The following is a 134954-nucleotide window of genomic DNA, read 5'->3' on the forward strand; positions in this document are numbered from 1 at the left end:
AGCTTCTTAGAATTGATCTAGTGACAACCAAATTTGACTAGGTTCTTTTTCCTGCATCTTTTTTGTTCAAAATTGAGCCAGTCCCTTGAAATCATCTTTCTTTCTAATGATTTTCTTGCTTCATTCTGCAATGGACTAACTTGGCCAAAGGTTAATACTTTCGGGATTAAATTTGTGTTGCCGGAACAATTGGGGGGCCAAATTTATAACCCACAATGATGGGAGAGTAGTACAATTTAACAAACCAAACGCAAAAGTGAGAAGAATTTAAAAAAAAAACACACACACACACACACACACGCATATAATGAGAATTAAATTCAAAACTTTTAGTTTTGGAGTTTCAATTTTAACCACTTGACCAAGGTCTCATGGGCGACCATTGCCCAAACATAGAATGATTTTTGTTCAATAAAGCTGATGATCGAAATTGATTTTTTTTTTTTTAAATCAAACTTTAATGACCTCAATTCCAACATAGAATTAAACCATTATCGCGTTGGATATCTTGTGCAAGGTGCAATTGTATGCCTTCTTTTCATCAATTGAAGAGCAACATCCAAAAAAGAAAAAGAAAAGAGGAAAACCAACATCCACACCAAAAAGAAATGATTTCGCAAAGAAACTGAAATAGGTTAATAAAACAGCCAGGCTGCGTTAAGTCCAAAACAAATTTTTTATAAGCCAGAATGAATCAATATGAACAATAATGGTACAAATTTCAAACACAAGCATCACCAATTCATCCAGCAAATGAAACTCTGATATGATTAGACTTATTCATGTACAGACACACAGTTAAAGATGTCATTAGATTCATTCCCTCAAGGATCAGCTTTGCCAGCTACTTCCTCATCATCACTGGAGGGATATTCATCTTCACTCAGCTCCTCATCACTAGATTTTTCTGCAGGTGCAGCACCAGCATCCTCTGGCTTGGCATATTTTTCACAGTACTCTAAAAGAATACGGTATGTCAACACCAGTTTTATAATATGAAAATTGGTGACAAAAAGTTATTGCAAAAGATATTGCTCATACACATATAAGCATTATTACCATGTAAATAACCTCTCGCTTGCCAACGACAAGTATTTTAGTTCCATGGATATCAATTCCATCAGCAACTTATCAGAAGGCTTAGCTACCAACACATAATCGTCCATTAAAAATTTGCAGATTCTCAAATTCTTCAGTCAAGCAAGACACAAGCGAAGGTCATGTAAGACCAGAGCCATTGATGACACAAGTCCACACAACAACAAAATGGCCCCCTCCCGTGACATACGGAAAAAAAGAAAGAAGCAGAGGAGGAGTAAGAAGGCCTTAAAAACTTTAAAGCAGGCCTTTAAAGTGGTAAGACTTTGTTTGTTCACTAATAAAGATGCTCAGGTAAAAGTCAGTCACTGTTAATGCTCATAATGACATACCAATAGAACATAAATGGCCTTTGTCCCCTTCACATAAATGGCCTTTAAAGCGCCTCATTAGCGCCAATAATCTTCTGAAGTCTATAGCTTCTGAAATATAAGAAAGGCAAAAATGCACAAGAACAACAGAGATTCACAAGGATTTAAGTGAAGGGGCAATGGGGCTATATCCAGTTCGTCCGATGGTTCATGTCCTTGACTAGTATAATGATGCTTCTCAATTATTCCACACACTAGATTTTCCAGAACATATCAGTTTCAGTCTATATTAATACCTGTCCCAACTCTTTTATTGTTTAGAAGATGCTTTCAACCACAGTAACTTTCATTGACAAATAGCTCAATGATCAAGAATTCCCCCGCACATTGTGGCAAAAGAAGTTTTGAGTATCATGTCTTTCATTAACTAAGCCTTTTCTTCCACCAACCAAGCATCTTCTTACTCTTAAGCCTGTCCTTATGAGGATATATTTTCTGCAACTAAGTACACATTAATCAATTTTTAATCGATAAGATTACACATGATCACAGCTGAAGGCGACACCTTAAGGAAGACTAAGATGGTGCATTTCATAATTTTCATAGGTTTTAGATGAATAATTAATACCTTTAACTCTTTGTTCGTAAGTATTTCGATCACGCATCATAAGAGCAGCAGCCTCTCCATTCAACGGGTCAGACGGGTTGGGATACAAAAGAAGTTGAGGAAGAAACACTTCAAAGACATTTACCAGATCTGCAAAGCAGGGGAAAATGTACTCGAAGTTGAAGAAATCCAAACTTATTGTTCCACTTAGATACAGAAATAGAAATGACTGACAGTTGCTGAAACAATGGAATGGTAAATGCAACAAAAAGACGCAACAAGTACACTTACCGAACATGGGGCTCCATGTCTGATTGATAACATCTAAACAAACAGAGCCTGACCTGCATACAGAAGAGTAATGCAATGCAAGAAAGCACTTAAACCCATGCCTTTAAAAGCAAAGCAAAATCAAATTTATTGTAATGATGCCATGTAAGCATGTAAATTATGAGACAGTAACATCCTCAAGCTCACATTTCATCGACATTGGGATGGTAAATCTTGTTGACAAAACCGATTGAGGGAGATTTATACGGATAAGCATCAGGCAACTCCACCCTTATCCTCCACACACCTCCATGATAAGGACCTGCCACAAGAACCCACCAAGCCGCAGGAAGTAAAAGTGACATTAACCCCAAAAAAGAAAAAGAAAATAGTGCCATTTATTTAAGTCCACCCATAAGCAATCAACTAAAGAACCTTGTCCTCATTAAGAAAAATCAGTGAACAACTGTGCTGCATAGTCCCTCAAATTACGAGAGAGTTTAGGACAACAACAGCAACAAATAGTAATCTAAAGCTACATTAAACATGAAAACAATCTTAATTAAGCTAAATGACTAACATTGAGCTAGACAACAAGAGGCCCATTAATTCAAATATATAGATTTTGCTGAAATCAGGATATCTCAGCTAACATAAATTCCAAGATTGAGCCAATATATGAATGAATAGAAAGAACCAAGATAAAACAACAAAAAACCCAGAAAAATAATTGCAAACCCAGCTCAAATTTACAGTCCGATGCACTAAATAAGTGGGAAAAAATCAGAAAACAAGAAAAAGAAAAGGAAGGATTATTACTGTCTTTAGGTCCATGGAATTCCACATAAAATTCTTGCATGCCATCATTGATCATCTCCACCTTGTAGTCACTCATCATCCTAGGAAACAAACAAAACCCATTAAAATCAATACAAGGCCGAAAAAGGAAAACCCCAAAAAAGTATGAAAAAGAAAATAAGTAAAAAGAAAAAAAAAAACTTTTGATTGAATTACAGCTTCATTAAATCCATCTCCCTGCGCTTGCTTGGGGAAGACATGGTCGATTCTTTTTTCTTTTTTTCCTTTCTCCGCCGAAGGTTTGTTGTATTCTTTTTTTCTTAGGTTGGAGGTTTTGGGAATTGAAGCAGTGAGGGATATGCGTGTGCTGTATATATAGGTAGGCCTGTGAAGTGTATATAAATGCGATAGCGAAGAAAAGAAAGAGAGAAGGAATTAATAAATATTTTATTCTCAGGGGGGCGGTTCAGACATCGAACAGGTAGCGAGTGAGCTACTCCAGCATCGTGCAGAGGCCATCACCCAAGCGTAGCTTTTTTACTGTTTTACAGTTTCTTTCTCTCTTTTTTTTGGTATATAACGAATAATAGGGGATAGAGAAAACTTAGCCACATAATTTTACACAGTCTAATAGATTAGTTTCTGATTTATTTTTTCATGCTAACACTATACGACTTTGTTTATACAAAAGGGGAGTAGAATTATGACTCGTAATCTCACTTATATTTAGAATACTTTTTATTAAAAAAATTTTAATAGTATGTCTTCAGACGTTCTTGGGCAAATGAATCTTTGAACCATGCCTGTCGATTTTTTTTTTTTTTTTTTTTTTTGTAAAAAAATCCTTAATTATTTAGTTTTCAGGGTATCTTTTTCTATCGAAAAACTGATTAAAAGAAAACAGAGGAAAGGACTGGCTTTGTAAGTATAAGATGGTGTTAAAAGGTTCCTTTTTTTTTTTTTTTTTTGACATTACATATTACGACATTTTTTTTTTCCATTTGAATTTATAAAGTTTTCTTTAATCATATGGTACTATTCAATTCTTGCAAACACTGAACCTCTGTCTTGACGCCTATTTATTTGGACCGAAATGTTCTGGCCCTTTTGGGAACACCCGAAGTCTAATTGTTATTTTGTTACATTTCTGGGATGGTTGAGAGAAAAATAGCTTTTGATGATTGATAGAAATGATAAATGCTGAACAATGAATGGATCGTCTGAAGTGAATCTCCAAAAATCCATCCTTGGCAAAAAATCGTTTTACTCTGAGGCTTAACATGCAACTTCCTTCACTCAATTGGCCGTAGTTAACTTTTAGTGTTGTGATCATCTTTTTTTTTTTTTCGGAGACGACAACTGTTGTATAATCTAATCTATTCTACACTAAGGAGGAGGGGGCGGACCTAAGGAGGCTCAGGGATAACCCGGTGTGATCATCATCATTGGCACATTTTTATTGTCTGAACAAAATCTTTCTTGTGTATTTTTATCAGATAATAATTCCTTTTTAACACAAAAAATACTTGGTGAATGTCAATTTAAAAACGTGCAAAAAGTGTAATGGTAATAAGAATAATAGTAAGTCTTTGCAACTAAAATTTTCTTGGTTGGCTTTTTCTTCTAGTGACAACATGTTTTGGCTACTTGTATACTTTTCCATGATGTGGTAGGCTACCTTCCAAGGTAATGTCTTCAAATATGTTTTGGTTACTTGAAGTAGCTAACAATATTGACGAAGTTGGATTCTCATCAGGGTTAACCTTCTCATGAATATGAAGGTCCAATGTTGCATCATGTCAACATAAAAACTTTTATTCTCCTTTTCCTTGTTGATTTTTCATCAGTGGAAGACTCCTATTACTACCACTAGCCATAATTACATTTTGAACTCTTATAAGTTAACAGTTGTTCTCAATTTTTACTACTTTTTAACTTAACTTTAGGCACATTGCACCGATTTCAAGAGTTATCTCAAATCACAACCAATTATTGTAGAGTAAAATGAAAATACAAATCCTAAGGATTGATGATGGCGTGCATAAAGGCTCGTGGATATGTTTTTGGATACTTAGTGTTCGAGATTTAAAATGAATTGATTGTTACCGATTGTTGGGAAAAAAAATGAATTGGTAACTTTATCCTAATTAAAATTTGCTTACAGAAAGTTGTTGTTCAATAATTTTCTTGTGACTTGCAATGCATTAAAGGTTCACTTACCTTTTTTAAATTATTATCTGCTATATATTTTGTTTTTGCCTTTGTACTTCATCTAGAAGAGTGGACGATGAAGTGTTGGAGCACTAGAGCAATGCATCATTGGTGCCAAATACATAGACATTGGTCTGCGTTTGCTAGCCACTATCATCGCCCCGTTTGCTAGGAAATGGTGTTCGAGCTATCTTTTTTTTTTTTTTTTCTTTCAACAAACGTCAATATTGATTAGGTAAATCCAATTTACGTTTGTTATTGTTTGAAAATTTGCAACTACTTGAATGGCTTTTTATACCTTTGAGAAATCCATCGTTTCGCGTAATTTTACTGCATGTAGTGCAACTTCGATATATGATATACAATAAATCGAGACGAGAAGTGTTTGTGTAGTGATCAAGATTGAAATTATAATTTCTAAATTCAAGTTTCACTTTATATGAATTATAGTGCTGTTGAGTTATAGTAATTTCTATCATTTGTGAGTTAATTGTTTAATCACCCCATATCTAAAGATGGAATATGAATTATAGTGCTGTTGAGTTATAGTAATTTCTATCATTTGTGAGTTAATTGTTTAATCACCCCATATCTAAAGATGGAATGCTCAATTAGCCAAATTTACCGTGTGTGTTATTCGAAGTACAACACGGGCCAATCATACACTGAAAGATAAACTAGGTGCTCGACTCTAGAGCTGTTAATCGAGTCGAGTCGAGCTCGAGCATCGAACCTCTAATCGAGCTAGCTCGAGCTCACTCAATTAGTAATTCGAGCTTCACAAGCTGTTCGAGATCGACTCGGTGTATTCGATCGAAAACTCGAGTTCAAAATCAAGCCGAGCTTATCGAGCTCGAAACTCGAGCTCGAGCTCGTTTGGGAGATGAACATTAAGGCAAGACCGAAAGAGAAAAGAAAAAATTAGGGCTAGAAACGGGAGAATGAATTAGGTAAAAGTATCAAATACACAATGAAATGACACTAATGATCATACTATTTGAGCCTATCGAGCTTAAACGAGTCGAGCATAGCTCGGCTCGTCTATTAAACGAGCCTAAATTTGAACTCGAGCTTGGCTCGTTTCTCTCAGTAAACGAGCCGAGTCGAGCCCTTATCGAGCCGGGTCGAGCTCGGCTCGCGAGCTACCCGGTTCGATTAACAGCTCTAGTCGCCTTGCTTAATCTATACGTACTATTCATTTCCATTTCTTTTGATTCAAGAGTTTGTGACTGAAATGTTGATCTTTCAGAAAATGGAAAAAAAAAAGTGAAGTAAGTGTCTAGAAATGTTGTAAGTAAAGGTACAGTAAATCGGGGTTAGAATACCACAAGACATCCAAGACATTTAACAGGTGAATTATTCTCTATTCTTTAGTTGTGGATAGTTACACGTCTAACCCAAAAAAAATTTTTTTTTTTGATGAGAGGAGTTTTTTTTTTTTTTTTTTTTGAAGGAATGAGAGAGTTCATAATACAAAATTTTGTACGAGAGGAGTTCTTTTTTTTTTTTTACGGCGATGATAATATTTCTATAATTTAATCTATCTTACTCTATAAGGAGGGAAGTCTAAAGAAACTGTGTATAAGAGATTAGTAAGTATAAAAATGATGGAGAGGGGTTCATGAATCATGATACAAAATTTTCAAACTTGTAGCCGCTAGACGGGAATCTCAATAAAAATTGACCCGCTAATAGAGCACAATTTAGTCTTCCAACAAAAATGGCAGGCAGGCAGGCAGCGGAGGAGAATCAAAATTCCTGTCATTTAAAAGTGTGGAAGGACGTGGAAGTGATTGGAAACCCCGAATTCCAAGCGCATTAAGCGAATAGAGTTATGTAGAAATTCTTCATCGCGTAATGGGATTGCTGAAAAAGATGCACCATTATCAGTCCACGTAATGTTATTGGTTTAACACTAGTGTCTGTTTGATAACATAAAAAAGTGCTGAAACTGAATTTATTCAGACATTCAGATGTTTTGGGTGTTTGATAAATAAAAATTTTTCTGCTGAACTTATTAAGTGGTGCTGAATTTGTATGTATTTTTTTCAGCACAAGAATCGTAACTGAATGCTTAATTTGATAAGAATCAAGAGATTTACTTCAACTACTTTATCTTATCTACCAAATCTATCCTTGTTTGTTAATTACACTCAAAATCCTTATCTAATTAAACAACCTAATATTTTCTATTCAAAATTCTTATCTAATTAAACAACCTGTCTAATGGCTTTCTACTTCTATTTTCTCCTTATTTAATGACTTTTTTACAATTTTTCTATGCTACTCACATCTGTCTACTCCTTATCTTTTTCCATCTTTCTACTCTTTCATACTTTTATCATTTTTTTCCTCCCAATTTTTTTTATTGCTACCGTACTCACCGATCTCAAATTCATTATTTCCAAGGTAGCGTCAACATTTTTCCATTGAAGTAATTAAATTTCTATGTAATTTGGTGTGAATTTAAAACTTGTTTATTGCAGCTTCCTTTTGCTTATATTTGGACTTTTCTTATCAAACTCTGATTTAAAAATATATTTGCACTGATATTTGGACTTTTCCATAATATATTTCTTCTTTTATATTACTTTGATTTAAAAATAAATATTGTCATTTTCATACCTAACAATTTTAAGCTAATTAAATCATAGGTTCTATTTCCTTTTTAGATTAAAAGATAGAAGGGCAAAATTGTACAATTTAGCTTATTAAGTATTAAGTTATAAATGTTTATCAAACAGTATAAATATGTTCAGCATTAAGATTCAGATATTCATATATCTCTTTTCAGTGCTTAATATTCAGCAAATTAATTGTTTCAGTATTTAGAATTCAGAATTCAGAATTCAGTTTTATCAAACGGAGCCCTACTCTACTTTTTAAATTCATTCTTGCTCTTTCCTGCCTACCAAAATGATAGCATCAGCAGCAAGATTAACTGGTTCAAATGTGGCCAAAAAAAAATGGAACAGCACTCTAGGAATGGCTAGAGCTCAGATGCTTGAATGGCATTTTGCTTCTTTGATAGCCAACATTCATCACCGAAATGCATTATACAAATCAAAGTATGCCACAAAAAGATCCTCTGCCATAACCCCCTATATTGAGTAAATACTCCATTAAAATGTACGTCAGTGCCCGTCGGTCATCTACCCTCTCTTAAAGCCTCCTCCTCGAGAAAAACCTTTCAATGTGAAAGAAAAAGGGAATACAAGAACCAGCATTTTACATTTTCTTACTGCTTTTTTTTTGGCCTATTTGTGTTCAAGAATAGACCCTTTATCGTTATCTTACTGGATTCAGGAATGAGTCTCCTATGTCACCTTAAGATGCACTAATTCTTTGCTGTGTTTTAGAATTAACCATTTTCTCCATCAAATGCAGAAAGGGTACGCTAGTTGATTATGAAACATATGCTTTAGACACTTGTTTATCATAATCGCGTGCAAATTTTTATACCAACATACAGGGCCAGAGGTATGGTTGAAAATGATAGGCAATGGGAAGAGTTCAAAATGCGGGTGACACCGAATTTCCGTCCTAAAATGAAGCAAATATGGCACAGCTATAATTGTGACAATGTATCCAAGCTGAGTAGTGTTATAACCCCCCACAACACACACACACACACAGAAAACTGCTGAGACAGAAAGTCCACTACAAATGCATGTCTGAAGTTCGAAATTTTGGGTCTGAAATAACTGACATTGTATTTACAAGCCAACCACTTGAATGGTGCAATTCTGAAAACAAGAAAACAGATATATCCTCTTCAAAACTTTGCTCGGAGCAAAGCCTCAGCATTCGGGGTCATCCTACTGATGATCTCCAGCTACTTCCTTCAAATTCCTTCTCATGTTTGCTTTCAGCAGTTGAAAATTGGGAAAAGCAATAAGTTGCCGACACCTATAACTACAGACAGGGAACTAAGTTGTATAAGCTGCACTAGAGAAAATTCCCAGTACATTAGTCTAATTCCGCACACTGCTTATTCTCAAAGCAGATTGGTAGTCTGGACTCTGGAACATAAATCGCTTTATAACCAAAACTATCTCCTATCAACCCACATTCTCTTTCGTCATCATCACTGTCGACATCCTTTGGAGTCACCCGATTTTGGTAACTCCTGCGCCTAACAAGGAAAACATTGAAGTAATAGCTAACCAACTTATCCCTTGTCGTTGAAGGAAAAATTCTGAAAGCATTGCTCCAAAACTTGTTTGTGGATGCACTATTCAACCTTATCATGTCCTTGAATTTCCTTTCATGTTCTGCTGTCCAAGAAAGTGAAACCTCCTCACCCATGTGATCAAATCTCCATTTATAGAACAACAACCCAAGTTCGCGCTTCAGTTTCAGCCTCTTTTCTGCTATGTGGAACCTAATGCACTCAACATTACCTGGAAATGGACAATCACATGCATTTGGTCTTCCCTTACCAATACGATCCAATCCAAAAACAGGTTCATCTTTAACATCTTCAGGAGGCCACATCTGTTTGCCTAGCCACTTGGGATCACTTTCAACAATCACACCAGTCCACTCAGGGACTTCAGCTTGAAACTCAGGACCCACACAGACTTCTCTTTCAGGTGGGTCATCCATGGAGATATGATCTATTTTATTTCTGTCTGAATCTTCAACATTCAGAAGAAGTGATTCCTTGGCACTATATCCCTGTTCTGTCTTTTGAGGCACAGCAATTTTACAGTGAGGGGGTAAATTGCAACAGGAACACGACTGACACTTGGCTACAGGAAGCCTTTGACTGCATCTTGATTTCTCGACAGATTGGTGATTAAGGACATCTTCTTCATACATTGAAGGATGCATCCTCAACTTTTTCTGTCAATTCATTCCGCAAATCATCCAATAAAAATACTGCCATATGTTTTTGAATTTGAATGATAAACTATGACCAAGCACAAATCACAGTACAAGTGTTACAGAGTTCAAACTGTACATGGACAAAACTTGCAAAACGTATCCAAACACTAATCATTGTTCATTTAACCAAGAAAAGCACTTTCAACTACTTGATGCTAGCCATTCACTCAGTTTAGTGCAGGCAACAACGGAAAGACAAAGTTTAATTGATCTCGCAGATTTCATGACCAGACATTCTGGAGAAGGACATGTATTCAAACGTCATACATGACTTTGTTTTCTCTAGATATATTACTATTGAAACCTTAGTTTCCAATTTGTTCTAATTCAGTTCCTTCTAACTTATATCCTATGCTATTTCATGCATTCACAAACAACTTCCTTGAAAAGCCACACAACCGATCCAAAATTCACTTATTAAGCCACAAAAAGTCTGGACTCAATAGGACAGCTAATTCAGAAATTTGTAAACAGAATTCATAAACATAGAATTAGAAAGAACTAAAAGGCACCAAAAACTTTTATGCTGATATTTGAAGCCAGATGATAAGAGTAACTATCAACTTTAGGTTCCAACTTCCTTCTTGCATGTTCAATATTCAGAGGTAGGATCCAATCATCCAACAGAAACAAGCTATCGGTTAAGCAGCAAATTCAATATTTTACCCCCAAAACAACCCCAACCAGCACAATTAACTTTGCTGAGCATTGTGATATAATCCACATGGTATCAAAACAAGCAGTATACATGCTAGGCCAATAAAAAAAAAAGTCTAGCTCCCTTCTAAGTGTCATGGTAAATTATATCAAAACTCGAAGGATTATACAAATGAATTAATTATGTACACATGAATTCCATGTATAGACTGACATTGAAAGATTTCTAGCACACATCCTTTTTTAGGAGGTCCAAACCATGTCGAGTAAAATGAGCATTCACTGTTTCTCCGTGCTTCTTGAAGTTAACCTTATATTATAAATAGTCCAGTTTCAAAATTTTCACAAACAGTAGGAATGAAGTGTAAAATTGACTCTTATAGTGCAAGTGGTTCTGCATTACATTCTATTACATTATATCAAAAATACATAAAAGGATTACACAGCATTAACATCATTTTACCGGGATCCATAGTGCATCAATAGCAAATAATGGTTCAGATTGCACAAGTAAATATCAAAAACATAAATCAGAGCATATGGCAACTTTACAATGCATGCAGTAGGGAGAAAATTTTGCATCAACCACATTACTGCCAATTTTCGATTACATAATTTACTAGGCATGTAAATTAGACTAAATCTGAAAGTTATCAAAAGCAATTACTCTGGTTCAAGCCTCTAATGACAGTGAAGAACAAAACCCAGCATCCGATTTGATTGTGTAAACCAAAGAACTGTTAAAACAGCTCACATATAATGTATCGGTTATGCTTTGTACATGAAATTAGCAATCAAATAGGCTGTAAATAAGACAAAAGCCTGGGGGCCAAGTGACATGTAACAAGTGTCTGAACCAAGTGATTAATTCAGATAAAATAAGTGACAAATACAATTACACGGGTTTCGTACCTGCTGGAAAGATGATTCTACTTTTAAATTGGCATCCCTTTTTATTAGTCGTGCTTCACGAGCCAACAGAGCCAGAAACCATGGCTCCTGGTTTCCATGGTGTTTCCACTTGGAGCACTCAGGCAATCTCCCAATACTAAGATCATCAGGATGTTTAGCTGTATTTTTCACCCAGCTAAGCATTGCTGACAATGATGAAGATTCTCGCTTCCTCTTCCGAGAATCTACAACTTTGTCAACAGCATTTCTGGTTGATAACATGACATTACCACTACTTTGCACATCAAAACCCTGCTCAGGAGTGTCCACTTTAATGTCATGTAAATTAATGATGGCTTTCTCAATGACCTTCTCAGCTGACAGACTGACATCATTCTCATTTTGGGAACAGGTTTTATTGTCGTCATCACAAGTTTTTTCTTTTGAAAATCCATTTACTTCTTTTATAACTTTTTGAATAACTTGCTTGGCTGATGATACCAAATCATTGTCACTGTCAAGGTAAAATTTTTCACCGCCGTCAACACATCCTTCACTGGAATCATGCACTTCATTAATGTTTGCACCGGATGAATAGTGTACTGATCTCTTACTACGATCAGTTGCATTTCGAGACTTATCAAACTTAGATTTAACACGCTTTACATCTTCCTTTTCAACTTTTCGCTGTACCTCCATCAAATCTGCACTACCTTTCCTCAACTCGTCTACCAACTCGTCCAAATTTTTAGCAAATCTATCCTCAATACTATCTGAATATCCCTGCCACAACCAGTGATCAAGCTCATTCAAATACTTAACATAAATCAATTTTACGGATGCAACCGCCCCAAAACCAAGCCCACATTCCTCGGCTACAAAACCCCACAAATTTTTCCTCGAAGTGGAATCATATCCACCTAATTTTCTGACAACCCAAAAAAGCTTAAACAAATCAACAAGCTCATCATTGGCGCACAACACAGGTAAAGGCCTAATACATTTATTAACACTTCTTTCCCTGAGAAAATTCACAAGAACGTCATTGAACAATCCCCTAAGCCTATTCTTGCATTCATCAAAACCACATTCCACTAAACTAAAATCATGATCAGAAGCAGCCTCTTTTTTCCTTTCACAATCTTGAATAATTTTCACTTCACGTAAACCTGACTCATCTCTCAAATTTGACCATCCTTCCATTAACTTCAATCCTTTTTTTTTTTTTTTTGGGCTTAGTTTTCCAATGTTTGTTTCTGGGTTTTCTTTTGTTTTATCTCCAGAATCTATACCATATCAAGAAAAAATATACATATATATAAACAGAAAAACCAAATTAAAGGTGATAACTTTGATGTACCCAAAAAAAAAAAAGCTCTGTTTTTTTCTGAGTTGAGTTTTTACCTTGTAAGCGTTATTGAGAGAAGCCCACCTCAAGTTTTCCTTGACTAGAAATGGAGAAGACAAGAAGTGAGAAAATGAATGGGAATGGCGACAGGAACGAGAAATTAAATTAATCTAATGAAAATTAGAACGCTGGTCGAGTTAAGAAATGAAGGTTTATAGAGGCCTTTCTTAATTCTTCTGATGAATAGGAAAGAAGGTTGTTTTTGACAGCTCAGAAATGTTTTTGACATGGCCCCCAAAAAATATTTTGCAGTGGGCAAAAGAAGATGAGATATTTTTTTGAAGTTTGGTTTTGGGACCTATTTTTTTGGACAGCAACGATTAAGTTAATGGTTTCCTTTTTCTTTTTCTTTTTTTTGAAACAGCAATGGCTTTAATTCAGTTTATATGAGGGGAAAGTCCATCAGTTTATACAAAGAATTATAGGGTTATAAGGAAACCCAGGTTTTTTTTTTTTTTTGTCAACACAGAGAATATTCCTTTCGGACTAATGTTTCTTTGCTTGTGCACCCGCACCCTAAGATACACAAGATGATAGAAGGAATCGAACCCTGACTGTGAGGATCCGAAAATTCCTTTTAATTTTCTCTCATTTTTGAAAAATTAATTTATATTTCCTTTTATATTTCTTTACTTTGACTATTTAACTATTTATTAACCCTAAATTTCATGGTGATTTCATTAGTTGAGTCAAGAGTTTTACTTTTACTTTTAAAGTTAAAGTAAGTTAGGGTTTTGGTACATTTTGGTATTGTGATCGATTGGTGAGATATGTATACTAAATTTGGTAGATAAGAGTAAGTATTGGGTAAGAGGAAGTGTGTGATTAAAAGTGCTAATAATAAGTTAGTGAATCATAAGTTAAAACAAAAGTACAAGGGAATTAAGGGAAATAGACTTGAATCAACGTGCGCCGTTTGTTACCGGTTGAGTAAATCGCTTGACCAATACTTTCTTACCCTAATCTCCTTGTTTTTATTTCATTTAATTTTTCCAAAATTAACCCTTAAATCAGCCACCATTATTGACTAAGGAAAAGGAAAAGGAAAAGAAAGACAAAATAATTGGATGACACTTGTCAACCATCAAGCCAACTATGACCAAGACTTTCCTTTAGTCTTTATCTTGCAATTTCACAGCACAAGCCTTTCATTTTCTCTTGTGAAGGCCGAAATTGAGACAGAGGGAAGAGAGAAAAACTTTTAAATTTTCATTTTAATTTCCTTGCTTGATTTATGAAGAATTCAAAGACCAACCTTAATCCATACCGATTAATTTTGAGTTAAGTTTGGAACGAAACTTTTGATGGAGTTACTTGAGGAATAAAGTTCTTGAGTTGCTTGTTATCTTGGGGTTTTGAGGTAAAATTTTTAGAAAATATCTCTTTTTACTTGTTTCTTGAGATTTATGCAAGATATGTTATGATTGAAGTTGAAAGAAGCATGTTTATGCTAATTTCATGATTTTGCTAGGGTTTGGTGAAGTTGTTGCTAGGGTTTGATTAATTTTCAACTTAGGCATATGTTGGTTATATCTAGTTTTGTGATTAAAATAAGTACTCTATGTATCCTATATTTTGTAAACTTGATTGAGGCTATCTTGTGGTGAAAGTGTAGCCTTGAAATAGTTGGAAAAAAAAATTGGTAAATACAAAGGAAGTGTTGCTGAAATTTTTTCCACAGGAGACTCTGAACAGTCTTGGAAAATCTGTCATATCTTGGTGTAAAAAAATTTAAATTGAGTTCTGCTTGTTGCATTTGAAACTAGATTTAGAGTACTTTCTACCGTGAAAATTTCAGAATTTTTCTCAATTCTTATGAATATCTGTGATTTTTCAAAATTGACTGAATTTTCATTCCTGTTCTGTCTTTCTACTGGATAAAGCAGCCACTTGAGATTGGATTTTGACTGACTTGTGAATAGAATCTTGCAAAGGTGTCTTCTGAGAAATATAATTCTTTGAATCTATTTTCCAACGGTATAAAGTTTATAAATTTTGGACTTAAAGAACTTGAAATATGATTTTTCAAATAGTATCGCGCAAAACTGAAAAAATTCTGCTTTTCTAAAACTGTCCTTACTTTTATTTTCAATTTTAAGTTGGAGTTGTTAAACCATTTTGACCTTGGTTTATGATTGGAATGAGGAAATTCTTGATTACTCATGTCCCTTGGATCTAAATGTTCTCTTTTCACTCCAAAATCATATTTGCACCTTTGTACTAGTAGTTACTCGAATTTTTTTGGTTCACCTAAATTTTGAATAAAAATGGTTCAACCATAATATTTTCTCTTGATTATTCTTAGGATTTGTCGGTGATCAAGGGCATAATCCGGAAAGAAACTTTTGACTTTATTTTACTTAAACTGGTGAGTGTTCTTTGCTTGTTGTGCTTCCAACGACAATATGAAATGTTGTGAATGTTTGCTTAAATGTTAAATATTTTTCAATGATTGTTAAATGAATTTTCGATAGGCGAGTGTGTACTTTATCGCACTCGATCTAAGTGAATGTAAAATTTTCAATGATTAAATGATTGAATGTTACTTGTGCAAGAATATAAGACTTTTGACTGAAATGGGCCCTTACCCTTCGTTGCCAGTCGACTTAAGCCAGAAGCGAACTCGATCGGGCGGCTGGTGGCCCTGGGACAATGTTTGGTATACTCGAGTATTACCACGAAATCTGATAGAGAATTGACCAGTGAATTCAATGCAATGATATTAATGAATGAATGACAAGATCACTAAAGTAGTTTTCACTTGCAAACGTTTTCTAATGTCGGAGGGATAAGAAAAATGGTTGGCGAATGAATGAATGAATGGCTCCAAGTGAGCATGTATCCTTCCAATGATTGAGTGTTTATTTCTTAAATGACTGGATATTACTGTGCAAAGTATGCAAATTGTTAAATGTAATGTTTTCATGATTTTCCTACCTGATTGCTTGTTTAGAAACTTCACTGGGTTTTTAGCTCATTCTTTTAGTTTTTGTTTTTCTTACAGGAATGGAGGTTCGAAACAATTGAATGTGAATTAGAGTGTATAACCCTCTTATACTTATACTTTTGGTTGATAGGATATATTTTGACATTTGACGTTGTATCATACATTTGATTTTTTGGTTGTAAATAAGTTTGTATTTTGGTTGAATGGTAGAACTTAAATGTTATTTTGGAGGCTTGAATGATTAATCTTGAGAGTTGATTGAGTGAGTGAGTGAATCTTAACGAAAGTTAGACAGACAGTCCGCCAAACCTTTGGGTACACCTTAGAAGGAGGTGGGGTCGTCACACTGATCACATGATGTCAGGACCTAAAGAGGCTACCCCGGCACCAGCCAAGCCGACCCCAAGGGGCATAAGGGAACCCTATTGTATCATAGGTTTATATGATGGAAATCCAACCGGTTCATATAGAGAACTAGATGGCAAAGATCTCTAGTTTATATAACACTAAACATCCTCTGAATTAGGTTGTTAGTTACTAGGCAAGAAAATTTTGACAGCTTCACATCGTTGTAGGTTGAAGAGTTAGCCCATGGCGAGCATAAATACATGTAATGATTGACATATTACGAAATTTGATGATATTCAACTTTGATCATGCTACTAGTGCTGGTGATTTCTTGATCAAAAGTAAACAACAAAACTTGACAAGAATTGTAATTTCTTACTGAAAATTGCCGTGGTCCTTTAGATGATGATTATTATTGCTTTATTCCTTGGTTGCTAATTATTCACACTTTACTTCTTTGCTTGCTAACCTTGTACTAATATTCATATTGGAACATAATTACAAGTGAGCCAACAAAGGTTCTGTCTCCAAAGGAGTGCAACCAAGAGAGGTTAGCAACTTTTTTATTTCAAACTTGAGTACTGTACTCTAGAAACCTCTAAAACGTCCCCAGAAAATACTTGGCCATCGTCATTCTGAACATATTTATCTCATGTTCTATTTTCTAGTTTAGTTTCCTTTCCGTTTTACCATTTACCTTGAACATGATTGCTGGCTTTTACGAGAGGAAAAGAGCTTATATAAAATATCCTAAAACTCACCGCATATTGCTAAATCTAAGCAACAAACAAAACTACAGGTGAAGAAAAAGCATACTAAGATTGTGCATGGCTCATGAATGCTTCTCTATATACACATGAATCAATCTAAAATATTCACCCGGTCCTTCAAAATTCTTTTGCTTTCCTTACAATGATGCGATCCCCACTACCAACCAGAAACCTCAACGTAAGTACCGCCTACGAAATTTACAGATCCAGCTTGATGCAAATCCCTAAAATCCAAGCTGGTTGAAGAGAAACTGCGCATAAGCAAACAAAAGAGAGGGCATGGGAGGAAGAAACCACGGCAGCAGACTGAGAAAACTAACAGGACAAAACAAGGATTTCATGCCCCCTTATCCCAGTGCCAGACTCCTGGTTAATAACTTGAGAGACCTCCTGGACAATGTTGGATACGCTGAGAATGTAAAGGAATCGACTGTAGCATAGAAAACCATCCACTTTCTGTTTCAGCTTTTCTTCCTGCTCATTACTTCTCTTTTTTTTTTTTTTTTCCTTCTTTGATTCTCCTCGATCAAAATAAAAGAATCGGGCGACATATTAACAAAACAAAGAGAAATTTTAGGCAAAGCTATGACTACCATTCAACACCAAAAAAGAAAAAAAAAAAGAAAAAAAGAAAAAGAGGTGTACTATAAATGCTCAACCCTCACGCATCCCTGACTTAATACCCTTCTGTCTTAGAGCTTAAGCATCATCACCAGTGCTGAAAACCATCACCTGCACCCAAAGACAAGAAGCAACAAATTCATAAGCAACAAATTCATAATGCCAGCATAAACAAAACAATCATTTGACTCGGAACAGGAAAATCTCCTTTCACCCCTCATGGATTAAATTGAAATGCAAGTCACCTGATCACAGACAGGACAAGTATCACTCCTTTCCATCCATTCAAGAATGCATCCCAAGTGAAAATGATGCTCGCATTTTGTAATAATTTTTGGATTCTCTGAATCATATTCTGCATAAAAAAGAACAAAGCAATGGTGTCAAAATCCAAGTCCAAGCACCAATATCAAAGCCACCAAGCAAAAGTATGTCATGTACCATACCTTCAAGACAGGTTGGACAAACATCCTCCTCCTCCTCCAGCAGGGATTTTACTATGAGTTCACCAGGCTTCTTAAGCTCGCCAGATTGTTCAAGATCATTTTCCACATCTTTTGTGGCAGTAAGCTCAACAGTTGCATTTCCATCCAACTTCACAATTTTGACTGTAGTTTCTTGAGTGATTCCAGAATTTGTTTCTTCAACAGCCTTCTGTGCGAGTTGCACTGTTTCATTCTTGTCACCATGACTAGGTGGATCAGCAAGAGATGATCGAGAGTGTCCAACATATGTTTCATAAGGCACTGGCGCTGGAGGTGCTCTATAAGTTTCCGGTATTGAAGTGTCTAGGTTGGTGTCAACTAATAGCCCAGTCGAAAGTGAAGATACTGTGCCATTTGAAGGTGGTAGGGTCTGATGTTCTTGTCCAGCCCTTGGATACTGCAAAAAAGAGTAAAAATTCCAGAGAAAAGGAACAGCATTAACCAGCAAAATTCAGGTAGAATGTATGGCAGCAAATTCATCATTGATCATCCTGCAAATCACTCAACCCAGTTGAAGAGAGAATGAAGATTGGTAAGAAAACAACTACCAAGTGACAGCTTAGGAGTGGAACACGAGCACTAAACAGTCCAATTGCCAAGAAAGATGAGTAGGCCATTTCTTTTTCCCTGCCTGACCTAAGTTATTAGGTTCTTCAAATTTTGCAGTAATCCTACATGCTGCAACATCTTTTGAAGGCTAAACTACAAGTTTACCCATTTTCAACAGCATTCTCCCTTTCCCACCAGATTGTGCTCAGATCAATATTCTGTGGGTCTTAATAAACTGAAACTTCCACCAGTCTATTATTAGAAAACCGGCACTGGAACGAAAAGAAGCAAATCACTTGGTGCTCCTAGCTTTTAAACAGAGAGCATGAAGTTCAGCAGTCAATAACAATAGCGCTTCCAGAAAATTATGCAGGTAGTGCAGTACAAAATCACAATGGTCAATTATGGACTTGCAAGCTAGTCAACTCAGGCTTTGATTGGATATCAAGGCATCAAAATGCGTCGAGCAGAGGTTCTAGCCAGAATACACAATGTATGACTGGTCCAGAACTTCTCTTGACAAATACATAATGAACCTAGAGCTCTAAGTACATAAATTAATGAATACAGCCCAAATAGGAAAAGAACCTGAACAATAGCCTAATAATCAACTTTTTTGTATGCTATCAGTAGACACCAGATTCATGCTGCTTATGAAGTTTGAGATATTACTCACATGGTAGAAAGTGGGAGCATTATTTAGTTCCTCTGCTTTTGAAGCACAGCAACAACAGCAGCCCCCCATTTCTACTGAGTTATCTTTGCTATGAACCAGATGCTACAAGGTACTTTGCTCATCGTTTCTCTTGCCTACACAAGAAAATTTCATAATGTAAGCCAAAAAAATTAAAATAGAACTGAAAAGAAAGTTTTATGACTTTTTAATGTAAGACAAGATAATTATCTCTTAAGAACAAATTCCTGAAACCAAAATTTACTTCATTCATTAGAAGAAGCAAGAGACGTGTATACAGTCAAGTCAACAAGGTCGACAGAAAGGTTCACAAAGAGATTTATGGATTTAACATATTTCACAAAAAATGGAAGTACGCCCTCCATTAGATGCAACAAAGAATCTACAGAAAGATGGTTTGCACATGCCAATGTTATTCCTCAACAGGTAATTATATTATAGTGCAAGAGCACAAAATCCCAATTATGCAGCACAAAAATCTCTATTTAACAGTAAAATTTAATACACCTTAACTGAAGGAAATTTCCTTCTCTCAAGGCTCAATTAGCATATCCAAACTGCAAGCCCCAGGTGTATAAAAGAAGACATTCCCCGTGGTGATCGGAGCCTTGACGATTTTTAGAATTCATAAGGCTAGTGAAATTCAAATGCAGGGCTATTTTCTCGAGACCAATAACTAATTACACCATTTACATGATTTCAGAAATAACATAAGATAAAAGCTTGTAAGAAAAGTTTTCCAAGAGGTAACTAAAATCTTGAGCCTGATTTAGCAGCTTTCATGTAGGCAATGGATATACAGTTAGTCCGTCTCAAATATGCATCCAATACAACCAGTTGGATGTCCTGCAGCTTAACCATATACTTTAAAAATAAAAAATTGTCAATTCAAGGCTCTCAAAATTCACATTCTGCAAATCCCAGTCTGCCAATAGGTTTTGCCAGTTGATTAATTAAATGCTGATGCATATGGCAGAGATCCTGGGTAATGCATGAAGTGAGACAAAAGAGAAAAAAGCACGAGGAAGAAAAACTTATCAAAATTTCATCATCATTAAAGCATTCTTCCAGAAAAATCGGAAGCATCAGAAAAACACAACCTTCCATCTTCCAATCTAATTAAGCTGTCTGCTGTCAATCTTCCAATGCATAGACATTAAACCCCAGTTCTGGCAAACAGGAAATCATGCTAATTTATGCCTTTGAAACCAAACACTGATTAAAACTCATAGTAATTCAGTAATTCTCTGATACAACTCACTGCTATTGCATAGATTTCACATTAATTTAAAATTTAGCAATCCCACCATCAAGAAAACATTCTGGTGAAAAAATCAAGAGCAAAACAAAAGTAATAGCCAAAAAACAGTTCAAAGTTCAATTCCCCAAAAACTAAATTTAAATAAATCATCATCCCATCTTTAACAAATTTCACCTTAGATAGCTCTATTCTATAGGCCAAAAATACATCATCACTAAAATTTCAAGAATAAATAAATGAAAAGTACCGATATGAACTAAAAGAACTCCCAACATCCATACCAAAATCAACAAGTAACAAAACTCATCATCTTCAGAACTGTAATCAGCTATCAAGCTTCAATTTAACCAACCCTAAGCTATTAATCAAATACTACAGGGACAAAAAAAAAAAAGTTAAAACACGTAATCACGCACTTCAGATGCACATAAAAACATCATCCAAAATCAAGCTCCATGAACAAACTCCTACTTACTTATCTTAGGTACAACAAATTAGCACAAACTTGAAAAATACCACACACGTATACATACAAGTATGTATCTGCGTTTTGTCTACATACAAATACCTTCACATAATTTAATAATCGGACGAGTCTCAGCTGAGTTGTTCACTCATTTCAGTAAGGAATAGAGAGGAAAGAGAAAGGAGGAGAAGGACAAGTAAAGGCTCTTCTGTAGTACTACCTATTATTTATGTGTGTGCGTGTGTGTGTTTTTCTTTTTTTTCTTTCCTTTTTTTTTTTCCTCCTTGTCGTGACGGTTCAGAAAGAAAGAAAGAGAAGAGAATTTTGTTAACGGAGAAGGAAGGAGGAAAGGTATGGTTTTTCGTGTGACAACGACTTTCAGTGGAAAAACGAGGACAAACCAAAAATTTATTCCTACGAATTAAATTACTATAATTATCAAATTAGTAGTACTATTAAATAATACTCCTCCGTCCCACTTTGATAGTCCTGTTTTCATTTTTCGTCTGTCCAAATTATAGTTCACTTTCCAATTAAAGAATGTAGTTGTATTTTAATTTTCCTAAAATACACTTATTCAATGTAAGTTGTTGTTACTATAAACCTACCACATTTAATGCATTTAGATTTTCCAAGCTTATTTATACGAGGAGGGAAACAAACTATGTCATCATTGGCTACAAACCATGAGTGAAAATTTTCAAAACCATCCATATTCCCACAATTTTTTTAATGAAACTCCAACAAAAGAATATGATTTCAAGTTCCCATAAAGTTGTACTCTAATTAATGTGAGGGTATTTTAGGAAAATAACTAACTAAATTGATTGTTCCAACAAAGTTAACCATTTTTTCTTAAACTGTGTGAAAAAAAAATTAAGACTATCAAAGTGGGACGGAGGTAGTATTAAACACTATGATTTACTCATATTATATTTTAGTTGTATCATTAAATTGCAGTTTTGGAAAAGTATATATTTATATTCATATCCCCAAAGTTTGGTAAAAAAGTGTTTAACACACGAAATTCTTAATAATGAAAAACGTCAATCAGAGCCGTTTGAATTTTTTTTTTTTTTGAATTTTTGTAGAAAAATATAGTGTAACTATTTGATGTATGTGAAGTAAAAAACGATCAAAAAACGAGTTCACGAAAAAATTGCAGAAAGTAGTACCCACGTTTCAAAATCAAATATTGAACATTTTACGTTGGAAAAAAAAAAAGAAAAGAGTACGTTTCTAACTTTCATAAGTAACAACACGTACCAATTATTTAATCTTCATTTTTTGAAGAATAAGGCTTTGTTTGGATTGTATTTTTTCTGGACTTTTTATAGAAAAATTATTGTAACGATTTGATATATGTGAAGTAAAAAATTATTAGAAAATGTGCCGACGAAAAACGTAACAATTCTTCTTTATAAAATTCCAATCCAAAGTGTTTAAGTAATGTGTATTTGTTGCATAATTTTGACGAAGCCAAAGTATGGAAAATTGAATAATGTTTTGAGGTTCAAAAGTGGGTTCGAGATGGTTGAGGTGTCAAGATAGGAATATGACAAGTCGTGAGCTATTTGCTTTAAGATTGAGACACGTTTCTGAGGAAAAGCCTTTGCCGCTTCCGCTCTTTCACTTTACTGTTTTTGGGGGATGGCCAAAAGCATGAGACTGCGAAGTGGCGAGATGGTGAGATATGGATATGATGGAAAATGGCGAGTTTAGGGTAACGGTGGCCGGCTAGTTCTCTAACAAGTAAGCGCTTCTATTTTGGAACTTATTCCGGGACCCGCCAGTGGCAGTGGGGAGCGAAAGTGACGAGCTCTTTTCTAGTAGTATATCTTATGACCTTTAATTTAATCACTGGATTCTAAAATTGTAATACTGGGAAGGGAAGTAAAGTACAAACTACAACAAAGGCGTGAGTGAGGAACTGCTGAGCCAGAGAAGAGAGGTTGTTATTTGTTGGTTGGGGGGAATTTTGGATTTTTATGCGGCTCAGATCATGGTGGGTGGGAATAACACATTCTTCCAAATTATTGAGACAGGTGGGCTAATGGATTGGTCTAAGTCAAGTCACGGCTCCATTACCAGTCCACCACCACTTCCCAAAAAAAAAAAAAAAAAGGTAATGATTCTGCTACTACATTAAAGATGTTTACCATGCTAGTATTTTTCTTCTGCAGCAAATCAGTCCTAGTTTTTTTTCTTTTTTCTTTTTTAAGCCCCCCAAAAAAAGAAGGGGGCGAATAGGTAGGGTCAAACCTTTCCATTTTGGTTGCCGGAGGGATCATCAAATGGTGGTCCAATAAGTGATGTATGGCACGAACCACTAGCCTGTTGTCTGCCTTGGGGGACCAGACGTTTGGATTGTTTTCTGACGAATCACGCAACATTTGCAGCTGCCCGTTCACAGGCTTACAAAGCCCAGAATTCATAGTCGTTGGGCCTAAACCAATGATATGGTCCTCATTTGAATAATAAATGACGTCAAAATAGGTAGCTGCTGGACCATTGACATTGGTTCCGCGTTTCTAGTAGTTCAAATTTCAGACACGATTGGGCTGAGCATTCCAAAGCAGGGCTGGTGCGATTATTACATTGTGTGATAGATGTGCAAGTCTCGTACAGTGCTAAAAGATGAATCAACTCATTCGATGATGTTCGAATCGAGTTCGACTTGGCAGGAGATCCATCATTCGAGTTTGGTTGGCCAACGACTCTCAAGTTAAGTTTGAACAAGTATATGTTATGTATTTGCACATACAAAAGATTTGTTCTGGACTTGAAATTATTTTAGATTTTTGGACTTGATCACGTTGCATGGAATGCATCTATAAGGACATCATGAGAGTAGTACAGTACAACAATAATGCTCTTTTTCATCCGGTTCAGGATATATTCTGTCCTCAACTAACTGCATAAAAGCAAGACCACTAGATCAGATATTCCTTAATTTAAGAACCGTTTGTACTGTTCTAGATTACATGCTGGTTTTTTTTCCCGCAAGAACAGCCAAATTACACATTACATGTCCAATTGCATGGGGGCAAGGTCCATTTAAAACCAAACAATGAGCCAAAATCTAAGCAGTCAACTTAGCCTTCTGCACAAAATCTTATGTTGGGGGCCAGTATGTTGGTGCAAATTCAACGCCAAGGACAGGAAAGGCTAAATGGACGCCTAAGATTAATTGATATAACTGGAAAGGATCCGATTGGTTGGTGGAAAATTTATTAGGATTCTCTTTTCTCTCTGTCCTCTCCTCTCCAATTAGAATTAATCCGTTCCATTTCCCCCGACCCCCCTTCCCCACCACATCAACATCCTCCACCCTTTGGTTTTGGTAGCAACAATAAAGTCCCGTGACACCTCACGACAGCCTGGCTTATGCATCAACAAAATATCTCCTTTATTCATGTTGCTGGTGACAAACAATCCTGAACGCGCACACACACACATAGATTTCTCCCTTTTTTTTGTTACTTTTGATTCGAGACTTCTTTTTTAAACAAAAAACAAAAAAAAAAAAAAAGAAATTCAAGAGAGCCTCTCAACGTAGAAGGAAGAGCGTGGGGAAACAAAATTAAAAGATAACAATTACATATAAATTCATACGGCATATTATATAGCAAGTCGAAACATTCTAGAAACTGTTCCCACTCCCTCGTGTCACACATTTGCTTACGTGGAAGTACTAGGATTATCCTTAACAATTCGAACATTCACAATAAAGAGCACATTCTTTGGGGGTGAAGGGCTCGGGGGACTAACTGCTGATTAGATTCAATAAAACTGAAAAATATGCAGGCTTGCTTGCAGGGTCCTTCCAAATCTGTAGTTTTTAAAAACTATGATGGATTGAACCCCCCGCGGCCTGCCCCCTCATTTGAAACATAGAATCTCGAATTCAGTAAGTAAATACTAGTACTAACCGTTAGTGCAAGAAAACAAATTAGGAAAATATCAGATCAGATCATCAGAGGGTTACTGCCCCAACAGCACATTCAGACAGATGTTAACAGAGGTACTTGGATTTTTTACCTACAGCCTACCACACAATCCCAGATGTCTACATCAGGCATTAGCAATCTATCATTAGAGCTGAACTACGTTAGGGTTCATACTACTATATACTTATACTACAAGCAACCAGTTTTACGGTTTTTCTACAATCGCTCTCGATGTGCATCGATCGCTCTCAACCTCTTTGCTGCACGGACGAATTCTACGACCACTTGTACCTCGTCCACTTGCTGTCGTGAAAATCAGAATGAAACATAAGAAAATTTTCAATTGTGATGTCAGGGCATGTTGGTCATAATGCAGAGACAGAGAGAACCAACCTGAGAAGAAAAGTGCTGCTGGACAATGTTAGAAAGTTGTTCCTTTGTAAGGCTAGAATTAATACTGGCCTGAAGTCCAAATTGTAAATCAGCAACTTAAGCAGAAATATAAAGTTACTTTTGAACAATTCATAGGAAAAAGAAATCCAGAACTTGGAAAAGCTCCTAGCAAGACGTACTAGCTTGAATCTCTGGCAGTATCTCCACAATGAGCCAGTTCCCAATTTTGCCATGTTCGATCCGCGGTGCTGAAGAAACAAAGGTGGCAAAGAGACAGGTTACTCCATAAGGCAAATATCTTAGAGGCAGCAAAAGAGATATGCATAAGTATTGACCCCAATGACAATGATGGTTGTAACTTCCAAAATTGTTTTAATTGGTAAAACATGATAATGACAAAAGTTGAGCACTTTTTGACAAATAGTGAATTGAGTTTACCAAAAAAAAAAACTATTCATTTAGCAGCTGAAATCCTTTCACTTGTCCTAAGAAAATTAACGACAAAATAAATACACTCTGACGTTGGAAAGAAATGTCCGGAGGAAACTACCGCTAAATTAGATCTTGATGTATTTGGAATGAAGGGCTCTGAATTTAAGCGAGGGGCAATAACTAGCTCTTGCAATACAAAAGACAAATTTCTAGAATGCTGAACACACTTGCCATAACCGTGACAAGGACAAAACCTCCATTTATTGTGCTCACCTGTTGAGGGGCATGGCTATTAGATTTAAGTTCGCTAACACTGTTGCGACTGATTGACTTTGCGGATGCCGATGGAACCAATGGCCTTGCATATCGGACTCTCGCCTTGCTGAGTTTGCTGAACTCAATACCAGCAGCTACTGGAAAGAAACAAAAAAATTAAGAGCAATGAATCACCAATATGAGGCATGGTCAAGGTTTTAGCTTAGCATTTCCTCTTAAAGGTTTAGCAAGCCATTTCTTGCAAAATTATGGTTTCACAAAAATGTTGGAGGATTAGAAAAATCATTTGCCCCAAATAGATTTGTACGTCCACCCTTATTATCTATTAGTAAAGGATACTTACAAAAACGATGACTCTCCTTTTCACCAACTTCACAGCCACTGCTAGAGTCATCAAAATCATAATCATCATCTTCTTCATTCCCAGTCGGAGGTTCCAACACACTCAAAGCATTCCTTTGCAATTTAACTTCATCCCCATTTTTCAAAACCTTCATGATTGGATCATACAAGTACCTTCAGCCAAGTACTCCATAACAACAGGAAAAAGAAGGCGGTAAAAAAGAAAAATACGCAGAAAACACTGAGACTCCACGAGTTCAACATATCCCTTTGTCTTTACATATGAATGAATGTGTTCTTTGTTTCTTGTATATTCTTGCATAAAATTAATGAGATCTATACACTTCACAATTTTTTTTTATTCAGAAAGAATAAAATTTTCTGCAAGGACAATAAAAAAGCAAAAAAAGAATGGCAAAGTTCCCTGAAACTAAAAAGAGAAAATTAGATTAAAAAGCAATAGTTGTCAGACCTCTTTATCGTAGTAGTCCTAGATTGATTGATTGCGGATACTTATGGAAAAACAAACTTCTACGAAAACTTTCCAGGAAAATAAATAAAGGAAAGTGAGTGTTTTTCTGTGTGTGTTGGATTTGTCCATCTTTCAATCAATCTAGGATTGTAAAAGCGTAATCTTGTAGGAGTAAATTTTGTTTGAAGTAGATATGTTCTGTCGTGGTGGTATTACTGAGCTGATATACTCTCTGGTTCCTCAACTTCACTAATTGATTGCCTAAAAAAAGTCTTCTGCGAAAATTTACAAATTCGTGAATACTTCCCAATTTTGTATTGTTTTGGGTCATGCTTATGAGCTCAATATAGGAAAACAGTCACTTTGAAATCAGGAGAACTTCAAAAAAAAAAGAAAAAGAAAAGACAAACATAAATTATACTAAAATAGCATAATCTGGAAAAAAAAAAAGACACTTATCACAATTGAAACGCAAGAAATCAATAATACTAAAACAGAAATAAGATGCAATATAATTCGAGAATATACCAGCCAATGCCAACCACCAAGCCCAACAGCCTTCTTGACAACACCTTGAAGACCCACCAAAACACTCTTGGTCCTGTTGTTTCCAGTCACAATGACTTTAGTATGCCTAGGAAGAACAGACAATTCTTCATCGCCACTCTCCTCGCGAAAGGGTGATAGAACCCGCGAAGAACATAGCTCAGTCTCAAGCATTTCCTCGGTCTAAATTGCTAACTTGTAAAATTAAGAGCTCCAATTGAAGAAAAAAACCTAACTCAATTCATCAACTTTTACCCTCTGCATCTACTCTGTTTCCATTCTCTTCTCTGATACCTTATCTCATGCAGGAGGTTGAATTGAACCAATACGAGAAACAGAATTTAGAGTTGTCCCTTTTACTTAGAAGTCAAAGACCTTTCTTCCGCAGATAACTCCAATTCAATTGCTTGCAGGGTAAGAACTGATCATGGAATTTCCTGAAAAGACCAATCTTCAACTGGGATTCCTGGAAAAAGAAAATTTTCAGATACGTTGTAGAAAAATTTGACAGGCGTAATATTAATTCATGTTAGAAAAGATCTGACACAAACTCTTGAAAGGAATGCATAATAAATCAAATGAACCATCAAAGCATTGAATCTCCTTGGAGTTCACGGACTTGGATTGGTCGTGTTTATTAGTACTACTGTATCATTGATTACCAATCTTACACACACTAGTGTGCGTGCACAGTGCACACAAAGAGACTCGCACACAAAAACAAATAAACAAAATTAATTCATACACCAATTTCAATTCGTCGTAATTTCTCATTTCCATCAAGGAAAAATCCCATATATTTTAAATTAACCGCTCTTATACGGATTCATTCAACGGGAGAACAAAGATCGTCACTTTAATATAATCTAAATTGAGAAGAAGTCTTGGAAAAGAGGAAGCAATAAAGACGGAGGATCAGTAGAAGAATCACTCATTATTAACCATTCAAAATTGTATAATCCAAAAACTTTCCTGATTTCATACTTGCACATTGAGTAAAACACGATTGATTTCATGAACTAGTCCATTTAAACAAACAAAAAGCAGCAGCCCAAAAAAATTGAAATGCATGAAACAGTAAGAAGAAGAGCCTGAAATTGACAATCTTGATTACAGGAAGGCACAAAAAGGAAGGAGAAGAAAGAAAGGAACAAAAGAAGAAGAAAAGACAACAGAAATGGTAAGAAAATTACTCCAAGGGACTGAAATTCGAAACCTCGTATTCAGAAACAAATGCATCAATCTCAAAATGGTGCGTTTTAGTCGACACTACAACAATATGGTCCTACTTCCAGTGCTGGGAGAAGCATTTTCATGGGCTAGAAAGAAAACAAAGAAATGCGAAATTTGAAGCGGAAATTGGGAGAAATGCCAAGAATCTGATGGGAGAAGTATCAGAGACGAACAACAAGAAGAGCAACCAAAAGAGCAAAAAAAAATGCACGAATTTTCAGACAGAGAGAGAGAGGGGCAGAAGAAAAATACATACACACAAAATAAATGCTTACCAACTACTTCTTCTACTAGTAAATAATACTAATCCCATGAGAGAATACAAATTAAAAAGCCACCTTCTTCTTCTACTTCTATTTCTGCTACCACCAGACTCCCTCACTGCTTCCTCAATTCTCTCTGCCGCTGCTGAAAAATGCTCTGCTTTAATTTACTACTACAACCAAAATCATAAGAGTGAGAAATAGGCCCACTTCTTGTACGGTCTGCCCATACATCATCTCTCCCTCATTATTATTACTTAGTAGCATTACTCGGTGTTTTTTCAAAAAAAAAAAAAAAATTGAATTGACCGGTTGTAAAGGTAGCGGCTCCATATTAGTCGAGGATGAAGAAAGAGGAGGGTAGTTGGCGGCTTTGGCTCCATTGTGGTGGGTGCTGGCTGAGTGGCTTAGCCTTTTGTCGTTTGTAACGGACTAGTTGTCCACTTGTCCTTAAATCCTTATCCTTGTTTTCACATGGGTTGATTAATTGCTTTAAAGCCCCTCTTCTTTTTTGCATAAAGTCCATGTTGCTGCCTAGTGATTTCTTTCTAATCCTTGTTAGAATGGATGTAAATTTTTAAACTTGTTTTTTTCTCTGTTCTTTGAGGTTTGGTTTATGTGTGTTTAGTAAGGTCAAGTAGAAAAAGAGTTTTTTATGAGAGTGCACACATTTGAACAATGTTGAGGACTTTATATTATGTGTATAACATTTGAGATAGATGTTCGAGGAATCAAGATATTAAATCTTTATGAATTAAGTGATGTATTGTCTTTTTTTTTTTTAGCAAGTTGGCAATTTTAACTTGAAAAATGATATGACTTTTAGGGATGCTGCTATATCATTTTAAATAAATCTTATATACACTGATGGTATATATATTATCACGGTTGGATATATGACACATATACAAAATTTGAGTTTCAAATTCAAATTCGTATTATGTGTCATGCATCTAATAATGGCGAAAGTGTATGCACTGTCAGTTAGTGTATCTAAAATCAATCTTATCATTTTTGTTAAAATACTAGTCCTTTGTCCATTTAGACAATCTAAAAGACCGCATATATTCATAATGTCATGGCTAGTATTTCTTCTTAATAAAGTATGAGGAGTACATATAACAAATTAGTACTTGCTATAAATTTTAAAGAGTCAATAGGATGATAAAATTATCTTACAGCTTTGTAGTGCAAAATATTTACGATAATTTCAAATAAAAAAGACTGTCTCTACAATAAGGAAGACAAAAGAAACACTTTTTAAAATTTTGATTTAAAAAGTGTGGTTAATACTTACAGATTATGCTATTTTTCAATTTGATAATAATGCTAGATTCAGCATTTAGATACTAAATTATCACATATACTAGAAACAATTGTACTCACTTTTTCGAAAGAAAAAAAAGGTTAAAAGAGTGTTGGATTGAATAATGAAAGACACATTTCTGTGTGGCACCTCACAAGAATATCATAGCGCGTAGTGCTACACTTCCCAAAAGTTTAGAAGCAACAGTATACTTACAAAGCGTGAGAAGCTGGTTTGTTTGGATAGAGTATTATTTGAAATAATTACTGTAACACTTTTTGTGATGTGATGTATGTGAGATAAAAAGTTGATTGGGAATATAAAAAGTTGGGTTGGAAAATGTGTTTATGATGCAAGCGAAATATTATTTGAAATAATATGTGTATCCAAACAATAAAATTTCTTAACCATCGTGATTGTCCGGTAGTATCTCGTAGATCACTAGTTTGAATCCTACCACACTTGCACTCTTGAGCAAGGCTTTACAAGTCAGGAGGCAGATTAATCTGGTTGAGTTGAAATGCCACATTTTGTTGAAAAAAAAAAAAATAGAAGTATATCACGGCTTAAGTTTTATTTTTTGGAATATTATCATGGCTTAAATTCATCACTTTCCCAAGAAATTTCAATGCATCATGTCATGAATGTTGAGCGCTTGGCAATCAGCCCGCTTATAACAGAACACAAACTATTTTGTTATCGTAAAAATCTACCTTTCAAGTTAACTAATCGTGTTTTGTCGGCTTTCTTAACCCAGTCACGGATAATGGGTTGCTTAGATGCTAATCAACCAAAACATGCATATTATTATGCATTAGATTTAAAGTCCAATTCTTATCCATAGCATACCTCTAAAGCCCTGCCCGGCTTCCGGTGCCCTTGCGGAGCTAATAACGAGTTGTCATATAGTTTTTCTATGATCAAAATTTAGCAAATAATCAAATACTAAAATATCAATACATCACCAACTTATTATCCGTTGTAATATCACAATTAAAACCCATAAAAACAATCAAACAAGTGTTATTTGAATACAATCCAACGTCATTAAATAAATATAACTAAAGTAGTCAAGTTTGTAGTTTTGACACAAATACAATTATTAAGTCATTATTATATTTTTTATGGAAAAATATTTTATTGTGTTAAGTGTAATCAAGAATTTAGTATAATTGTATTAGTTAATTTAGTATAGCTAATTAATAATTTCTATTAGTAAACGTGTATAATTAGTAGTATAACTGATAATATTAATTATATTACATATACTAATGTCCATTATATAATACATATAACTAATAATATTATTATTATAAGTTTGTAACTAATTAAATTAAATATTAAATATATAATTATATACATACATATATATGTTTGTTATTTGTTTAACGGGTGATTGGGCGGGGTATACTCCTCCGCCCCATTAGCCTCCTGCAGGACGGGTGCTCGCGACCACCCGTCCCAATTATCATCCCTATCCAAAATAGTTATTATTATTTTTTATCGATACAATAATTCTTATTTTATACCTATTTCTACTTTGTAGTAAAGGAAAAGGGTTGAACCAAAGAGATAAATGGTGAACCAAATAAGGACTGAAAAGAGATCAATAGAAAATTCAAAGATAATTAAAGCGCCACTAGATTAGGCGGGTGCACAAACGTCTGTTGGTAAGATTTTTAGAGAAGTTTGGAGAATAATGCAAACCGAGAGATGCGATCATGTGACCTACATCCATCCGGAAAAAAGTTTTCCAGTCTCTCCTTGATGGCCAATGCAGCCTAATTGGTTATTTGCAAAATAGTTAGTTCCACTAATTATTTCTTGTTGCGAATATGAGAGATGTGTAATCTCTTGAGATTATCTAAATAATTTATAGTACCAGATCATACTTTTATCTGTGCTAGTGATTATAATCCGAACAATCCAAACTTTTATTTATTAAAAAAAAACTTATTATCCTTTCAAGTGAGTGCGTGTGTGTGTTTTATTTTTTAAAATTATGGGGAGAAGTTAGAAGGCAGGTAAATGCCACCCCGAGACAGTTGTGAAATCGTAAGAGGCAACACGGCAAATTACTACATTTGAGATCCCAACAAAATACTAAAAAGTAAAAACCCACCAAAACACCCTGAGAATTCTGCGCAGTGCAGACATGCACGGCAATCTGCCGCCACCAACAACATGATCCAGCCCTCGCGTGATTCTCATCCGGTGGACCCCGGATTATCAAACCAACCTGTCAGGCCCAATTCCGGCAACTCGATCGACGGGCCTGATCCCATCCCACTCTCCATCGCTTATCCACATCCCATTTCCACCTTTTACCCCCGACAATCGCCCTGTGTTTCGAGGACGTAACCGTCATTTCACTATGACGATCAACTCCAGCCTTAACTCAGCCGAGCCGATTCAAAAAGAAATATTTTAACGGATTACAGCCGGTCACCATGAAGACGTGTCGCGATGTCGGATCTTATCCTGACAGGGCCCAAAAGTAACTGTTTGGGTCGACGGGGTTGTACTCCGTAGCTATATTAGGTGTACGTACGTATGGAATGGGAAATATTTTCTGCGTGAAATTTGAAATTCGATTTGGAGTCCGCTCGTTCTTCGAGGCAGCTGGAGCGCACGAAAAAAAATTAAGAGAGAGAAGGGAGAAAGGGTGGGAAGACGAGAGAAAAAGAGAAGGAAAAGGCCCGCCATCGGTTTGCCTTTGAAAGATTTTAGGATTCAAAGGAGAGCAGAGGGTGGGGCTTTGGTAGGCCCACTCCCCACATGCTTTGCATTTATTACTTTCACTCAATCTATATATATATATTTCCTACTTTTACTTTGATTAATTTCGAGTTAGCCCTCTAATGTTTGGGGGCATCGGGTCCGGACAGCAGGAATTAGTCGAGCCTCGTAAAGATTGAACCGGATCTCCCTGTATCGAAAAAAAAAAAAAAGAAAAAAAGTTAGCCCTCTAATGTAATGTATGTAGAGATGCGTACAATTGATTGTTTGCAAAAACATCTACTTTTGTTTTGTTTTGTGAGGTCGAGACTCATTTTCACACCAAAGGACTGCTAGCGTATTTAATGCCAAGTGAATGATACTTGCTACTAGTAATTATTACTACTACTTTCCAAAGATGATATTAGAGCTTTGATATGTTTCTATATATATATATATAGAAAGAGTGATGTGACATGAATTCGTTCCCGTTTATCATAATAGCACATATGAGGGTGCATGTTTTCTGCTTATTTCCTTTATAACTTTAGAGCATGAAAAAAGGTGCTGTCAATTTTTACATTTGTTTGGTAGCCTTTGGAATGTTTATATAGGGCTGTCGAGACTCAATATAATGAGCAGCTCTCTAATACTCATTAGCCCAACGAGCTAAGCTCGAGTACGTGATACAATACTTGTCTTGTCGAGCAACTCAAATGTATGTGTGTGTGTGTAAAATTGCTAAAATGTATATGTCTCTTGGATAATGTACACATTTTATTTATAAGTAAATGAGTTCGAGCTCACTTTTTTTTTTTTTTTTTTAGCGAGTTTCAATTCCCTAAATATTTATCGAGTGGATCTCCCATATTAGATAAGTATCCGATGGAGTTGAAATACAAATAGATTGTTCAAGTTTTAGCTCGAGAAAAATAATATTTGTGCTTTACTCAACCTGTATATGCCCTTATGTTTATTTCTATATTAGCCACTTAGATTCGAAATCCTAATAACATCCTCTTATCAACAGTTATAAAGACAGATATAATGAGAAGAAGGGCAAGAAATGTAGATTAGTTTTTAAAAAAACGTAGATCAGGTTTATTTGCAAACAAGTTAAGACCTAATAATGACCTAATAGCACGTGGTTTCAAATGACAAGCACTGGTAAAAAATCTGTATGTATGTCTGCGTTGTTTGATATACTTTCTTTCTGTCCTTAATGCAGATATTCGGACGAAATTGTGATTTTTATTAAAAAAAAAAATCTTGTAAGTTGATTCGTAAATTTGTATTTTAAACCCATTCCTTGTTCTCGATTGGGAAAGTCAAGTGATTTAACAACTAGCATTACAATTTTTGACAATGGAGCCAAAAATTTTTAAAGAACATTATGAAAATAAAGAAATATAATTAATGTCAAAAAATTAGGCAAATGTTAATCTCACTCTACTTTTTTATAAAGACACTCCCACTATCATTCTATATTATATGATTTTCATTTATTAAACTATATACTAAAAGAGCTAGTAGGAATGTTGTTATAAAAAAAAAAAAGTAGAGTGAGATTAACATTTTTCCAAAATTATACTATTAGATATCCATGTTTGGACCATTTGGGACCAATTTTATGCGGTACACTGCTTTTAATCTTAGGTACAGATAGTCGGATTTGGGGCAGGGACGGTCATCAGTATGACCGTCCCTGCACGGTTAAGGGCCAAGATTTGCCCTCAAAATTTTGTGTGGCTGAGATTACATCATGTAACTCGATTTCCGCGCCAAGTGTGGGGCCCATCACTATCTGTTGTAAAAATACATCCTGTGGAAAAAAAGTTACACGATGTACAAAGAAAGTTACGCGCAGTTGATAATGGTCAAAATTGCCCTGGACGGTTGCAGACGGTTGCACCTGCAACCGTCCGTGCCCCGAGTCCACAGATAGTCATCACCATCAAGTATCAACCCATCGCTGTCGTATCGCCAACAATTGTCAAGAAATAAATGTCAATAGATAATTGTCTCTAATCACAACAGAGAACTCGGATGATGATTTTGATCACCTAAAAGCCATTTTAAAACCTGGAGAATAATTCTGTTGTCTTTAAAGGGTACTTTCTTTTCCCCTACTGACTACGATACAAGTTCAAACTACAATAAATATAAACCATTTTAGGGTTATGGAACTTGTGGGCACCGTTGCGATTGCGAGACACCCTGAAAACATATTACGGTGTAGACTTGCAGTAAATTCACTCCAGTTTCTTCTTACCACCCGGTAGAAAGCTTTCAAACTACTCCAAATTCGACAGGCATTTTGAACAGAACAATTACTTGAAAAACCCAAAACAAGAAAACAACTCCCGACTAAATATTGCATTTCACCAGTTGTAAAATGAATAATCCGTAGGGACTACAGCGTCCCGGAAAATTTTTAGCTAAATTCTGTAAAATGTGTTTCAATCATCTTTTTTTTTTTTTATCCCACAAGCATTGACAGCTGCAAACTTTTCGTGGTTAATCACGCAAAAACATGCATTGAAAGCTAAAACATGGAACACCCGGTGCAAAAATCCTACAGAACATCCCTGGTGATGGCAGGGCAATTGAAATGTATTGATTTCCTTCGCATTAACGGAGCTAGTATTAAAATAGGCCATTACTCAGACAATATGGAAAATACCCACTTGAGATATTAATCGCACTCTACTTTTTGTTAATAGCATTCCCCCTATTTATTTTATCGTATGATTTACTAATAAATGAAAATCATACGATAAAAATGATAGCAAAAGTGCCATTAACAAAAAAATATAGTGCCATTAATAATTCTCCGTTCAATATTAGAAGATGAAGCTCGAAATCATTAAAAAAAAAGAAAAAGAAAGAGTCTATACGTAGTAGGAGAAGCAACCGTTTCATCATTCACAGAAGAATCAACGTCCAGTTTAATAAAAGGACACTCCCAAAGACAAAAGCAGGAAAAGAAAATGAACACAATAAAATCAATAAGCTCGGGAATTGCCCCTACCCCCGGGAGACACAGAACGATCCCTGTATCTTCCATAGGAGTCATTATCGTCACCCCTCCTACCATAGGGGGAGCGCGATCTTCCCCGATGATCCCTATGATATGGATCTCGATCATGGCGTCGACGAGGTGAGTAACTACGAGACCGTCTTGGTCCATATCCTACATAAACCAACAGAAAGTAACTAGTCAAAGCCAACCAAAAATTTCAACCAAGTAAAGCTTGCATGGTTCGTTCCTGTGAATGCAATCAAGCACACAGGAAGACAAAATGTAAATTACCTCGTCTTCCTCTCAGACCTTGATACCTTCCAGGGGTTGGAGTCCGACCACGTTTACGCTTAGCCTGCATAAATGGACAGAATGCACAGTATCCGTTCAAGTTCTGCTAGAAAAAGGATCTCTATTCTCTAACATGCTTTAGGCATGAATAGTATTTAAAGGAGAAAAAAAATCAAACGTGTTGTGTGGATGAGTCCCACAATCTTCTAGCAATTTTAATAGACTATTTTCTTTAACGCTTCCTAAGATACAACTTTATCCTAGTTGAACCCATCTTAGACAACAAATGCAACTTAAAACAGTACCAAAAAAAGAAAAAGGATTTAGTCTAGCAGTTTGCAGACCCCTCAAACTGATTCCTTTATTATTTAGCTCAGGAGCAAGACACAAACCTTCAATATTAAATGCAGACGTGAAAGAAAACCAGAAAAACTGAAGCAGCCAGAATTGTTTACTATACAGATTCTGTTACTGATGAGGTAAAGGAATTAAGGGCCTACAACCCTCTGGAAAATATTCGAGTTGATTCGATGAGTTTCAAACGTCGATGAAGAGCGCATGTCGTGAGGGATATGTTCAACGATTTAGACTTTAGAGCTTAGAATTTGACTTCGATGAAGCCACACAGACCAGACCTGCTGCCACAATCTACCAGGCAACATTTCTGAAGATAAGAATAGCTGGTAATGAAGTACTTCAGTCACATTTTACTACAATGAACACGCTCTTTTGACAGATAGACAGTACCTTCTCCACAGTAATTAATCGACCTTCCATCACCGAACGATTCAGATACTTAATACAACGGTCTGCATCCTCATTTGTTTCCATAGTAACAAAAGCAAATCCACGAGATTCTTTAGTGCGGGGGTCTGTCACTAGATGGCATTCAGTAACCTGAAACCAGAAAGAACAATGAAACAAATCAACCCAAATAGATAAAAGATACTGTTCTTCGTATATATCTACACCACCATTTAGCCAAGCACTAGATTTTCCAGTTTTAGGTATGCGCAAAAAATCAACAGATGCTCAGTTCTGATACTAAGACGACATTTACTTGTGTTAAACCCGCATTACCAGAACCTGTTATAGCAATATAGGAACATTAAAGGTTCAAAAATCAAAGACGTAAGGAGAACAACATATATGGATTTTATACAAGTAGAATGGCTGACAATCTCAACAACCCATCCTTCTTAATACATATCCCTAAAATGTTATGCATTTTTCCCCCAACTCGATTATGGAAATTGGAATTTAAAGATTGCAGACTAACAGAATCTACAATATTAGTTTTGCATTAAAGTTTTCAATAAATTTTAGATAAAACGCGTTCGAGGCATCTAAATTCGCTCATATTCATGTCTCAAAAATTAACCATCATTTGCCCAGCAAAAAAAGTAAGAAAGAAAATGAAAAACAATTTCTACAAGTTGAGAAACACAAATAACAACGTATATTTTGATGAATACACTAATAAAAAAACCATACCTTCCCTTCTCTGTTAAAAAACTTCTCAAGATCACTACTGGCAACCCTTGTGGACAGGCCTGTTACATAGAGATTATTCCCAGGATTAACAGCACCAGCAGAATCACGGCTCCTGGGGAAATATGACTTACATGTCATGTAAAATAATATAAAAAATTTCAAGATAACATGATTGATGTATTTACCTCACAGAAATGTATTAAAAAAATTTAGGCATAGAATTGTGAAATTCTTGAGAACCTTGTTAAGGCCAGTATAAAGTAATTCTAGTGGATGAAACTTGATGCAGGAGACATTTATTTTCAAATGGCCAAGAAAAATATAGTGGGAACAAACTCCTAGAAGATAAATAACCATTTTAACAGAAGCCCTTCTAAAGAATATACTTGATGTAGGCAGTCCAGAACGACAAACCAAGAAATCATTATATATTGATGCAATGCATATAACGAGAAACATGCAATTCTGCATACAAGTACTCAAATTAGGTTGCAACATAAGTATCAATAACTTTTGGGTCTTACAGTTCACATCTATGATTTACAAATACTCTGTGGTTGATTGTTATTCACGGCATTTTGGAATCCTTATAGAATAACTTACCATTCACTCAGAATATATACCTGGAGCGTCTCCTTGGAGACTTTGATAACGATCTTGACCGACGAACCCTAGGTGGTGGAGACAAAGAGCTGCGGGGTGAAGCAGACCTAGCAATACTTATAGTAAAGACAACTTCATAACAGGAGGACCAAATTTCAATGAACAGAAGCTCACGATTTCAATACTATCTTGCAAGAATGGACTCACCTTCCGTCTCTAGCATATGACATCTGCTTTAAACAAAGGAAACAGAGGCCCCAATCAAAACCTTAAAAATTAAACATGATAAAACTGCCCTACTTGCATCCAAAAGTAAACAAAAAGGACATAATAAAAACTAAAATGATATATACAACAATTGATTTACGTTCATGAGCTAATTTTAAAGTAAAATTCTCAAGGTATTTACAACAGAAGAAGGGGTGTAGAAACGAGCCTACTTAAACAGAAGACTATTATTTTCCAATCTTGGTTTGATATCCTTAATGAGCTCCAAATTGGGTTTGAGCTCAATTTGATTATTATTCAAGCTAAGCTCAAATGCGCATCCACCCAAGTAGTACTTCCTAAATGATAGAGAAAGAACGACTTCAAAGTGGAAACCGATTAAACGTCTTCAAAGTTGAGACTGATTATAGTTTATGAGAGAAGAGATAAAGAAAAAAAGGATCATCAAACAAATATGAAGAATGTAAAAGAGAAATTAACTCAATAGTGCAACCATTTTAGACCCCCGAAAGGGAAAAAGGCGTGATTTTGACAAGGAAAAAAAGATGAAATCAGCCTCAAACGATCTTAAAGAGGAACAAAAATATTTTCTTTTTCCCTAAAAGAGCTGATAATATTCATAGGCTTCACAAATTAGCATTCTTTACTTATCAGAAGCTGAAATGAACATTTAATCGGGGGGGGAAAAATAGAAAAGAAAAACAGAGACAAATTTCCTCTAACAGATATCAAATTTCTGTTTCGAAGCAAAAACAAAAAATTCATATGCAGATTTTGTTTAACAAAAAAGTCCAAAAATGGGACGAGATGAAGTGAAGCTGACCTTGATTTCGATTTTAATTTTGATTGAGAAGAACCGGAGAGAGTGAAGATGAAGCCCTAGCGCATGAGTAGGGTCGTTTTGTGGGTGAAATACCGAGTCAAAGGAATCATCCCATAGAGTGAATTCCGTTTTTGGCCCTCGTGTTGCCAAGGTTGAGCGAGTTTAATTATCTGTAGATTAGTTTCTGCCCAAAAGTTAAAGGAAGGGCAACTTTAGGTACCCCAACCTTAAAAAACCGCCAACGCATGTCGATTGGGGCTACCTTTTCCTAAAGAATTTGCATGTTTATGTTTTGAAACTCAGACCGACGACAATTATGGTCAAGGTTAGGGGTCAAGGTTAGGGGTCAGTGGTCAATAAATTCGATTCGATCGAACTTATTCAAGAATTGGATGACGTCCTCATGATGTCATAAATATATTTAATTTTAAAAATTAATATATTATGTAAAAATTCTAAAAATATATTAATACTAAGAAATATATATTCAATGTATGCTTGATGTTTCTAAAATACTTTACAAGAAAATACAAATAAAGTAGTATAATTAAGTAGCAATTTATGCAATTTATAATTTAATGCATATTTAACAAGCTTAGAACCTTCGGTTACCGTTTGGCAAAAAAAACAAGTTTAGAACCAAATTGGAGGGCTTATTTGAAAAGTAATACAAAAATTTAGGGCTATAGTTATAAGTTCTAAAATGTTTCTAGGTGTAATAATAGTTTTCTAATACTCTAGGGGTCAACTCATAAAATCTATAAAATATTTCTAGGTGAATTTTTTACTTTTTTTTTAATGTTTTATCCCTTTTTTAACTTAGATCTTCCATTGGAGTTGTTTGAGAGAAATTTATGATAAGATATGTGAAAAGATTTAAGAACAGTTAAAATAAAGAATCAAAAAAGGAAAATAGAAAAGGTCAAAAAGGAAAGATGGAAAAAAAACTTGGTTCGAAGGTTCTTTCGGTTTCCGGTCAAACTCGATTTTTGACCTATTTGACTGAGTTTTTGTTTCACGGTTTTTTTAAGACAACTTAGATCGGATGCCTACCCGATTTTTGGTTCAATCGATTGAATTGGTTGGTCCCGTCCGAGTTTCAAAACACAGGTTTGAATCTCCGTATGGATTTGAGCGGGTAATAATTAGATAATAAGTATAACTGGGTCAACCCATTACTCATCAATTAAATGAGTGTAATTGGGTACCATTTAGACCTATTCAAAATTAATAGGTAGGTTATTGGTGAGTAGATTTGGACGAGTCAACATAATTAAGTTGTGACCTCAATGTTGAGTTGTGTTAGTAAGTAATCTCTACTTAGCATGCATGTGACTATGCCCTGTTTGGAAAACTAGTTTTTTACCTAGTTTTTCTCTTACAAGTTTTTAAATAATTTTAACTATAGTAACCTAAAAAAAATTTTCAAAAATTTTAAAATACACATTTCAAAATATCAAAAAACACAGAAAAATTTCAACTCTTTTCCTTTTTTCTTCTTCCTCGCCTACCTCAACCAGCCACCACTTTCACCGTTGGTTGACATTCTTTCCGGAGCCGGCAAAAGTAGTTTCTCTATTTTTTTTCCTTTCTCTCCTCCCTCTCCCTTTCCTCCTTCCTCTTCCTCTCCCCTCTCCCCAGCCACCTCTCTCTTCCGTTTCCCTCCCCCTTGGGCAACTAGGAGAGGGGGAGAGGGAAGAGAGGAGAGAGAGAGGGAGAGGGAGAGGGAGGGGTGAGAGGAAAAAGAAAAAAACGGTTGCTACTATTGCCGTCGTCAGCGGCAAGTGAGTTGTGAGGTGAGGGAGAAGAAGAGGAGAGGAAAGAAAATGAAAAATAAAGAAAGAAAAGGAAAAGGAAAAGAAAATAAAAGGAATTTTACATTTTAAAATTTTTTCTACAATAAGTTACAATAAAGTTTTACACAAATATCCAAAAAACTCATTTGTCAAAGGGGGGCATATGACTCTAAAAGCATGCTTTGACTGTAACAGTGACTAAAGTCAAAACCATCCCAACTTTTTGTTATTAAGAAAAAAGAAAAATTCAGACAAATAGTTCATCATATGGTGACCTTGTATATTTTATGTCACTTACATATAAAATGATGATTTTTCATCATTTTACATATTGGTTTCGTATCTTTTACGTCTCTCACTATGAAATAATGAATTTTCGTCTCTCATAAATTGAAAAAAAAAACATATTTTTAGTCCCTTGGTTTATTTTTACTAATATTCTTGTCGGGAAAAAAAATCATATGTTGCTCATGTTTCACAAATTTTGAGATAAAACCAGAAGATTGAAGGGAAAAAGAGAAAAAACTATACATTCCTCATAGTTTTTTCTTCCTTATCCTATTTTTCTAGTCAATAATGGCAATGGCCACGGTTACTTTCCATCACCGTGCTAATGCTGTTGTTGTCGGTCGGCAACTTTTTTATTAAGTGAGTTTTTTGAGTGTTTGTCTAAAATTTTATTGTAGATCACTGTAAAAGTTGTAGAAAAACTTTTGTAAAATGAATTTTTTTTCCTTTTCATTTTCTTTCTTTCTTTTTCTTTTTTCTTTTTTTTCTTTCTTTCTTTTTTCTTTTCTTTCCTCCCTTCTCACTTCTTCTCCCATCCCCTTCCCCTTCCCTCCCCTGTTCCCTCTCCCGAAACTGCCGATGAAGCAACAAAAGAAAACTCTTTTTTTTTTTTGGCTTTTTTACTCTCCCCCTCTCCTGCCCGCCACCCCTCCCTCTCCCTCCCCCGCCACCTCTCTTCTCCCTCTTCCTCTCCCCTTCCCCCTCCCCCTTCTCTTGCCCGCTAACTCTCCGTCCTCCCTGGCAGATGAAGCAACAACAGAAACCTTTTTTTTTTTTTGCAATTTTCCCTTTCCCCCTCTCCACTTTTCCCCCGCCACCCTCACCCTTCCCCGGTGCAATTTGGTCTCGTGACCAGATCGGCTAGACGGGGAAGGAAAGGGTAGTGGGGGAGGAGTGGGGGAGAAGGAGAGGGAGAAAAAAAGGGGAGGATCAAATCGGGCAAAGGGGAAGGATGGTGGGGAAGGATGGTGGGGAGAGGGAGAAAAAAAAAAAGGAAGACCGGTACCGGAAGAGGTGATCGGCGCCGAAACTGGTGGCGGAGGTGGTGGTTGGCGACGGAGGTGGTGGTGGGTTGGGGTGGGAGAGGAAGAAGAAGAAAAGGGGAAGGTAAATTTTTTTATGTGTTTTGGGTATTTTGAAGTGTGTAGGTAAAAAATTTTGAGAAGTTTTTTTAAATTACTATAGCTAAAGTTGGTAAAAAAATTAGTATAAGACAAACTTGAGTAAAAACTCAAGTGCCAAACAGGCCCAAAATTTCACAAAAATTTAACTTCCCACTCAAGTTTTAGTATAGAATTTGATTTTTGATATTTGTTTTAACAAAAAATAAACAAATGTTGGTAGAAAAATAGAAGAAACATTGTACATTGAATTTGATTTTGGTGTTAGTACCGTATTTTTTATAAAATTTTACTGCTAATAGTAAAAATAATGGCATATTTTTTCGATATTAACTATGCCAAATTTTACCTATCACTATTTTTTTTAATTTTTTACCTATTTTTGTTCTTTTTTTTTTTTGCAAAAACTAATGTTAAAATTAGATTCTACGTGAAAAACTGAGTGAAAAAGTTAAATTTTGTGATGGATAGTGGTGGCAATCAAGGGCAACATTGTCAGTAGTCGGAGCAGTCATGACTACTGCCACATTCTTCGCTAGAAAAATACGATAAAGAAGAACGAAATGTGGCAGACATTTTTCCCTTTTTCCCTGAAATCTTCTAATTTTGTTCATAAAGTTTGCAAAGTATGAGGTGTATTTTCCCACCAAGAACACGAGTAGATATCATTGGAGGGACTAAAAGTATGCGTTTTTCATTTGTGAGGGACAAAAAATCATTATTTCATATGTAAGGGATGAAAAAAAGGTACAAAAACCAATGTATGAATGATCATTTGTATGGTTTCTCCTAAAAAAGTACACATATCATACAAAGGGAATAGTAATTTGAAAAAAAAAAGTGCCATTTAAAAAGGGTGACATGAAATTTTGGTGTTAGCTGGTTCAAGAATTCTCACAGTACTAGAGACTCTTTTGCTAAATTTCTAGCGAATTTGAGTTTTCAAATATTTACTAAAATTTCACAATTGTAGAATTTAAAAATACATGCAATTGAAGTTATGATTCTGACATGCTAATCTTAATGTTTTGATCTTTTGTGTAATCTATTCCAAAGAGAATAAGATAAATTTGAATTGTAAACATTGCATATTTTGCAGAGATACTTTTCTTTCGGACTTGAAGTATATACTTATCATCCCTATCCTCCGAAAGTTTGAAAAAAAATATAAAAAGATGAAAAAAAGAAGAAAATACTTCCATTCCTACATTTTTTTTAACATTCAAGATAGTACAAAGATTGATCAAATTCAAGAATTTGGAGCACTAATAATTGTGGTAGTATAATTTTATATCCACTCTACCCAGCTAGTAAGTGAAAATTCGGTCACACTTTAGATTCATTACTTTTCCTTCTCAAGTACTAGTAGCGTGCACAAAAAGATCTTCGACGGCTAGTCTACTGAACTGTTAGAGATCTTGCATCATCTTCCACTGCTTCACTGCCACCACCGTCCAGAACAGTTGATCTTGAGCAAAGGAAGAAGAAGGCAGATGTATATATGCTCACATGCCAAGCACTGCAAAACCAATGCTCAACTAGTCAGTAATACAATAGTGTTTGGTTTTGTGTAATTAGATGGAGTACAGCAGTAATGAGAGACTGATTAACATACCTGTGCCAAATCCAGGATGTCTCGAGGCTTTCCATATCCCAGCTCAATGCAGCTATCGACATTGCAATGAGGCCGGCCAACACAAATCGCCATTTGAAACGCTTATTGAGCGCCTTTTTAAGATCAGGCAACCATGACCTGACCCTGAGCAATCTAGACAAGTTTAAAAGTTTTTCAATAAAAAGGATGCAGGAAACTGAAACAGAAACAAGTTGTGGAATCACAAGGATTTTTGGTGTGCAATGAATGGAATCCGACATACCTATGCTGAAAATTCCAATTGGATCTCGGTGAATTAGACTTGAATGCACTGAAAAGTTTCATTATAATGCAAACAGTAGACCCAAAGCTCCAATTGCCAGTACAAGAGGAATATTTCTTGACCTGCACAGTTCAGAGGGAATAATTTTGCTTGGAGAAGGAAGGTATATATTGGAAATCTGATCTTGATAGGGTAGATGGTATTTAATAGGACATATTTGGTTGGACCATTTATGGCTATCAATGCTGTAACAACTGAGGAGATGGTGTGTGTTGTTCTTCTTAAACCTTCATTGATGAAGGTTAGATAAATGAAGGTGCTTACCACAGCCATAAAAGACAGCCAGGAGTCCATGAACTACATACAGAAGCAGCAGCCAGTTCTTCATCAGTATCTTACAAATAAAAGTATCAGTGCAAACAACAAAGGCACAACTGCTGCTATCTATATGTTACACTTGCGCAGATATCAATTGTTTTTTGTTTCTCAGAACAGTGTCTTCGATTGTGAAACTCCAAAAGCTAAGATGGTACTGTGGAATATTAGTATAACGTCTACTCTAATTCGCCAAAAATCGATAATTATCAACTGTGATGTACTATAGTTCAATCCAGATTACCTGTAGGACCTGAAATGGAAGAGCACACCAGCTACCCACATCGCAGGCATGATATACAGCACTAGCAACCCCACAGCAGGTAAAGACTGCCCAGTCTGCAAGTGCCTGCACAAAAGTAGGATAGCAAATCATATAGGGTATGTTACCTTCCCGTGAAATGCACGAGTAACCAATTAAATTTCTTAAATCTGCTATTTTGTGTTAATCCCTGTAACTCAATATTCATCTGTTGATCCTTTTCTACCATATACCTTCTGGCGGAGGGCCCAAACTTCAGGGAATAGTGCTGCTGCGTTGGATGCCGCGAGAAAAATTACATGCCATCTTTGTGCTGAATAAATATAATGAAGCAGATATGTTAGAGAAAATTTTCAAAGGGATCAGGATCAGCTCAACGAAACTAGCTTTGGAATCCCATCTTGATACGAAAACCAACTGATGCATTTCCCGGTGATAGTTTCAGCTAAAAAAACAATTTCTTTTATGATATTAAGGTGCGAGCTACATGTAACCTGACTGTGATACGAGTTCAGTACTGCAGTCAAATCCTCCGTATCTTCCATTACACTTGCAAAAGTAGTAGAAGTATCTGAAAGCCATATAACCAGGCATAAATTAAAAACAAAACTCACGATAAAAATATCGGTTCATCTACATTCCAGAATTCTCTAAGCGATAATTTTAGAATTTACAATTATGAAGCAAAAAGGCTTTTTAAACTTAGCATCTGGATGTGACTAAAGTGAAGTGAGAAATGGTCAGCTGAGATTGATAACAAAATAATTCTATAGGTGTGGTTGAAGTAGTAAAGATCCCGTTGGGAAAAAAACAAGGTGGGTGATTGATTCACATCCTCATCATTGAAGTCTAGGAACGGAGAGATTCCTATTTCTCGGACCACTGAAGACTGAAAATCGACAAAGTTTGGTGCTCAGTTTGCACAAGGAAGTGCAAGTGATGGAATTTCTTTGCTAAAAATGTAGTGTGCGTTACCCGTAGGGGCTTGGTCCCTCTGTCTTCTTGTTGGATTTACATGTCCCATGATCAGAGCAATGATTCGGGCAACTTTCAACTGAAACAGACAATACAGTTCTGGAAAGAGGATTACTTAGCATTGGATGCCTCAGCCCAAAACTCCAGATTCCTTCTCTGGGGTATAGTAGGTAAGCGTTTACTGTCCTTGCACTTGCACCGTACAATTCGAACATGGATGAGCCAACACCACTATTGTTCGTCTGGTTTATGTAAAAGAAGTCCCAATCTCTCATTGATGGTAGGGTAGCCCACCAAATCGCACATACAGTTCATAGTTTATATTTGTATTGGCACCGATATTAAGATGCAATGTTTTGTCCAGAAATACCTTGTTGAACATCGAAAACAAAATAAGTCCAAGCAAAATCTGATTCATTGTGAGCTGAAGTATTACTTAAAAGAGGCTCCAAAGGAAGATTATGCAACTCCACGGGAATCTTCACATGATTGGGCTATAAACAAAAAATGCATCCGTATTGTCTCCTGGAACCACCTGCACGAGAAGAAAACTAATCATTCATAAGGCCCAAGCTTTTCGGAGATAGTGAAGCTATCAATTGTATAGAAGTCAAGTCCTGCTTTGTCTGCGCATCATCACTCGAACAGCATATAACAAGCAAACAAGAAAGCAAAAGGTATGGTTTGAGATTCATGGATAAACCCTGATAGATAGATACAAAATAGAGATGGAGAGGCAGGAAAACATGCATGGGACCCGACGTTCACAACTCTTCATTTGTGTGCGAAGAAGATTCAGAAAAAGAAGCAAAATGAAGCAGGGTCATAAGCATGGTTCAAAGTCACGGTCATGCCCGGACCATTCCACATTGGTCTCGGCATATCAATCACGGTACTGGCGAGACGCAAATTTTAGAAATATTTAATATTTTAAAAATTGTAAACAATATGATAAACAAAAATAATTAAAAAATTAGCAAAAATAATAAAAATTCAAATTGACTCGGGATGACTTTGACCGTTTCTATTCGTCTCGGAGACGTCTCGACTGAGTTCTCGGCGATTCATTGTTTTGGAATTATCTCGTTTCGGTATCAGATTGGGAAGTCCCGTTCTGGTGACGACTCGGCCGAGTCGTTTTGGTTTCGGCTGGGTCTTTAAACCATGGTCATAAGGAAAGCAAAAAGAATATTCAAAAATAGAAGCAAAGTAATTAGGGTGCATTTATGATACTAGATTAGGGCTGCAAACGAGCCGAATCGAGTCGAGTTTTGACCTAATCGAGTCGAGTCTCGACATAATTTCATTGAACTCGAACTCGAACTCGACGAGTTGACAATTTCAAGCACGAGCTGGAGCTCGAAAAAAATAAAAAATAATTATTTTATTTTTTAAAAAATAAATAAAATAATTATTTTTTCTTAATAAATAATAAAATATTAAGGATATATATGTAATTTTACTATTAAAATTAAAAATATATAAAAAATATATATATACTTAAAATAAAAAAATAAAAAAATATATACTTAAAATAAAAAAAATAAAAAAAAAATATGTATACTCGAGCTCGCGAGCCGGCTTAATATTTTGAGCTCGAACTCGGCTCGAGCCGCTCGATTCGTTTGCAGCCCTATGTTAGATAATCAGACTTTGTTAATATGGAACTTTTCAGATGCAGCAGAAGTTTAATTTAAAAAAAAAAGATTTTTTTTTAAAACTTTGAAAAATTCGTTAATTAAACTTTACCAAGTTTGATTACAACGGATAACGCGAACCTCTCTGAGGGTGGGATTGGTGTGAAAGAATACATCGCATTGTAAGTAGCGGTTAGACAATAATAGGATATGATGCAAATAGATATCAACCCTTGATTGGCAATGTACTAAATGCCGCCGTATGCAGTTAAAGCTGTGTCTCCATTCGTTGCTCCTGTCCTGCACTTAATGTTGATTCTCCATACATGTTTTAATACTTTGCAGAGAAGAAGTAGAACCCAAACTGAATGAATAGTGAATCTACCAAGTGAAGTATTCATTCTATTTACTCCTCATGGCTAAAGCCTTGGGTAAAATGCTTGGAAACCACATTTTGTTTTAGCCCCTCGTAAGTAAGGCGAGGGAATAGAAGTGAATCCTGAAGCATTTTCACCTGCTCGTGAAATTCTTAAAATTTACGCTCCGAACTGCATCTTTGGTACCCAAAAGGGTAAAAAAAAAAAAAAAATCCCGCTCGTCGTCTGATCTTTTGCAGTAACGTAACTGTCATTATAATAATTTCCTAGCAGATCATCCTTTTTCTTCCAGAGAGAGAGTAGCTTATTTCGTTCCTAAAGCTAAATGATTGTTACATTTCTATTCAAGTGGTAAAATTCACAAGCTCCAATCAGGTTGTGATAACAATAATAATATAAAATAAAATCATCACGACAAATAGAAACACCCGTCGAATTACCTCGTCAACCGCTACATGCCCTGGCTGCACCTTTGGAAATTTAAAATTTGGATAGACATCTAGAAAGAATAAAAATCAGCAAATTTCCTTTTGTGGATACATGGGAATAATTTTACATTTCATCAAAATTCTGTGCAATAAGAAGACTATAGAATTCAGCCAGATGTGGTCGAACTAATGGACTCTAGAAAGCTAAGAAGTAGAGGTTGAAGTAAAACAACCAAGCGGGAATCTCAGTAGCCTACAGATTTTACACAGGAGAAAAGAGAAAGGAAGACACGCTCATCGAATAGTAAAACCAAAACTGAATCAGTAGACGAGAGGAAAATCATCAGGAAGAATACATATTAGCTCTTGAGAAGGTTCTCGAGGGCTTCAAAGAAAAGTGGAGCCAATTCAGGACTAGGCGTTTTGATTGCACACTTCAGACCAGGTATTCCAATAACAGCTGTGATTTCAATTAAGAAAGGAACTCCTCTCGGAATTTTTGCAGAAAGATATAGCACTTCCTGGTTTGCGTGCTTGCGCTTGGCAATGAAAAACATATTAGAAGCAGCCAACCGATCCAGGGTTACTTCCACACTATTCATCACAATCCCTGGAAAGTCCTTTGATACCTCATTTGAATCAGGTAATGACTTCCATGTCTGCAACATGGATCAACACAACAATCAGTTTCAAGATATTTCTCTTTCTAACCAAACAATCATGAGTACACCTATAGCATTGTACCTCACACTGGATAAACAAATGACCATGTGGAAAATATAGACGAAATACATGCTTCACAGTACAAGGAAATGTATACGAGGATAATGTTAACAAACATGCTATGAAATGCAAATTTCAATCTGCAGCTCTTAGTTTACATTGAATATCTGTTTGCAACCTAAAGTTGATTTTCAGAAACTCAAAGGACATCTTTTGAGCTTTCACCAAACTGCAAGTAATCCCAACAAAGAACACATGCAATAGCATACAAATAATTGCAGGTAATACTAATGGCTGGAATTGTTCACAGAAGCATGGTAGGGGCTAATGCTTCAGTTACCAAACAGTCAAACCCCAATGACAGACATGATCTAAGAAACCTTCTCCGTTTACCTCAAGAAAAGTGCTGCGTTCCATTTTCCCATCCTCGGCAAAAAATACCAGGAATGATATTGCATCACTGAAGTACCATACAGGCTGTTGATTATTTTTCACAGCAACTTGCAGAAGTGTACTCGGAGGACCAGGGGATATATTCTGGTGCAGAACCATAGGCAAAAGGGTACTTGCAGAAGTCCCAGGCTGCAATTGGGGAACCTAATAGACAAGAAGATGTTAATAATACAGAGAAAAGTGGTACATAAAGGTAAAGTGAGAACTAGTTCACTATTCCAATTTGAAAGATATGTAAGATGGATCTATCTAAGAACGTCCAGAAATGAAATAAGACTTTGAGTAACAACCTGCAGTGGTCCACCAGCAGCAAGGCCAAATGTATTCTTGTTAAATTGGATCATGAAACCATCAAGTGGAATCTGGGAGTCGTTCTCAAACAACATGCTGTAAAATACTTGTCCATCTCTTCGTACAAGCTGCGCGCTGATTTGTAAACCCTGACCAGTAGCAGCTGGTAATAGAACAGGCAAAGGAGGGCTGCATTTAAAGATTGCTTGTTAGAGTTCTTGCCATAACCAGTCTACAAGAGTTTAAAATAAAATAACACAAAAGTAACTCTTCTGAAATATCCAGTTTAACATTTATATAGGCCCTATGTCTGCTTCATCTAACACAATCTTACACTTAATCGCAATATCACATGAGGGCAGGGTACGTACCCAGCAGGAGTTGCAGGCTGATCAACAGACACAATAGCACTGCTATTATCCAAGCCCAAGTCAAGCAAATCAGGCACAAGTGCAGGAGCTGCAGATGCAGCTGGAGCAGCCACTGCCTCCCTTCCTACATACTGCGCAGAACTTGAAGAAGCTGGTGGTGAAGTACTGCTGTCAGGTGCATAGGCAGGTGATTCAGAATTTCCTGTTTCACTTCCATCAGCAAAGTCATCTTCCTCAGTTCTCTGAGAGGTCTTAACACGAGTTACAAATGCTTCAGCCGGCTTGTGATAGACAGAGGATAAAGTAGCTATGTTTGCTAGAAGCTCATCAAGTAGAGATGGGTCAAGTTGATTTGAGTCATCACTAATCACAGGCTTTTCAGCTAGCACGACGTCCTTCGCTGCCTGAGAGACATAAAGAGTAGGTCCTTACATTGTTAAGTGAGTTTTGCACTATATGCTACACGTGTTCTGAAATAACTTTCTACTACCGCAACATAGTAAAATGCAATTTCCAGCAGCATAGATCAGTTGATTTAACATATTTTTCTCTCATTAAAGATTTGATGGATACAAGGGTGGACAAATAAAGTGAGGCAAAGTTGCACACCTCTGGATCAGTTGAGAGAAGACGCCAATATATGTAGGCACGATCTCGCAAATCAGGATTGTCAGTCTCCACTGTTGCATTATTCAACACAACCTACGTGTAAAAGACATAGAGAAGATGCATATGAAAAACAGTATATAGAGGGCAGGACTTGAGAAGTGAAATGAAACCATGCTTCTAATTAAGAACTGCACCCTTGCAAATGAAGCAAAAAAGAAATCTTCCAATGATTAAAAGCAAAAAAGAAGAAGAAGAAGAAGAAGAAGAAGAGGAGAGTCTTTTTCACATTCTCCTTGTAAAATTACAGACTGTTTTCCAAACACTACTGATAATTATCAAATGCAGACAGAAACCACATTAAGTTGCATCAAACATTATATCATAACCTGAGAGTGTATTCATTAAATTCTCCTTATTTCCAGATCATGGAAGAGGATACAAAAGCAAATGAAACAGGACAACTTTCACAGAAAAAACCCTGCCTTTTTTTTGTTTTTTGTTTTTTTTGGCGTTGGGGGGCAAATCCATGGAGGTCAAATTCACCATGGAATAGTCATGCCTAAGTATATCTACCTTTTAGGGCATTGGCATAAAGTTGATAAACTCATAATCCAAAAGATTAGAGCAGCTATTCCAATATCCACATATGAATATCCCTGCCAAGCAACGAGAAGGGACAAAATACCTGAATCATCTGTTGTGGGCCTTCAGTTGGTTTTTTAAGGAAAAGTTTGACCGTTGCTGTGAGCAACTGCAATTGGACTTGTGCAGGTTCCTCAGGGAAACTCTCTAAAAAGCTTTCAAGAAGCTCATCAGCGTTGTCAATTCGTTCAGCATATTCACCAATTATCCATATCATTGATGCCTTCCAACAAAGAAATAAAAGAATTAGATACTACTACAAGCAAGACTTCTTCAATGATATTCATGCATGATAATTCATAACAGCAAACAGATTTTCCAATTACAATGTAGTACCTTTGCCTCTGGCTCGTCCAAAGTGTCCAAGCTCTCACAAAGTGTAGCAATGATGGATTCATAGCTAAAATGAAAAAAAAAAAACTAGGTAAATACCAGTTATAAGGACACAGAAAAAAAAACCCAAAATAGAAACTTAAATGTGCTCACGTGTTAGGATATCTCCTAAAGATATCTTTGATGACTATTATAGCTTCTTGAACAACATAGTTCACTTTAATCTTGATCAACTCAAGCAAGACACTAATGCATCGCTCAGCAGCTCTCTCAAGCTTGATGGCACAGCGTCCAATAGCACGGACAGCTTTTCTGACAAAATCCACATCCACTTCTGTAGCATATTCTTTGAACTCCAACAGGACCTATATAAGTGTACATAAAAACATTAATCACCTAAAAAAGCAAGAGAAAAGCTTTGACAACTCCAACTCTTCTACCTACCTGGTCTATATTCCGGTCTGAAGCAAGCTTTATCATGATTTCCAGTTTTTCCATCTTCACATAAATTGGATCATTATACTTGCAGAAAAACACCTACAAAAAAAAAAGCATTCTATTAGCAGTTCACCTTGATTCTGATCATCAATTTCTAGGTGCAAACCAGTAGCAGAGGAAGGTCCGATAACAGAGAAAATTCCATGTCCAAACCTTTATTTCATGGGCAAGGATTGTTGGCCGTTTCTGTACAATCAAGTTTATGTTCCTTAATGCAACATACTGAATCTCAGGTTCTGCGGAAAGCAAAGTAACAAGGGGAGGAGCCATTTTCTTGCAGAGATTTCGAACTACGTCAGTGCTGGTTATCAGTTCCATTTGCTGAAGGATCATCTGTAACATCATTATCAAAAAGTCAAATAACTAATCCAGATGAGAAAGATAAGAGCACTCAATAACAGTTCATCCGAGGCCACAAAATTAATGCAAAAATGTAGAGCAATCTGCATATTAACGGAAAAAGGGAAAAACTGTAGTGTTGTAGTACTCCTGAAATACTCTATTCAAGGTGATGGAAAGGGAAAGCACGTCTACCTTGACTGCTGAAAGAACAACCGCACAATTCGCATGCTGCAATCTTGGAGTAACTCGCTCAACTATATTTTCAGCTTCACGAGCATCAGCCGCTCTATACTTGGAAAGAGCATCCAATATAAAAACTTGACCCCACCTGCACTCATATGTCATTACCACATTTATTGAGGAAGAACTGTCTTCCAACATTGTAGCAAAAGAAAATGCAATAGACATCAGTAGTTACAGAATAAATGACAGGACAACTGTTGGAGCTAGATGCAACTTTGCACAAGGTGCACCCATTAGACCAACTAGTGCTCCAGTGTACCAAAAATCTTTAAAACTTTCAGTATGCCCAAATACATGGTTCAGTCCAATCGGAAATAGTGATTGGCACTGTACAGGAATGGAATTATCAAACTAATCTCCAAAGTGAAAGATCATGAACCGAATTATCCTGACTGGCTTTAGTAGATCCATAAACTACATCCACAGAAGCATGTTAAAATTCTTATCTCCAGTTTTTTTTTTTGAAACATAAAGGACACCTCTTGGACATGCAAGAAGTTTGGGAATTCAATAACCTGAGAAAAATTCAGCTAAAACAAGTTTAGGAGGTGAAAAGCAGAATTCTGGTATGGCTTTTGGGGAGTTTGATGATCAGATAACCATAGGGAAGTGATTCCAACTCCTTTTCCGATATCAGGATATAAGTTAAAGTAATTTTGACTATATTTTAAGCCAAGTGAAAGCCATCGGGAAGTGATTCCAACTCCTTTTCTGATATCAGGATAGAAGTTTAAGTAATTTTGAATATATTTTAAGCTAAGTGAAAGTTTAGGAGGCTGGAAGGAGTGATCTATTTAGACTGCTCTCACGCTTGCATGGAAGACAAGATTCCACCAATGCCATCCATGTAGCATGGGATTTGCACATCTATAATAAACATCTTTTGTGTGACAGTGTGTTTAAGTGCATGTGCCAAAAGTGCAAATAATGTCACATTCAGTTTCCTTTTGGGTTGATTAGATGTTCCAAAGAAGCACCATATAAGCCGAACAACATGTGACTACAGTCTTACAAAATGGCAGGTAAATTAAAAGTACAAAGGACTTTTACTACATGAAAATCAGTAGCTTTACAAACTCACTCAGTGCATTCATTAAGAGCAGTCAGAAGCTTTGACAATGTGTGACTGGTGATCTCAAAAATTGGTTTACTGCTATGTTCTTGAATCTCTGCAAGAGCTGCAACAGCATTTGCTACAACCATTGGATTGTTGTCAGATATCAAATCCTTAAGAGCTTCCAGAAAACCCCTATCCTCGACCAGCTCAGCATTGATGTCATAAAGTTTAGCAACACAAATAGCAGCTGTCTTGCGAACATATGGATCATCATCCTGAGAAAAGAATATAGCAAAAAGTAGTGGTTTTAGTTAGGATAATGCTATGGTCCCACTGTTGTGTTACACTAAAAGTAAATCCAATATAACAAGAACAAATAAAACACACAGGAAGATGCAGAAAAAGTTGGTGAAATAACCTTGAGACAGCGTTGGAGTGGGTCACAAAGATATTCTGTGATTTTATCAACACGAATGCAACCCATAGTACGCACAGCCAGTGCACGAATCAAAGGATTTGGGTCTTGTGAGTCCTTTACAAATGTATTTACAGCAAGAATAGCAAGATCTGGCTGGCTTTTAGCATAATTTATGAGATATAAGTAAACAAGCTTCTTGAGCTCCAAATTCTCAGTTTGCATGCAGTTCACAACATCAGTGAAGAGCGATGATACATCTTTCCCAACAGTCATAGCAGCGATGACTTTTTTAACTGCATCTTTTCTCTTATCCTGAGTGTGAGAGTTGACACAATAAATGATCAGATTTCTAAAAAATAAAGGGCAAAAATGCTCAGACAAATAAACACAGTACAATGTGGATTATCTATTACTAATAACCCATTAGTTACACTAGAATCCAAAATCCCCAGTCTGAAAGAATATAACAAGCCAAAATGTCGATTAATGTCTACAGAAAATTATTGTAGTGACGCAATGTAGTCCTATATTTCCATCAAACAGGCAACTGCTTCTTCAGTATAATGCACTAGAGGCTTGAGTATTACCAATAGCACATTTAAATGTTTAAATGTAATTGAACTAGCTTGTCAAACTACTTCATATAAAGCTTACTTGATCCAGTAAACAAACAATCATTTCACAATTGACATGCCAATTCTGGGGTAAACATTAACACTGAGGATCCAGCCACTCAAATTATGCAAATCCACATACCCAAAGTTGAAGTGCAAACGTTCATCAATTAGGATCGAGCTGCTTAAATTATCAAATCAACTACTATAATGAATTCTTAAATCTCAAAATCTGACAATTCTTCACCAGTAAAAAATTGCTACATAACTGGAATATTCTGTCGAATCTAATTTCTTTCATTTGCATTAGCAGAAGAAACACGATTCACTGAACTGAAATTGAAGCTTGGTTGCTGCAAATCAAGACGGAATTAGAGTTGCAACGCAGATCGACTGATAAAATGACACCGTAGAACAGCTTTACAAATAAACTAAACGAAAAATGCATTAGATCTGATGACGAGTCTAATCAATAGGTGGAGAAACCGCTACACAAACTGCCTAATTCAAGCAGATCAAAATCACAGCTTGTAAATGCTCACAATTAGCTCAATATAAATAAATAAAACGAAGGAAACGAAGTTAAAATATATACACGATAAATATAGGGAAAAAAACACCTTGTACTGGGAATTGAGTTCTTCTTTGAGTTCAGGGATTTCACCCTTCTTTGTGGTGGAAAAATACTTCGAGTCGTGTCCGCTCATTTTCGATTAATTTGCTTAAACCTGGATTCCGGCGATCGGAATGGCAACGGATTACGGCGACGGCTTCCTCAGAGTGATCTGGGGAGGAGGAAAATTGCGAGAAGCCACCGTTGAGAGGAGGGGACGAGGAGGAGAAACCTTGAAATGCTTTTTCAGTTTTGACGACTACAGGGAAAAACGATGTAGTCTTGGGGCAGAACCGGTTACGAGCTAATGCACCAAGCCGGGTGTCAACTGTCAAGCAACGGTTCACCCGGATTGGATCGGGCAGAGGGTGAATAAAGCCACGTTTCGAGCACGGCTTGGTGCTTTTCCACCTATGTTTTGAGGCTGAGCACCGGCTTGTTCTGTAAAAGCTGATTTTGTATAAATTAGATTCTTGAAAATCAGATTTTTAAAATTAACTTACATGTTTTCATTTGTTGTTACAAAAAGCTATTCTACTGAAATGTATAGGTGTTCTCCCAACAAGTTGAAAAAGCTGATTTGACAAATTAATGACTAAATGGTCTAATTGATTCTTGAAATGCTATGCTGGAAATCAAAATTTTGTGCTAATTAAATAATTTTTCAAATAATTAATTTCTTCACTTATAGAAATAAAACATGACTATTGACTAAATTACAAGTAATCCAATTAAACGAAATAGGCAGGTGAGAGACGTAGAGCAGAATAGGTTATCTGACTTATAGGTACTTTTTTTTTTTTTTACTGGAATTATAAGACTGTTTTTGTTTGTACCAAAAAAAAAAAAGTCTAAAATCAGAATCCAAAAGCAACTTCAAACCTGTTTCTGATTTTCAGCATTTTTTTATCTAAGAAAAATATAATATCAGATGTTTAAAATTAATTGAGGCTACAACAAAATAACTTTTTGGAAATAAAAAACTAAGCCCTGCACTTATTTCACAATTCGTAGGTTAATATAGAAAATAGTAAAGAAATGTTAATAAAACTTCAATGCACTAAATGGTGAAACATGAGAAGGCATTTTCAACACAGCATTTCTATTTGTGCAATCAAGTTGGTTGATGGAGAATTTTCATATCTAGTCAAATGTTATTTACCTTTTGGTTTTGTCACATGCTTTCTCCTGCTAATTCTCGATAAGATAATTTATTTTTAATAATATTGAACTTGACTGAAGAATAATGAAACCAAGGACAAACAAAAAAACGAATATATACTATAAAAAAAAGAAAAAACATATTTGACATATCGAGCATGACAAGATCAATAAAAACATATTAGCAATTCTAGTGAAAAACATTGACTAATTAGTAAGCAACAAAAATCTTGTCAAAAAATGAAAAACAAACATATACCAAATTTAGTAGCCTAATTTTAGGAAAAGAATTTTTTGCTTTTAACACAATATGTAGTCTTTTTATTTTTATTTTTTTAGATATAAAATAATTAAAACGTGATAATTGAACAGTCCAATTAAATCTTGACAAAGGTCATGCATGACAAAAGGTTAATAGCACATCATAAATAAAGAATTAGTTCATTGTTAGCCTAAAATATGTATCTGCAAACTAAGAACTTGATCTTTTGCATCCAAAATGCATCATATTTTAGCAATTCTAGTGAAAAATATTGATTAATTAAAGTACTAGAAATACTATAAAATAAATTAAAGGAAAAAACCATGTCGTCACTGAGTCGGTCACGTCACGAGGCCTTCATATAATCACCTTATATATATCCTGCCTTCCCCCACCGAATAGCTGCGAGCTAGAAACAACTCTACTTGAAGTTTTACAGGATCCATAAATCTAAAACAATGGGAAACGGTACTCTTTACTGCCCAAAAAATGCTGAATTTTGTTGCAGATAAAAAAAATTAAAGCTGCTTATTGAATTGAATTGAAATTATTGTTCTATATCAACGGTACGAGTAATTCGATCAACAAATTAATGAAAAAAATCTTTGCAATTTCAGGTGATAAAGTTCGACCCAGCAAAAAGATCAAGTTCTCCAACAAGGTCCTTTATTTCCACCACTTGTTTGTTCTTCATTTTTTATGACTCGTAAATTCCTTGCTTTTTTTTTTCGATTAAGTTAGCTGTTATTCTGTATGTAGGAGCATAGAAGCACAGCTGTTGAAGATTATGATCCTTCTTATGCAGAAGATATCGATGATGATTATCGAGATGGTACTAGCTTACACTTTGAATCCTGCCGCGTTTTGAGATTGGCTCATTCGTTTTATGCAAGAATGATTTTTTATTTTGAACAATTTGTTAATTGTCTTGTGGTTTTGATGTTATTAAGGTGAAGGAAAAAAGTGGGATTTTACAGAATTGGAACTTAAACCTGATCATGCCAATCGGCCATTATGGGCTTGTGCTGATGGTCGGATTTTCCTTGAAACTTTCTCCCCACTTTACAAACAAGCCTATGATTTCCTCATTGCCATCGCCGAACCGGTCTGCAGGTACCCTGCTCCATTTTGTACAGGATAATCGCTATTATAATAGATATACCTATATACTTGACTGGTTTAATTTGTTGCTGTATATGAAAGGGAAAGCATTCGCGTAATCATCGTAGTCATTTCGTAAATATGTGGATTTATGGGTGTTTCAATTTTAGATGATTTTACTTGTGTTGTGATAGAGTTTTGATATGTTTGTGTACACGTGTATATTGGGTTACAGGCCAGAATCGATGCATGAGTATAACTTGACGCCGCATTCATTGTATGCGGCTGTGTCAGTGGGACTTGAAACTGAAACTATCGTATCCGTCTTGAGTAAATTGTCGAAGACCAAGCTGCCAAAGGAGATGATAAAATTCATTCATGATTCAACTGCTAACTATGGCAAAGTAAAACTTGTCCTCAAGAAGAACCGGTATTTTGTTGAGTCCCCATTTCCAGAGGCAAGTTGGTTTAATCTCCAAAAAGTCCATTTGGTGTTTTTGTTGAATGCAGAAATTCGGATTGCGAGGTCTTATGATGTTGTGATGTGCAGGTGTTGAAAAGATTGCTTAAGGATGAAGTTATAGTTCAAGCTAGAATCTCAACCGAGGTCTGTGGTTAGCGTGAATATTCTTTTCAGTAGTAATTCAATTGGACACCATCAAGTACAATAGGTTGCCTATGTAAAACTATGTTTATTTGTTCATTTTCAATGTCTGGATTTAATTCTTATTACATAATTACTTGCTACTATAGGGATTGCATGGAAGTGATGGATTTACTGTGAGCAAATCCATGGGTGAAATTGAAGGGAGACATGATGAGTTGCTAAATGAAGCAGAGTTGGCAGCTGCAGCTGAGGAAAAAGAGACGCACTCATTTGAAATTGACCCTGCTCAGGTAACTTGATTTCAGAGCTTCATCCTGAGATTACAAACATGTTCACTTTCTTTTCTAGTTATCTTTGTTCTATTTTTTGGGATGGGGAGGGGACTTGGAGCTTCAGTACTTCAGATGAACTCTATGCCAATTTTCTTCACTACATGTGGTTTCCATTTGTAACATGTAAAGCTTTGCCTTTGTTTGAATCCAGTACCTGTTACTTAACCTGTAGTTGGTAAGTAGAATATTCTTTGTTTCTAACTTTAGATGGTGTTCCACTTGCATTGGCTTTTCGTCTCTTTTGGAATCCCCAGTGATAATTTTTGGTTCCATCACTGGGCCTGGCTCCTTTAAATGGTTTAGTTGAGTGTACGATGTTGGTGGAATATTGAAACATTATTAAGCGTCACTCTACATGTTTTTGACAGGAGTAGTTGGCTTGGTTCTGTATTTATTTTGCGCACGTGTTGTAGGGGTATTCTTTTTCTATTTTTTGTATGGTAGGTTTTCCCAGGCAGTACACTTAAATGTGCTTATGAGTGAGTACTGAAGTTGAAATTCGTATGCCTATTAACTACAAAATCATGTGCACAAGTTTTAATGATCACAGGTTGAAAATGTAAAGCAGCGGTGCCTGCCAAATGCTTTAAATTATCCCATGTTGGAGGAGTACGATTTCAGGAATGATACTGTGAGTTTCATCACTTCTTAATACAGTTAAGTTACTCACATATTTGTTTTGTATGCTATTCTTCTTAATGGCCATTCTACACTACAGGTCAATCCTGATCTTGACATGGAGTTGAAGCCTCAAGCTCAGCCAAGACCTTACCAAGAAAAAAGTCTTAGTAAAATGTTTGGGAATGGTAAGGGTGCTGGTGCTTTATTACTTTGATTATATCTAGATTTTGAGTCCTTTTAGATGTGTTCGTTCATTAATTTACTGCTTAACAACATTGTGTGTGAAACTTTAGCAATGATGGATGATGTTTTTTAAAACATCAATTACACTGGAAATGAAAAATCTGACTTCCAGTATAACTTGAGAAGAGCTTAAACTCCAAATGAGTATATAAAGTATTATTTCAAAGTTTAAGCATTTGAAATATTAAGTTTTAACTCTCTTTGAGATGCTGTGCTTATATTGCTATTTTAGGGGCTACTATTGGTAATTGGGCTTTGGTTCTGTTGTGGTCTTGTGTACATTGGGAATTTAAATCTCCTATTGCTAGGTCTAAGCTGGTTAGTACCTTTAGTGAGATTGTAGCATTCTTCTCACTTCTGCCTTGTGGTTGAATCACTTAGCAGTTTTCTCACTTCTGAGTTTGTTTGCAGTCTGTTTTTCCTATGTGGCGAAAAAACACAACTCTAGGGATGATTATGGAGTTGGGACTACTCTATTCTGCAGTTTTCTGTGAGCCATGATTACCCTTGTGAACTGAGTGTTTATTATCTGTAATGAAGCATGAGAAGGAATATAGTGAACCTAGTTTGAGTTGTCTGTAATTCAATTCATTCTTATGAGAAAAATGGGCAGGGACTGATGTTCAGATTTGTTTCCTGGAAAGAAATAGCCTATGATGCAACTTGAGTTGTATTCTTTTCATCTCAGGTAGGGCAAGATTTAATGAGACATAGAGAGGATATTTTGCATCTAGTTTGAGTTGTCTATATTGACTCATGCTTTTGAGGAAAATGGGCAGGGACTAGTGTTCAAATTTGTAGTTTCTGGAAAGCATTAGCCGATGACGTAACTTGAGTTGTAATCTTTTTATCTCAGGCAGGGCAAGATCTGGTATTATTGTGCTACCCTGTGGTGCTGGGAAATCATTGGTGGGTGTTTCTGCTGCCTCTAGAATTAAAAAAAGCTGTCTTTGCTTGGCAACAAATGCTGTTTCTGTGGATCAATGGGCTTTTCAATTCAAGTTGTGGTCTACAATTCGAGATGAGCAAATCTGTCGTTTCACATCTGATAGCAAAGAAAGATTCCGTGGTAATGCTGGGGTGGTTGTGACTACATATAACATGGTTGCTTTTGGTGGGAAGCGTTCTGAAGAATCTGAAAAGATCATTGAAGAAATAAGAAATAGAGAATGGGGATTGCTTCTAATGGATGAGGTAAATATATAACTAAAGATGCTTGACATTTTCACACTTTCATTTGCAGATGGCTTGATTATGAATTTGTTATGCCTTTGTTATATGTTGTTTCCTTTCTCTAATTTGATGCTCTTTCAGGTGCACGTGGTACCTGCTCACATGTTTCGGAAGGTCATCAGCCTCACTAAGTCTCACTGCAAATTGGGACTGACTGGTAAGAATGTAGCTAATGAGTTATTCTGCCTTTGTAATGTCTGAATCAACACATGAAGTGGGAAGTGATGCTAGTCATCTATTGTTGAATTGTAGCTACACTTGTGAGAGAGGACGAAAGGATCACAGATTTGAACTTCCTTATTGGCCCCAAGTTATACGAGGCAAATTGGTTGGATTTAGTGAAAGGCGGATTCATTGCAAATGTACAATGTGCTGAGGTCTGGTGTCCGATGACAAAGGAGTTTTTTGCGGAATATTTGAAGAAAGAAAACTCCAAGAAGAAGCAGGTTTTTTGTGTGCAAGATATGCTTTTCTTTTTCTACTCAAGAAGTTGGTTAACATAACTTGAGATAAATGGTGTGAAACTATATTTATTTCAAGTGTGTCATTAAGGAGAAAAGGAGATATGGAACTTACTCAACCAACATTCTTGAGAAAAGATGAATCATATTGTCAACAATTTGCTGGTTGTCATGAGTGATAATCAGCCAGGGAATAATAAAATCTTTTTTGTGTGAAAAGGAAAGCATTTTACTGGCCAGATATATAAATTTTTTATGTATGGTGGTTCTTTTCTTCACTCTTCCATATAAATTTACTTTAAGAGGTTTGATCTCTGCTACATGTGGATAATCAATAAGGTTTTCTATTTAAGTTATTGAGCTTGAGTGACTATGGTACCTTAACATGATGCAAACTTTTGGAAGGTGTTGAATTCTGTCAGTTCAGTTTCTATTATTTCTTTCTTTTGAAACTTTAGATCCATATTGTTTTTGTACCTTATTAAAGAGGAACAAACTCACAAACTCATACTACATACTTCAGTATTTAGTAGTTTCTGATTTATTCTGGAAGTAGATTTTGTTCTGTATTAGTGAACTTGTATGTGTTGTTTTCTAGATGTGGATGTTTTGTTTTTGGCTATTGACTTGGTAATATTATATGTTGCTTTATTTGTTTGCCTGAAATATTCATTTCCAATTTTTTCTAGGCACTTTATGTCATGAACCCAAATAAGTTTCGGGCTTGTGAGTTTCTGATCCGGTTCCACGAGCAGCAGCGTGGCGATAAGATAATTGTTTTTGCCGACAATCTTTTTGCTCTTACGGAGTATGCAATGAAGCTTAGGAAACCTATGATCTATGGTGCTACCAGGTTTGCGTTGTTTTGCTGATTACATGCTTTTATTTTGCTTCAACTTTTAGTGACAGTGAATATATGTTGAATGCAGCCACGTTGAAAGGACGAAGATTCTTGAGGCATTCAAAACTAGTCGCGATGTGAACACTATCTTCCTTTCTAAGGTATGCTACCAAATAATGAAATTCATCATTGCAGTTTGTGTAGTCATGGAGATTATTTTCTGTATTTGTCTGTGATTATCCTTGAGCAGATGTAAACTTTACTATAGGGAAAATTTGCATGTTGGATACCACATTTTGAAGTGAACATAGGTTCAAAAGTTAGTTGAATTGCCAAAAATAAAAAATATTAAAGAGTTAATTGAATCAATTGTATGTGACTCTGAATTTTGATACTAATCAATGGAGATCATACCTCTATTGACAGGTAGGTGATAACTCAATTGATATACCAGAGGCGAATGTGATAATTCAAATCTCATCACATGCTGGTTCGAGACGTCAAGAAGCTCAACGACTCGGACGTATTCTCAGGGCCAAGGTGCTGTCTGTAGTTGAAAGATATGGATTCTATTCTAGTTCTATTATGCTTGTGGCTTTTGTCACTTTACCATTTGCATCCCTTCCGTATGTTTAATTTTATTAACAGTTATATGTAAACTTGTGGCATCCCTTAAGATACGCCAATTTTCTTCCTGCTCCTTAGATGTTAGTCAGGATTTCAGATTTTATTTACAGTTAAATATAAGCTGATGGCATCCCTTAAGACACCTTAACCTTCTTCCCGCTTTATGTATTGTGAAGGAATTTCTTCTATGACAAAATAAAAAAGAATTATTTTTGAAGCACCGTACATAATTAAAGTCATTTTATCACTATTGTGAGTTTGTTGAGCATGAGCTTTGGAAATTGGAATCTGCTATGTGAGTGCACAGACCTGATTAACTACTTGGTGACATATGTCCATTTACACATCTTCTGCTCCATTGTTAGCAAGTTTGAACCTATTAACTAATGGGTAATGATTTTGCTAAGTTTGCTTTTGGTTTGACAGGGGCGGCTTCAAGATAGGATGGCAGGGGGTAAAGAGGAGTATAATGCATTTTTCTACTCTCTTGTTTCTACAGATACACAAGTGAGTTAAATCTTCTGCTAATCAACACGTTCTAACACTCTGCTGAACCTTACTGGTTGTAAGCATATATGGGGGTTACTGGTTGTTCACTTGCCGTTGCATTCCTCAGTCTATGGGATTTTTTTGTGATTTTTGTTTGCCTTATCTTAATTCAGGAGATGTATTACTCAACAAAGAGGCAACAGTTCTTGATTGATCAAGGTTACAGTTTTAAGGTAAAGCTTTCTGGCTTACCGATGTAACTTTTATGTTTCTGGCATCTCTATATTTGTGGATTTGAATATCCTCATTACATGACTCTGTGATTTTGTAAGTTTTTTTTTTATTCTAATCTGCTTGAAGTACAATTGCTTTTGAATTGTGACTTCTGCTTTGTTCATGAGTAATTAGTTTCTTTGCAGGTCATCACCAGCTTGCCCCCTCCTGATTCAGGGCCTGAGTTGAGCTATCATCGTCTTGATGAGCAACTTGCACTTCTTGGAAAGGTTTTTCTCCTTACTCTCTCTATGAGACATTGTTTCCTCGCAAACAACATTGTAGGCATTGATGTTCTTTCTGTCTCAAAAAGGTTTTGAGTGCCGGTGATGATGCTGTTGGTTTGGAACAACTAGAAGAAGATGCAGATGGCATGGCCCTCCAAAAAGCCCGTCGATCTGCTGGATCTATGAGTGCCATGTCAGGAGCAAGTGGGATGGTTTATATGGAGTACAAGTATGGTCACTTTCAATGCATAACTTTTGCTTGTTGTACGGCATAAGTTTCATGAATATTATCTAATACATGATGCACTTACTTGGCAAAGTCCTGGGGAGAAGAATAAAGAGATTCTAGTTTGACAAGATAATATTCTTCTAAAATGCAATTTAGGTTTTGAGACGGAGTGAACAAGTATTCATTGCAACACAAATAAATGTGAAATCTGGGACTTGATGATATTATAGAACCGTATTAGCTTAGTTTCATGACATTAAGTGGCTCTATGAGCTAACAACAATGCAATTGACCCGAGATATAATGTGGTCAAACATATTTCCAGTTGCTAGTAAGTATAGGTACTCATATTTGTCCGCTTTTGATACATTTGGAACGAGTCATATGATCAAGCAACGGGTGTCAGTTTCTCAATTTGTTGAATTCCTCAGTTTCTCAGTTTGTTGAATTCCTCTCTCGCGTCTTGAACTTTCTGATCTTATTCGTCTCCATGGTAGCCTGCTATGTGTTGCAAATGAAAACCCTTGACGATCTCTTCACTCTTTCTGCTGCAGTACTGGACAGAAAAGACCTGGGCATGGTATGAAGAGCAAGCCAAAGGATCCATCCAAGAGACATCATTTGTTCAAGAAGCGCTTTGGCTAAGCAGACGACTACCATCATGTACCCTTGGTGGTGGTTATTTGCTTTGATATCCCTATTTGAGAAGGTGACAGAAGCAGACATGCAGAGAGAGGCATTTATGCCGCTCTTGTGTATTCATGACGACAATTTTGTGACTACCTAGTGAAAAGAACTAATAACAAGAACGTCTTATACGTAGATATATCAAGCTTTGTAACAGGGAAGAGATCACATATGATTTTAAGATTTCGTAAAATGTGGCATGAAGTTGTGTCCATTGTGCTGGGTAAATTGATTTGTCAACAAGAAGCATTCAGTCACTAATGTACCATGCAAGAAAGTTTTACTGTTTAAAAGGCATTTCTTTCGCTCTCGTTGACTGATTTTGCAGCACATCAGTTTGATCATTGATGTAGACACACGGTGGGTGATGGGTGATTTTTCTGAACTTTGGTCAATCTGTCCCCTGTAGGGCCACTGGAACAGCAGTTTGGTGTTGGTGTGATTGTGTTTCCTAGGTGCAGAGTACTAAAAAATTCCCCTTCCCCTTCAATGGACAAGGAGAAAAAAAAAGCATCCCGCAACCTTGGAGTGCCACAACATCAGAGGTAGTGGGTTGGTTTTGTACTTTTGTGTCTTGAGTGGGACTGAAAAATCTGCATCTGGTTGAAAAAAGTCGTACCATTTGAACTGCGAGCAAAGCACGTAAGTTGGGAAGTCAATAATAATGGCACATGGGATATCTGGAGACTGTTAGTATTACTCTTGGTCACTGCGCATGGATGAAGTTTTTGGGTAATCAAATTCTACTTGCATTTTTCTTCATGGGCAATAATTCATTGCACGAAATCTGATTATTGTTTCCTTCCGATTTACTCCAAGGCTAACTATAGTTTGAAAACGTCCAAGAATGCAAAGTCAAACCCCGCTGCTAGGTTTTCATGTGAAAATGTTGTTGTTTCTGATATTTCAACTTTACATTCATTGTAAAATTAATGGCGCCATAGTTTTACCCTTATCAGCGGACAAAGAGAAGCGAATATGGTTATTGCAGCTTTGCGCTATGTTTGGATTGCTGAGTTTTCATGGAGAAAATGTTGAAATATTTACCTAACATATTTCTCAATAATCTTGTATGAGAAATAATGAGTTGACCTTGACCTTGTATGATTTTCAATCATGTCACAGATCCCATTTCTTCTTCTGCGTCATTCAATTTTCACAGTTAACCTGCTCTTAATCTTCCCGAAGTGTGAAGCTTTACCAAGGCGGTAAGTTAACGATAATGAGTTGACTTCACAACACAAGACAATTTGTCGAAGGCCTTGTTTCTGCCTGCCATAAATAAAATCAAGAGCGAAACATAGGTTTGTTTGGATTGGGCTTTATTTTCCCAAATTTATTTGCTTACATCATCATTGCAATTTTCAATACACCTTTTTACCTTCCCAATTATCTTTTTATCTCACATACATCACATCACAAAAAGTGCTACAGTAAAAATATCTCTAATAATTCACAATCCAAACAGACCGTATACCTTCTAACTGATGTCCGTCATCACTAGAAATCTAGAATGGTTAATGTCTTGCTGACCTAAATATCCATTACACCTCTAAGATAACGGCTGCAAATTTTCCTTCCACCAGCACGCCTTTAAAGCAATTCAGCAAGTAATGCAAAATATTCAAGTAAACATGAATATACTGCGCAACATTACGACTAACTATTGGTTTGCTGCTTCCAAACAAGTCGCTGTAAGTTGAGTTCAATCTCCATTTTTTCCAAAAAAAAAAAAAAAACAAAGCCGCCAGCAACAGATTAGGTAGCTGTGTCACTGTCTCTGAAGTTGGTGGAAACCCCATAAAAAGACGACAAAACTGACACAGAAATTTCCTAGCAAGCAAAATAGGCATTGGGGTCTTCCCCGTGTCGTGTTAGAAAGAGTTGTCTCTCTCTCTCTCTTTATCCTTTCCTTCCGAAAGATGATGACCTTTCTTGTACTATCTATCAGATTAATGATGGTTCGAAGTTTTACAAGATCGTTGCGTTCACTCTTGTGCTTTTCATCCTTCCCTTTTTCCCTTGAGAAACATGAACTTACTTTTTTTTTTTTTTTTTTTTTTTTTATCAAATATCAACCAGAACCTAAACTTAACCACGGTAAACCACCAAAAGCCGGTAATTTGAGATGGTCTACCACAGAGCTTAAGTACTGACTCACACTCACTAAACTAACCGATGTGGGAGACGGGGAGGGGAACAGGGACACTCAAAGAGGCAATCAAGTTTTTACCACTCCACTGCTACAATTTTCTGTTTTTTTATCAAATATCAACCAGAACCTAAACTTAACCCACGATAAATCACCAAAAGCCGGTAACTTGAGATGGTCTACCACAGAGCTTAAGTACTGACTCACACTCACTAAACTAACCGATGTGGGAGACGGGGAGGGGAACCGGGACACTCAAAGAGGCAATCAAGAGAAACATGAACTTACTTGCTCGCATTGGTTTCGCATTTTACTGCACCCTTCATTCTTACCCTCTTTGATGTTTTCCCTTTTAAGAAACAACTTTCCTTATTACCAAAAAAGAAACAACTTTCCTTTGAAAAACCGAAAGCGAACTGAAATGATGTTTGTCTTTTACGGATTCTCGAGACGATGGGAGTTGCATTGCAGAGACCTAGGGACTTTTTAGCGTTTGACTGCTTTTGGGACATTCCTTGTGCTTCAGGCTCAAGCATATTGCATGCCCTACAGATGAATACTAGTGTAGTGTACTACCCTCTCCAGTCCCCCTCACAGAGAGGTACTAATTATTCTGCCTATCTGTTATTGGAAAAGAAAAAGGTGGATGTTTTACCAAGCGAGGCAAAGATTCACTTGCATAATAGTATAATGAAATAGACCAAATTCAGGACTCCTTGTGTAATCTTCTGGTTTTTTAAACGTAAAACACCAGAAAGAAGAGAGAGTTTGAGACACCATAAAGCATAATAATTACTTGTTTTATTTTTTTTCAACATAGATTCAATTCCAGTCCCCTTCATAGTGGAGACAAGAAGAATAGAGAATTATTTGCAGTAAAGTAGGACTAAGTGTGTGTGGGGCAAATTATAGAAAGTTTTCGACAGAATAACTGTACGTTTTGCTCTGATGTACCCATCTTTAGGTTTAGTCAACCGGAAGCCATCTCTATTCACCATTCTGCAAATTTTACAGGCTTATGCTGAGTAGGACACAGAAATGGCAAATAACACAAAGAGAAAGCCAAATTAGGAGCTGTTGGATGAATCCGGATTAGTTTTCTCACCAGTATCCGACAGCAGTTCCTTCTTATCTTGAATTCCGTCATAATTCATTTCAGAATCTTGGGGAACTTGTTGAAATGCCATTGTCAATCTGATGTAACCAACTGCGGTGAGCTCCTACAAGTCAAGGGAAGCAGGACTACCGTGTCATTGACTGAGAAATCCGCAGCCTCATCCTTACTTGGAATTGGATGCTTCTTTTTTGATTATGTATGAAAGGAGCAATCTTGATGATCACATTATTATGTCTCTACTGTTTAAAATATTTTGAAGTGAAGGACTGAAATGGTTGTGCTAAAATTTTTTGAACGTATTACCTCGAAACAAAACCCTTTCCTGCAAACTTAAGTTTACGCTACATTATTGCTTCTTTCCCAAAGATTCTCTGTTTTGCTTAATTTTTCATCATCATGATTCATGAGTTGAGGATTACTTTAGACACTCGAAAATAAAGGTCCAAGCAAAAATAATGTACTACCACTCGTGCGCGTGTACAAACAAGGTATGATTGTCCCTCTAATAATTGTTAGGAAAAACACTAAAAAAAAAAGTGTTGAAGAAACTGAATTCTTCCATGGAATCCGAATAACACTACTTTTATTGGACTGAATAAAAGGACAAGCCAGATGAGAACTTTATCAATCCCTCATTTCGTTGCAGCATCTCCCCCTGTCCCAGAGAGCAAAAACTGGCACATATAGTTCTCGCCTATCTTTTTCTATTAATTTTATCAGCCAATCATCAACTAATATGTAGGAGAGCAACGATAGGATATTGAAGTACTTGTATAATATACAATATGAATATGAATTTCTGTCTATACTGTCCTGGTCAAATGAGTAGCTGTGGAATCATTGTAATTTGTTAGTTGGGAGGCTGATGATCAAATAAAAAAGAATTCTTTTCCATTTTGCTCTCCCCATTAACTGAGACGGATCTGTCCCTCACTCTTTCTGATCAGATACGCTTGGAATTTTATGATGATATCAAGAGAAGGAAGTCATAACACAAAAACTGTTCTACATGATTAATTCGAGACCAAATTAAAGCATATCAATAGCTGTGAATGGATGGGATTCGTCTATTTCTATTCCCTTTTCAGACTTTTGGGGATTCCTCTTTCGGTTTCACCGCCAGTGTTCTATCATAGGTGTCAGTTGGAGCAAGAAATATTTGCTTAAATGGTCATAGCTTTTGGCACTCATTTTACTGATTGACGCTAAAATACTTTTTATAAAGGGAAGGGTCATCTTATTAGTAATGGGTAAAACTGTGTCTCAAAGTTGATATCCATTATTCTTAGCTTGTTAAGGGTGATTCCAATATATTTTTGTGGCAAGGTTTCAGCTTTCAAGACAAAGAATCTCTTTCTTGCTAAAGGCATCGCATTTTAAACTATGCAAAAAAAGCCTTCCAAAAAAGCAAATAAAAGTAGTGTTGAATTCGACAGAACCCTGTATAATGCAGGGTTAAATGCCAAACGTTCAGGATTCCAGCAGCAGTGATTTGATCATTTTAGGGAATGAGCAAAACTCGACCATCAAAGTAAAGTTGGAACCCCGACTTAGATTGCAAACTCACGGAGTTGGCATTCAATTGCCCGACTATGATGCCAGCCGGTGACATCGTTTTTTATAGGTTCGTTAGAAACGAATGAATGAAAAATTCTCCTGCTTTTTTTTCTTCTTCCAAAATTGCTAGAACATCACAGAAAGCTACGCAGCACACGCTCTACCAGGACCTCAGGCTAATTGCAAACAATCATGATTATGACCATAATGATTTGACAGCAACAAAAAGGGCTGAAACAAGTATAGTCGTTATATTATATAGGATGTACTCAAGAAACTGTCTCCTAGCTAGATCATAGGCTTTGAAATTCCTTGACTAAGTTCTGATTGGGCTGATGAAGGTCCCATGTCCTGCGTATGCCTTCCATAAAGTGTTTGAAAGCATATTATTGTTTATCTTGCATTAAGAGTCCTAGTTTTTATTTGTTTGGCCAGATTTGGTTATGAGGCTGTATAATCATGTGGAAAAACTATAAACATCAAAGACTGCATTACTGTTCGTTAAATGAAAAGAAAACCAATGATGAAGTTAAAGAAACTGATTAGTGCAGCACAACATCACAAATTGGTTGCAGTAGTCAACATGAGGAACCAAATTGGTGGCTGCACTGACTATGAGATGAACAAGTGGACATTTTTCTTTTTTGCTCCTTTCATAATCAGTGTACGTATACACTTAACCGCAGTCACTCACTTACTTCTAATATCCAGTAGAACTGTAGAAGAAGGAGAAAACGATAGATGGAATATTGTCGGAGTTCATTATTTTCTTTGTGGTTTACCAATCTTAGTTTTGTTTTTATGGGCTCCATTAGTCTCAGCCAAGTAGTACAACCCATTGGGCATCAAGAACTCTGCACTTCACCAGAAAATTTTGTTGACTAATTTATGTGTAGAATAAATTCAATTTTATTCTTAATTTACGCAATGCATGCCGTGATGAAGTTGGGAAAGCGAAAGATGATTGGGTGTCAATTGTCAAAGAAAGAGAAGTGTTGTAGGAGTGATGTGGAATTCGGTAGTTGATCAAGAAATATCTTGGGTAACATCTGCATCAAATTAATATCACACATAAACGGTGAAAAAACAGCCACAGTGTTGTGATATCTTCATGCAAGTGGCAGTATAGTTGGTATTGTTTCAGGAATCGCCTCTGCAACTTCTGTGCTATTGGACGCAGCAAACTTCTTAATCATTCAAGATTGCAAATGTTTAGGATTCCTCTAGTACTTGCCAGTCCTGCAACTTGATATGGTGATACAGGTCGCTACTCTTCATCCAAGGCAGCATTAATTTATACAATCTGCTGGACAGCTTTATCACTCGAGTCGATAGCCTAATAATTAACAACTTTCGTAGCAAGAAACAAGCTTTCCAAGGCAGAATAATGGCATGGAGTACAAATTATTTTGTCTTCTTTGAATCCAACTGAGTTTAAAATAGGGAGGAGGACAAAGAAAAAAAAAAGACCAAAGGCAATAGAGCTACTTTGTACTGAAGAACTGTTCGAAGTAGTTTCACATGTTTTTCTTTCCTGTAATTTTGATTTGCCTAAGATTTGAACTTTGGCCTAAATTACGTAATCCCAGAAAATATCAAGACGAAGTGAAAAAGAAAAGCGGGGGAAAAAAAAAACAGAGCAGCTACCTACAGTGGCTATATTAAATTAAAAAGCAAGATCTTTTGTTAGTGAAATGAATTCAAAGATTGTTATGCCTTGGCTGATGGTTGATAGGTATATTTTAAACGATTTAGTAAGCAAAGTAAATGGTATGCGTAGAGGAGGATCTAGGCATTCTATACAGCAAGATTCCGCTACAATCTGTGTTCCCAAGAAAACAAAGATCTTAAGCACCTTATGATTAGTTTAATGACTCGCTGAAGTAGAGGGCGAACCCCTTTCGACTGTTCATCATCATCAACCATCAAGGTAACTTTTCAAACCACTAATTGGCTGTGAAATACTTCTAGGCTTGGGTGGTTCTGATTGAAACTAAGGGCTGGGGCGTCTGCCTTACTACTTGCGCCCGCCCAAGCTCAAATGTGATTTCTTGCATGCATGGCCTCGATCTCGATATAAAGTAATTTTGCGTGGAATATTCACATAATATTGAAGTGAAACTATGAAAGCATATTACAGAACCAACGGAAAAGAGACAGTTGACGAACTGTTCTACAACATTATTCGGGGAAATGGAGCAATCATTCATCGCCCTATTTACAGATTGAGATACGATGATTGAAGAGCCAAAAAAAAGACAACAACAACGAGATGCACTATTTATAACTACATTAAAATTCCTGCAGAAAATTACAAAACTAATATATAACTTAAATGTCATAGCCTTGCTGAATGGTGAAGACTCCTCAGTGCTGCCTAATTAATCTTTGAAACCCCATATTAACTTCAGCAGTCAGCATTACACTCACACCTAACCTTTTCTTGTTTATTGAATAAACGCCTTCTGACTTTCTTTTTTTGCTCCTACAAGCTTTTCCTGGTCGTGTGAGTGAAATCAACTTAACCCTCCTACTAATTGATAAAAGCTTTAGCAGCAACATATGACCAAAGCCGTCATCATCATCATTCCATCAGTAGCTGTAATATTGGTACTGTTCGGCTGCTGCTGATCCCAAGTTGTTGTAAAATATTTTTGTTGACCTCCCTACTGCTGACCCTTCATCATCTTCTTCCTGAAATCCCTCAATCTGTATTAAATCAATCAATCGTCGATGAAACTATTGTTAAATTAGAAAATATATATATATATACACAATGGAATTTTGAGATAAAATTGTCACTCATTCGCACAAAGTTACTATCAGTAAATAAAATATGGATTGAAAGTGGGCAAGTCCAACTTGGGATAATACTTTAGTTGTATTATTAACTATGCATTAAAGATCATGCGGAAGAGAATAATATTACCCAAAGATCATCTTCGTCTTCATATCTAGTACTTGTAAACATGGATGCTTTGGGAATCTCTACAGCTTCATCATTACGTGCAAACCTGCCACGTATCCTCGGTCGATTGTCGGCCAGTGTCTTCCGGCATGCATACTGCAATATTCGAGAGCATCACAAGAAGAGCAAGACACCAAATTAAGTTTACCATCCACATTTTCACCGTACCTAATTATTATTAATTAGCATGATGATCAGTGTAACTTTTTAAATGATGCTAACTGTTACGATCTCACTGTTCGAAGCTTTGCGAACTGATAAACCAAGAAAAAGGCACTCTTACCTTAATTGTCTTGTTGAAATTTCTCTGGTTTCTTTTCGCTCTGTACCTGTGAATCCTTTCTTTCCTCTCTTCTGCACTATAGCGTCCCACTTTGAAGTTTGCTTCCTCCAGGAATGACCCGTCTGTAGAAAGTGGGCTCGAAGACAGAGTATTCTTAGATGGGGTATTGTGCACCTTCACAACAAAAGAGGAATTAGTCGTTTATTCTCAAATATAGTATACTAAGTATGATTTTTTTTACACCAGGAAAAAAGAAATTGAAAAAACAGAGCAAATTTTGTTTGCTGCATTCAGTACAAAAAGGTGCAAATAGCACGTTCGAATAATTGTAAGATTACCTGTAAATCTCCGGTGCTGCAAACCCTTCTCATTTGACCAGTAGATAAGTTGTTTTCAGGAGGATTCATGACTTGGGACTGCATATTTGGAGACTCCATTAGGCTATCAAACCTCTGGTGGAAAAAAAAGTTGGGCTTGCCATCAAAGGAGTTACTACTGTAACTCCTCTGCATCAGCTTAACCACATTATCAGCAGTATTGTTCTGAGGCACGAACGGATTGTTAAAGGCAGCAATGGTTTCTAAGGGGACTTGATATTCCTCTGTTTTAATCACCTCCAGGAGAAAGTAATCTGAATCATTTGCATTTGGGAAATTTTGGGCCGTTTGACAAATTGAGAGATTTTCAAGCTGATGACTAGGTGGTGAGGATGAGGAAAGAGCAGATGCAATTTGGTCAAGAGAATAGGTTGTTTCATCGGCAGAGTTGTTTTCTTGAATTCTATTACTATTAGTATCGTTATTATTACGGTTATTAAGGCTGTCTTCAAAGGTTTGGAAGAAATCATGCTGAGGATCGACAGATGAGTCGGAGAAAGGAGAAAAGGGGTCAGAGAAAAAGCTGTTATCAAAGACGAAGAGATCAGAAGCCATTGTTGAGTCGTTGACGCTATGAAAAATCACTCTGGGGAAAGCTCTCTATTTAAAGAGAAGAGGTTTGCAGCCTAAAGGAGGATGGCCCCTTGTGGAAAAGGGAGTCAATACAAGTTGTTCGAAGCGAAGACAAAAGATGGCCAATTAAGGACACTGCGGAGGCTCTGCCTTTCTTTTTCTTTAATCAGAGCTGTTGTCCACAACTGAGGAAGATGACAAGAATCCCATTTCTCTCTCTCTCCTTTCTCTTATAGCTTTCTCTATCACACGCTAACGAAAGAGAGTTGTGAGTGAGTTTCTGAAGTACCACTAGAAAAGCAACTCAATCCCTTCTCTCTTTCTGTGAGGAAGAGGCCAAATGAAAATAGGACTCCCCACCCAGGCCTGGCCTCAAAATGTTCAGAAACAGAACAGCTGAAGAAGACCAGAGCACCGGAGTTTATACAAGGCATTATTAAGAGGAAATCTCCAATTAAATCCCTCAACTTCGTCTTATTTTTGGAATTGAAAAACCAGTTACTTTAATGTCATGCACCCTTTAGGTTCTGTTTGGTTTCTTCATATGCAAAAACTAGTGTTGGTATGACCGTATGGCAGGTTTTCTCTATTACTGTACAATTGTAACGTCAAACAAACTTGTTTTAGCTGTGATATGCGAAATCAGCTTCAACAACTCATTCCATTGTCCATCTTTCTCGAGTAATAGCAGTATCCTCAGCACTTTCCGTGCTAAAAATATGTACTGTTGGAGCTTGAGGAGTTAAATTTGCTGTGTCTTGAGAGAAATTTGAAGCTTTATTCTTGTTCTGTCCAAATTTGAATTGGAAATATGTAGTAATACAGATAAATGTTTAGGTATTGTAGTGATCAGATACACTATGCAGGAGGGGAAAATTTTATGCAAATTTCATTGAACGGAGGAAGAAGTTTATATTCCTCACTCAGAATGCCAATGCTTCCACAGTCAATTCAGTTTGTAATGCAATCGAAGTGTTGCTTTAAGCCTTTTAACTACACAATCCTTGTTCTACTTGTGGATTGATCATTTGATCACGAATTTTGAAAATCATAATAACTACAAAAATGCTCAATTTTATAGCAAAATTGGAAAGGAAAAAGAAAAATATTACTCAAAGAGAAAATAATAAGTATTCTACAATGTAATGAACAATAATGGCCGTAGATGCAACGCGACAAATTTTGCTCATAGTAATTAACCAATCGTTTTGGAAGTATTTTAAAAAAAGGACACTTGATAAAAATACTACAACAGCAACTAAAGTGGCGGAGAGCTGATAATAGTAGGTGATGACGAGTTTATTCAAAGTAATTTAACACGTTGAAAAAATAACAAAGATGACAATGGTTAAAGTTATGAAATACTTACATGTGACGGAAGTTTTACAACACATTAAAACACGTGATTTTGAAATACGAAAACCAGGAGTATTAAAGTTGTGACAGAAGTGCTATAATATAACGTATTGATAATCATGAAAATTCAAAAATGCCTAGGCAAAGTATAGATAGAATTATTTCATCTGTTAAATTAATACAAGTGTCAAAACATGACAAAGATTTAGCCTTGTTATCTCACTATCATTTCAAATTCATCATGTTTCCTTTAAATGGAAAACTAAAAGAAATTAGTTTTGATACTTCACAAGACACTGAATTTATTAAAAGAATAGAAAAAAAATATTAGAGAGGCTAAACATGTTTTTCAACTATCTTTTGATGTTTATGATTAAATACTACTGCAATTTTTTTTTAAATGCTCTAAAACAACCATCAAAAAGGAGTTATGTCTTGATACTAGGTGTTATTGGATTCTCTCATCTCAAAGCTCAATTTAAGTGGTGAGACTTTCTCTGGTACTTCCTAACACCTTTCCGCTTCGCATTGAATTGTACTGAATTCGTTTGGATTGATTTTTTTTGGAAATTTTTGTTAAAAAATATATATATACTATAACGATTTGATATACATGAAGTAAAAAAACGATTAGAAAATATATTCATGAAATGCGAAAAAATTTGTTTGGAAAAAAATTACTTTTCAAACAAGGCCGTATGAGTGTTAAAGGGTTTTCCTAAACTGGATCACATCATCGACCTTTCATTGGATAGAGTTGTTGTAATTGAAATTAAATATTAGTATTGAGCGTTATTGGACTCTCCCATCCTATGGCCCAGCTGATGGAATGAGGTTTTCCTAAGTTGTAGAAAAACTTTTGTAAGATAAAATTTTTTTTTTCCTTTTCATTTTCTTTTTTTTCTCTCTTTCTTTTTTCTTTTCCTTCCTCCCTTCCCGCTTCTTCTCCCTCCCCCTTCCCTCCCATGTTCCCTCTCCCGAGACTTCCATGGCAGCAACTTTCTGATCTGTCTTTTTTTTTTTTTTGCTTTTTTTTCTTTTCCATGGCAGCCACCCCTCCCTCTCCCTTCCCCGCCATCCCTCTTCTCCCTCTCCCCTTCCCCTCTCCTCCCCTTCCCCGCCACCCTCCCTCTCCCTCTTCGCAACGCGATCTGGTCGGGCTCCTCCCCTTCCCCTCCCTTCCCCCACCGCCCCTCCCCTTCCCCTCTCCACCTTTGCGATCTGGTCACGCAACTAGATCGGTCAAAGAGAGAGGGGGAGGGGGAGGATGGCGGGGAAGGCAAAGGCGAAGAGGGGAGGGGGGAGGGAGAAAAAAAAGGAAAAAATTTTCAGAAGGGCGCCAACAGATTGGTCAAAGGGGGAGGGGAGAGGAGGAGAGGGGGTGAGGGAGAGAGAAAAAAAAAGAGGAAGGCCGGAATTGGCGGCCAAAATAGTGACTGGCGCCGGAAGCGGTGGTGGAGGTGGTGGCCGGCGGCGGAGGATATGGTGGGTTGGGTGGGGGAGGAAAAAGAAGAAAGTTGAAGGGAAAGTTTTTTGTGTATTTTTGAAGTGTGTTGGTTAAAAATTTTGATAAATTTTTTGGGGTTCCCGTAACAAAAGTTATTAAAAAACTAGTATTATACAAACTTGGTAAAAAACCAAGCTTCCAAATAACACTTTGCTGCTTCCATGATCTGATTGTATTTAGCCTTCATTAGTGAAATTACCTCTAAAGTATTTAGGCTTAATGTATGGAAAACCAAACGTGGCCTTAGTTAAATTACCTCTAAAGTGTTTAGCCTTAGGGTCCGTTTGTTTCGGGTGAAAATGTTTTCCAGGAAAATATTTTCCTAATTTCCCGTGTTTGGTTGCACAAAAGTTACTGAAAACATTTTCCTATGTAAAATATTTTCACTCATCTTATGGAAAATAACTTCCCTTCCAAACTTACTGAAGTTGTTTTCCGAAATGCATGCATCCCACCTGTAGTATGTTCCAAACTTATTGAAAACATCTTGTAGTATGTTCTTTTTTTTTTTTTAGTGTAAACAGGAGGACTCGAACCCAAGATCTCTTCCTTACACTCCTAATTCCCCCGTACCACCCAACCCAACCCAACCCTCTCCCTAGTATATTCAAAATAAAAAAAAACCTCATCCTGCTCATCCTATGCTAGTAATTAATTATGTATAATAGAGACATTCTTTTCTAGAGAAACTTTCAGCAGTGAGAGTGCAAGATATATGTCACAATAAGCATTGCATGTGATTGATATTTGATACTAAATGGCCAGCAATTTATTTATTGTTTAAGGAGATATTTTTTATTCATATATACATTTCTCTAAGATTTTTTAAAGTTAAACAATGAGATAAATTTTCTTATTTTGCATGGGAAGAAGTATGTAGTTATAATGTGTAGAAAGTAAAGATAGAGATAAAAGTGAAAATATTTCAAAAGTTAAACAAACACCAGAAAAATGAAGTAAGAAAATATTTTCAATAAGCTAACCAAACACCTGAAAATGATGAAAGGGAAATGATTTTCATGAAAAATTACTTCCACGAAAAATATTTTCCCAAGGAAAACATTTTACTTCCAACCAAACAGACCCTTAATGTATGCCATGGAAAACCAAAGGTGGCCTTAGTTGGTAGTTTTCCCAGAAATTGCTAAATTCCAAGACGGTGAAATTATTTCTTTATACATCTCAATGTAAAGTATTTAGCCTTAATGTATGCAAAACCAAACGTGGCCTTAGTTGGTAGTTTCCCGAGAAATTGCCGAGTTATGCGTTACGACTTCAAAAAAATCTCGGTACCGTTGCCACTAAGAAACTCCACGGAAGCTTGACTTGCTTCGATTTGGCAACTATTAGGAGTAACTCCATTTTGTATCCCTAAATTTGTATCACTCTCTCATTTTATACTTTAAATTTTAATTTTAAATACTTTACATTTTAAACTCTTAATTTTGAATATTTTACATCCTAAACTCTCAAGTTTGTCCCATTTGAATCCAATTAATGATTATATTGGCAAAAATTAATTAAATAAAAGGCAATAAAAATTAATGATAATGTACTATTTTGTTTCAACTATGATCTTTTAGCTTTTTTGACCATTTTGAGCACATTATTATTTATTTACTTAGTCTCAATTACTAATATTGTTAGTAAAATTAATTTGATAAATGATTTTGTAAATTAATGATAATGTATTGTTTTATTTTTGTTATAACAGTTTGATACCTTATGATTACTTTCGGTATATTTTCATTAATTTGTTGGGTCTTTCATGTAATTTTACAAAAGCTGTCATTGACAGGACCTAAATAGAATAAATTTAAGAGTTTAAGGTATAAAGTATTCAAAATTAAAAGTTTAGGAGGCTAAGTGTTTAAATTTAAAGTTTAGGATAATGCGAGAGAATACTGCAAGTTTGGGAGTGTAAAGGGATAGTTGTCCAACTATAAACGAGGTGAGGAAGCGTCCTCCTTTTTGACTTCCACTTAGCAGAAACGCGTCTCGGTCAATGAAAAATCCTCTTCATCTACATCTAAGCCAGTAGAAGGGAAGCAAAATCCTAGGGTTTCATTGATCGCTGAGCGTGAGAAGAGAACAGTTCGAAAATGGCATCGCAGCTGTATATGGATAAGATGCAGCTCCGCCAGAACTATCGCAACCTCTGGCACACTGATCTGATGAGGGCAATTCAAGCCGATCCTCCTTGTTCGTAATTTTTTTTCGGTTTCCTCTGTTTTATCTCAATTGATTTATTTATGCATGCGAAATGTATAAATTTAAGCATTAATATTTGATTTTTTTCACGTTTACCTTGCAGATTGCTGCTTCGCTCTTTGGTGGTACGTATACTGATTGGTCTAATTTAACTGTGCTGTTCAATGTTGAGAAGGATCGCGTCAAAATTGTGCCTCGCATTAAATTTTATGTTCTTTTATTATTAATATTTTTTCCTGTGGATGAGCTTATGGTTTTGTTGTTTTGTTGTGATTTTGGGGACTCGATGCTGTTGCGTTGACTTTGCTTTGACTAAGTTAGTCCATGAAAAATCTAACTGTGCTTTAGTTTGTGGTGAGAAGCTGGTGTGATTTGTTATAATGACATCTGAAAACTGCATTTGCTTAATTATTTAAATGAGAGCATGCGAGATTTATTCTGTTATTGTCTGAGATCTTTTCAATAGATTTGCTAAGTTGTAAGTGATCTTGCGGACTTGTACACAATATCAATTGTTGAAAACAAAAGGTTTTCAATTAAGACATTGTAGTTCAGAGAGGGGTTAGGGGCAGCCAGGGAAGGAAGGATGGGGAAGGATGAGATGATTGGAAGCTAATGATTCAAACTCTGTTTAATCATATGCCACACAAAAGTTAAGGCTCTGGTCTAAACTAGTATCCACGGAGTTAATGCCCTCTGTTTGGTTCAAACTCAGATAAGTCAGAGTTTGTTCCAAGTTTATCTGGAACTAGTAATGTGTGTGTTTCATTGCGGGTGCACTTCAGGTCTATTTGATTCATAACATTGGCAAAGGCGATAATTCATATTATAACCTGGAACTTACTTATTGTATTGTATCGTGAACTTAACTTCTCAGGCTTGTTTTAGGTTCATCTTGAGTTTTTCCTTTTTGTCTAGATTGAAATACTTTTTCCCATTGTCCATTATGTTCCCATTTTCTTATATATACTATGTTTAATTAATTTTTTAATTATATGCCTCAAGTTTGACTTTTGCCGTGAACATGACATGTGAATTTAAGATAACTAATTGTGCTACCATTCTGAGGCCTCATACTTAATTGGCTTGCATTTATACTGCCTATTTTTTGAATTCTCATGTGAGTGCTTCCCCTTGTTGTAGTTTTAAATCAAAGACTTGTTTAGTATCTTCTGGTCAAAGCTTCATTTGGAATGACCTGGCTAAGTAGATCTAAGTATTGTGGAATATGGTATTGCAAATGCTCAAAGGTCTGGTAAAGAGTTTAATTTTGGTGGAAGCTGTTGGAATCTATAATTTAGGATGACTTAGTCAATGTTGCAATAGGTTATGCATCTTTGTGAGAGGTCAATAGTTTGCCTCATGATGCCTGTCCCCAGCTGCATCAAAGCTTAATAAAACATTTAATGTATCACCTGATTGATGTACAACTGTCATGTCAAGGCCTGAAATCTATTGCTATAGCCTGAGTCCTACTTGCTAAGGCTGGCTAGGTGAGGTAAAATTTCCTACAAGGGAATTCTGTAACAATCTCTCTCTGTAGGACTTTTTAAGAATAACCCAATGTTTCAAGGGTGTATGATGTACTGTTCTTCAGTCAAGTATCTTTGCATGCTTGGAAGAAATCTTGAATATGATAAATTTGCTACTGAAATAAAAATGATTTTGATTGTGCATTTCATGTGTAGTATAGATGGAAGCTAGACTTGGTTAAAAGTATAGATGCATTTCATTTTTTATTACCATTTGGTTTTGGTTCTTCGCATCAAATAGAATTTGTTTTGGTTATCTACTCATTTTATTGTCTACAATCCAGCGAATTAGTATTTCTTTTTGTTGCTGTAAAATTAATCATTTTTTAAAAATTTTGAAATTGCAGTGGGCCGTGTGTATCATATTTGCTGCGTAAACGAGCTCTCTACAATGATATGTCAAGGTAATTGAAGATCTGTTTGCTGTAGAATTCCCAAAATGACTTTAGTTTTAATTTTAGTGTTGGCTCTCTCTCTCCCTCTCTCACACACATAATTTTTTATTTAATATACAGGTATGTGTGCTGTGCGGGTTATATGCCTTGCAGTGGTCGGTGTGGAGAAAGCAAATGCCCTGAATTGTGCCTTGCCACCGAGGTACTTGAACGACTCGTTTTAGTTTAGTATTAGTCTTTTAATGTGACATTTGATGGGAATCTTATATTCCTTTCATTTTCAAAAGAATTATTTGTCAAATGTAGGTGGATAAAAGTCTCTTCTTTCTTATATACTGGCTATCTTTTGAATTAAAGAACTTATTTGTGAACCTTAGAACTTGGTAAATATGGATTTTAGATGTGCCCCAGGGGGATTTCAACAGGAATTTCTGATGGCTTCTTATGGAATTAGCCAGAGATGGGAGGTTATTGTCATCTTTTATGAAGCAATTTTAGGGGACAAACCCTTACGATGTAGACAATGCTAGTAGCCATTTTGCAATATATTTGATAATGTTTCCAAACTTCTATACATTCCTTTGCTTTTCAAACTGAAAAGGCATAGTGGGTTTTTTGCCTGCAGGTCTTTGACTATTGGTTTTGCCCTCTTTTACACTAAAAAGGCTCCGCCTGTAAAATTATTTGTTTCATGGATCTGATCAAACGTCGGCTGCATTTGGATTGGTCACTTTTTGAAAAACAAGATTTTCATATACAATGGTACAGTAATACACAAACAAAAACAACCACAAAAATACCAAAAACAACTTCAAAAACACCCAAAAAAAAAAACCAAAAACAGCCTCATCTACAGTTAAAGTTTTTCACTTACATTGCTACAGTAAAATATTTCAAAAACACCCTTAAAAACAGCTAATCCAAATGGAGCCGTCATTTTTTGTCTGAACTTTTTTTTGTTGGGGGGGGGGGGGGGGGGGGGGAGGGGAGGTGGTTATTGGAGGTAAATGAGAATGCTTGATTCCATCAGATATCTTTCTCTTTTGTTCATAACAAATAATGCCTAATTCGTCAATTTGCTCCTTAAGTTATTATCCTAAGTGCAACATACTCTGGATTCTGAGTTTGCTGCAGAAATTTTATTTAATTGGTGATTGGTCAAAGCATGTTTTTAGAGTCATTTAAACAATAACCTATTGAAGGCATCGTTCATTCAAGAAAGGAGAATCAGCTCTTGTTTAGTCTATCAATATCTATACTAAGTGTACATTCTTGAGCTGCATCTAGATGGCACTTTCACCAGTATTTACCTACTGTCATTTTATTTTTCTGCTTGGATTTGTTGGTTTTAATGTGCTTTTAAATACGTTATAATTCTTCTCTGTCAACTTTCCAGGTTTTCCTGTGCTTTGCAAATTCAGTTGCTTCTACTCGGTTTTTGTTGCAAGATGAGTTCAATATACAAACTACACGATGTGATAATTGCATTATCGTAATCTCTCTCTCTCTCTCTCTCTCTCTCTCTCTTACACACACCCTCTCTGTATGTGTGCGCACGCATGCTCACGCGTTTATCTCTGTGTCTGCATGTGAGTGAGTGATGCCTTTCATTTCTGTGTTTCTTATTGTGATTTTGAGTTGATGGCATAGCTATCTGGTTTTTATCATTTATGTTTCTGTGGCCTAGGGGTTCATGTTCTGCCTTTCACAACTTGCTTGCATATTTTCGATTGTGGCAATGATTGTTGGAAGTGATGAAATCTCGGAGGCCTCGCAGTTGCTTTCCTGCTTATCAGATTTGGTCTACTGCACGTAAGATTTTTCAAGTCCTCTTCTAATCAAAGCTTTCGAAGTCAATTCTCAGGAATTGGTGTTGATCATCTTTGTTACTTTGGTTTTGCAGGGTCTGTGCGTGTATGCAGGTATGCAGAAGATGGACAAATTGAATGTTTGATTAATTTAAAATGCTTTTCAATTTCCATGATTTGATTCCTTTGTTGATGGAGTTGAAAAGAACTTCTATTCTTTTGCTTCAAAAGATTTTGGAACTTCCAACGGTCGAACAGAATTATTTATTTGCTTGCTATTTCTTCCCTTTCTTATTTCTATCGCACACGATCCATGGCAGACACAACACAAGGTTGAAATGGACAAACGGGATGGTAAGTTTGGTCCTCAAGTTATGGCTGTGCCACCCGTTCAGCAAATGTCACGCCTTGATCAGGCATATCCACCCACCGTTGGATATCCACCTCCTGCATACGGGCAACCTGCTGGTTATCCACCTCCTCAAGCTCAAGGCTATCCTCCTGCTGGTTATCCACCTCCTCAAGCTCAAGGCTATCCTCCTGCAGGTTATCCGCCTGCTGGCTATCCGAAGTGACCTCCTTCCCAGTCTTGTCTGGCATATCCAAGATTTAAACTCCTGCACTTCAAATTTGGTCATTGGGGGCGTGCATTTTTTCAGTCATAGGCTTAACTCTTATTCTGCCGTGTGCTGGTCTTTGCCATGTACATTGTGTTTAATTTTCTACTTTGCCATTGTTCTCCTTCCCGGAGAACTAACTAGCATATTTTTAGCTGCATGATGCCTGCCAACTTGATCTGCTTTAAGATAAAAAGCAGTTATATTTGTCTTTTGTCACTTACAAAAGTTTGTTTCAATGTATTCATGAATGTGTCTATATTAATTAAAGCCTTTTGCTGCACTTGTCACTTAAAATGTCATTGGTGTATTGTCTCATTGTTAACCACCAGCCTTTGGGCGGGTAGTATTGTCACCACCCAAGCATTAAAGCTTGGTGGCATTAAAAAAATCCAGGCGTATTGTCTCATTTTTGCCAGCTAGGATTTCAAAGGAGAGTATTTTCTTGGAATTTGGTCTTCGAGGTTAGACAAGATTTGAGAAACTGCAATCCATTTTTGCTCGTTCCAAGACCCGAAGCAAAGTATAGCCCAGTGGCAAGTGCGAGGCTGGCCCGTATGAATGGAGAGCGCGGCCTAGGTCTCATTTTCTACTAGATCATATTCAATGACTCATCTGACCAGGTGGTTTTGCTTTAGGTGTCTTCCAGATTAAAACAAATTTCTGAATAATGAGAAACCCATGGTCACTGGAGTCTGCATCATGCTTTTCAAATACAACGCATGGGGGGGATTCCGTTTACAAGTTACGGGAGGAGACCTTCAAAAACTGCTAGGCAGGCTAAAACTAATTTAAGTCCCGACGAGTAGAGTAAACACCATAAATTCTACCAACCCTAGATGGTATGATACAACATGGACGCCCTTTGGTACATCATATCGAGCCAACAGCAAAATATACACAAAAGAAAAACAATTTTCCGCCTGAGCCTTGATCATGGGTTGACTCAAAAAAAGAAAGAAAGAAATGCTTTGACTAGTTTGCGTCATCCTTCCATGTTTTCTCAACGGGATCTCGCTCTCATGCTCTGGCATTTGTGGTATGCGATTGGATCGTTCATTAGACATATTATTTGTAATCAAGAGGCTATAAACACATAATTGATATCAAGCCAAAAGTTTGAGATCCCAAAATTACTCGTAAGAACGTGGACCGCTACCTGTTCCACGTAGGAGAAGACAGGAGAACAACTCTAGATTACCTTCCTAGCAAAGAACCCACCATCCATCAGACAATAACCGACTTTTTTTGAAGTATATCAATTGCAAAAGCTTAGTGCACAACTAGATCATGCCATGGTTCAGCAACCTTAGAATTTAGTTATGCTGTTACAAAAATGTTAATTTACAATCATCAATTGATTGCCGACCAAATACTATAAAAATGTTCAGCGGGAAATATGGAAAAATTGATTGCCCAGCTTCTCCCTTGATGATTGTAGCTAGCGTGTTTATTTATTAATACTATGCAAACGTGTGCACGGGAGTGTAGTTTTTAAACTGCAACGTACTAATCATTCATCATCATGCAAATTCAGCTTACCGTATTTTTATATGTATGCACAGACAATAAATTTTAACATGAAAAAGTCGCTGATAACAAGTTTTCTTAGGGATCTCTAATACCAAAATAGTAGTATGCTTTTGAAGCCCAAAATGAGTGTACACGGCTTCAATGATAGCAGAGTTTGGAAGGTACATTAACGCATCATTAGTCGCTTAATCAATAATCGCTAATCACTAGCATTTTCTTTTGCAAAGTATGAGCAGCTGGATTCTTTTAAGGAAGAATCCAAACTATAAATTAAAACAAAGGAAGGACTTGTAGGTACCTAGAATTCTGTCTAAGTAGCTCTGCTTTAGGCTCCTATATTCAATAGCTACCAAGCATAAAATATTCTAGTGGGACACTTTGACATTCCATCAATTTTACAATAGCACTGCGACGTAGTAGTTTCTCGTTGCTTTCTCTAGACCGTATTAGTTCCTAATTTGACTTGATCACCAGCTGGTTTGGCTGACGAAAAATATGCTGAGACTGGGTGCTTCTGCCATTTGGCACTGTCCGGAATAAATCTCAGTAGCATGAACGGCAGCTTCGTCAAGCAGTATTAGGTGAATGCTTAACAACCATTGAACCCAAGCTCAGTGGCTATTGAAAAGGGGCCAAGTCCCTCGTTTGGGGGTTTGAATCCTACCTGTAGGGAAAAAATTCAATTTGTATACCTATTAGTTCTTTACACAACCTTTTTAAGCTCCTCTTTCTTATAATAGGATACATTAAATTATAAAAATGTTATTATTGTTGTCGGGAAAAAAAAAAGATGCTTAACTTAACATGTTTGGGGTTGAAAATATGTGTGCATTAACAAAAGAACTTTGTGTGTTTTTTTTTTTTAGTAATTTGCAACCTAAAAAATTGTTTCAATCGATTCACACTGGCTGGCAGGCATTGAGTTTTCCACTACAGAACTAGTACAAATTAATTGGGGCGTGGGATGATTAGTTAGTAAATGTCGTTTTAAAAAATTGTAGCAATTCGGTTCCTGCAAGTATTTTAACGCTCAAACTTCTAAGCTTATATGCAGATTTCGTAGGTATGTCAATGAAAGGGGAGTAAAATAGTTGCAGTAGGTTCAAGAAATGAAGAATTGTATTATTGTGATTTTAACAACTCATTAGAATATGTGCAGCTGGACCGGGTTTTCATTTATATTTTGAGACAAGATGCCTGAATTCTGAATTGCAAGGGAACCGCGTGGAGACAGCAAAGGGGGTTGTAAGGAAAGCAAAACGAGTGATCAATACTCGTTATTTATGGGAATCCTCCAAAAACAAGGAAATGTAAGAAAAACATAAAATTAGGCTGGAAAAGAATGGATCCTGAGGTCAAATACCATCTCTTTCACTTTGCTTTCATTTGCCAAAAAAGTCATCCGCCATAAAATTAGACTGGTAAGGAATGCGTCAAAGAAAAGGAAACGTAAGAAAAACATCCCTCCAATCTTTCAAGCACGGAAAAGAATGCGTCAAAGAAAAGGAAATGTAAGAAAAACATTTCGCACTTTTACAATATTTGTATATTCCTCTCCACATTGATTAGTACTAATAATTGGGCCTAGGGAATTGATCGAGACTAAACCATCACTGGAGCAATCGAATGCATGACGTACTCATCTAAATTTTTTAAAGAAGCTACATATTATAACACTTGACGGTGGCCACCAGACTTTGAGCTGATCGTTTACTTCTTCTCCTCAACGAGTAGTAAGAAGATTACGGTCCTACGGGGAAGAAATTTAGTAAGAGTTAGCAAAGAAAAGGAACGGAAATTAGAACAGGTGAAAGGAGAAAAAGGAGAGAATCCAATCCATTTTATTTTATAATAATGTCCTTATCAATCAATTTTGTTATGTAATGTCCTTATCAATCAATTTTATTTTGTTCACTTCTAAATTCAAGTTTCTTTGTAATAATTTTATTAAAGGATGATGCCGGGGGGTTTCATCGGTTTGTAAAAGACAGTTTAGCTATCCTATCTATCTATCTATGGTCCTACCAAAAAATGAAAGAAAGATAAATGAATAACCGGGCCGTGAGGTGAGACCACACTGCAGATTGGAAACTGGGTTTGTGACAGATGTATTTCCGTATCATTTGCCATTGTGAAGTTGGGAGGTCCTGCCCTATATTATGTAGTATAGCTTCTTTAATAGTAATCAATAGACAGGAGGATTGGGGGGAAGGAAAGACTCTGCCCTGCAAGTCTGCAACTTCCCAAACTCCCACGGAAATCTTTGCTCTAAATCATCATGGTGTATCAACTCTGGCCCAAACTCTCATGTTTTGTTTTGATTGATTCCTCATAATTGCAAAAGTTTATTGAATTCGCTGAATGAATTGCTCAGATAATTGTTGAAGAATTAATTACTACTGTCTTTTTAATTCTTCCCCATATAACATAACATGAAATTTCTGTCATCCAATATTTGATTTGATGCGATGAGATTGCCTACCCAACAAAATAAAGAGACGTTGAAAGGCAAAAAAAAGAAAAAAGACCAGATCCGAGTTAGCCGCTAATGTGCCAACATACAAACAAAACATCACCAGCAATTGTAAGTAATTTGCAGGCCCAAATTCCAATACCTGTTCTCATTTATGAAATTACAACCTTAATACTAATTATTAAACCTAACCCTCCCATTCGCTATAACTTAATTGTTTATTCCCGCAAAGTAGAGATCATAACCATTTATTTACCTACCTACAAATTAGTTACTTAGTATTAATTAAAGAGAACAACGAGAATGCCTCTCGGAAAACATATTATATTTATTGTCTCATTATCAAACTCTTTCGAGAGAAGACTAAAAAGACTATACAAAACATATTTATCAACGTATATCTTTTTTTCCCCCCCTCGTAAATATATAATAAGTTTTTTTTTTTTTTTCACTCCTGTACATTTGAGAACCTCTCCTACCAAACCCACCGCCACCAGAAAGGCAGAAAAAGGAAATTTTTTTTTTTTTAAAAAAAAGGTTCGCTAAAGCACTATAAAGTAGTAAAACAACAATTACTACTGCTAAAAACCTGAGTCCTATAAAGTAATCGGCGAGTACTCGCCGTAGAAATCGGAAATCCCGGAAGCCAACCAAAGCCTTTCGTTAAAAGTGTCCTGCATATCTTCCGGGATAAAAGCCGTCCGACAAAGCGGACACGTCTTCTGATCATGGTCCATCCAACGGTCCAGACAGCTCCTATGAAATATGTGCCGACAGTTCGTCAGCCGTCGGATCTCATCGTCATCTTCGAACTCGTACAAACAAACAGCGCAGCTCTCCGGAGCAGCCAAGTCGCTTATCTCTGAGAACTTCACCACGGGTAATAACTCCCGGATTAAGGATGCGGATATGGACCTCAGCTCGCCTCCGGATTCCGGCCAGGTCTGCAGCGGCATTTCGGGTTCCAGAAAATCTCCGAGACCCAGAATTGAAAGAAGGACGTAGATGAATTTTCGCATTAAACCCAGAATCGTGAGAATGTGGATCAGAAGTTTGGGGAAGAATACGTCTGTGCAACCTACTGGGAAACCCATGGGTGTCGTGTGGTATGGTGTGTTCAAGAGTTGCTGGTGTGCGTGAGTGTTTAGTGTGTGTTTTTTCTGAAGAGGAAGAGAGGATGGGTATTTCTTTTCGTATTCCTACTTCTTCATGGATAAAAGGAAAGATGAAGGCGGGGGGCAGGAGAAGGAAGTTGTTGGGTCGTCGTTTTATAGGGGGGTGAAGAAAGGGGGGAGCGGTTTTTTGTGGGGTGGGTGGTATGTGTGTGTGACAGTGCGGGGGAGATGGGTTTTGGTAGTGAAATGGCGGAATAGGACATGGGTTTTGGTGGGAATAGCGGAAGAGGTATACAGGGTGAGAGACAGAGCGTGTCTGTATTCGGTGCATTAGCAGCAGTGGAATGTGTCGTACGGTCTGGGATGTATTAGGACATTTATTTTATTGGAAAATAATTTTTATTCCTCTCAATTACTAATACAGTTCCAATTTTGTTCTTTTAATTATGGACTTTCTCTTCTTTTTCTTTTTTTTTTTAAGGATTACTCTTGACTACACTATCAAAATGTATACACTGTACACTGACACTGGCGGGTTGAATGAATGTCATATAATCTAATTTGAATTTAAACATCAAATTTAGTATATATATGACATGCATTTAAATCCGATAGTGTATACACTGTTAGTATATAAAAAGATTTACTCTTTTTTTTAATAGTGTTTAGGTTTCTGATTAGATTTGTTAAACTGAAAATTGAGTGTACTAACGCGTGTCCATGAAGCACCTAGTGTATTATTTAAGAAACGTATACAGGAATAAGAAAACAATTCAGAAGGAGATTTCTGAGGATGTAAACCTTTTTTCTCCGCGTAAAGCTAAGTTGTCTAATACAAATCCACAAAGTTAGAGAATGAGAAAGAATTATTGATTTTTGTTCCATAAACAAGAGGTAGTAATTTGTTATTCTATAATATTCTTTTCCACGATTAAGCTATTAATCCATATGTTGGAGCACAACATGATTATAGATTATTACATAAATGCATGTGCAATACGTTAAATTTTCGCTTTCACTAGTTTCCATGCATTTAATCATGCGGTATACAAACTGTTCATCATCTAGCTTCTGTTATATATATATATATTTCCTAGCTTCTGTTTTCAGGTAAATTAGTTTTAAAAAAAAATAGTTTTAACTAATTAAAAGGTTCAGCGAAAAATCAAGCATAATTGTGTAGTTTAATCTCATGTACAAGAACTCGCTGGCTATCAATTGTTTGGATAGCAAATTTTTTCTAAAAATTTTTTCGCTATGTTTCATAAACAAATTTCTTAATTCACTTTTTTATATTCCCAACCATCTTTTTATCTCACATCACATCACAAAAAGTGCTACAGTAATTATTCCATTTGGAATAATTCTCTATCCAAACAAAAATGATCTTCTCTGGCTGGCTGTACTGTACATGGGAAAAAAAGTGAGAAATACACAAGCTACAATCATACTTTGCAAATTTCTTGAAGTTTTACTTCACACGTTGAATACACGCGATCAAGTTACTTCATTCAATATCCCTCTCCCGCACGTCCTCTCATTAATTCTCAAGAAAAAAAAAAAAGAAAAGAAGAGAACTTGCACGGATGCGAATGAAGGCACTTGGTGCTCGTTGGAATATTAATTATATTCCAGCATATGCATTTGCACTCTATCTAGCAAATATGGGCCACCTTACATCTTGTGTAATACTTTTGGCTGCCCTTCCATCTTAGATTGGCCAATAAAATTGCGCATTGTGCATCCTGAGGTGAGACTGGTAAATTTATATACGTATCATTTGAATTTCAAAATATTCCCTCATTAAATGTGTGTATTGAAATTTTCAAAAATTATTTCTTCAAATAACAAAATTAAAAAGCACGTATTAAATTTGAAATGAAAATTTTTATTTGAGAACGTTGATAAAGTGAAAACATGATATTAACAACGGTACGGAAGGGATATGTAAAATCACACGACTGATATTTTGTCAACAATGTCTCAATTTTGTAGGCAAAGGCAAGGGTTTTGGTAAACCATACATCTCTTTCAATTCTCATTTATGTGCCACTTGTTTTGTTTCTGCATGGTTAGCCTCGCCCCGATTGAACGCAGCTAAATTCTCAAATGGCTTGGGTAATTAAATCAAGACGTTGACATCAAAAGCCATTAATTAGCGAAACAGAATACAGAGTTGCAACTTGCAAGTTGCTTAACCGCCGTTTAGCTTTTACAGGCAGTAATTAGGGAGCGGAGGAGCTCGCACGTCAACGGTGAACCCGTTTGGCTTCTATCATCAGTCACCATCAAAGTTGCCGATAAGGCCCTGCAAGTGTGATTCGTCCTTATTGGAATTGATACTTAACCAACCATTTTGTCTCGGCAAGAGGGAAAAAGAAAATATGACATGTCTATTGTCCATCGTCTATCGTCTAGTCACATGCTATCATTTATAGTTTCATGAGTTTTACATGACTCTGCATAATTTGGGTCAATTCTAATCATATGCTTTGTGGGTTGTGGATGGTTACCGCCAAAATTTAATCATTAGCCCTTTTTTCTCATATATATAAGTAAATTATTGTCAAATTTTGGGGAAAGGAATTGTGAAAAGTAAAATTTTTCCCTTCTGATGAAATTACTAACTTTTTTCTAAGGTTGAATTTTCATGAATTAGAAGTTCGATATTCAAATCATTTTTTTTTTCCTCCCCGCTTCTTAAATATCATATTTTCTCTATTTAAAAAGAAAATTAGTAAAAAAAAAATTACTAACTTTTAATCAAATGCAAAGTTGGCCATAATCGCGGAAGATTTTGACACCATAAGAGGAAAACAAACTGAAAGGCCCCAATTTCTAAGAAAAGGCGGCCCAGTGAAAAATGGAGAAAGAAAGAGAAGGAAAGTGTATAAAAGGGATCACTAGTCTGGGCGTCAATCATGAAGTATTGAGGGCCAAAAGTAAAAAGTCACCGAAAATTGCAATGTCTCACACACAGTGGTGGAGCTAGGAAAAATTTTTAGTGGGAGCAAAAGTAATACTAAAATTCTTTATCTACTTTTTTTTTTAGATTTTAAGGAAAAAAAATATTCACAAATAAGTTAAAATGAAAAGGCTTTTTTTGAACTTACATTAAATGGAACTTTGTGACTCATATATCCTTTTAAAATATTAGTTCATGTACCAACTTAAAAGACTACGTAATTCTTTCGCTCCCTTCATAAGAAAACTCCGAAAGCACACTTAAAATTATATCAAAATTTTATGGATACTGTAAGAATTTAAGGGGGAGCCGTGAGGGCCCGTGCCCCCACCTTAAATCCGCCACTGGTCCCACTGCATCAAAATTCAAATGGGAACAAAGCCCCCATCAGTTGAAGCTTTTGAGAGGAAAAGAAAAGAAAATAAGCATACAAGGAAGAAATGAAATGTATGGAAGTTAAATTTGGGAAAAAGAGAAAGAAAAGAGCACCAATCAGGCAATGATCATCCTCCAGAAATTCAAGAAAAACAAACCCAAGAGGCGCTAAGACACTAACAATTCACAAGAAAAAAACAGGCTAGGTACCAACACTGTACAATATGCAGGACATGTCTGATATTTGATGCAGTGGCCCATCGGGGACTGATTGTTTCACCTTCATCTTAATGGGGGTGTCACTTCCGTATCCATCCTTTGCCCATACGGTCTTTATTAAGATTGAAAATTCAGGGAACCAAGTGTTTTTTTCCTTTTTTTTTCCTGGTGGGTGGGGGCGTGGTCGTGGGGGAGGGGGGGGGGGGGGGTTAATATAATGAGCACCGTTCTAGTCATTGACTCTATGAAAGTTTGGGGTATTAGTAGTATTTTCAAAATGATGACTTGAGATGACATGAGAATCAATAAAGATGCTAAAGATTTCGTTGTGGCATTAAATAACTAGTAAGTGACTGTAGCTCATGCACCCTCCCAAACAAAAGGGCAGAAGAATTTTAGTCCAAAGGTGCCTCAAATATGCACCAGCAAATCCACAAACGAATTCTACATTCGTCATGGTTTTCGTTTCATGCTAAATGGAGTGCGTAAGCCATGATAGAGGTAGCCGCCATATACCTAAGTGCGTAATGCGACTGAATTGGGAGGAAAAGTAGACTACTCGCTGTCTTCTCACGAACGTTTAAGATTAGTCTACAGGGGAGGGGAGGGTGATGGTCCGGTATTACTTGGTCGAAGCAAATTTCTTTATTGTGTATGAATTTTAGATGTGTTCGTAAAACTTAAGTAACGAAGAAAATGGCTTTAGGTAGACCTTCAATTTTTGGGTTCTAGCTAGTTGTATTATTAATGTATTTTACTAATGACCATATGGCAAGGTTTCTTAGATACGAGTTAAGGCTGGAAACGAAACAAGGAGAAAGAAGAAGAGGGAAAGGGTGCATATGTCGGCCCGGCCAACCAGCCAAAGAGGACGGCAAGGATGCGGCGTGGAAGTTTATGAGCCTAATTAAGTCGCATGGTAGGGTTGGGGGAGCGGGGTAGGGGGCCTGGGTTCTGCCCTGCTCCACCCTCTTCCCTAGCTTGACTCCAAGGTGATATATGTCTTGAAACGCCAAGACACCAATGTCCCACCTTCTCCGCTGGAATAATAAGCCATATCACACTCCTCATGAATTGGCCCCCCTCCGCTCCACCCCTCCCACGGATCAGTATGGAGCTAAGGAGGTTCCAGTCTCTTTTTTTTTTCTTTTTTAATTCATAAGAAAAATATTTTGCTGAATTCGACTACATCACCGTCACAAGACAAAGTATGCTTCCGAAATTACAAGCGGTTTACAGAGACTCTTACAAATTGCTTGTCAACTCAATTTACACATTATGGCTGAAAAAACACTGCTCCATTTGGATTGGTCATTTTTTCAAAAACAAGTTTTTCAAATATAATGTTATAGTAATACACAATAATTCAAAAAATATTTCATCCATACAATATATCAAATATTTCAACAAATTTTTATAATAAAATTTTTTTTATATAGACTGTTATAGTAAAATTTTTTAAAAATACCCCAAAAATAGCTAATTAAAACGGAGCCACAATGCTGATTAAAAAGGTAACCTAACCTTACCAACTTGGGTTGACAAGGAAAAGCTCCCATCACAAGTTGGTCGTCTCTGCTCACTTTTTGTGCACTTATTAGGGTTTGTTTGGATACCATATTATTATTTCAAATAATATTACATTTTTCAATTCACCTTTTTATATTTTCAACCAACTTTTTATCTCACATATATCACATCGCAAAAATGCTACAGTAATTATTCCAAATAATATTTCAAATAATACTCTATCCAAACAAACGGTTTGTTTTTTCGATTGTCCTTGTATGACACGTATTAGTCTCGACTTTAACATTTTTTGTAATTTTTCAAACCAACAATTTTGCAGGGTCATTTATATATATATATATATATATTTAATTTCTTGCTACACGCACATCAAAAAGGAAAATTGTCGTTTACACGTTAGTAACCATTACCCGTTAATATATACTACTATAAGGGAAATACGTTTAGAAGACAATTAGGAATTAGCCAGCTAATCGTGCCTCCTTCTATGACCTTTTGGATTTGATTCATCGGGGATTTGTGGTATCCAAATGTCAGTACGTTACTCCTCCGATTGTACCTTACTTAGAAGATTCAGCGTATGAAGTTGACACAGTCAATAGATCAGGATTTGGATAGAATCAGACGCAAATAAACATGATTTTTATTTAAAAATATTAAATGAAAGAAACAAGGTACGGGTTGTTGACAATTTATTCTACAGAGGACTCGTAAACAACATAAAAAACAGCCGGATCGAAGGCACGAAAAATTGTCAATAACAGTCGCTCTGAACGATATAATATTTTTTAAATAAAAAGTAATTTTACATGAATTATTTATAAAATTTAACAACAAACACACAATTATCATATATGGAATCCATCTAAATAGTAACAAAATGTTATATATCTATTGTAAGGATGTATAAGAAATTTATATAAAATTATAAAATATTTAAAAAAATATTATATTTTTCAACCGTCTCTGCCGTGCTTCCAAAAAAGAGCGGGCTAATTAAGAAGCTAGGGGATATATGCCAAGAGTCTTCCCCGCTTTCACGTTCAATTCAGAATTTGACTTCTGTATCTAACAATTAGGAGTTGGAAGGATGTAACAATTAGGAGTTGGAAGGATGTGACGAGGGATAGAGAGTTAGAAATAAAAAAAATAAAAAAATAAAACTGTTGTTTGATGCCTAGGAATCTCAATTAGACTGTCCTTCATCGGGTAAACAATTGAGCACCATTCTCAAAGATATCTCTAGAAATTAGAGAATATATTGGATTCCAGTCAAATTAGTCATTCACTTCTTCCACAGACAGATTCACTAAAGAGAAAAAATGCATTTATATTGTGAGAAGCACCAGTAAGCAAAGCAAAATCAAGCAAGCAAGATTGCATTGTCTCCTGATCTGAGTCATAGCTAGGTCAACTTGAACCCAAAGCAAAATTTAAGATGGTAACCTTGACTGAAATCAATTCTGGAGTCTTGCGAGATTTTCTTGGCAAGCACTACTGTATCCCGGGCCACACAGGCAATGATCACCATATCAGTTTAGTTAGCAGCGTGGCCAGGGCCAGCTAATCAAACCAAAAGTTTCTCGTCAGTTTCTATTTGACCCCAAAACATCCCCACTTGCTCTTTGTTTTAATATATATATATTTATATACTGTGTATGATATGATATGACTAGTTTCTGATGATGTGCAGCCATTGATGTTCTTTTGTATGTATATTAATTAGCAGTATTCTGTGTCACAAGCAAACAAGGATTATGTGCCCCTACAGTGTTCAACTTTCACTCATTTCCACTTTATAGCTACGTTTATCAGAATCTGTCTAAGTAAGTAAACAAAACCTGGTTAATGAATGGATAAGTATCGAACTAAGTCCAGCTTAGCCTGTCAGATGCTGTCTTAATTTGCTTAATGACTCTGGCAGCGAATCAATACTGGATTTTTTATTTTTTTGTTAGAGGGTACTACGACCGACAAACTCGAATCAAATAGGTTACCTCCCAGCTTCTCTCTTTTTGAAATAGTTGTTCCAGCCCCATAAAACCCTTTTTTTCTTTTAAGACTCAATCCTGTTGCTCTCTAAGGACTCCTCAAATTTTTTTTTTCAACTAATTTTCTATTAGCTCCTTAAGCACAACTAGAGATGGCAATGGAGATAGGAGAGAGGCTCCCGTCTCAAACCTGTCCGGTTGCCATCATCGAGCACAACTTTTTAAGTTGCTAGCTTATATAATATATAAAATAGTACTTAGATTAGATGAATTTCTCTGATACTACAGTGCTGTTCTTGATGTATACCAAATGAAGCGATAGAAAGTTCAAACTAGCTTGGCTGAACAAGGTGCCATTGATTCTAAATATTTGTTTAAAAATCTGTCATATATATGATGGTGATGATAATATATGTATATGAAATTAATTCTTAATGTTTTGCTGCGTAAAATAATAAAAGGAAAATCAAGAAACGATGAATGACCCTGCAGCATCCGTACAAGTCATTTTTTGCCCGATATGTTGTGATGGAATTACAACTGTAAGATCTGCAGCAGTGCTGAGGCAAGTATGTTCCCCCCTTAATCAGCATCTTCTGCAAAGAAATTTTGGCCCATTCGTATACATCCCCAACTACTCATTCCTTCTGAAATTACACTACTGCTTAGCCACGTTTTTCTTTGCTAAAAAAGTGAAGCAGAGCTAGGACAAATGACTTTTACAGTGGAATTTTTGGGGCTGGGAGACTAATGATTAAAAAATTATTATTGTGTCATCCTTCATGTCTTTTGCTTTTCTCTTTCTTCTCTCTCTCTCTATGGTCCTCGCTGTAAGGAAAAAGCATCATGGTATCTATCTATGTGCTTTGATGTGGATTTGTAGCGCTCTCTTTGACTGTTGGTTTTTTTTTTTTCGTTTTACTATTGTGGGCTGTCTACATCTGATCTTTGCTCCTGTTTGTTGTAATCAACTTCTTGAGATTTCTTGATGTAATAACATGTTCTTGGTGATGCTTTGCTTTCTTAATTTTCATGACGGCAGAATATACTATGCATATATTTGTAATATATGTAACTTTTGAGCTCTGATCGTGTTTAAAACCAAAAAAAAATAAATAAATAAATAAAAAGGAGAAGAAGAAGTATATTCTTATTATTGTGTTTAATAAACAAATAGTAAATTTTATTTTTCACCAGCCGACTTCTCCCTAGAAGGAAGAGGGCTAAGCGGATGGCCCTAACGAGAGGCCGTGGATGCGGGGGTAGCTAGGCTTTTGGAGCATCCTCCAGTTCGTGAACATTAACAAATAACAAGAAGGGCACCAGCTCAATTTAATACTTTCTGAGATTAATTTTAGATTTTAATGTAGAGTAATAGGCCATAGGCTAGCAGTAAATAAGTGAAGTGAAGTGAAGTTCCTCCCATAAAATTTGTCACAATATGTGACGGTTTTCATTGACAATGGAGTTTCTACTCACATCGAGTCCCCCCCCTCCCCCTAGAATAGGCTAGTTTAGGTTATAGGAATTCTATCGTATCGACAAAAAAAAAAAAAAGAAGAAAAGAAGTGAAGTTCCTTTTTTTAAAATAAAAAATATCACCGGTGAGGATTTCTAGTAGCATATATATACATATATATATATATATTATATGGTGGTCTCAAAGGTGAAGGAGGGAGGACCCATGGACATGGAGATTTGCCAACTCCTCACTGTCGCAGTTAATAATCGAAATTGGAAAGATAACAATTTCAACAGAGACACCAACCGCTCAAGAAACCCGTGGCCGCGGGCCATACATATTCTCACCATCTCACGTTATGCTATATGTATTTTGTACGAGTAACCAATTCTATCAAGAAATAATCATCGTCTGATCCTCAAACAAATCAGTAAAAAGTAGCCTCCAACAGTCCCCCTGCCTTCCTCTCCGTTCAAAGGTGAACATGTATATTATGATCGACGATGTTAATTTAAGAATTAAAAGAGTAGCGTGGCTTTAGTTTTGAGAGTTGAACCTGTATCTCTTAACTTTCAAGATTGACATACATGATGTTTTACTTTACTTGTATTATCACTGGCCAACCGTCATCTCACAGGTGTGAAATGAAAATCGCATTCTCCTCGAGAACTAACTCAATCGATAAAGGCATTAATTAGGTAATTGTGAAATTTATGCCATAAAATCCCCCTAAAGAAAAATAGAAAATTGTGTAACATGCCATGAGTTTCTTTTTTTTTTTTGACATTAGGGGTATCCGGATCTTTGGCCCGACTAATCTTCCTGCGGCTCCGGAGAGAGCGCCACAACCCACTCCGAGCACGGCAACTACAGAATTCGAACACTGGTCAATGCCTTAAAGAAGGACTACATGACCGGCCGAGTTATCCTGCAGGAGCATGCCACGAGTTGAATATGGGACTTTAGGGATTGCTTTATCAATTCATTTAAATATTGAGCTATTGAATTTTATCATGTTTGGGACTCGTTTTCTAAGGGGAAAAAAAAAGAAAAAGTGGAGAATTAATGAATTCTCTTTCCATTTCACTCTATCAATCAAGCAATTTTTAATTTTTGTGGTAGCTCAAGAAATTAACAAAATTAGAAGTAATAGCTATCCTTACTATTTATAAAGACATACTACTTTGCTTTTTTTTTAAAAAAAAGGTTCAAAGACATAGTATATTTTAGCATGATGTCTACCAACCGGTCCAACCCTCAATGGACACAAAACCAACACAAGCTGTAAAGCAAAAATACGAACCGACTCGTGGATCAAATCAACACAAGGCGCTTCATCTCTGGCATTTCTCGGCAAGAAGGCCCAATACTTTTCAGTAGTGTCCTCGGACTTGTTTGAAGTGTTTTGGCCCAACATCTACGCAACTTCAACAACCGTGTCCTTGTCGGCAGGAATGCTGGACCATTTAGATGGACCTCTTGCAGTATTGTAACCATACATTTTTGGTTTCAGAACCAATGATCATTTATGAAAGTTGGCTAAGGCCCATAGTTTTCTCTAAACAAAACTAAACTGACAATAATTGAGCATCACCTGCCTGCCAAATAAATTAGCTTTGCATGGCATGAAATACTTTAATACTATCCTTGAATTGAGTTGGTTTCTTCTCTCTTTTATTTTAAATTAAAGGACCTCACACTTTTCCTTTTCTAAATATGGTGCCAGTGCAATAGCTAATGTACAAATCTTGTGCAAGAAAAGTAAACTTGGGAAAATTTGAGAAAGTAAATAATAAAAATAAGAATTAATCTTTTCTACACTGTCAGATTAAAGTATATTTTTGGCAGTGCTGAAGTAAATCTATATGTAGGAGCTTAATTAACTAATGATGTCTAGTAAATGGTATAATAATGGCATTGCCATTGTTGCACCGTCAACAAGCATATATAGTCATATACCTTCCCACATCTAAAGTTGATTCCTTGCCCAGAATGGATGGAATATTTTGTTGGCCAAGTATAGAACAATTCTTGTTTAGTCACAAATGCAGAATGGATGGAATATTTTGGTAGGAACAAGAAAGTGCACAACCCCTTCTTCTTTTCTTCTTCTTCCTTTTCATGGATTCATATTTTTCTCTGTTTTGTTCACATCATCACACGGTGCTCAAAAAGTTTTATATGGAGTGGTAAATAAAGCGAGAGAATGGAATGAATCTTTGGAAGTAACCAATGTTTACATTCAGCGGTCTCTTCTGTCCTGCACCATGTCCTAGTTAATATGTACACGTTACCCTACCGGGATACGTAACCTTTTCCTGTCCGGCTATTTCATACAAGTCAAACAATCGCCACCATGATGGGCCAAAATTGTGGGACTCAATGACCAAAACAAGTACTAAACAATAACAACGCACCTTGTCTAAGTTAACAGCTCAAATCTTGACAAAGAGTTAGGTAAAAGTTGATTTGTTACCGATGTTTATTAGCACACCGAATTTATCAAGAAAACAGAAGAAATGGAGGCCGACAATTTTGTTGGATGTTTCCGAGAGGGGACGAGACCGACAAATCGTCTTGCTGGCTTACTTTACAGTGTTAGTACTAGTGTTCCTCAGTTTTTCTAGGTTGGTAAAATTACAAGATATGTGTGCTTGAAAACTCGGAGCTTTTAGTTGATGTCCCCCCGACCATCAATTCCTGCTACCAAGGCGGCACTCAAAGCAGCCCAGCCCACCACAGCACTGCACCACTCCTAGTAATCAATCAATACAAATACAAATGATGGTGGATAATGGCCACTCCATTCATCTATACTGCTGTGCAGAAACATCATCATACAACATGTATATGGATTTCATCACTAACATTGCCCGTTTCTTAATTCAAGATGTCTGTGTTTTTTCTCTTTTTTTTTTTGGGATTTCTTTTTGTCCAATCAATTTGTCCCCCTTGGACAATCAAGCATATAACAGCACAATCCTCCTCATCATAATGATACAAATGGAGGACACTCGATCATATTATGGAGCAATATTCTCACCGTGCCTCTGTCTGTCTAGTTTAAAACCAAGGCTCTACGGGAAGACACCACGCAACTGAACTGGCTCAGGTTTGATAGTATTTGTTATTGTAAGTTTGTAACGAGTAGGACAACATAGGAAATCAATTCACCAAGCATGGTCAAAAAAGAAACCAAAAAAACTTTGTGGGGTTAGTCCTTGGGGGGGGGGGGGGGACCTTTGTCCTTGCCCCCAACCCCACCATTCCATCCGTCTATTAGTAGGGTATTACTTCATCCACAATAGAAACGAAAACAAAAACCTCTCCAAACCAACTTCCCAGTTCCGACCACCGCCACCGCCAACGACAAATTCCCGCATCTCTTTTCCGTTTTCCCACTCGATGATGGTCCATCCCATTGGATCCAAGTAGCTTTCCTCTCCTCTCTTCTCATCTCTTTGTTTTGGTTCTTTCTCTGCCAAAATTATAAAGCGTGGCCAGTAAAACCAAGTGCCTAAATATCTTTTCCCTTTCTCCATTAAATGCTCACTTCAGCCCTCTCTCTTCTGTCTTTCATGTCCTTTACCTGAACTTACCTCAATTTTTCTGTCTCGTCTGCATCGCCACTCTTAACTCATTCTCTCCCTCTCTCTCTCTCTCTCTCACAGACACGGACAAAACACACACACACTAACATCTCTCTGCCTTTGTAGTCTGTCGTATTACTACAACCCACGGGTGGCGCTTCTATATGGCAGCTACCACTACCCAACTCAAATTCCAGACCCATCCCATTAAACCAAAACGACGCCGTTGCCGCGAGACAACTATCACCACCTCCACTTCCACTCCCCCCGTCGCCTCCGCCGCCACGTCAGACCACTCTTCCACTTCATATTTAGCCGACAATAACCACCAAAGCCGCAAACTTGACACCCCAACAGTCGTCTCGCCTGATAATTCCTGGTGCTGCCCTGCCGTCTCTAAACCCCCTGCGCCACCTTCACCTCCTCCAGCACTCCCCTCCGCCGCTAGCTCTTCACCATCCCATTCCCCATTACCATCCTCCTCACCTTCAAATCTAAAAATTCCTTACTCACCCACTACAATCCCCCACCTGATGGACTCCTTCACCACCACTACCACCGTCCTCCACGGCGGTGGCGCCGCCGTCTCCCACGACACATTTCCGTCATCTTTCAGTAAATTTAACTCCGCTCTCACCGCCGGGCTTCTCAACCCAATGTCACCTCCCCCGCCCGTCGATAAAACCCGTTCAAGCCCGACCCTTTTCGAAATGATGGCCAGCGAACCCGATTGCCACCCCCGAACTGCCGCCGCCGGAACGACAACCCACCAGGTTTCAAACGGCGTAATTTCAACCCTAAATCAGAAGCCTTTGGACAGACAAGCGTTAATGCTGCAGCGCCTGAACGATCTCTTATCTCGCCGGAGCCCCGGAAACCAGTTCAATGACTCGGCTTCCGCCGACGTCAAGCTGACTTTGAGCTCCAAAGATGGGTTACATGTTTCAATGAGTGTTCATAGGCAGATCCTTGTGTCGAACAGCAGATTTTTCGCGGAGAAATTGTCAGAGAAATGGGTTAGGCAGCAGAGGAATGCGGGCCCCTGCATTGTGGAGATTGCTGACTGTGATGATATTGAGGTTTATATTGAGACTCTCAAGTTAATGTATTGCAAAGATTTGAGGAAAAAGCTTATGAAGGAGGACGTTTGCAGAGTTCTTGGAATCTTAAAGGTAATGTTATCACGGCTTATGAATTTGTGTATATCTGATTAATCGGTTGTTAATTAATTATATTTTACTGGTCTCGGATTCTCGGAATGAAAGGTTTAAAGGTGACGTTTTAGCTTATGATTTGACAGATTATATCGCTCTCCGTACTGCTTTCTAAATTAGATTTATGCTTGAGAGTTGAATAGTGGAATAGGAGTTCTGTAGGCCAAGCTAGAGCATTGACGCACTATGCTAAATTTGAAACTCGGAATGCAGAAATTGTAATAAAATCGCAGCAAGTGTCTAAAATTTAAGGGAGATGCATATTCAAATTTAAGTCATTTCCTGTTATTTAGGGATTAATTTCAATGCCAAGTCAGATTCTGAGTTTGGACTCAAAAAATCATTTTTGTTAGCATATACTAGTAACTTATAAACTGTGGTTGGCTAATCATTTTCCTGAAGCTACAGTCTATGTGTAGTTTGGATGAATGGACTGAATCAATAAGAAATTTATTGCTAAATCAAAGGGATTTATGGAGATTGGGTGTTGAAATTTGGTTGATAGTTTGGTAATGTAGGTTTCAGCTGCCATTGGATTTGATGCGGGGGTTTTATCATCTTTGGAGTTCTTAGAGGCTGCTCCATGGGCTGAGGATGAGGAAGAGAAGGTGGCTACACTGTTATCAGAGCTGCGTCTTGAGGGGGTTGGAGCAGGGGAAGTTTTGAAGAGGGTGTCTCTTGATGTTACAGCGGGCATGGAAGATGGGACTGATAATGAAGAAGTTCTTCTGAAGCTACTACATGTAGTTCTAGAAGGGAAGGATGAGAAAGCCAGGAGAGAGATGAAAGGCTTAGTGTCCAAAATGCTACATGAGAATACTGCTCAGAATGATCTGAGGAAGGAATCTCTGTACTCAGCTTGTGATGGATGTTTGCAATCGCTTCGCCACTATTTTCTAAAGGTATCAGAGGGAAACTTGGAGGACGTGTCTCAGATTGCACGGCAGGCTGATAACTTACACTGGGTTTTGGACATATTGATCGATAGACAGATTGCTGAAGATTTTTTGAAGACCTGGGCATGTCAATCTGAATTATCTGAAGCACATTCAAAAGTTCCAGCTATTCATCGCTACGAGGTTAGTAGAGTTACGGCTAGGCTGTTTGTTGGGATTGGGAAGGGGCAACTACTTGCCTCCAAGGATGCCAGGTGCCTGCTTTTGCAAACATGGTTAGTTCCATTTTATGAGGATTTTGGTTGGATGAGGAGGGCGTCAAAAGGCTTAGACCGGCACCTAATTGAAGATGGCCTTTGTAACACCATTTTAACTCTGCCTATGGCTTGGCAGCAGGAAATACTGATGTCTTGGTTTGATCGATTTTTGAATTCTGGAGATGATTGTCCAAATATCCAGAGAGGATTTGAAGTTTGGTGGAGGAGAGCATTTTGGAGGCGAAGTGGTGAACCAGAGCGGCCTCACCAGATGCGAATTACAAATGGAATAGTTGAAAACTCTTGAAAATTGGCATATTCTTTGAAGCTAGGGGTCTACGTCCCTCACTTCTTGTCTCCTGTTATCTTCTTATCACTATTTTGCTGCTATAACGATCCTTCTTCTTTCATTTTTGTTGCGAGTGCGGTGTTCAAATGGGCAATATATATTATATTTTTCTGTACAAAAGGTGATGCGTCTAATGTGATGGGGCTATTCTGGACGAGTCTGAGTTCGAGTTATAGTTCTGGTGACAACATCCACGTTGTATTTGATTGACAAGAATGATACACAATGGTGTTTAACAATCTACTCAATTTGGAGTCAGATTTTCCTTTTGCATCCAGATTGTTTCCTCTCCCGAGTTGTTCTAGATTACAAAACATTCCCGTCCTGAATTCTCTTAATGTAAATTGATGAAAGCTGTTGACTGATCATCACTATAAACTAGCACTCTTAAGGTCAATATTGGAAATATGCTGGCCTTTTGATACATTTGAGCTTCAAATATCTTTGCACCGTTTTCAGTGGTGGCAAGAACCAAGACAAGGCCAATGTGCCTTGGAACCGTGGGAATGTGGAGCCATGAAAGGACGTAGTCAGCGGCTGTACAACCTAGAACTAGAAGTAGATGCGGGATGTTTGCCAGGGCACTGAAATATTAACGATTCAGCATTTTCTCAATTGTCTAGGCCTCTAGGGATCATCCGGTATTCCTTAACTAGGAAATCTGACAGGGAGGCACCAAATATAGTTTAACCCAAATAGGGAAATAAATTAAGATTAATCTTCTATACACTGACAGTGTATACACTTTCACCATTAGATGCATGACACATAATCTGAATTTGGATTTGAAACTCAAATATTGTATATGTATCGTATATCCAACCGTGATAGTGTATCCAACCGTGATAGTGTATACACCGTCAGTATATATAAGATTTACTCAATAAATTAAGATGAAAAAAACAAACTTCAAGCGTAATAGCATGAGTCACTGGATAGGATCATTAGGGTTGCGGAAAGACAGCACAGTTGAATTAGTATGTTATTATGATATTTTTCTTCTTCTATGATACAATGGAGGGGCAATAACTAGGCCGATACATGCGTTGCAGAGGAGGGAATAGTCTAACGAAAGCCATGGTTATCCTGAGAAAGAGTTAAATTGCAGTTGATTCAACCCTTGCCCTGATCCATGACTGTTTTTCTCTGTCTTGGCTGAGTTACTTTCTACTGTCATCATCAAAGTGAGTGAAGTAAGATGGTCCGGTAATCAAACAATCATAATTCAGCTCACCAGGCTTGGCTATTGTTTGCCTTCATTGGAAAAAGCAATAATCAATTATCAGCCAACGGCAGGGATAACAAAATTTGTAAACTTCTGACAGAAAAGCATCGTATTGGCAATAGTACTGCTGCGTATTATTTACCATTCTTGGTCAATCAGCATTTCATCTGTCAATCCAAACTTCTTTAGCTCTTCTTGGCTGTGATGCATTAACAAGCTGTACCTGCAGAGTCGGCGTGTTAAAAGTTTTGAGTTGCTAGCAGGTTCATCCTCTTGTGATTTGAAGAATTTTACCCTATTGGAAATTTAGAATTGTTCTGTGGTCAAGACTAACTAGCATTAAACAGGGCCGTGGATTATAGTTTGTGGCAGGTGTAGACATTTGCACCTCTATCAGTAAATAGTTTCATCAACCTGGGATTTTGAGATCAGGCTGTCTGATCAATGTACAACAGAAACTTTTCAAGGATTACCTTCCGCCATAACCTCTTTCCATGACAACCATTTTTCCATTGCCAAAGTTATGCAGTCCTTCAAACTGCTCCACAGTCCATTTGTACCACCTCATTAAGAACACCCGCAGCGTAAGGCCATGAGAAACCAATACCAAGTTCATGTTTGGGCTTTGTTTACCAGGTGGTTGAAAACGTCCGATGTCAATATCAGTTCTAAGTGTTTCCCTGAACCCTGCAGCGTAACAATTTCCATGTCTATTTACTTTTCTTGAAAAGCTAACATAGATTAGCTATTCGATTGGACTGGGAGAATCAAAGTGTCAAGTCCAAGTCTTTAGGGCCTAGATCACTTGAGGGCAGTGATCCTCTTCAATTTTCATTAGTACGTACGAGTTACTAGTTCTATTTCGTTTGTGTTCTTGTTACTTCTGCTATCCTGAAAAGGGAAAAAATTCATACATGTAAAGGATCCAGTACCTGTTATTCTATCATAAACATCTGCTGCTGATTCCCCATTGGGAAATCTATAGAAGAAACGACCATAGCGAGCTCTAACAGCTTTCTCAATCTTCATCTGTTCTTCGTTTTGAAAGTTTCCTAGCAAAAGAACGTAGAAAAAGAATTAAATTTAGATAAATCATCATACGCTGGTAACTTGTTGCCCTAGGCGTCAAACAATGGCAATATGCTAGAGGGGAAAAACAGGGATGGAGTGCTAATCGAAGTGTTGAACAGACGAGCATCATAATGTACAATTTGACGAGTACCAAAATCTTGCTCTCTTAAACGGGGCTCTTCTCTGACACCAGCAATTCTGGAACGTTCAAATGCCTTGGCCAAATTACGCAGCGTTTCGAGTCCTCTCCTGTATGGTGATACATAGAAATAAACTTTCCAATCCTCTGCTCCATCTTCCTCAATCATTTTCCTTATTTTCCTCCCACATTCTTCAGCCTCAGCAACTCCTTGTTCTGTTAGGCCAACTTTGGGGTCAGCAACTCTAGTATAAACGGCTTCATCCACATTTCCTTCACTTTGACCGTGTCTGACGAGAATGATTCTGCGTGGCCTTGGAGGCTTCTTGAATGCTGCGGGATTTAGGAGGAGGTTCTTTTCAGGAAAACTTGCTGAACCATTGTCTTCATGAGGTTTAATGTTCAATCTTGCAGTGTCATCACAACATCTGATGATGGAATTTGAAGTGGTGTAAACATTTTGGTGGAAAAGTTGGGATCGGAAAGAGAAACTGGGCGGGGCTATTGTTGAAGAAAGGCCGCTCATTGCTTTACTTTTGGATTTTGCAGAGACAAATGAATGTTAATGAAATGAATCATCTCCTGCCATATCCAGAATCCTGAAAGGTTCCTACTCATTTGCTGCGAAAATAGTAAAAGAAACAGGCATCTGGAAATTGACCACGCGAAGCTGTCTACCATTCAAATCTTGAAACAGTAATGAATTAGAATACGACCACGACTTCCACGGATGTAAATTTTACCAGGCCCCTTTCTTATCCTTTTGGGAATATTCCGCGCAGCCCTTCTGCAGCTTCCCGTGGTTGCGCGGATGTAAATTATCGGGGGTATCCCAACAGTAGATTATCGGGGATAATTTATTGGAAAAAAAAATATTATAAAATATTTTTAATTTTTTTATGTGACGTGTATGAGATAAATATGTGCTTTAAAAAATATATTGACGCTGTAAGTAAATAAAATTTTAAAAATAAACAATATCCAAATACAGTTCTCTTTTTTGTTGTTGTATAATAGTCATATTTAATATATACGGCCCTCATTTTGTTGGTCCTGTAGAGACTAGGGGTGCAAGTGAGCCGCAGTACTCCTAAGTAGCTTTAACTGTTAGAGTAGCAAATTGATATTCCAACTCAAGAAAAAAAAAAACTTGGCTTTAATTATTAGAGTAGCAAATTGACTCGACCTCGAATTTAAAATGGTATGCTACAAGTTCTCAAGAGCCTAGTTAACTATCTTTTATTATTTAATTTTTGGTTTTTAAGTGTTTCGGCTTTAGTAATGACTATTGGTTTACTAAAAAATTGTGGCTATATTTTTTTAATTAAATTTAATGAAGAAAGCTTGATTGAGGTCAAAATCGAGAGCGAGTACGCGAGTCAAACTCAATCTCTAAAACGATGTATTTGATAAATTCGAACTCAAGTTTAAATATATTTTTCAATTAAGTTGAGTTCAAATAAAATTGTGTTCGAACTCGACTCGATTCGACTATACTGTAAGTGTGAAGACACAAGTAAAAAATCACTAGGGGAACAAATTTAAAACTTAATGTCAGTAAAATTCCAAATATTACAAACTACAAAGTCCTCTTAGCTAGTTGGTTTAAGAAGGGTAAACTAATAACCATAATTCCAGTTCATTAGCATAACATTTCCTCCATAGTACCCTGCAGCGAGGCCTTCTAGCATGTTTGAAACGCTTCCAGCCACTTGGAAACGTCACAAGACGGGCAAGTCCATTAGGAAGTCACCTACCCAGGACCTTTTGATTTTGGTTTTATGCAAGCTCCTGTGCCAGGCCCGACTGAATGACAGCCAAGATGAATAGCAAACTATATCTCCTGAATTACCAGATTACTTTAACAGCTATGGTTGGGCCGACAATGATCATTACTCTGTAAATTGAAGCAGCCCACATAAAAATTCGACTTAGTAAATGGACCATGGACAAGTGAATGAGTACACTTTACCAGATGGACCAATACGGGCCATCCAAGTTTGCTTCCATCGCTGATGTGAAGATGACGAATACTGTTGTTTTCTTTATTTCCTGGCTGGACCACCCTGTCCCATTGCAAATTTTTGTCGTTTCTCAATTTATTTTACATATTACACTTTGTACCTGTTATCTATTTCCATTTCTTTTTGAAGGATTAGAATTTGTATGCGTTCCTTTCTTCTAAATTCTAATTTACCTTGAAAACGGATAGGTGTACGCTGGTCCTTCAAACATAAGCTTAGCTAAAACATTAATTGTTTGATAATCCAATTCAATATTTAAACTTAATAAATTAATTGATTTAGATTTTAACATATTCAAACTCGTTTGTTAACAAAAAAATAGAACATCTCAATTAATTAAGTGATACTAAATTTTCTAACCAAAACTTACTTCAAAAAAAGTAAGTGATAAACTATTCACTTATCACCTGACGCAAAATATGCTCAAATATTAAGATTTTAATACTTAACAATTCAATAATTTAATAGATTCAAATTTTATAATTCAATTTTATCAAACACAACCTAAGATTAGTTTTAAAGTCTTTACAAGACTACAACTACTTTTTTTTTTTTTTTCCGGGGTGCGTTTAGCTCATTTATAGTTCTCCGACAATCATGATCCACTTGATAAGACCTAGCATATAAGTAGGAACTCCAGTTCATTTCTCCAAATTTGAGCTTCCAAGAAGATAATGATTATCTCTTAGCTCTGTTAACTATTATTTTGGACAGTTCACAAATTTAAATGTTAAAAATATCTCGAAAGACACCCAACTACCATTCTCATTGTGAACGAAAATATATACAAACAAATGAACAATTAGGGCTGACGCCAAATTTCAATCATTAAGATGGAATGAATGCACAGAGCCTTGTTGCTCACATACATTAATTGATAGTGTGGAGGAAGATGATAATTTGATTTAAATTAGTAGGATGTGAAGTATCTAAAATGACAAAATGCATACAAATTTTGATCGTACTTGGTTACTTTTGGATCTTGAAGATTTCAACTTGCATAAAAATTGTCATACAATAATTTTAAACTACAACTTCTTCACCATTCCTAGGATTAACTTCAAACATGGTCACCCCCCTAACCCTCCTTTAAACATCACATTACAGCTCCTAGTTATAGTAATTCAAAGACTGGTGTTCCTCGTACTTATTGATCTGCTGGAACCAATACAAACACATGAAGAGGTGAAAAGAAAGCACCGCAGAATTTTTCCGTCACCACCACAAAAACCAAGATTGCCGCAGCGGCCGCCGAACGCTGCGATATTTCATACTTGATACGGCTGACTTGCCAAAACTATACGAGACAAGCTAGCAAATGGTTCATGCAGTAGATCAATCTAATTCTGTCCTTAATTGTTGTATCTACATCTGTCTATGTTTGCACTTCCAAGTGAACTCTTTTCTTTATCTTGATTCTTGAAGAAAACTGCGGAAAGTTCGATCGGCATGGCTAATCATCATCGAGAATAGGGTCGACTGTTTTTACTAGTCAATGCTTGATTATTAAGAAGTGTCACATTCGACTTCAATCACAGTAAAAAGAACTGAAATAGAGTGGAAAATTAAGGAGTTGGGGGGGGGGGGGGAACAGAGAAAAAAGAGAACTATGGAGTACGTACTATGGACTGCATTATTCTTAGTATGTGGTAAGATATTGACTGCTAATCATTTGGCTCGGTCCCTGGCCTGGTAACTTTTTTTTTTTGGCTGCCAAGATATCCACAACGTATAAAAGAACAAGAAAGTCTATACATTGGACTTGAAATCCAAGGAAAACTAAATTCCTTTGTCCTTTCTTTGTCTGCCTTTTTGGGTAGGCCGGGGATGCATTACAAATATATATGTTCTTTGCCAGTTGTTTTAGTGTAAGCTGTAAGAAAATGCTTTTAAAAATGTTTTGAGCAAAAGCAGATTGATCTCGCTGTTTACAAAAAAACAGCATGAAATTGTAGTTGCTATGTTTCTTTGCTGTTCCTATATCTCAATTCCGGAAAGCTTAAATGTATGGAGAATTTTATACAACACAAGAAAAGGAGGAATTCTTTTAGTTATATATAATGTTTGACTTGTTGATTGAGCTGCTAATTCCTCAATTAGTTGCAGATTATTAAGGTAAATTCTGAAGGCGGGATGAACACTAAGAGCACGATTATAGACTATTTTAGGACAAAACAATCGTCAAAAAAAAAACAGCTGCAAATTAAACGACAAAATCATCTGACTCAGTCTGCTAACACTTGTCAATTTGTCATGATCTCAAACAAACAACTTGGATGATTATTACTAACAAAAAAAAATAAAAAAAGATTAAGCCGTTTTATCTCTATTTGATAGGACACCAATCTGTTTGACGAATTCTAGAAATTAGCATTTTGTTAATCTCAGTGGGGCAAGTTGAGCACCACCTTAAACCTTAAATTACTCTGCAAAAACTAAATTTGATGATGTGTATATTGGCCCAGAATTTGGCGCTAATCAAATGTATCAGGGTGACAGTTATTGATTAAACCTTTTCACGTAGTAGAGCTAAACCAATACAGCAAACTGATAGGCATTTCTTCAGAAACAGCTTCCTTAAATTCCAACCAAATGCACATGAAATTGGTATCACACATCTACGATTAAGACGCAAAAAACTATTCAATTTGTAGCATCTTTGGCTTTCCAAGTCCGGGTGTGCAATTTAATTTATTCACACAACTCCAAGTCTCAATCAGTTCTTTCTTTTTTTTTTTTTAATTTATTCTTGTGGAAGAGAGAAATTCAATGTTTTTTTTTATTTCACTAATTTCAAAAATATTCAACGGTGAATCTTCATTTGTACATGCATATGAAAGGACTTGATCGCTCACAACAAATATAAGCATGATCATACTTGCACAATTTAATAAATTCTTCTATTCCTTAAATTCTACCTTAAATTTTCCTGTGAATATATGCAAAGAGATATATTTGTTCATCAAATCTTGAACCTTTTTGGAGTTTTGGGTGGATGCCGTTAAAAATTTTTCTGACTGCGTCCTTGCGTATTTTTTTTCCTGAAAAACTATATATTTCCATTTAAGTTCATTGTTTTATAGAAAACTTTGTTCTATCAAGCAAAAAGTGCAAAGCAACCTATCAACTCGAGACTGTTTCAGCGTCAACCATCTAGAAGAAGCAGTTGCTTTCCAAATATACAACCTTTTCTCGAAAATTTTCAAATTAAACCAAGATATTATCAGTACTATACGTAACACAGATTACCACAATTGATTACTGGCAACTTTTTGGTAAACTTTTGCACAGCAAATCTATTTCTTAATGTATCTCGAAAGCAAACGACCTAAAGTCCCGATTAGCATGTTGATTAAAAAAAAATTAGTGTGTTCGCTCATCTTAGATATTAGAGTTTTCTCTTTTTATTTCTTTTTAAGTAATATTTGCTTTTACTTGTTGAGCTCATTTGTTTACATTTTAGAGGAGATCCCGATTCTCATAACTTACTTACCTTTTATCCCAAGTGATATGAACTTATTTACCTCTTTCCTTTGGTAGCTATATGACGATGGCCCAGGAAAAATCTTGGCCAAGAGCCATTAGCATGGGCGGCTCCTTTTTTTTCGTAGGTTATTATTCGGCACTGCATCTGCTGGCTACTCGGAATCACTATTCTCTTGCACGATACTTATTGTTTAAGGAGAAGCATGACCGGAGCTACTGGAATCTAGTCGATCTACTTTCCTATGTTTTCCCTTTCAAATGCTGGGATCTGGACATTTAGTTTGCTACTCCAATTGTTTGCTTTGGCTTGTTTGGTCTCACGTGCACTTGTTTGGATTGTTAGTTTTCGTACAAAAATTTTTATATTTTTTGTGAATATATTTTTTAATCACCGTTTTATTTCACATATATCAAATTATTACCGTATACTTTTTAACAAAAATTTCTAAAAATATCAACCCAAATTCGGTCAAGTCATCCCTCAAAAGACACGCAAAAGATCGAACACATGAACCACAAAAGAAAAGGATTTGACATCCCAAGTTGATTAATTGGAAACGGGGAGGTGAAGATGAGGACGGATCTTGTTTTTCTCGATATGTTAGATTTCAGAGCCTATCAATTCAAGAGGCCTAGCTAGTAGCATTAGAAAAAGAAAGATAATTGATGTCTGATTAATATAATCAAACAAAGATGACTCATAATAAGTAGCAACTAAGTTGTCACGTAGCAAGAAAGTTCTCTCATCATCACCCAATGATGGCATCACAAAAATTTCCAAGACAACTTCTTTGTTATTTCCAACACATACACTAATTATCTTATGAGAGACATTCGTGCAGTGAATAATCAACTCGAACGCCTTAATTTAACTTGAAAAATCAGCTCAGTATATTTTGTATAATATAGATAGTGGTATGCACGCCTAGCTTAGAGGGACCTAAGCAAATTTTAGACAGCATCGTTTGGATTGGCCTATTTTTCAAGAAACAAGTTTTTTAAATATAATATTACAGTAATACACAAACAAAAATAACTCAAAAAACATCTCATATATATAATATATGAAATATTTCAAAAAAACAACTCATCAATGCAGTATATCAAATATTTCAAAAAATATTTATAGTAAAAATTTTTCATATGCACTACTATAATAAAATATTTCAAAAATACCTCTAAAAACAGCTCTTCCAAACGGAGCGAATATTTTAAGTTGATTAAAAGACAAAAAGTGCATGTTGACGGGCAAGTGTTTGTTGTATTAAGATTTGAAATGGGCCAGATGATTTGATTTGTTTACTGTATTATTGTCATTTGGATTGCCCTTACTCGTGTCGGTCACTTCTTCTTTTCGTCTCAAGGAAGGAGTAACTTCATGAAGAATATGCTGACGAGGGAGAGAAAGAGAGACATTTTACCTCAACATTTTCGATATATCACATACGAACGCTTTCTCTTATCTTTGCTTTAATTTTCTCTTTACTAGTACAACATCTGTATTTTTTAAATGTTGTTGCTATTACTCACAAGAAAGTCTATTCGAGTTTCAACAGACAAAAATTGAATTAATATTTGTTATATCGATAGTGCATACATTAGTAGGTTTTGATACGTGACATATGCATAAAATTTAAATTTGAACTATAAATTTTGCACAAATCGCATGCATCTAATTCTGTCATTGTATATATCACTTATATGAAAAAAAATAATTCAAACTAATTATGCACCTCTAGTCCAAATATGGAAGTATATATGCATACACTTTCTTCTTCGTCAGGAGCAATACGTGCACGTTCTGTAAGATTGGTGGTCATGCTCTTTAAATATAGTCCTTCGTATGTGAATTGTAAACGAGTACCGGAATTAGGTGACAAAGAAGTCTAGAGCTACTCTTGTCTGAAGTACTATAATATGTTTCTCGTAAAAAGCGAACTAGAATTGCACAAAAACAAGTCTGCATGAGAGAGTGTGCTTTTATTGGTCTGGAAGAAAATCCTAGACTGAAGTATAAAGGATTGAGTTCAGATGAGTGCCATCATTTTTGAGATCAGTTGATAAATATGTAGACCCGTTATCTTAAACTGTCAGTCTATAAAACATGCATGTCCAATTAATGTTACCTGCAAAAACTACTTCCAAAATTGTCTTCATCTGTCTTGCAACACTTTTGGAGGAGGAAGGTATTAAAGCCATTTTTTTCGTTAAATACACCTCTCATATATATATATATTTCTTTCCTTTGATTTTCCTGTGAAGCATTCCTCATACATGTTATTATGTTTTTTTACACGATTTAAGGCAGCCAAGAACGGAAAACTACAACCAGTAAAGATCAGGATATTCTTATGCTGGAAATGCTGAAGAAACCTTATCCACAAGCATTCATGAATCATGATGATCTATGTTACTCTAATACCATTTGTGGGAACAAAAATAATCTTTTAATTCATGGCAAATATAATAATTAGTAAATATGGAATAATTTACGGATGTATTATAATAATATTCGAAAATTGCCAATAAATGTGGACTCCGGAGGGATTGAACATTCCACTAAAAAAGGCAACACATATAAGACCAACTGGGGAGAACTTCTTATTCAGCAGCATCTTCTTATTGTTTCTTGTTTTCTGTGGTTTTAATCTTTTTTTTGGTGGGTCCGTGGACTTTGACATCCTTGGTCTAAATTTTCCATTTCTTTTAGTACAGCTGTTTCCGCAAGTAATCCGGTTTCAATTTGGCTTTAGCATTTAGTCCTCGCGGTTTAATGCTGTTTTGGAAGGTAATGACACAGCACAATTGGACAACAATATGATAGGAGAAATTAAATACTACTATTTGGCCATTGATTACTAGTATCATTTTTTTTTTTTTCAACTTTGCCCTCTACTGAGTACTATCAATTTTGCATCACTTAAGACAAACATGATGGCTTGATTGCAAATCTCCTTTCAAACTAGACTGCTACAACGCAGACAAGCTTTCAAGTCTACCTGCCAAACGGGGACTTTCCACGGATTAAGCTTTGCGCCAATTGAATGGAAAGTGGGGGAGATGTGTAATAGCTTAAGAAGTACCCTTTTTCTGGAAAGTGTTCTCTGGCTTCTCACGAAAAATAGTAGGAAAATGAAGAGGGGAAAAAACTAGAAAATCTTTTGAATTTTTTTTCTTCTTTTTTGGAGAGTCAGGTTTCTTGAAAATTTTTTCTTAAAAAAAAAAAAAAAAAATCACAAATCAGCAGCAGCACAGGGAGTGCACAACACGCAACACCAGCCCCGCGGCCAAGTCTGTGAGCTCCGCCTTTATGCAGGCTTTCACTAGTGCGTGAAAAGCATCGGACATGGCGGTCCAGCCATATAACTTTTATATACAGTTTATACCCTTTGATGGCTGATGTGTTTGCCATGTTTTTTTTTTATTTAACTTTTTTCAAAAAGTCTTGCTTAATTTTCAAAAAGGTTGGAAAGTTTTTTTGAGTTCTAGTCTATGCAGCCTTGTCAGATTGTTTCTTTTAGTTTGGTGCTTTTCCCCCTAATTTTGAGTACAAAATCTTTACTTAGCGTTTCAAATACTAACACTAGCTGACAGCTCCATCTATTTAATAATTGTAGATAAGATTTCCTCCCTTGCTACTTGCCTAGCTTGTGTTGATGGTACATCCTACTACAGTTCATGCTCCACCCTGATTTGCTGAGCATCCAATCAACCAAAATGATTTAACACGCTGCTTTAAATGCTACTTATCGTAAAAACATAATAACATAAACACTTTTCTATAAATATCATAAAAATGTTTGTGACTGCTTCTTTGTTTTTTTTTTTACTTTTGGTGTGTGAAAGGTCATACATGCACGCGTACGCACGGACACATCCTCTTTCTCTCTCTCTCTCTCGATCGATCTTGAATGTTTAGCACGAGAAACCATTGAGCTTGGTTCAATGGCCACCAAGTGGGACTTAAGTCCTTCATTGAGCTGTAAGTGAAGGTTCAAATCTCACATACAGTGAAAAAATTCAAGGGTGATGTCAGAGCATCCCTTTGATCTAGTAAGATATATCTTCACTCCTAGTCTCCAATATAAGTCTCTTTAGGCTCTCTCTCCCCTCTAGTGTAGGATAAAATAGGTTATACAACAGTTATCGTCTCGATAAAATAAAAAATGAATGTTTAGCCTGAGAAGCTCAATTTTGTTATTTTACGTATTTCAAATTTAAATAATAAATTAGATAATTATTCGTCACGCCATTTTGAGTCGCTCTATCTATCTCTCTCTTTTTTTTTTTTGGGCTCGCAGCCTTTGTTACTGGAAGGATCATAAAATATTTGACGCTAGTGTTAGATGGTACATCAAATCAAGGGGTACATCAGCTCTCTAAATGTAGGGTTGTTGGTGAGCTCGCGAGTAGCTCGGTCAACAACTCGACTCGAACTCGGGTTGACCGAGTTCGAGTCGAGTATCGAGTAACTCGACACCAAAGCGAGTCGAGTTTCGAGCCCTATTTTCCGAGCTCGTGGCTCGTCGAGTAGCTCGACGAGCCAGAGTTAATTAAATAAAATATTTTTAATTTAAATAATATATATTTATTATAATTATAAAATGACTATTATGGGTATAAATTATATGAAATTTACAATATTACCTTCTTTATAATAAAATCCTATAATGGCAAAAAAGTAATAACATAATTGTAAAAAACACTAAAAAGAAAAATGTCTAAAAATTCAATATTACCTTCTTTTCTTCCTTCTCTGTGCCGAGGGCCGATTGTGCGACTTACTTAGCAAAAAAATTCACTTTACCAATCTACACCCTCACTCCGTTCGTCGCCGACGCCGTTGCTCGCCGCATCTGTGAGACTCCATCGCCATCGCCATCGCCTTAACAAGTCCCAAGTCCCAAATCGAAGCTGCTCTCTGCCTCTCCGGCCTCCGCCAGTCCGCCGCGCTGTACGTCTCCTGTCGGCTGTGTCCTGCCGTGCTGGTTCATCGCTGCCGAGTGTCGAAGACGAAGCACCAAGATCTCACTAGTTCATCGCTGGTTCATCACTGCTCATCTCTGGCTCACTTAGGTAAGTGCTCCTCTGTTTTTGGCTCTGTGTCTCTGGCATTAAAATGGGCCAAGATCGACTAGGAAACTTGGCCGTGGCTGCCATTTTAGATCAGTCTTGGCTGGCTTTCTGATGGCTGGCTTTCTGGATGCAGTCTTGCACATTTTAGGTGCTATGTGAGTCGAGTAAGCACTCAAATTCCCATTTGTGAAGAATCATCTGATTCAATGTTTTTTTCATTACGTTTTCCAGGTGCTAAGTGTGGCCCAGACAACTGATTATCTTTGAATTTGGTATATTCGTCTCCGGCACTTCAAACGCACTTGGAAACTAGAAGTTTATTATAGATCTAGCTTAGTATATCAAGTTAATTTAGTTAACAATTGTTGTAGTGGGTAGTGCCTTGAAAATCTTGTCCAAAATGACTCATCCTTAGTGGATCATAGACCACTCTTTATATCTTAGCTGCTACCTTTATTCAACAGATTTGTGGTGGATTCAGTAACATGCTCTAGGTCTCAAATCTTTGCTAGCAGTATATGAATTATGATTCAATGCATATGCATCACAGACACCTAAATCAGTTTTGTCCTATTGTTGATCACCTTCTGGGCATATGTAAATGGCATCTTGTTCTGATATTGTACTTTTGGGGAACGTCTCTGTAAAAGAGATAATTGTTCTCCCCTCTAGATTGTGCCTCATTGTTGAGCCTTACTTGGTAATTAACTGGATGTGAGTAGATTGACTAATTATGCAGTTGTACTGCATGATGGCTTGAAATAAGATGCTAGTCTCAAGCAAGTGCTTCTTATCCTGTAGCAGATTTATGTGAATCTCTGTCAATTTTTTTTTGAGGTTTTTAATAGATAATTTTGTGAAGGCTTATAGCAGTTACATGTCTCAAGCATCCTTAGTTCTCAGAGATCCATATTAAATGTTGTGAAACTCAGCTCTGCCATTCAATATTTGGTTGGTTGATATGTCAAGTCAGTAAAAAAAAAAACCTTCCAGATGATTAACTATATTCTTATATGAGCTAGTTTTGAGTGCAGTTACCTTACTTGTTTTGTTGGCGTGCTGATATTAACTTGCTGTACAGTTGAGAACTGAAATGGTCTTAGGATAATCAATCATCTTTTTTCTCCCTAACCAGGCACGCCATTTATGTAAATAATTTTGTAGACTTCAGATATGAGCAGTGTACACATTTTGAAATCTTGTTAAAAGGCAACTCCTCCGGAAATTGCAGGACTCCTGTACTTGGGAGATTGAAAGTCTTACTGTCCTTTTCTGAACCAGGAACATATTTTTCTGACATGTTCTTGTTTAAAGCAGCTTTCTTTAGTTAGTAATTAGTGATATTTGTGGGGAAAAGGAATTTCTGGATAGATCTTGGCATTGGTTTCTGAATTGAGCTTGTGGTAGTTGGGATATTGTGGCTGTTTGAGATAATTGTTTGTCTCTCAATTTGGTGGCTCAGCTCATGTTTTGCTGAGTTTTGAAATTTTGTGGGGAATTTTGGTTAGTTTGGGTACTTTTGCAGCACACTTAGGAACTATGATCCGAGGAATTAGAATCATCCATATTTTCTGCTCTTGTGGGCACCTACCGTTGGTGGGTAATTGCTGAATTTGAAAGTTTCATGTCAAGCAATCCAGCAAGTGGGAATTTCCCTTTTTTCTTCTCTATTCTTCTTTGTGGTGAATCTGATTTTTAGGGGTGTTAAAGATGCTAACTGTGGGAGGTAGAATGCGGATACTTTTAGTTGTATTTGTATTGATGAATCATGGATTTTATGCCTCATTTACTCCAGCTGATAGCTACTTGCTTGCCTTTGAATCTTCCCAAAACATCACATTTGATCTGTTTTTTTCGTCAAATCGAGTCAAAAAGCTTGATAAGACTCGACTTGATAAGGCTCGATGAAAGATCGAGCCTTATCGAGTCGAGTCTCGAGCCTGAGGAAATTCTTCGAGTCGATCTTCGAGTATCGATTTTCTTGGCTCGATCGAGCTCGAGTCGAGCTCGAGCCTCTGTGTGTATGAGTCGAGTCGAGCTCGAGTATAGTGATACTCGAGCTCGACTCGGCTCGATTACATCCCTATCTAAATGCACTCGGAATTCAATCCCATGGGGCCAGATTACTAAAGTCAATACAACCAAAAACCAAAACTTTTCAGAATAATCTAAATGTGGACCTTTTAGTTAACACTAGTTTCCAAGGTAATTAGTGCCCAATTGATAATACAGTGAAGATGGGGGACCGGGTGGATTCAAGCGAACAATCGTTTTACGCATGCTTGATTGACTACTTACAAACTAATGCCCCTTTTCCTCATTTTTCTTTTTGGTAGAAATCCATACTTCATGAACAGGATTGGACCGTCCAGAAATGCCAAATACAAACCTAAAAAGCACAAAACCCCCAAAAAAATAAATTTTTCTTGGGGTCTTATGTTTATACTGTGCATGAACAAATATTTCAAAGAGAAAAAAAAGGAGAGAGAGAGAGAGAGAAATGTTCATCCTAAAATAGAGGATTCTTCCATTCCTTTTCCAAGAAGTAGCTTTCATGTGTAGGTATGGGGCATTTGTGATTCCCCTTGTAAATGAATGTCATGAAAATGATTACCTAATCGATCCCACCACCCTATCATCTGAACTTGTGGATCATGTTCATAGCTTAGTTAAAATTAAATGATACCTATAAGATCATCGGCTCTGCCAAACTTTAGATTTATGGTGATCAAATACGTAAAGTTTTCTACTGGGCCTTTGGTCCAGTGATCATCCCAAGCTTTCTTAGACTTGGAAAAATTGTCACAATATGTGACGGTTTTCGTTGACCAGTTTCGATGGAGTTTCTACTCACATCGTGAAAGTTTCTTCAATTTACTCAACATAATAATAGATATTGATATCAATGGGGGTAAAGAAAATGCCACTAATTAATTAATATTGGAATAGAATAATAGTTATCATTGCCTAGTAGTAAATAGAAGCTAGATCTCTTTTTGATATAAAAACTTGGCGTCCAAATTATGAATGTAAATGAAATGCGGAATTCAAATTTCTCATTCATCATTTTTTGACTCTCGGTTCAAGATAAAACTCTAAACCTTATAAGATCGGGAGAGGGAAAGAGGGGATTTTAATAGTCAAACTAAGGACCTCATTGCTAATTTTTAGATTCGGGTCATTCATTTTATCATATGCACACAAATTAAGAGAAGAAAAAAACTTTTGTCGTCCTTTTTTTCAACTACCCGAGAAGATTCTTCTGGTTACTGTTGTGAATCACATAGAAATTCTTTTTTTTTTTTTTCTTGTTTCCAAATAAACAGGTCGATTCACCTTTATAGTTTGTAAAGCAGACAGCAGCAAAAACGGAAATCATTGTTTACAGATCATTTCAATCCATTCTTTCATTATCAGTAAGAATTTTAAAGACGATCTTCGTTTGTCACTTTACTGCTCTTGTGCATCCACTTTTGTAACCATGAAGTTGATCAACACCATTTATGGATTCCATTTGATTGGTGACTCGCAAGGTTGGAGTTATGCAAGCACCAAAGGATCTTGACAGTCGAACCATCAACAACAAAATTGGAGTGTTTAGTTTCGATCGATGTTGCGGAGAAAACTAGATTCTTAACAAATACGAAGACCATTAATATCTAAAATTCATCATTACACAACTCAGCATTTAACTTAATTTTTTCCAAGTAGGCCCCTCTATACGTATATAAGTGGTCTAATATAACACAACACACACTTCTGCCAAATTGCAAATGTCGTTCTCAGAGGGTTATCAACGATTAGACAAATACAAGTGATTGCATTATTAGTCCTAATTCTAGGGTGAATTCGTTTTTCCTTTTTTTGATACGCAACCTAAGCATGAATCATTAACATATTATTGCCATGTCTTTTTTGTAATTTAGTTCTTAACTTCTTTGATTTTGTGCCTTATTTGACCTAGGAATACATGGTTTCTATTTTCTTCTGTGTTGCATTAGGATTAAGTGGCGACTAATAAAACTAGTATAATATATCAGGACTAGAACTTAATTAAGACCTTCTACTCTTTGGGTATTCACGTGATAATTTTCCTACACGTTAATTATAAGTTATATACTATCTAGCTCAAAAAAAAAAAAAAACAGTTATCTTGCCCAAATTTAATTGCTTAATTCTTTCTCCATAGATTAGCATGCTTAAACAATCATCAGCCAAATCTTTCAATCTTTAATTACGAAGGGTTAACTTTTCTTTTGGGGAGGTTAATTTATTCCAGCCACAAATCATCAACCTGACCTTTCTTTGACTGTGATAACCAGATACAGCGACTGTCCTTGGTCTGATAACATAACACGGATTAAGAGTTCTAGAACTGGCAAGAGTTATGGTCTAGATCTAAGGTACACCCAAAGCAAATGATTAATATTACTAAATTTAAATTAACCCCAAAAATGGTTAGGAAATATAGGGGGATGGGCAAGAATAATGAAATAGTCAAGGACAAGAGGATGACCCCATAGGAACAGGATTGATTGAGAGATGAGAATGTGGTTTAGGATGCCGGTCATACTTTTGAAGGAATGTTAATGAAGAGGGAGGCAAGTGGACATGCATGACGAAAACTCATGCTATGATGAATAGGGAATATATGGTTCTATACTTTTGAGATGTAAATCTTCTTAAAGAATTCTATTTGCAAAATGACGGGAAGAGGATCCTGAACAAACTTGACGCGAACCTATTCCGAAGGATCTAGGTCAAATAATAAGACATTCACTAGGTAGACAATGGTCAATGGCAATTTAAATCATGAGATTAATCTATTAAAAACTAATCCAGTAATTAATTACATTCCCTCCCCCTCCAAAACATGTAAAACTCAACAATGGCATATGCGAATATTCTGCATCCATACTTCTACATGCCCTCGAACTTGAAAAAATAAATTTTGCGCTCCCTAATCCTTTAAGTATTTTTCCTAAAATACCAAAAAACTACTTGTGATTTGCTAAATGTTCAATTTAACTCCCTCTGATTTGAAAACCTGCACTACAATTCCCTATGATTTCAACTAAATTAAAATTGGATGAAAAGCATCCAATCTAATGGTTATACATGAAATGCCAATATTGCCCCTATATACATGAACTCTCTATGATTTGTCGAATGTTCAATTTAACTCCCTCTAGTTTGAAAAATTACACTATAACTCCTTACGATTTCGACTAAATTGAGAATTGAATGGAAAGCATCTCATGTATAGTATGGGCAATATTGACATTTCACACACAACCATTAGATTTGATGTTTTTTGTCCAATTTTCAATTTAGTTGAAACCACAAGGAGTTATAGTAAAAGTTTTCAAACCAGAGAGAGTTAAATTGAACATTTATCAAATCATAGGAAATTTTTTGGTATTTTACCCTATTAATTTGAAACCTATGATTTTGCTGCATTGATTAGATTTTCTCAGCTCACCTTCAAAATGGTGAGGTAGCTTTTAATTTTTAAATTTTTTGACCAAGCAATTCTTTTGATTTCTTGTGCACCAACCAATTTGTATTTGGAAAAAGGTGTTTTACAAAAATCAAACTTTTAGGCGGTGTTACAATTGAACATGATTTTAGAGATGTTCTTGAGATATATAGGTTACTGGCATAATCTTTTCCGTGCTTATCTGGTCAAAAGGTGTTTTACCATGCATGAAGGGACGTCCTAAGTTGTAGATGTACCTATTCCCAGTAAGCACGCTTTCTCATCTGAACCTAAGGACGGATGATTAAACAAATTAGATGTTTCTAAATAGAGCAAACAGAAGAAGTCGGCCAACTGCACTTCCTTTGGAACGAATCAGAAATCCAAATGCTCCTACCACTAGTTGAGGGAAAAGGGCTAGTTGTCACACTTTGGATTTTCTCAGACATGTGGCCTGGATTCAATCTGAATTGCGTAACTATTAAACAAATATACAAATACGCTGACTCGTATTTTTAACGTCTAAATTACTTCATGCCCTTTAACTCTTCTTGAATGGAAGTTTCAATTTAATACACACACACACACACATATATATATATAAAGGGATAATTTTACAAACCTCCCCTGAGTTTTTCGACAATTTCACTCAACTCCCTTCGAATTTAAGAAATTATATTGACTTCTCTTGGTGTGATAATATGACTATAATGTCCTTCGCTTAATAAATAATTCACAATATAACGCAAGGGTTAAATAAAATCAAGAAAAAGAAATCTCATCTCTTTTATTCTCCACCAATAGTCATTCCTTCTTTCTCCCTTTCTCTTACTCTTGTAAGTAACGATTCTTTCTTCCTTTCTCTTATTGTTTCTCTGTCTTTCCTTTCCTCTTGCATCTTCTCTATATTCACATCTCTGTTTATTTTAATGATGATCTATCATACCATAACCATCTTTATTTACGTGATGAATATGGCACTATTTTATTTGCAAGAGCAAATTTCATTGTCAACCAAAGAGAAATAAACATGCTTGTAGTGATGATAAAGAAATTAATAATGCAATTGATAACTAAGAAGCATGGAAGAGGATGGGTTAGTGAAAAATTATTGGGTTGATTATTATCTTGAAAACTTGTGTAGGATGTTAATAACTGCATTTGATTTTCTTTACTTGACCAATATTGTTGGTTCTGGTTTTGTCATGGGATGGCTTTACTCTGTTTTACGATGTTAATATATATTTCTGTGGAGGCTAGAGTATTGTTCTACAAGTGGTGGTAGGTTAGATTAGTTTTTATTTTGCGACAGTGCTGGGTATTAAATTGAAGTTTAGAATGTGAGTTTGATTATTGGTTGCCAAGGAAAAAATGATTTTTCAAAAACATTTAGACTGAGATGATATTATAAGACGAAGATTAGGATTTTTGGAGTTGCTGAAACTGTTGAACTATTCAAACTGTTTGCTTTGTAGATTTGTCGCATATTTGGAAATTATTAGATTTGGCGTTGGAGTTTGAAGTGTTTGCTTGGTGGTGTTGCTATTGCAAATTTGGAAGAAAGTGTTGAGGAAACTAATTTTTTTTTTTTAATAGAACAAAGATAGTTTAAGGTATTTGAGAAAAAATCTAACTTGACGGGTCTATCTTGTTACCTAAATAGCAAAAGCAAGAGAACTAGGTATAATTTCTAAAACTTGAGAGGAGCTCTCTGCAATTATTAGATACTTCAGGGGAGGTTTGTGAAATTATCCCATATATATATTGAACACAAATGTGTAAAAAGGCGTGTCGCTTGGAGTTTTGTTCTCGTGAAAACAAAAATTAAAAAGAAAAATGGCAACGAGAGTTAAATCCCTACTTTTAACACCCCATTCTTTCCATGCTTAAGAAAAAAAAAGGGGTAAACCTAGATTGAATATCTAAAAACTTAAAAACAGTGTAATTAATTTCTTCTCCGTCCTACTTAAGTATAGCCAAGATTACCGAGTACAGTACAGCATACAAATTGATGAAATAAACTTCCTGACTTTCAATCACAATTTGTATGCAGGAAAGTGAAAGTGGGAAAACGAAAGAAAAACAAAAGTGGAAGAAAAGCATTAATTCTTATCCATATTCTGCAGTAGCACTGGATAAGTTATCACTATCCGGTAATTTCTAAACTGTATTTGAGTTTACAATTGCATCAATAAGTTTGTACCAACTTTTCTCTGAATTATTAATATTCCATTTAGGTCAAGCTCAAACAATTTAATTAGCACGACTTTCATAAATTTAAAAAGACGAAAACGTGGTGCTGACATGATCAAGTCAAGCTAAAATGCTTATATATATATATATATATATATATGCGCTCCTAGTTTGTCTTGCATGAATAGGTTTGGCCATCCATATGTTGTCATCAGTCAAACTCTGGTCCTTAATCAACAACGTTTATTCACATTAAACCGTTTGTGTTTTGAAAAATGCAGGCGAGGAAAATTGATCTGGTCCAGCAATTAATGGGTCCATTCTGTGGAAATATGAAGCACAATCAGACAAAAGATTTTCCCCAATCAAACTGCAAAAGAAGAGTTACTAGTTACAAGTACCATACTCGTCCAGTGCTGATTTGGCTGTGAGAGATAGCTTTATAGAATGGTCCAAAAGAAACCATGATCATCAAAGCCATGTATATGTACTCATGGACCACTCTAAAAAAGTAAAAACAGTGTATGGAATTGTACTATATCTGCATGAATCATGAGCATCTGCATAAGTATAACCAACTGGTAGAACTAGAACAAGTTTCAAAGATGAGCTGAAAATGTAAAGTGTGCAAGTTGACGAAAATCAACAGCCAAGCCAACCCTAAGAGCTTCTCACCTTCCCACTTTTCTGGGTTCTCACCTTCAGAAACAAAAGCATCCCACCCTACCATTCCACTTCAATACAACTATGGATGATGTATCAATCACATCACATACGCTCAAGTACACATATATATACCTGCTAGTAAATCCAAGGGTGGTGCCAAAGCACCCTTTGATCTAGTAAGATCTGTATACCTGCTAATCCCTAACACAAGTCTATTTAAACTCTCCCTTTCCTGTAGTTTAAAATAGGATAGATTATACAATTGTTATCGTTTTCAGAAAAAAAAAAAGTACACTTATATATATATGTATGGAAGAATTAAAAGAGCATATCTATACTACATCCAAATACTACTAATAAAAATGACAAAATATATACATGCATGTATTAAGACGACACTTGAGAGAATATATAAGTTTATATTATACACACAGGTTTATGATGGATACAATTAAACGACGTACTTTTTACATGACGCGGTTTATGATGGAAGTACATACTTAGGACGTATACACTCGTTGGGTACACGTGTACAATCGCTTTTATAAGTACATCCCAGAAATACAACATCCGCACCATATGTACTAAAAACGTCAACCATACTGGCTCCAATCCCGTATTTATAAATGCTAGCCAATGATGTAAAATATATACAAGATTATGAAAATTCATAGAGTGATGACGTGAGGCGGGGGAATTTTTGCTTACAGCCAGAGTGAAATGGTTAACGTGCGCAGCAGTGCGCATTGTTCCTCATAAACCACCAAAGTATGAAAAGCCAAAACGTATTAGGGTTGACGTAAGAATTGGCATAACTCGTAGCGCCTACACTATCAAACATGCTTGCTTAGCTTGTAGGTTATTGTACTAGTGGTACCATATCTATACACCGTATACAGGAGAGAGAGAGAGAGAGAGAGGAATTGGTAAGCGGCGGAGAAAGCTTGGCCTATAGGACCACCTGCCTTTAACAGACAAAAAATTAAGAATTGGATGGTATTTATAGGTCTATGCACGTGCCTTGCGCGTGGTAGCACCCACCTCAGAATGTGGTGGTTCAGGTACTGAAAGAGTCTCATATCATACATTTTGGCTTTTAGCCAAACAAAACTTCATAATCTTATATACTACTACTACTACTACTACTACTATTTAATTAGATTTACAAAAATAATTAATGTAAACGAGCTTGTACAAATTCGAGTTGGGTTCATTTTGTTGCAAGTCATAAGAATAATAACAGAAAGAAAATCCAACTAGTTGATGGTGCGAAGGAGGTTCAGGATTGAATTTGGCATATATGGTTTTTTTTTTTTTTTTTTGGTATTGGGGGTGGGAAGGGGTGGGGTGTAGGGGGGGGGGGAGGGTAGGAGGAAAATATTGGGAAAGAAAGAAAGATAGGACTTAGGAGAAGAAGATGCTGGTCCCATATTTTGAGGAGCAAAGGAGGAGATTGGTGGGAAGGCTTTTAATAGGGGTGGTTTTAATTAGAATTAGTTGGAAACCTTGGACCACCTCATCTCAGGACCTCCACAGACGCTAATTTAGGGAACATTTTGCACAACACAACCATTGGTATCTAATTCCCCCATTTCTGCCCCCCTCTCTCTCTCTCTCCATCCTTCTCAGTTACCACGCCACCACTCCTCTTTCTCTCATAGTGACATTATTGATTTTTCTGATCAGATTATTAGCCCCACAACTCAAAACAGAGTAAAAACCCATCTGAAAAAGCCTGCACACAACTCTAGCTTAGCTTCAGTTTTAGGGATTCGTACCCTTCCAAGATCTGTACCCGTAGTACATGTAGCAGCAGGGTTTCATTTGTCTCCGTTGATACTCTTTTCTTTATTTCAGCTTTTCTACCTTTTTTTTTTTTTGGTGGGGTGGGGGTTTTTAATATCGCAGTAGTACTAATTGCTACTGCTAAGATAGCACCACAAGCAAGAACAAAGACATCAAGTGGCGGCTTTTTAGCATGTTGTATTGTACCAAGGCCGAGAGGACGATGATTTTCTTCTCTCTAGTCCATCTGCCCAAACACACCATGGTCCTGTTTGTGCATGGGGTATTATTTTTTGAGAGTCTTTAATTTATAGAAACATGGTCCCTGTGTCTGATTGTCCAATTGAAAGAAGTATTCAATTTTCATTATTAAATTAAATTTTCAAAACTTCAGCTGTTCTCCAAAAAATAAAAATAAAAATAAAAATACTGTTTACCATGTATTTTAATCGGCAGGATATGGAAATAATTGAAGGGGCGATTTTGGATTTCTTGGAATTCTACTACTACTAGTTTGTACGTACTTCATATCTATCACATACTAATACTATCATATATTGCATTGACCCACTCTGCTGGCCTGAGAGAGAGAGAGAGAGAGAGAGAGAAATAAAGAAAGATCAGAAGAAGAAGCAGAAGGGGGGCATATCAAATGATGAACATGGCTTGGAAGTCATCATCAGTCATCAAATTTCCCCCTATCTGATCTTCTATTTCTGAAGAATTTCTGTTTCTTCCTGCCTAGGTCAGCTTCATGCCACTGCACTTCTTGCTTGGCTTATTAACAGCACAAGTCTGAGATCCACCAGTAGTCTAACGGATAAAAATCCAACCTTTTCTAATTTTCTTGCAAAAAAGTCTGTAACTTGAAGCCTTAGACTGAGGAAATCTTTTGGTTTGATTAATCTTTGCTTCATTTTCCTCCCTTTTTGACTTCTTTTGCCACTCGTTTTTTTTTTCCATGGGATGTGTTAGTTTCTTGGGTACGCGTGACTAATTGATGAAAATTTAGAGCCAGCTGAAAGAAAACCGGATAAGATCTATGCCTATTCCTGGTGGTGAGGAGAAAACGAGGGCTATGGTTACAACAACTGGCTATTGTTTCTCAGATCCTTCAAACGTTAATCCCAGTATCCAGACTCATATAGTCACCCAGTTGCAAAGCTTTGAGTCCAATCCAGAGATCTATAACTTGACTACTGGCATGGAGATGATAGGGTTTCCATCCAAGAATCTACAACCGACTAGTCATGATAACAATTCAGTTATGTGGAAAGAGTTCTTTGGTAAGCCTTCTGGAAACCACCACCACCATTATCAGGCTGGTGGCGCATCGTCTTCAAAGACCATCAATGAGCCATCATCGGCTAGTGATCAATTTTATCAGCAAGATTTCAGTGCAACTGGTAAGCCTGATTTTTCAACTGGGATTTCTGATACAGCAAGTCAGGAGAGTCTGATGGTTACGCAAGATCATCATAATCAGTCTTCAGCAGCTTGGCATGTCAACAGATCAGTGCTTCTCGGCGATCCTTCTTTGAGAGTGGTGTTTCCTTGTGAAGGAAACGAAAGGCCTAGTCAAGGACTTTCACTGTCACTCGGTTCATCTAACAATCCTTCAACTATTGGATTACAATCTTTTGAACTCAAACATCAAGATGATATGAGATTTGCTCCCTCCACCTCAAGAGATGGGCAGTTTATTGGCAAGTCTTTGAATATTCAACAGCAGCAACAAATGATGGAAGATGGGTTTTTGGGAAAAGCTGCAAACCTTCATCATCAAGGCCTGTTTCAGATAAGAAGCTCAAAGTACTTGGCTCCTGCTCAGGAGCTACTGAATGAGTTTTGTAATCTCGAAACAAAGCAAACTGACCGTACGTCAAAGTTAAAGCTTCACAAAACCAGTCAATGGCAGGACCAAGAAAATGCAAGCAATCCCTCAAAAATGCAATCTTTATATTCCCTTGACCTAATGGAACTGCAGAAGAGAAAAGCTAAGCTGCTTCAAATGCTAGAAGAGGTATATATCTGCGTCTGCAAAACATCCCTTCTTCTTTTAAGATCAAAACTTTTTTCTATTGTTGTTTATCGTGTTTCTTCATGATGAAATCTCCACCATCCACATAAGATGACGGTAGTTTACTAACTATCAAGGAATAGTAGATTTACTGGACTATTCGGATCTCCTGGAATGAAACTCATGAAGAGTTGAACTAACTCCGCAGCTGAGGACACTTTTCCATTAATGCTCACATGGTGACAATTTGGAAATTCCATTCAGAACCCTCTATTCAGTTCATTTGTCTGTAATATTTACATTTTACTGCTAGTACTCAAAACTTGTTTGTATTCGAAACTCTAATAATTCTCAAAACTTCAGGAACAAAAAAAGACTAAAATCTTTTCCAATCTGCAGGTGGATAGAAGATACAAGCACTACTGTAATCAAATGAAGGCTGTGGTATCATCATTTGAAGCGGTGGCTGGAAATGGAGCAGCAGCAGTTTATTCAGCCTTGGCATCTAAGGCTATGTCAAGACATTTTAGATGTTTACGGGATGGTATTGTTGGTCAGATTAAGGCCACCAAGAAGGCTTTAGGGGAGAAAGACACGGCTGCTCCTGGTACAACGCGAGGCGAGACACCGAGGCTTAGACTTCTTGATCAAGCATTAAGGCAACAGAGGGCTTTTCAGCAGATGAGCATGATGGAAAGTCATCCATGGAGACCTCAACGCGGCCTTCCTGAGAGAGCCGTATCTGTTCTTCGCGCTTGGCTCTTTGAGCACTTCCTTCATCCGTAAATTCTTCCTCCTTCTATCCCTTCTTTTAATTTCTTGCTGTTTGCACTTATCAAGTAGTACAAGATAGACTAAAGGTTCAACAATCAACAGTATTTGAATATATTTCTTACTTGAAGTCTCAGTCAATTGTTTAGAAAAACAAACCCAAAATTTGTTAGTTTCTCTCCGCCATTATCAAGATTCCCTGTGTCCATTGTCGCATTTTGCTTCCTAAATGCCTTTTTTTTTATGCGAGCGATTTTATAGACCTTTTTGTTATAATTGCGTGAAATTTGTTTGTTACAGCAAAACTTGGCCCCATCTCTCTCTCTCTCTCTCACACACACACACACATTCTCTCTCCCTTATAAATGCATTCGAGAGTATCATTTTGATCGCACCTAGCAAAAAGAGCACAAACGAGCCGGATGAACCATAACTTTCAAGACTGGAAGTGTTAATGTTCACATTTTGTTGCAGGTACCCGACTGATGTAGATAAACACATTTTAGCTCGCCAAACAGGTCTCTCAAGAAGTCAGGCAAGTCCTTTTCTAAGAACAATTATTTAAATCCACCATCGTGTATATTATATTACCGATGGAGTATATCTTCTTAGAATCTATTTATTAGTGAATAAAATATTTCTTTTGCTCAAGTTGAAAAGTTTATCCCTGTTGTTTTCAGCGTATCTTGCATGACTAATGCTTTGTTTTATATTGGTATTTGTTCAGGTGTCCAATTGGTTCATTAATGCCAGAGTAAGGCTATGGAAGCCCATGGTGGAAGAAATGTACACTGAAGAAACCAAGGAGGGAGAAAACTCGGGGGAGTCCTTGGATGGAGGACCAGCTAAAGGAGGCCTTGATGATCATCAAAACCCTCATCATCAGTCTAGAGCTGATCAAGATCAGAAGCCAACACCGGACCAACTTGTTAGAATTGATTCTGAGTGCCTCTCTTCAATTATCAACAACCCTGAAAAGAATGACAGCAAAAGTAGCAAAAGCCTTCATCAGGAAGATCACAACTTGCAGCACATCCAACACCATAGTTTCAGTAGAGCCTCGGATTCATTTGGCGCCGTGGAGTTGGACTTCTCATCATACAATCATCACTCAGCTGGTGCTCTCTCTTATGAAAATGCACATCAGACCTATGCCGCTGGTGGCAGCGGCAGCGGCAGCGGCAGCGGCAGCGGGGGCAGTGGTACTGGTGGTGGGGTGTCCTTAACGTTGGGTTTACAGCAGCACAGTGGAGGTGGGGTGAGTTTGGCATTCTCTCCAGCTTCACAAAATTCTCTCTTTTACTCTAGAGAGCACATGGAAGATTGCCCACCAGTTCAGTACTCACTCTTGGATAGTGAAGGCCAGAATTTGCCGTATAGGAACTTGATGGGGGCACAATTGCTCCATGATTTGGCAGGATAGGAAATAGAATGTTTGGAGATCTCCCATAGGATGTTCATCGATCAACACTTTCAAGGGTCCTCAGTCATGGAGGGATGGTGATGGTTGACGACTGAAATGTGCACTACTGGGTGAAACTATGGAAATGCAACATACATTTTTAGTCCTACAAGTTACTATATATATTTTGGCTAGGTACACCGTATACAATGGAAATTAATGGATTAATGGCTATAAATTTTGAACATTTTACTGCTTTGGAAGAGTAGTTAGAGTTGCTTTTGAGCTGGACGCCTAGTATTGCTAGCAATCGATGATGCAAGACTATACAGATCTTTAATTCTCCTCTTTTCGAAGATAAGATTCTGTAATTTATAAAGTTTTTTCATCTTGCAGCTATGTAAATAAGTAGAAGGTGGTGAATTGTGATTCCTCTCTCTCGCTCTCAAAGCTAGCCTGCTGGATAAGTACTGAGAATGAAAATTGTGGTTCTGATTAGCTTAACCAAAGATTCCAAATTTTTTGGGGGCACATAAAGATATTTTGTTTTGTTTTGTTATATTATAACGACAATTAATTCAGGCAGCAGTATTTGTTGCAATCTCCGCTCAAGATTAGGACTATTCATCCAGAAATTGCAAAATATCAAGATCGCATGTTAATTGTGGTCCTTAAATTCCTCAAAAAAGGAAGCTACTGATTTCATGCCCCAGAAGAAAATTGCTTGCATCTTTAGTCTTCAACAAAGCTATGATTTTTGTTACCACTTTCGTTCAGTGAAAGTGGCTTTCTCAAGTGCTTTTCTAGGTAAACCTCCAAAGTTGATTGAGATGTATTTACCTAGCACATGCTAACACCATACACACATACATATTTAGGGTTTAGAATTTCAGAAAATGAGATTCGCAACATACCATGATGTTTCTCTTTTTTAGGGGCAGATAAATCTTGCAAGATTGATGATGAGAACGGTGTAATTGATTTGCTACATGTATATATATGTGCTTCATCCATGCATACAGATTAAGGCTAGCAGCGAGTATAATAAACCGGATATTGATATGCTGCTGTTCCCGCTGGTATATATATTCATGCAATCAAATGGCTGAAAGTAGTGCAACAAAGTGGCCGAAGTGATGTATAGATTCCTCTCATAATTTCAACTATGAATGAATTTGGGCAGGGGAACAAGATCAAAGACGATGAAGTTGACATGGACATATTTATCCTAGTACTTCAGTGATGTTCTTGATTTTTTGAATCTTTTCTCGGACAAGTGATAACTGACAAGCGATCGATACTTTAGTCATCCAGCCTTTCCAAGGTGGTGACAATCTACCGAATATTTCTTGCTTTGCTGTTGACCGCTATTGCAAAGAATGAGGATTCATTTCTCAAGCAATCAAACTTGAATAGCCAAAATTCAGTCCACAATGATTAAACAGGTAGAAATTATCTATATATATATATATATATTACTAAAGCACTAATATGATTTAAGAAAAATAATTATAAACTTCTGATAGAAACCAATCATACTAGTTTGAACCAACCGACAGTTAGTTTGACAAAAAATAAATTAATCCGACTATTTCTTGATGTCATGTCATTAAATCAGTAATAATGCCGTATTAATCTTACCAAAATCGCAACTATGGTAGTATATATTGTTAGCTCTCTCTCTCTCTCTCCGGCATTGATATTTTCACTCTTTGTAATCCAAAAGAAAAAGAGAATTAAATATCAAAGCAGCATATTATATTTGTTAAAACAAAAAAAAAAAAAAAAACTTTACAATTTAGTAAAACCGTTCTTGCCGTGCTAATGAAGCAAGTGATTTTTGGATGGTTTCTATTGTATAGCGTGGATTGTAGGCCACACGCATCATTGCAGTGCTGTGTAATTTTTAGACTTATTTGCGATAAAAGATTGTTTTGGGCCCATCGTATTCTCTTGAACAATAATAATAATATCAATCAGTTGAGTTTAAGTACAAAAATTTTCTAATTTTTTAGAACTCTGTCAACGAATGCCCTCAAACTCGTTCGTTACCTACTTGGAAGGCATTTTTTGTTGTTCCCTTCATCCATACATGAATCTATGCATCAAAATGAGCTATGTTGATGAGAAAAATGTATTTTTCCTCATAACTCACTCGATCGGTTGTGTTTCCTTCAATTGGTGTAGTGACGGGATGAAATTGAATGAAATGTGTAAAATACTAAATTATGACATTTACAGTAGTTTGATGTGTGTGTAATATATGTGTATTAAACATTATGATCGTGACAGTGTATACACTGTCAACACTTAACACTGGATAAATGATAATTATGTAAAATTTGAATTTAAATTTTTTTATATATATTATGAATCCAATAGTGATGATCTATATACTATTGGTGTATATCAAATTTACTCGTAACAAAATTTTACTTAAAAAAAAAAAACAAGGAGGTGAAGACGTTTTCTACAATGAGGCCATTGTCAGAGTTCAGTCCACAACCCATTCTGCACTTGTCTCTTCTCGCAATGCACATGGCAAAATTTGGATTCGGAGTACAACCCAAAAACAAAGAGCAGCTGGAGCCCAATGGTCTCGAATTGAAGGTCGGGACAATTTGAACCATTTACGGTCCGTGTAATGCAGGACTATGGATGACCCATGCATTCAATGGAAATGGAAAAGCATATGCGTTATTAGGATGAGCTAAGAATTTTCTGCATTCCAAGTAACAATGGCTACAACCAAAAAAGAAAAAAAAAAAAAAAGTAACGATGAAGATGTGAAAATGAAGATGTGTCAAGGTTTCTCCTTCGTTGCACTCTAAAGATTACAATTTCAAGGTTTCTTTTTCTTTGAACTCTAAAAATTACAATTTTGTTATGCTTCGTGTCACAATAATTTTTACTTTCGAATCTATCTAATGAGTTCAGGTGTTAATCTTTTTTAAAAAATAAAGCTAAATAAGGAAAATGTATAAATGTAAAGTTTCAAGGTATACTAACAGATAACATTTTCAAAATTATTAGCATAGGATAAAAAATTAAAATAATGACAATGAGATATTGAGAATATTAATGTTCTAATATAATAGAATAAGACATTGTTTCTGGTTGCTTTATATTTTACAAAATCTGATAAAAGAAATTAATTATAGAGAATCAGCAAAAGCTACTCTTTGGTTGTTAATAGATTTTAACTTTTTTATATCATTAAAAAAACTATAATAAGAGTATAAAAACAACCGAGAGTATCGCAAACTTGATTTTAGAAATCAAAATCTATAATTAGTTAAAATAGTCAACTAAATCTGAACCTGAGTATGCTTAGATTTATGCTATAAGCTCAAGAAAAGGAACAAAGCCATCCTTCCTAGATACTTTTTCTATGGTTACAGAGGTCAAGAGGAAGAGAAAAGAGGTGAGAGACACAATACATCTAATAATAGAAATTATAAAAGGTTGGAGAAGTGATTTTGGTGTCGTTTCCTAAAGTATTCACGAAATCAATTTACGCTCCAAATTATTTACAACCACAGGATAAAATTTGAGAAAAAAAATTATTTATTTGCCTTTCATCAAATGTTATTAACAAACACCGAAAACACTCTTTCCAAAAACATATTTTGATTCCATGTATTCTTCTTTTCATCAATGTTATTAGGAACTAAAGCTTGTTTTTTTTACACAAAACTATATCGTACTCATTTAAATGCCATGGGGTTGACTCACACTAGCATGCCATTGTGATACTCCATTCCATTCTCCATTATTAGAGTAG

General features: G+C 36.4%; 14 protein-coding genes and 2 long non-coding RNA genes across 33 annotated transcripts; 6 read left to right on the forward strand and 10 right to left on the reverse strand.

The window, feature by feature from the left end:
- Positions 1–657: 657 nt before the first annotated feature.
- LOC113704371 (ubiquitin-conjugating enzyme E2 5) lies at positions 658–3603 on the reverse strand. 4 transcript variants are annotated; one of them, XM_027226240.2, is made up of 8 exons: positions 3301–3603; positions 3106–3185; positions 2494–2608; positions 2308–2360; positions 2038–2166; positions 1431–1520; positions 1060–1144; positions 879–958 (listed from the first exon to the last, which is right to left on the reverse strand). In XM_027226240.2, coding segments are annotated over exons 1-8 (597 nt in total). In that variant the 5' UTR covers positions 3345–3603; the 3' UTR covers positions 879–957. The 4 variants fall into 4 exon arrangements, with proteins under 4 accessions (XP_027082039.1, XP_027082042.1, XP_027082041.1 ...); XM_027226238.2 differs by lacking the exon at positions 1060–1144 and having other exon boundaries at positions 658–958; positions 3301–3602; XM_027226242.2 differs by lacking the exon at positions 1431–1520 and having other exon boundaries at positions 3301–3599.
- Positions 3604–8951: 5348 nt separating this feature from the next.
- On the reverse strand, positions 8952–13500 carry LOC113702938 (AT-rich interactive domain-containing protein 2). Of its 2 annotated transcripts, XM_027224122.2 has the most exons (3): positions 13138–13500; positions 11755–13019; positions 8952–10143 (listed from the first exon to the last, which is right to left on the reverse strand). In XM_027224122.2, exons 2-3 carry the CDS (start codon positions 12934–12936, stop codon positions 9265–9267), a joined length of 2061 nt encoding a protein of 686 aa, XP_027079923.2. In that variant the 5' UTR covers positions 12937–13019; positions 13138–13500; the 3' UTR covers positions 8952–9264. The 2 variants fall into 2 exon arrangements, with proteins under 2 accessions (XP_027079923.2, XP_071917880.1); XM_072061779.1 differs by having other exon boundaries at positions 11755–13500.
- An 804-nt stretch (positions 13501–14304) lies between these two features.
- Positions 14305–16333, forward strand: LOC113703598 (uncharacterized). 2 transcript variants are annotated; one of them, XR_011819836.1, is made up of 3 exons: positions 14305–14501; positions 15447–15509; positions 16146–16333. It is a non-coding gene; the product is annotated as an uncharacterized lncRNA (long non-coding RNA). The 2 variants fall into 2 exon arrangements; XR_003451488.2 differs by lacking the exon at positions 15447–15509.
- A 931-nt stretch (positions 16334–17264) lies between these two features.
- On the reverse strand, positions 17265–21654 carry LOC113703985 (probable E3 ubiquitin-protein ligase RHB1A). Of its 6 annotated transcripts, none has more exons than XM_072061282.1 (7): positions 21385–21654; positions 20656–20724; positions 19538–19671; positions 18861–19096; positions 18274–18709; positions 18073–18182; positions 17265–17938 (listed from the first exon to the last, which is right to left on the reverse strand). In XM_072061282.1, exons 4-7 carry the CDS (start codon positions 18927–18929, stop codon positions 17906–17908), a joined length of 648 nt encoding a protein of 215 aa, XP_071917383.1. In that variant the 5' UTR covers positions 18930–19096; positions 19538–19671; positions 20656–20724; positions 21385–21654; the 3' UTR covers positions 17265–17905. The 6 variants fall into 6 exon arrangements, with proteins under 6 accessions (XP_071917383.1, XP_071917382.1, XP_027081353.1 ...); XM_072061281.1 differs by having other exon boundaries at positions 18861–19170; XM_027225552.2 differs by lacking the exon at positions 18861–19096 and having other exon boundaries at positions 21385–21650.
- A 3566-nt stretch (positions 21655–25220) lies between these two features.
- On the reverse strand, positions 25221–29449 carry LOC113704286 (uncharacterized). 6 transcript variants are annotated; one of them, XM_027226089.2, is made up of 7 exons: positions 29202–29449; positions 27676–28159; positions 26677–26824; positions 26331–26467; positions 25805–25873; positions 25626–25694; positions 25221–25535 (listed from the first exon to the last, which is right to left on the reverse strand). In XM_027226089.2, exons 2-7 carry the CDS (start codon positions 27865–27867, stop codon positions 25449–25451), a joined length of 702 nt encoding a protein of 233 aa, XP_027081890.1. In that variant the 5' UTR covers positions 27868–28159; positions 29202–29449; the 3' UTR covers positions 25221–25448. The 6 variants fall into 6 exon arrangements, with proteins under 6 accessions (XP_027081890.1, XP_027081888.1, XP_027081887.1 ...); XM_027226087.2 differs by having other exon boundaries at positions 26331–26470; positions 29265–29448; XM_027226086.2 differs by having other exon boundaries at positions 26331–26470; positions 29202–29448.
- Positions 29450–36079: 6630 nt separating this feature from the next.
- LOC113704374 (serine/arginine-rich splicing factor SR45a) lies at positions 36080–39983 on the reverse strand. 2 transcript variants are annotated; one of them, XM_027226253.2, is made up of 7 exons: positions 39675–39983; positions 38831–38853; positions 38644–38712; positions 38021–38132; positions 37274–37423; positions 36527–36590; positions 36080–36406 (listed from the first exon to the last, which is right to left on the reverse strand). In XM_027226253.2, exons 2-7 carry the CDS (start codon positions 38851–38853, stop codon positions 36219–36221), a joined length of 606 nt encoding a protein of 201 aa, XP_027082054.1. In that variant the 5' UTR covers positions 39675–39983; the 3' UTR covers positions 36080–36218. The 2 variants fall into 2 exon arrangements, with proteins under 2 accessions (XP_027082054.1, XP_027082053.1); XM_027226252.2 differs by having other exon boundaries at positions 38644–38730; positions 39675–39979.
- A 4072-nt stretch (positions 39984–44055) lies between these two features.
- LOC113702717 (uncharacterized) lies at positions 44056–46026 on the reverse strand. Its single transcript, XM_027223849.2, has 7 exons — positions 45888–46026; positions 45627–45706; positions 45376–45480; positions 45081–45113; positions 44757–44878; positions 44495–44647; positions 44056–44398 (listed from the first exon to the last, which is right to left on the reverse strand). Exons 1-7 carry the CDS (start codon positions 45985–45987, stop codon positions 44278–44280), a joined length of 714 nt encoding a protein of 237 aa, XP_027079650.2. The 5' UTR covers positions 45988–46026; the 3' UTR covers positions 44056–44277.
- A 2862-nt stretch (positions 46027–48888) lies between these two features.
- LOC113703883 (beta-adaptin-like protein C) lies at positions 48889–56261 on the reverse strand. Its single transcript, XM_027225383.2, has 14 exons — positions 56025–56261; positions 54791–55102; positions 54397–54647; positions 53265–53400; positions 52884–53063; positions 52677–52769; positions 52386–52597; positions 52236–52299; positions 51943–52122; positions 51258–51350; positions 50649–51052; positions 50277–50466; positions 49927–50130; positions 48889–49469 (listed from the first exon to the last, which is right to left on the reverse strand). The coding sequence occupies exons 1-14, from the start codon at positions 56109–56111 to the stop codon at positions 49170–49172; spliced, it is 2706 nt and encodes a 901-aa protein (XP_027081184.1). The 5' UTR covers positions 56112–56261; the 3' UTR covers positions 48889–49169.
- Positions 56262–57795: 1534 nt separating this feature from the next.
- Positions 57796–65708, forward strand: LOC113703884 (general transcription and DNA repair factor IIH helicase/translocase subunit XPB1). Its single transcript, XM_027225384.2, has 20 exons — positions 57796–57908; positions 58058–58101; positions 58200–58272; positions 58391–58553; positions 58777–58999; positions 59092–59148; positions 59295–59438; positions 60031–60111; positions 60199–60286; positions 61201–61538; positions 61659–61734; positions 61830–62023; positions 62728–62891; positions 62968–63040; positions 63306–63419; positions 63933–64013; positions 64169–64228; positions 64415–64498; positions 64582–64724; positions 65279–65708. The coding sequence occupies exons 1-20, from the start codon at positions 57899–57901 to the stop codon at positions 65367–65369; spliced, it is 2301 nt and encodes a 766-aa protein (XP_027081185.1). The 5' UTR covers positions 57796–57898; the 3' UTR covers positions 65370–65708.
- A 6614-nt stretch (positions 65709–72322) lies between these two features.
- Positions 72323–74841, reverse strand: LOC113703593 (uncharacterized). 2 transcript variants are annotated; one of them, XM_027225005.2, is made up of 4 exons: positions 73827–74841; positions 73489–73662; positions 73167–73301; positions 72323–72931 (listed from the first exon to the last, which is right to left on the reverse strand). In XM_027225005.2, exons 1-4 carry the CDS (start codon positions 74418–74420, stop codon positions 72830–72832), a joined length of 1005 nt encoding a protein of 334 aa, XP_027080806.1. In that variant the 5' UTR covers positions 74421–74841; the 3' UTR covers positions 72323–72829. The 2 variants fall into 2 exon arrangements, with proteins under 2 accessions (XP_027080806.1, XP_027080805.1); XM_027225004.2 differs by having other exon boundaries at positions 72398–72946; positions 73827–74838.
- Positions 74842–79254: 4413 nt separating this feature from the next.
- On the forward strand, positions 79255–84161 carry LOC113703937 (uncharacterized). Its single transcript, XM_027225469.2, has 8 exons — positions 79255–79503; positions 79616–79637; positions 81392–81448; positions 81560–81641; positions 82836–82931; positions 83127–83251; positions 83343–83361; positions 83568–84161. Exons 1-8 carry the CDS (start codon positions 79404–79406, stop codon positions 83820–83822), a joined length of 756 nt encoding a protein of 251 aa, XP_027081270.2. The 5' UTR covers positions 79255–79403; the 3' UTR covers positions 83823–84161.
- Positions 84162–88174: 4013 nt separating this feature from the next.
- On the reverse strand, positions 88175–89129 carry LOC113704149 (brassinosteroid-responsive RING protein 1). The gene has a single exon (XM_027225851.2). The coding sequence runs from the start codon at positions 88962–88964 to the stop codon at positions 88467–88469; it is 498 nt and encodes a 165-aa protein (XP_027081652.1). The 5' UTR covers positions 88965–89129; the 3' UTR covers positions 88175–88466.
- An 11672-nt stretch (positions 89130–100801) lies between these two features.
- LOC113704392 (BTB/POZ domain-containing protein At1g63850-like) lies at positions 100802–104106 on the forward strand. Its single transcript, XM_027226283.2, has 2 exons — positions 100802–102289; positions 102850–104106. Exons 1-2 carry the CDS (start codon positions 101282–101284, stop codon positions 103789–103791), a joined length of 1950 nt encoding a protein of 649 aa, XP_027082084.1. The 5' UTR covers positions 100802–101281; the 3' UTR covers positions 103792–104106.
- Positions 104107–104783: 677 nt separating this feature from the next.
- On the reverse strand, positions 104784–107090 carry LOC113703429 (phosphoglycerate mutase-like protein AT74H). The gene is made up of 5 exons (XM_027224786.2): positions 106281–107090; positions 105991–106110; positions 105532–105745; positions 105201–105281; positions 104784–105087 (listed from the first exon to the last, which is right to left on the reverse strand). The coding sequence occupies exons 1-5, from the start codon at positions 106792–106794 to the stop codon at positions 104994–104996; spliced, it is 1023 nt and encodes a 340-aa protein (XP_027080587.1). The 5' UTR covers positions 106795–107090; the 3' UTR covers positions 104784–104993.
- Positions 107091–116455: 9365 nt separating this feature from the next.
- LOC113703011 (uncharacterized) lies at positions 116456–117315 on the forward strand. The gene is made up of 2 exons (XR_003451328.2): positions 116456–116854; positions 117086–117315. It is a non-coding gene; the product is annotated as an uncharacterized lncRNA (long non-coding RNA).
- A 10236-nt stretch (positions 117316–127551) lies between these two features.
- On the forward strand, positions 127552–131603 carry LOC113704058 (homeobox protein BEL1 homolog). The gene is made up of 4 exons (XM_027225696.2): positions 127552–129000; positions 129397–129779; positions 130243–130303; positions 130496–131603. The coding sequence occupies exons 1-4, from the start codon at positions 128020–128022 to the stop codon at positions 131189–131191; spliced, it is 2121 nt and encodes a 706-aa protein (XP_027081497.2). The 5' UTR covers positions 127552–128019; the 3' UTR covers positions 131192–131603.
- Positions 131604–134954: the final 3351 nt, after the last annotated feature.

Source organism: Coffea arabica, chromosome 8e, assembly GCF_036785885.1.
Source record: "Coffea arabica cultivar ET-39 chromosome 8e, Coffea Arabica ET-39 HiFi, whole genome shotgun sequence".
NCBI lineage: Eukaryota > Viridiplantae > Streptophyta > Magnoliopsida > Gentianales > Rubiaceae > Coffea > Coffea arabica.

Coding starts and splice junctions, on each gene's coding strand:
- LOC113704371 (XM_027226238.2), bottom strand. CDS start 3,344: ATGTCTTCCCCAAGCAAGCGCAGGGAGATGGATTTAATGAAGCT. Junction 2,361..2,493: donor CATCCCAATGTCGATGAAAT/GTGAGCTTGAGG, acceptor TTCTGTATGCAG/GTCAGGCTCTGTTTGTTTAG. Junction 959..1,430: donor AGGCCATTTATGTTCTATTG/GTATGTCATTAT, acceptor GTATTCTTTTAG/AGTACTGTGAAAAATATGCC.
- LOC113702938 (XM_027224122.2), bottom strand. CDS start 12,936: ATGGAAGGATGGTCAAATTTGAGAGATGAGTCAGGTTTACGTGAAGTG. Junction 10,144..11,754: donor TAGAATCATCTTTCCAGCAG/GTACGAAACCCG, acceptor ATGAATTGACAG/AAAAAGTTGAGGATGCATCC.
- LOC113703985 (XM_072061282.1), bottom strand. CDS start 18,929: ATGGCCTACTCATCTTTCTTGGCAATTGGACTGTTTAGTGCTCGTGTT. Junction 18,710..18,860: donor CACTCCTAAGCTGTCACTTG/GTAGTTGTTTTC, acceptor TCTTTTTTGCAG/TATCCAAGGGCTGGACAAGA. Junction 17,939..18,072: donor CTTGTCCTGTCTGTGATCAG/GTGACTTGCATT, acceptor CTTTGGGTGCAG/GTGATGGTTTTCAGCACTGG.
- LOC113704286 (XM_027226087.2), bottom strand. CDS start 27,867: ATGCTTGAGACTGAGCTATGTTCTTCGCGGGTTCTATCACCCTTTCGC. Junction 26,825..27,675: donor TTGGTGGTTGGCATTGGCTG/GTATATTCTCGA, acceptor CCAATCATGAAG/GTTTTGAAAAATGGGGATGA. Junction 25,536..25,625: donor AGCAGCACTTTTCTTCTCAG/GTTGGTTCTCTC, acceptor TTTTCACGACAG/CAAGTGGACGAGGTACAAGT.
- LOC113704374 (XM_027226252.2), bottom strand. CDS start 38,853: ATGTCATATGCTAGAGACGGAAG. Junction 38,133..38,643: donor TCTCCAAGGAGACGCTCCAG/GTATATATTCTG, acceptor ATATTTCCCCAG/GAGCCGTGATTCTGCTGGTG. Junction 37,424..38,020: donor TTTTTAACAGAGAAGGGAAG/GTATGGTTTTTT, acceptor TTCTGGTTTCAG/GTTACTGAATGCCATCTAGT.
- LOC113702717 (XM_027223849.2), bottom strand. CDS start 45,987: ATGCCTGGTTATATGGCTTTCAGATACTTCTACTACTTTTGCAAGTGT. Junction 45,481..45,626: donor TTTGGGCCCTCCGCCAGAAG/GTATATGGTAGA, acceptor ACTTTTGTGCAG/GCACTTGCAGACTGGGCAGT. Junction 44,399..44,494: donor ACATCCTGGATTTGGCACAG/GTATGTTAATCA, acceptor TTGGTTTTGCAG/TGCTTGGCATGTGAGCATAT.
- LOC113703883 (XM_027225383.2), bottom strand. CDS start 56,111: ATGAGCGGACACGACTCGAAGTATTTTTCCACCACAAAGAAGGGTGAA. Junction 53,064..53,264: donor TTGTTCTTTCAGCAGTCAAG/GTAGACGTGCTT, acceptor ATGATGTTACAG/ATGATCCTTCAGCAAATGGA. Junction 52,770..52,883: donor TCCTTGCCCATGAAATAAAG/GTTTGGACATGG, acceptor TTTTTTTTGTAG/GTGTTTTTCTGCAAGTATAA.
- LOC113703884 (XM_027225384.2), top strand. Junction 62,024..62,727: donor AAAACTCCAAGAAGAAGCAG/GTTTTTTGTGTG, acceptor AATTTTTTCTAG/GCACTTTATGTCATGAACCC. Junction 64,014..64,168: donor TTGTTTCTACAGATACACAA/GTGAGTTAAATC, acceptor ATCTTAATTCAG/GAGATGTATTACTCAACAAA.
- LOC113703593 (XM_027225004.2), bottom strand. CDS start 74,420: ATGGCTTCTGATCTCTTCGTCTTTGATAACAGCTTTTTCTCTGACCCC. Junction 73,302..73,488: donor ATTTCAACAAGACAATTAAG/GTAAGAGTGCCT, acceptor CGAATATTGCAG/TATGCATGCCGGAAGACACT. Junction 72,947..73,166: donor AAGACGAAGATGATCTTTGG/GTAATATTATTC, acceptor GATTTAATACAG/ATTGAGGGATTTCAGGAAGA.
- LOC113703937 (XM_027225469.2), top strand. CDS start 79,404: ATGGCATCGCAGCTGTATATGGATAAGATGCAGCTCCGCCAGAACTAT. Junction 79,638..81,391: donor TGCTGCTTCGCTCTTTGGTG/GTACGTATACTG, acceptor TTGAAATTGCAG/TGGGCCGTGTGTATCATATT. Junction 81,642..82,835: donor AATTGTGCCTTGCCACCGAG/GTACTTGAACGA, acceptor TCAACTTTCCAG/GTTTTCCTGTGCTTTGCAAA.
- LOC113704149 (XM_027225851.2), bottom strand. CDS start 88,964: ATGGGTTTCCCAGTAGGTTGCACAGACGTATTCTTCCCCAAACTTCTG.
- LOC113704392 (XM_027226283.2), top strand. CDS start 101,282: ATGGCAGCTACCACTACCCAACTCAAATTCCAGACCCATCCCATTAAA. Junction 102,290..102,849: donor GAGTTCTTGGAATCTTAAAG/GTAATGTTATCA, acceptor TTGGTAATGTAG/GTTTCAGCTGCCATTGGATT.
- LOC113703429 (XM_027224786.2), bottom strand. CDS start 106,794: ATGAGCGGCCTTTCTTCAACAATAGCCCCGCCCAGTTTCTCTTTCCGA. Junction 106,111..106,280: donor TTTAAGAGAGCAAGATTTTG/GTACTCGTCAAA, acceptor TTCTTTTGCTAG/GAAACTTTCAAAACGAAGAA. Junction 105,746..105,990: donor TGTTTATGATAGAATAACAG/GTACTGGATCCT, acceptor GTTACGCTGCAG/GGTTCAGGGAAACACTTAGA.
- LOC113704058 (XM_027225696.2), top strand. CDS start 128,020: ATGCCTATTCCTGGTGGTGAGGAGAAAACGAGGGCTATGGTTACAACA. Junction 129,001..129,396: donor TGCTTCAAATGCTAGAAGAG/GTATATATCTGC, acceptor TCCAATCTGCAG/GTGGATAGAAGATACAAGCA. Junction 130,304..130,495: donor CAGGTCTCTCAAGAAGTCAG/GCAAGTCCTTTT, acceptor GTATTTGTTCAG/GTGTCCAATTGGTTCATTAA.